Below are 143239 nucleotides of genomic sequence, written 5' to 3' on the forward strand. Positions count from 1 at the left end.
TGGTGTGTGTGCGTGGTGTGTGCTGTGTGTGGTGTGTGTGTGTGCTGTGTGGTGTGTTTGGTGTGTGTGTGTCTGTGTGTTTGTGTGTGGTGTGTGTGGTGTCTGTATGTGGTGTGTGTGGTGTGTGTGCGTGGTGTGTGCTGTGTGTGGTGTGTGTGCTGTGTGGTGTGTTTGGTGTGTGTGTGTCTGTGTGTTTGTGTGTGGTGTGTGCTTTGTCTGATATGTGTGTGTCTGTGTGTGGTGCCTGTTGTTTGTGCTGTGTGTGTGTGTGTGGTGTGTGTGTGTGTGGTGTGTGTGTTGTGTTTATGGTGTGTGTGTGTGGTGTGTGTGTCTGTGTCTGTGTGTGTGTGGTGTGTGTGTGAGGTGTGTGTGAGTGGTGTGCGTGGTGTGTGTGTGCTGTGTGCGGTGTGTGTGTGTGCTGTGTGTGGTGTGTGTGTCTTTGTGTGTGTGCGTGGTGTGTGTATGTGGTGTGTGTGGTGTGTGTGGTGTGTGTGTGGTGTGTGTGGTTTCTGTGTGAGGCGTGTGTGGTGTGTGTGTGGTGTGTGTGTCTGTGTGTGGTGTCTGTGTGGTGTGTGTGTGTCTGTGTGTGTGTGGTGTGTGTGTTTGGTTTGTGTAGTGTTTGTGTGGTGTGTGTGTAGTTTGTGTGTGGTGTGTGTGTGTCTGTGTGACTGTGTGTGGTGTGTGTGTGTGGTTTGTGGTGTGTTTGGTGTGTGTGTTTGTGTGTGATGTGTGCTTTGTGTGATAGGTGTGTGTGTCTGTGTGTGGTGTGTGTGTGTGGTGTGTTTGTGTGTCTGTGTGTGTGTGGTGTGTGTGTCTGTGTCTGTGTGTGTGTGGTGTGTGTGTGAGCTGTGTGTGTGGTGTGTCTGTTGTGTGCGTGGTGTGTTTGTGTGGTTTGTGTGGTGTGTGCGTGGTGTGTGTGGTGTGTGTGTGGTGTGTGTGTGTGTCTGTGGTGTGTGTGGGTCCGTGTGTTTTGTGTGCGTAATGTGTGTGTGGTGTGTGGTGTGTGTGTGGTGTGTTGTGTGTGGTGTGTGTGGTGTGTCTGTGTGTGTGTGGTGTGTTGTGTGTGGTGTGTGTGGTGTGTCTGTGTGTGTCTGTGTAGTTGTGTGTGTGTGGTGTGTGCTTGTGGTGGGTGTGTTGTGTGTGTGTGTGGTGTGTGTGTGTGGTGTGTGTGGTGTGTGTATGGTGTGTGTGGTGTGTGTGTGTGTGTGTGGTGTGTGGGGTGTGTGCCATGTGTATGTGGTGTGTGTGGTGTGTATGGGTCTGTGGGTGTGTGTGTTGTGTGTGGTGTGTGGTGTGTGTGGGTCTGTGTCTGTGTGTGTGGTGTGTGTGGTTGTGTGGTGTGTGTGGGTCTGTGTGGTGTGTGTGGTGTGGTGTGTGTGTTGTGGTGTGTGTGTGGTGTGTTTTGTGTGTGGGTCTGTGTGGTGTGTGGTGTGTGTGTGGTGTGTGTGTCTGTGTGTGGTGTCTGTGTGGTGTGTGTGTGTGTCTGTGTGTGTGTGGTGTGTGTGTGGTTTGTGTGCTGTTTGTGTGCCTGTGTGTGGTGTGTGTGTCGTTTGTGGTGTGTTTGGTGTGTGTGTTTGTGTGTGGTGTGTGCTTTGTGTGATATGTGTGTGTGTGTGTGTGGTGTGTGTGTGTGGTGTGTTTGTGTGTCTGTGTGTGTGTGTATGCGTGGTGTGTGTATGTGGTGTGTGTGGTGTGTGCGTGGTGTGTGTGGTGTGTGTGGTGTGTGTGTGTGTGTGTGTGGTGTGTGTGGGTCCGTGTGGTGTGTGTGTGTGGGTCTGTGTGATGTGTCTGTGTGTGTGTGTTGTGTGTTGTGTGTGGTGTGTGAGGTGTGTCTGTGTGTCTGTGTGTGTGTGGTTGTGGTGCGTGTGTGTGTGGTGTGTGTGTCTGTGTCTGTGTGTGTGTGTGGTGTGTGTGTGGTGTGTGTGGGTCTGTGTGTGTGTGTGGTGTGTGTGGGTCCGTGTGTGTGTGTGTGGTGTGTGTGGTGTGTGGTGTGTGTGGGTGTGTGTGTGTGGTGTGTGTGGTGTGTCTGGGTATGTGTGGTGTGTGTGGTGTGGTTTGTGTGTGTGTGTGTGGTGTGTGTGTGTGTGGTGTGTGTGGTGTCTGTGTGTGTGTGGTGTGTGTGTGTGTGGTGTGTGCGTCTGTGTGTTTGTAGTGTGTGTATGTCTGTGTGTGCGTGTGGTGTGTGCGTGTGGTGTATAGTGTGCGTGGTGTGTGTGGCTCTGTGTGGTGTGTATGTGTTTGTGTGTGTGTGGTGTTTGGTGTGTGTGGTGTGTGTGTCTCTATGTGTCTGTGTCTGTGGTGTGTTTCTGTGTGTGTGGTGTGTGTGGTGTGTGTGGTTTGTGTGTGGTGTGTGTGGTGTGTGTGTGGTGTGTGTGGTGTGTGTGTGGTGTGTGTCTGTGTGTGGTGTCTGTTTGGTCTCTGTGTATGTCTGTGTATGTGTGTGGTGTATGTGGTGTGTGTGAGGTGTGTGTGTGCGGTGTGTGTGTGTTGTGTGTGGTGAGTGTGTGTGGTGTCTGTGTGTGTTTGGTGTGTGTGTTTCTGTATCTGTGTGTGGGGTGTGTGTTGTGTGTGTGTGCTGTGTGTGGTGTGTCTGTGTGTGTGTGGTGTGTTGTGTGTGGTGTGTGTGGTGTGTCTGTGTGTGTCTGTGTAGTTGTGCGTGTGTGGTGTTTGCTTGTGGTGGGTGTGTTGTGTGTGTGTGTGGTGTGTGTGTGGTGTGTGTGGTGTGTGTGGTGTGTGTGGTGTTTGTGGTGTGTGTGTGTGGAGTGTGTGGTGTCTGTGTGTGGTGTTTGTGCAGAGTGTGTGGTGTGTGTGGTGTTTGTGTGTGGTGTCTGTGTGGTGTGGGTGGTGTGCGTGCTGTGTGGTGTGTGTGGGTCTGTGTGGTGTGTGTGCGGTGTGTTTGGTGTGTGAGGTGTGTGTGGTGTGGTTTGTGTGTGTGGTGTCTGTGGTGTGTTTGTGGAGTGTGGTGTGGTGTGGTGTGTGTGTTGTGTTTTTGTGGTCTGTGTGGTGTGTGTGTGTGTGGTGTGAGTGTGGTGTGTGTGTGGTTTGTGGTGTGTGTGTGGTCTGGGTGTGTTTTGTGTGTGTGTTGTGTGTGTGTCTGTGTGTGTGTGGTGTTTGTGTTTGTGGTGTGTGTGTGTCTGTGTGTGTGGTGTGTCTGTGGTGTGTGACTTGTGTGTGTGTTGTGTGTGTTGTGTGTGGCGTGTGTGTCGTGTGTGTGTGCTGTGTCTGTGTATGTGGTATGTGTGGTGTGTGTGTGGTGTGTGTGTAGTGTGCCTTGTGTGTGGTGTGTGTGTAGAGTGTTTGGTCTGTGTGTGGTGTGTGTGTGTGGTGTCTGTGTGGTGTGTGTGGTGTTTGAGGTGTGTGTGGTGTGTGTGGTGTCTGTATGTGGTGTGTGTGCGTGGTGTGTGCTGTGTGTGGTGTGTGTGTGTGCTGTGTGGTGTGTTTGGTGTGTGTGTGTCTGTGTGTTTGTGTGTGGTGTGTGTGGTGTCTGTATGTGGTGTGTGTGGTGTGTGTGCGTGGTGTGTGCTGTGTGTGGTGTGTGTGCTGTGTGGTGTGTTTGGTGTGTGTGTGTGTCTGTGTGTTTGTGTGTGGTGTGTGCTTTGTCTGATATGTGTGTGTCTGTGTGTGTGTGGTGCCTGTTGTTTGTCCTGTGTGTGTGTGTGTGGTGTGTGTGTGTGTGGTGTGTGTGTGGTGTTTATGGTGTGTGTGTGTGGTGTGTGTGTCTGTGTCTGTGTGTGTGTGGTGTGTGTGTGAGGTGTGTGTGAGTGGTGTGCGTGGTGTGTGTGTGCTGTGTGCGCTGTGTGTGTGTGCTGTGTGTGGTGTGTGTGTCTTTGTGTGTGTGCATGGTGTGTGTATGTGGTGTGTGTGGTGTGTGTGGTGTGTGTGTGGTGTGTGTGGTTTCTGTGTGTGGCGTGTGTGGTGTGTGTGTGGTGTGTGTGTCTGTGTGTGGTGTCTGTGTGGTGTGTGTGTGTCTGTGTGTGTGTGGTGTGTGTGTTTGGTTTGTGTAGTGTTTGTGTGGTGTGTGTGTAGTTTGTGTGTGGTGTGTGTGTGTCTGTGTGACTGTGTGTGGTGTGTGTGTGTGGTTTGTGGTGTGTTTGGTGTGTGTGTTTGTGTGTGATGTGTGCTTTGTGTGATAGGTGTGTGTGTCTGTGTGTGGTGTGTGTGTGTGGTGTGTTTGTGTGTCTGTGAGTGTGTGGTGTGTGTGTCTGTGTCTGTGTGTGTGTGGTGTGTGTGTGAGCTGTGTGTGTGGTGTGTGTGTTGTGTGCGTGGTGTGTGTGTGTGGTTTGTGTGGTGTGTGCGTGGTGTGTGGGGTGTGTGTGTGGTGTGTGTGTGTGTCTGTGGTGTGTGTGGGTCCGTGTGTTTTGTGTGCGTAATGTGTGTGTGGTGTGTGGTGTGTGTGTGGTGTGTTGTGTGTGGTGTGTGTGGTGTGTCTGTGTGTGTGTGGTGTGTTGTGTGTGGTGTGTGTGGTGTGTCTGTGTGTGTCTGTGTAGTTGTGTGTGTGTGGTGTGTGCTTGTGGTGGGTGTGTTGTGTGTGTGTGTGTGGTGTGTGTGTGTGGTGTGTGTGGTGTGTGTGTGGTGTGTGTGTGTGTGTGTGGTGTGTGGGGTGTGTGCCATGTGTATGTGGTGTGTGTGGTGTGTATGGGTCTGTGGGTGTGTGTGTGGTGTGTGTGGTGTGTGGTGTGTGTGGTGTGTGTGTTGTGTGTGTGTGTGTGTGGTGTCTGTGGTGTTTGTCTGTGTGTTGTGTGTGTGGGTCTGTGTGGTGTGTGTGTTGTGTGTCTGTGTGTGGTGTGTGTGGGTCTGTGTGGTGTGTGTGTCGTGTGTGTAGTGTGAGGTGTGTGTGTGGTGTGTGTGGTGTGTGTGGTGTGTGTGTGTTGTGGTGTGTGTGTTGTGGTGTGTGTGGTGTGTGTGGTGTGTGTGGCGTGGTGTGGTGTGTGTGTGGTGTGTGTGTGGGGGGGGGTGTGGGGTGTGTGTGGTGTGTGTGGGTCTGTGTGTGTGTTTTTGTGCGTGTGTGGTGTGTGTGTGTGGTGTGTGTCTGTGTATCTGTGTGTTTGTGGTGTGTGTGGGTCCGTGTGTTGTGTGTGCGTGGTGTGTGTGTGTGGTGTATGGTGTGTGTTTGGATTGTTCCGTGTGTTGTGTGTGTGTCTGTGTGTGTCTGTGCGTGGTGTGTGTGTGTGGTTTGTGGTGTGTTTGGTGTGTGTGTGTGGTGTCTGTGTGTGGTGTGTGTGGTGTGTGTGGGTCTTTGTGTTGTGTGTGGTGTGTTGTGTGTGCTGTGGTGTGGTGTGTGTGTGGTGTGTGTGTGTGTGTCTGTGTGTGTGTGTGTGGTGTGTGTGGTTTTGTGTGCGGTGTGTGTGGTGTTTGTGGGGTGTGTGTGGTGTGTGTGGTGTGTGTGTGTCTGTGTGGTGTGTCTGGTGTGTGTGTGTGATGTGTGTGTTTATGGTGTGTGTGGTGTGAGTGTGGTGTGTGTGTGGTGTGTGGGTGTGTCTGTGTGTGTGTGGTGTGTGTGTGTGGTGTGTGTGTCTGTGTCTGTGTGTGTGTGTGGTGTGTGTGTGAGCTGTGTGTGTGGTGTGTGTGGTGTGTGCGTGGTGTGTGTGTGTGTGATGTGTGTGGTTTGTGTGGTGTATGCGTGGTGTGTGTGGTGTGTGTGTGGTGTGTGTGTGTGTCTGTGGTGTGTGTGGGTCCGTGTGTTTTGTGTGGGTGATGTGTGTGTGGTGTGTGTGTGGTGTGTTGTATGTGGTGTGTGTGGTGTGTCTGTGTGTGTGTGGTGTGTTGTGTGTGGTGTGTGTGGTGTGTCTGTGTGTGTCTGTGTAGTTGTGTGTGTGTGGTGTGTGCTTGTGGTGGGTGTGTTGTGTGTGTGTGTGTGTGGTGTGTGTGTGTGGTGTCTGTGGTGTGTGTGTGGTGTGTGTGGTGTGTGTGTGTTTGTGGTGTGTGGGGTGTGTGCCATGTGTGTGTGGTGTGTGTGGTGTGTGTGGGTCTGTGGGTGTGTGTGTGGTGTGTGTGGTTGTGTGGTGTGTGTGGGTCTGTGTGGTGTGTGTGGTGTGGTGTGTGTGTTGTGGTGTGTGTGTGGTGTGTGTTTTGTGTGTGGGTCTGTGTGGTGTGGTGTGGTGTGTGTGTGGTGTGTGTGTCTGTGTGTGGTGTCTGTGTGGTGTGTGTGTGTGTCTGTGTGTGTGTGGTGTGTGTGGTTTGTGTCCTGTGTGTGTGCCTGTGTGTGTCTGTGTGTGGTGTGTGTGTCGTTTGTGTTGTGTTTCGTGTGTGTGTGTGTTTGTGTGTGGTGTGCTTTGTGTGATATGTGTGTGTGTCTGTGTGTGTGGTGTGTGTGTGTGTGGTGTGTTTGTGTGTCTGTGTGTGTGTGTGGTGTGTGTGTCTGTGTCTGTGTGTGTGCGTGGTGTGTGTGTTTGGTGTGTGTGTGGTGTGTGTGCTGTGAGTGTGTGTGTGGTGTGTGTGGTGTGTGGTGTGTGTGTGTTTGTGTGTGTGTGTGTGGTGTGTGGTGTGTGTGGGTCTGTGTGTGTGTGTGAGTTGTGTGGTGTGTGTGGTGTGCTGTGTGTGTTGTGGTGTGGTGTGTGTGTGGTGTGTGTGTGGGGTGTGTGTGTGTGTCTCTGTGTCTGTGTGTGTTTGTGGTGTGTGTTTCTGTGTGTGTGTGGTGTGTGTGCTGTGTGTGGTGTGTGTGTGGTGTGTGTGGAGGGTGTGTGTTTGTGTGTGGTGTGTGTGTGTGGTGTGTGTGGGTCTGTGTGTGTCTGTGTCTTTGTTGTGTGTGTGTCTGTGTGGTGTGTGTGGTGTGTGTGTGTCTCTGTGAGTCTGAGTATGAGTGATGTGTTCTTGGTGTGTGTGGTTTGTGTGTGTGGTATGTGTGGTGCGTGGTGTGTGTGGTTCTGTGTGTGGTGTGTGTGGTGTGTTGTCTGTGTGGGTCTGTGTGGTGTGTGTGGTGTGGTGTGTGTGTGTGTCTGTGTGTGTTTGTGGTGTGTGTGTGGTGTGTGTGTGGTGTGTGTGTTGTGTGTGGGTCTGTGTGGTGTGGTGTGGTGTGTGTGTGGTGTGTGTGTCTGTGTGTGGTGTCTGTGTGGTGTGTGTGTGGGTCTGTGTGTGTGTGGTGTGTGTGGTTTGTGTCCTGTGTGTGTGCCTGTGTGTGTCTGTGTGTGGTGTGTGTGTCATTTGTGGTGTGTTTGGTGTGTGTGTGTGTTTGTGTGTGGTGTGTGCTTTGTGTGATATATGTGTGTGTCTGTGTCTGTGTGTGTGCGTGGTGTGTGTATGTGGTGTGTGTGGTGTGTGCGGTGTGTGTGGTGTGTGTGTGTGTGTGTGGTGTGTGTGGGTCCGTGTGGTGTGTGTGTGTGGGTCTGTGTGATGTGTCTGTGTGTGTGTGTGGTGTGTTGTGTGTGGTGTGTGAGGTGTGTCTGTGTGTCTGTGTGTGTGTGGTGTTTGTGGTGCGTGTGTGTGTGGTGTGTGTGTCTGTGTCTGTGTGTGTGTGTGCTGTGTGTGTGAGGTGTGTCTGTGTGTGTGTTTGGTGTGTGTGTGCGTGGTGTGTGTGTGGTGTGTTTGTGTGTGGTGAGTGTGGTGTGTGTTGTGTGTGGGTCTGTGTGTGTGTGTGGTGTGTGTGGGTCCGTGTGTGTGTGTGTGGTGTGTGTGGTGTGTGGTGTGTGTGGGTCTGTGTGTGTGTGTGTGTGGTGTGTGTGGTGTGTGTGGGTATGTGTGGTGTGTGTGGTGTGGTTTGTTTGTGTTTGTGTGTGGTGTGTGTGTGTGGTGTGTGTGTGTGTGGTGTGTGTGTCTGTGTGTTTGTAGTGTGTGTGTGTCTGTGTGTGCGTGCGGTGTGTGCGTGTGGTGTATAGTGTGCGTGGTGTGTGTGGGTCTGTGTGGTGTGTATGTGTTTGTGTGTGTGTGGTGTTGGTGTGTGTGGTGTGTGTGTCTCTTTGTGTCTGTGTCTGTGGTGTGTTTCTGTGTGTGTGGTGTGTGTGGTGTGTGTGGTTTGTGTGTGGTGTGTGTGGTGTGTGTGTGGTGTGTGTGGTGTGTGTGTGGTGTGTGTCTGTGTGTGGTGTCTGTGTGGTCTCTGTGTATGTCTGTGTATGTGTGTGGTGTATGTGGTGTGTGTGAGGTGTGTGTGTGCGGTGTGTGTGTGTTGTGTGTGGTGAGTGTGTGTGGTGTCTGTGTGTGTTTGGTGTGTGTGTGTTTCTGTATCTGTGTGTGGGGTGTGTGTGTTGTGTGTGTGTGCTGTGTGTGGTGTGTCTGTGTGTGTGTGGTGTGTTGTGTGTGGTGTGTGTGGTGTGTCTGTGTGTGTCTGTGTAGTTGTGTGTGTGTGGTATGTGCTTTGGTGGGTGTGTTGTGTGTGTGTGTGGTGTGTGTGTGTGGTGTGTGTGGTGTGTGTGCTGTGTGTGGTGTTTGTGGTGTGTGTGTGTGGTGTGTGTGGTGTCTGTGTGTGGTGTATGTGCAGAGTGTGTGGTGTGTGTGGTGTGTGTGTGGGTCTGTGTGGTGTGTGTGCGGTGTGTTTGGTGTGTGCGGTGTGTGTGGTGTGGTTTGTGTGTGTGGTGTCTGTGGTGTGTTTGTGGAGTGTGGTTTGGTGTGGTGTGTGTGTTGTGTGTTTGTGGTCTGTGTGGTGTGTGTGTGTGTGGTGTGAGTGTGGTGTGTGTGTGGTTTGTGGTGTGTGTGTGGTCTGGGTGTGTTGTGTGTGTGTGTTGTGTGTGTGTCTGTGTGTGTGTGGTGTTTGTGTTTGTGGTGTGTGTGTGTCTGTGTGTGTGTGTGGTGTGTGTGTGGTGTGTGTGTTTGTGGTGTGTGTGGTGTGTGTGTGTGTGTGCTGTGTGTGTCGTGTGTGGGTGGTGTGTCTGTGTATATGTTGTTTGTGATGTGTGTGGTGTGTGTTTGGTGTGTGTGTGTGGTGTGAGCGCTGTGTGTGCTGTGTGTGTGTGGTGTGTGTGTACGTGTGGTGTGTGTGTGTCTGTGTGTGTTTGTAGTGAGTGTGTGTCTCTGTGTGCATGTGGTGTGTGTGTGTTGTGTGTGGTGTGTGTGGTGTGTGTGGGTCTGTGTGAATCTGTGTCTCTGTGGAGTGTGTGTCTGTGTGTGTGGTGTGTTTGTGTGTGTGTGGTGTGTGTGTCTGTGTGTGGTGTCTGTGTGGTGTGTGTGTGTGTCTGTGTGTGTGTGGTGTGTGTGTGTGGTTTGTGAGGCGTGTGTGTGTCTGTGTGTGTCTGTGTGTGTGGTTTGTGCTGTGTTTGGTGTGTGTGTGTGTGTGTTTTTGTGTGGTGTGTGCTCTGTGTGATATGTGTGTGTGTCTGTGTGTGTGGTGTGTTTGTGTGTCTGTGTTTGTGTGGTGTTGTGTCTGTGTCTGTGTGTGCGTGCTGTGTGTGTTTTTGCGGTCTGTGTGGTGTGTGTGGTGTGTGCCTGGTGTGTGTGGTGTGTGTGTGGTGTGTGTGTGTCTGTGGTGTGTGTGGGTCCGTGTGTTTTGTGTGCGTGATGTGTCTGTGGTGTGTGGTGTGTGTGTGGTGTGTTGTGTGTGGTGTGTGTGGTGTGCCTGTGTGTGTGTGGTGTGTTGTGTGTGGTGTGTGTGGTGTGCCTGTGTGTGTCTGTGTAGTTGTGTGTGTGTGGTGTGTGCTTGTGGTGGGTGTGTTGTGTGTGTGTGTGTGGTGTGTGTGTGTGGTGTCTGTGGTGTGTGTGTGGTGTGTGGTGTGTGTGTGTGTGTGTGTGTGTGGTGTGTGGGGTGTGTGCCATGTGTGTGTGGTGTGTGTGGTGTGTGTGGGTCTGTGGGTGTGTGTGTGGTGTGTGTGGTTGTGTGGTGTGTGTGGGCTTGTGTGGTGTGTGTGGTGTGGTGTGTGTGTTGTGGTGTGTGTGTGGTGTGTGTTTTGTGTGTGGGTCTGTGTGGTGTGGTGTGTGTGTGGTGTGTGTGTCTGTGTGTGGTGTCTGTGTGGTGTGTGTGTGTGTCTGTGTGTGTGTGGTGTGTGTGGTTTGTGTCCTGTGTGTGTGCCTGTGTGTGTCTGTGTGTGGTGTGTGTGTCGTTTGTGGTGTGTTTCCTGTGTGTGTGTGTTTGTGTGTGGTGTGTGCTTTGTGTGATATGTGTGTGTCTGTGTGTGTGGTGTGTGTGTGTGTGGTGTGTTTGTGTGTCTGTGTGTGTGTGTGGTGTGTGTGTCTGTGTCTGTGTGTGTGCGTGGTGTGTGTGTTTGGTGTGTGTGTGGTGTGTGTGCTGTGAGTGTGTGTGTGGTGTGTGTGGTGTGTGGTGTGTGTGTCTTTGTGTGTGTGTGTGGTGTGTGGTGTGTGTGGGTCTGTGTGTGTGTGTGGGTTGTGTGGTGTGTGTGGTGTGCTGTGTGTGTCTGTGTGTCTGTGTGTGTTTGTGGTGTGTGTTTCTGTGTGTGTGTGGTGTGTGTGCTGTGTGTGGTGTGTGTGTGGTGTGTGTGTGGTGTGTGGGGAGGGTGTGTGTGTGTGTGTGGTGTGTGTGTGTGGTGTGTGTGGGTCTGTGTGTGTCTGTGTCTTTGTTGTGTGTGTGTCTGTGTGTGTGGTGTGTGTGGTGTGTGTGTGTCTCTGTGTGTCTGTGTATGAGTGATGTGTTTTTGGTGTGTGTGGTTTGTGTGTGGTGTGTGTGGTTTGTGTGTGTGGTATGTGTGGTGCGTGGTGTGTGTGGGTCTGTGTGTGGTGTGTGTGATGTGTTGTCTGTGTGGGTCTGTGTGGTGTGTGTGGTGTGGTGTGTGTGTGTGTCTGTGTGTGTTTGTGGTGTGTGTGTGGTGTGTGTGTGGTGTGTGTGTTGTGTGTGGGTCTGTGTGGTGTGGTGTGGTGTGTGTGGTGTGTGTGGGTCTGTGTGTGTTTGTGTGTGTGTGGTGTGTGTGTGTTTGTGGTGTGTGTCTGTGTGTCTGTGTTTGTGTGTGTGGTGTGTGTGGTGTGTGTGGTGTGTGTGGGTCTGTGTGGTGTGTGTGGTGTGTGTGGTGTGTGTGTTTGTCTGTGTGTGTGTCTGTGTGTGTGGTGTGTGTGGTGTGTGTGTGTGTCTGTGTGTGTGTGTCTGTGTGTGTGTCTGTGTGTGTGGTGTGTATTTGTGTGGTGGATGTAGTGTGTGTGTGTGCGGTGTGTGTGTGTGGTGCGAGTGGTGTGTGTGTGGTGTCTGTGTGTGGTGTTTCTGTTTGGTGTGTGTGGTGTGTGTGGTGTCTGTGTGTGGTGTGTGTGTGTGTTTCCGTGTATGTGAGTGTGTGTGGTGTGTGTGTGTGGTGTGTGTGTGTGTGGTGTGTGTGGTGTGTGTGGGTAAGTGTCGTGTGTGTGGTGTGGTTTGTTTGTGTGTGTGTGTGTGTGGTGTGTGTATGTGGTGTGTGTGGTGTGTGCGTGGTGTGTGTGGTGTGTGTGGTGTGTGTGTGTGTGTGTGTGGTGTGTGTGGGTCCGTGTGGTGTGTGTGTGTGGGTCTGTGTGATGTGTCTGTGTGTGTGTTGTGTGTTGTGTGTGGTGTGTGAGGTGTGTCTGTGTGTCTGTGTGTGTGTGGTTGTGGTGCGTGTGTGTGTGGTGTGTGTGTCTGTGTCTGTGTGTGTGTGTGGTGTGTGTGTGAGGTGTGTGTGTGGTGTGTGTGGGTCTGTGTGTGTGTGGTGTGTGTGGGTCCGTGTGTGTGTGTGTGGTGTGTGTGGTGTGTGGTGTGTGTGGGTGTGTGTGTGTGGTGTGTGTGGTGTGTGTGGGTATGTGTGGTGTGTGTGGTGTGGTTTGTTTGTGTGTGTGTGTGTGGTGTGTGTATGTGGTGTGTGTGGTGTGTGCGTGGTGTGTGTGGTGTGTGTGGTGTGTGTGTGGTGTGTGTGGGTCCGTGTGGTGTGTGTGTGTGGGTCTGTGTGATGTGTCTGTGTGTGTGTTGTGTGTTGTGTGTGGTGTGTGAGGTGTGTCTGTGTGTCTGTGTGTGTGTGGTTGTGGTGCGTGTGTGTGTGGTGTGTGTGTCTGTGTCTGTGTGTGTGTGTGGTGTGTGTGTGAGGTGTGTGTGTGGTGTGTGTGGGTCTGTGTGTGTGTGGTGTGTGTGGGTCCGTGTGTGTGTGTGTGGTGTGTGTGGTGTGTGGTGTGTGTGGGTGTGTGTGTGTGGTGTGTGTGGTGTGTGTGGGTATGTGTGGTGTGTGTGGTGTGGTTTGTTTGTGTGTGTGTGTGTGGTGTGTGTGTGTGTGGTGTGTGTGGTGTCTGTGTGTGTGTGGTGTGTGTGTGTGTGGTGTGTGCGTCTGTGTGTTTGTAGTGTGTGTATGTCTGTGTGTGCGTGTGGTGTGTGCGTGTGGTGTATAGTGTGTGTGGTGTGTGTGGCTCTGTGTGGTGTGTATGTGTTTGTGTGTGTGTGGTGTTTGGTGTGTGTGGTGTGTGTCTCTATGTGTCTGTGTCTGTGGTGTGTTTCTGTGTGTGTGGTGTGTGTGGTGTGTGTGGTTTGTGTGTGGTGTGTGTGGTGTGTGTGTGGTGTGTGTGGTATGTGTGTGGTGTGTGTCTGTGTGTGGTGTCTGTGTGGTCTCTGTGTATGTCTGTGTATGTGTGTGGTGTATGTGGTGTGTGTGAGGTGTGTGTGTGCGGTGTGTGTGTGTTGTGTGTGGTGAGTGTGTGTGGTGTCTGTGTGTGTTTGGTGTGTGTGTGTTTCTGTATCTGTGTGTGGGGTGTGTGTGTTGTGTGTGTGGGTTGTGTGTGGTGTGTCTGTGTGTGTGTGGTGTGTTGTGTGTGGTGTGTGTGGTGTGTCTGTGTGTGTCTGTGTAGTTGTGTGTGTGTGGTATGTGCTTTGGTGGGTGTGTTGTGTGTGTGTGTGGTGTGTGTGTGGTGTGTGTGGTGTGTGTGCTGTGTGTGGTGTTTGTGGTGTGTGTGTGGTGTGTGTGGTGTCTGTGTGTGGTGTTTGTGCAGAGTGTGTGGTGTGTGTGGTGTGTGTGTGTGGGTCTGTGTGGTGTGTGTGCGGTGTGTTTGATGTGTGAGGTGTGTGTGGTGTGGTTTGTGTGTGTGGTGTCTGTGGTGTGTTTGTGGAGTGTGGTTTGGTGTGGTGTGTGTGTTGTGTGTTTGTGGTCTGTGTGGTGTGTGTGTGTGTGGTGTGAGTGTGGTGTGTGTGTGGTTTGTGGTGTGTGTGTGGTCTGGGTGTGTTGTGTGTGTGTGTTGTGTGTGTGTCTGTGTGTGTGTGTCTGTGTGTGTTTGTGGTGTGTGTGTGTCTGTGTGTGTGTGTGGTGTGTGTGTGGTGTGTGTGTTTGTGGTGTGTGTGGTGTGTGTGTGTGTGTGCTGTGTGTGTCGTGTGTGGGTGGTGTGTCTGTGTATGTGTTGTTTGTGATGTGTGTGGTGTGTGTTTGCTGTGTGTGTGTGGTGTGAGCGCTGTGTGTGCTGTGTGTGTGGTGTTTGTGGTGTGTGTGTGTGGTGTGTGTGTACGTGTGGTGTGTGTGTGTCTGTGTGTGTTTGTAGTGAGTGTGTGTCTCTGTGTGCATGTGGTGTGTGTGTGTTGTGTGTGGTGTGTGTGGTGTGTGTGGGTCTGTGTGAATCTGTGTCTCTGTGGAGTGTGTGTCTGTGTGTGTGGTGTGTGGTGTGTGTGTCTGTGTGTGTGTGGTGTGTTTGTGTGTGTGTGGTGTGTGTGTCTGTGTGTGGTGTCTGTGTGGTGTGTGTGTGTCTGTGTGTGTGTGGTGTGTGTGTGTGGTTTGTGTGGCGTGTGTGTGTCTGTGTGTGTCTGTGTGTGTGGTTTGCGCTCTGTTTGGTGTGTGTGTGTGTGTGTTTGTGTGTGGTGTGTGCTCTGTGTGATATGTGTGTGTGTCTGTGTGTGTGGTGTGTTTTTGTGTCTGTGTTTTTGTGGTGTTGTGTCTGTGTCTGTGTGTGCGTGCTGTGTGTGTTTTTGCGGTCTGTGTGGTGTGTGTGGTGTGTGCCTGGTGTGTGTGGTGTGTGTGTGGTGTGTGTGTGTCTGTGGTGTGTGTGGGTCCGTGTGTTTTGTGTGCGTGATGTGTCTGTGGTGTGTGGTGTGTGTGTGGTGTGTTGTGTGTGGTGTGTGTGGTGTGCCTGTGTGTGTGTGGTGTGTTGTGTGTGGTGTGTGTGGTGTGTCTGTGTGTGTCTGTGTAGTTGTGTGTGTGTGGTGTGTGCTTGTGGTGGGTGTGTTGTGTGTGTGTGTGTGGTGTGTGTATGTGGTGTCTGTGGTGTGTGTGTGGTGTGTGTGGTGTGTGTGTGTGTGTGGTGTGTGGGGTGTGTGCCATGTGTGTGTGCTGTGTGTGGTGTGGGTGGGTCTGTGGGTGTGTGTGTGGTGTGTGTGGTTGTGTGGTGTGTGTGGGTTTGTGTGGTGTGTGTGTTGTGGTGTGTGTGTGGTGTGTGTTTTGTGTGTGGGTCTGTGTGGTGTGGTGTGTGTGTGGTGTGTGTGTCTGTGTGTGGTGTCTGTGTGGTGTGTGTGTGTGTCTGTGTGTGTGTGGTGTGTGTTTGTGTCCTGTGTGTGTGCCTGTGTGTGTCTGTGTGTGGTGTGTGTGTCGTTTGTGGTGTGTTTCGTGTGTGTGTGTGTTTGTGTGTGGTGTGTGCTTTGTGTGATATGTGTGTGTGTCTGTGTGTGTGGTGTGTGTGTGTGTGGTGTGTTTGTGTGTCTGTGTGTGTGTGTGGTGTGTGTGTCTGTGTCTGTGTGTGTGCGTGGTGTGTGTGTTTGGTGTGTGTGTGGTGTGTGTGCTGTGAGTGTGTGTGTGGTGTGTGTGGTGTGTGGTGTGTGTGTCTTTGTGTGTGTGTGTGTGGTGTGTGGTGTGTGTGGGTCTGTGTGTGTGTGTGGGTTGTGTGGTGTGTGTGGTGTGCTGTGTGTGTTGTGGTGTGGTGTGTGTGTGGTGTGTGTGTGGGGTGTGTGTGTGTGTCTGTGTGTCTGTGTGTGTTTGTGGTGTGTGTTTCTGTGTGTGTGTGGTGTGTGTGCTGTGTGTGGTGTGTGTGTGGTGTGTGTGTGGTGTGTGTGGAGGGTGTGTGTGTGGTGTGTGTGTGTGGTGTGTGTGGGTCTGTGTGTGTCTGTGTCTTTGTTGTGTGTGTGTCTGTGTGTGTGGTGTGTGTGGTGTGTGTGTGTCTCTGTGTGTCTGTGTATGAGTGATGTGTTTTTGGTGTGTGTGGTTTGTGTGTGGTGTGTGTGGTTTGTGTGTGTGGTATGTGTGGTGCGTGGTGTGTGTGGGTCTGTGTGTGGTGTGTGTGATGTGTTGTCTGTGTCGGTCTGTGTGGTGTGTGTGGTGTGGTGTGTGTGTGTCTGTGTGTGTTTGTGGTGTGTGTGTGGTGTGTGTGTGGTGTGTGTGTTGTGTGTGGGTCTGTGTGGTGTGGTGTGGTGTGTGTGGTGTGTGTGGGTCTGTGTGTGTTTGTGTGTGTGTGGTGTGTGTGTGTTTGTGGTGTGTGTCTGTGTGTCTGTGTTTGTGTGTGTGGTGTGTGTGTGGTGTGTGTGGTGTGTGTGGGTCTGTGTGGTGTGTGTGGTGTGTGTGGTGTGTGTGTTTGTCTGTGTGTGTGTCTGTGTGTGTGGTGTGTGTGGTGTGTGTGTGTGTCTGTGTGTGTGTGTCTGTGTGTGTGTCTGTGTGTGTGGTGTGTGTGTGAGGTGTGTGTGTGGTGTTTGTGGTGTGTGTGGTGTGTGTGTCGTGTGTGTGTGCTGTGTGTGTCGTGTTTGTGGTGTGTGTGTGTGGCGTGTGTGCAGAGTGTGTTTTGTCTGTGTGGTGTGTGTGGTGTGTCAGGTGTGTGTGGTGTGTTGGTGTCTGTATGTTGTGTGTGTGTCTCTGTGTCTGTGTGGTGTGTGTGTGTGTTGTGTGTGTGGTGTGTGTCTGTGTGTCTCTGTGTGTGGTATGTGTTGTGTCTGTGTTGTGTGTGTGTTGTGTTTGTGGTGTGTGTCTGTGTGTCTGTGTGTGTGGTATGTGTTGTGTGTGTTGTGTGTGTGGGGGGTGTCTGTGGTGTGTGTCTGTGTGTCTGTGTGTGTGTGGTGTGTGTGTGCGGTGTGTGTGTGTCTGTGTGTGTTTGTGGTGTCTGTGTGTGTGTGGTGTGTGTGTGTGGTGTGTGTGTGGTGTGTGTGGTGTGTGTGTGTGGTGTGTGTTTCCATGTGTGTGGTGTGTGTGTTGTGTGTGGTGTGTGTGTGGTGTGTGTGTGGTGTGTGTGGTGTGTGTGTCTGTGAGTGTGTGGTGTGTGTTGTGTGTGGTGTGTGTGGGTTTGTGTGTGTGTGTGTGTGTGGTGTGTGATGTGTGTGGTGTGTGTGGTGTGTGTGGGTCTGTGTGTGTGTGTGGTGTGTGTGCTGTGTGTGGTGTGTGTGGGTTTGTGTGTGTGTGTGTGTGTGGTGTGTGATGTGTGTGGTGTGTGTGGTGTGTGTGGGTCTGTGTGTGTGTGTGGTGTGTGTGGTGTGTGTGGTGTGTCTGGTGTGTGTGTGGTGTGTGTGGTGTGTGTGGGTCTGTGTGGTGTGTGTGGTGTGGTGTGTGTGTTGTGGTGTGTGTGGTGTGTGTGTGTGGTGTGTGTTGTGTGTGGGTCTGTGTGGTGTGGTGTGGTGTGTGTGTGGGGGGGTGTGTGGTGTGTGTGGTGTGTGTGGGTTTGTGTTTGTGTGTGTGTGCGGTGTGTGATGTGTGTGGTGTGTGTGGTGTGTGTGGGTCTGTGTGTGTGTGTGGTGTGTGTGGTGTGTGTGGTATGTCTGGTGTGTGTGTGGTGTGTGTGGTGTGTGTGGGTCTGTGTGGTGTGTGTGGTGTGGTGTGTGTGTTGTGGTGTGTGTGGTGTGTGTGTGTGGTGTGTGTTGTGTGTGGGTCTGTGTGGTGTGGTGTGGTGTGTGTGTGGGGGGGGGTGTGTGGTGTGTGTGGTGTGTGTGTGTGGTGTGTGTTGTGTGTGGGTCTCTGTGGTGTGGTGTGGTGTGTGTGTGGGGGGGGGTGTGTGGTGTGTGTGGTGTGTGTGGGTCTGTGTGTGTGTTTTTGTGTGTGTGTGGTGTGTGTGTGTTTGGTGTGTGTGGGTCCGTGTGGTGTGTGTGCGTGGTGTGTGTGTGTGGTGTGTGGTGTGTGTTTGGTGTGTTGTGTGTGTTTTGTGTGTGTGTCTGTGTGTGTCTTTGGTGTGTGTGTGGGTTTGTGTGTGGTGTGTGCTTTGTGTGATATGTGTGTATGTCTGTGTGTGTGTGTGTGGTGTGTGTGTGGTGTGTGTAGTGTGTGTGGTGTGTGTGGGTCTGTGTGTGTGTGGTGTGTGTGGTGTGTGTGTGTGTGTGGTGTGTGTGGTGTGTGTCTGTGTGTGTGTGTGTGGTGTGTGTGTTTCTGTGTGTGTGTGTTGTGTGTGTGTGGTGTGTCAGTGGATCTGTGTCGTGTGTGTGTGTGTCTGTGTGTGTGTCTGTGTGTGTGTGGCGTGTGTGGTGTGTGTGGTGTGTGTGTGTGGTGTGTGTGGTGTGTGTGGTGTGTGTGTGTGGTGTGTGTGGTGTGTGGTGTCTGTGTGTGTGTGGTGTGTGGTGTGTGGTCTGTGTGTGTGTGTGTGTGGTGTGTGTGTGGTGTGTGTGTGTGTGTGTGGTGTCTGTGGTGTTTGTCTGTGTGTGGTGTGTGTGGGTCTGTGTGGTGTGTGTGTGGTGTGTGGTGTGTGTGTTGTGTGTCTGTGTGTGGTGTGTGTGGTGTGTGTAGTGTGAGGTGTGTGTGTGGTGTGTGTGGTGTGTGTGGTGTGTGTGTGTGTTGTGTGTGGTGTGTGTGTGTGTTGTGTGTGTGGGTCTGTGTGGTGTGTGTGTGTGGTGTGTGGTGTGTGTGGTGTGTGTGGTGTGTGTGGGTCTGTGTGGTGTGTGTGTGGTGTGTGTGGTGTGTGGTGTGTGTGTGTGGGTCTGTGTGGTGTGTGTGTGGTGTGTGTAGTGTGAGGTGTGTGTGTGGTGTGTGTGGTGTGTGTGGTGTGTGTGTGTGTTGTGTGTGGTGTGTGTGTGTGTTGTGTGTGTGGGTCTGTGTGGTGTGTGTGTGTGGTGTGTGGTGTGTGTGGTGTGTGTGGTGTGTGTGGGTCTGTGGTGTGTGTGTGTGGTGTGTGTGGTGTGTGGTGTGTGTGTGTGGGTCTGTGTGGTGTGTGTGGTGTGTGTGTGTTGTGTGTTTGTCTGTGTGGTGTGTGTGGTGTGTGTGGTGTGTGTGTGTCTGTGTGGTGTGTGTGGTGTGTGTGGGTCTCTGTGGTGTGTGTGGTGTTTGTGTGTGGTGTGTGTGGGTCTGTGTGGTGTGTGTGTGGTGTGTGTGGTGTGTGGTGTGTGTGTGTTGTGTGTCTGTGTGTGGTGTGTGTGGGTCTGTGTGGTGTGTGTGTGGTGTGTGTAGTGTGAGGTGTGTGTGTGGTGTGTGTGGTGTGTGTGGTGTGTGTGTGTGTTGTGTGTGGTGTGTGTGTGTGGTGTGTGTGTGTCTGTGTGGTGTGTGTGGTGTGTGTGGTGTGTGTGTGTCTGTGTGGTGTGTGTGGGTCTGTGTGGTGTGTGTGAGGTGTGTGTGTGGTGTGTGTGGTGTGTGTGGTGTGTGTGTGTGGTGTGTGTGGTGTGTGTGGTGTGTGTGTGTGGTGTGTGTGTGTCTGTGTGGTGTGTGTGCTGTGTGTGGTGTGTGTGTGTCTGTGTGGTGTGTGTGGTGTGTGTGGGTCTGTGTGGTGTGTGTGGTGTGTGGTGTGTGTGTGTGGGTCTGTGTGGTGTGTGTGTGGTGTGTGTAGTGTGAGGTGTGTGTGTGGTGTGTGTGGTGTGTGTGGTGTGTGTGTGTGTTGTGTGTGGTGTGTGTGTGTGTTGTGTGTGAGTCTGTGTGGTGTGTGTGTGTGGTGTGTGGTGTGTGTGGTGTGTGTGGTGTGTGTGGGTCTGTGTGGTGTGTGTGTGGTGTGTGTGGTGTGTGGTGTGTGTGTGTGGGTCTGTGTGGTGTGTGTGGTGTGTGTGTGGTGTGTGTGTGTCTGTGTGTCTGTGTGTGTTTGTGGTGTGTGTTTCTGTGTGTGTGTGGTGTGTGTGCTGTGTGTGGTGTGTGTGGAGGGTGTGTGTGTGTGTGGTGTGTGTGTGTGGTGTGTGTGGGTCTGTGTGTGTCTGTGTCTTTGTTGTGTGTGTGTCTGTGTGTGTGGTGTGTGTGGTGTGTGTGTGTCTCTGTGTGTCTGTGTATGAGTGATGTGTTTTTGGTGTGTGTGTTTTGTGTGTGGTGTGTGTGGTTTGTGTGTGTGGTATGTGTGGTGCGTGGTGTGTGTGGGTCTGTGTGTGGTGTGTGTGGTGTGTTGTCTGTGTGGGTCTGTGTGGTGTGTGTGGTGTGGTGTGTGTGTGTCTGTGTGTGTTTGTGGTGTGTGTGTGGTGTGTGTGTGGTGTGTGTGTTGTGTGTGGGTCTGTGTGGTGTGGTGTGGTGTGTGTGGTGTGTGTGGGTCTGTGTGTGTTTGTGTGTGTGTGGTGTGTGTGTGTTTGTGGTGTGTGTCTGTGTGTCTGTGTTTGTGTGTGTGTGGGTCTGTGTGGTGTGTGTGGTGTGTGTGGTGTGTGTGTTTGTCTGTGTGTGTGTCTGTGTGTGTGGTGTGTGTGGTGTGTGTGTGTGTCTGTGTGTGTGTGTCTGTGTGTGTGTCTGTGTGTGTGGTGTGTGTGTGAGGTGTGTGTGTGGTGTTTGTGGTGTGTGTGGTGTGTGTGTCGTGTGTGTGTGCTGTGTGTGTCGTGTTTGTGGTGTGTGTGTGTGGCGTGTGTGCAGAGTGTGTTTTGTCTGTGTGGTGTGTGTGGTGTGTCAGGTGTGTGTGGTGTGTTGGTGTCTGTATGTTGTGTGTGTGTCTCTGTGTCTGTGTGGTGTGTGTGTGTGTTGTGTGTGTGGTGTGTGTCTGTGTGTCTCTGTGTGTGGTATGTGTTGTGTCTGTGTTGTGTGTGTGTGTTGTGTTTGTGGTGTGTGTCTGTGTGTCTGTGTGTGTGGTATGTGTTGTGTGTGTTGTGTGTGTGTGGGGTGTCTGTGGTGTGTGTCTGTGTGTCTGTGTGTGTGTGGTGTGTGTGTGCGGTGTGTGTGTGTCTGTGTGTGTTTGTGGTGTCTGTGTGTGTGTGGTGTGTGTGTGTGGTGTGTGTGTGGTGTGTGTGGTGTGTGTGTGGTGTGTGTGTTTCCATGTGTGTGGTGTGTGTGTTGTGTGTGGTGTGTGTGTGGTGTGTGTGTGGTGTGTGTGGTGTGTGTGTCTGTGAGTGTGTGGTGTGTGTTGTGTGTGGTGTGTGTGGGTTTGTGTGTGTGTGTGGTGTGTGTGGTGTGTGTGGTGTGTCTGGTGTGTGTGTGGTGTGTGTGGTGTGTGTGGGTCTGTGTGTGTGTGTGGTGTGTGTGGTGTGTGTGGTGTGTCTGGTGTGTGTGTGGTGTGTGTGGTGTGTGTGGGTCTGTGTGGTGTGTGTGGTGTGGTGTGTGTGTTGTGGTGTGTGTGGTGTGTGTGTGTGGTGTGTGTTGTGTGTGGGTCTGTGTGGTGTGGTGTGGTGTGTGTGTGTGCGGGGGTGTGTGGTGTGTGTGGTGTGTGTGTGTTTGGTGTGTGTGGGTCCGTGTGGTGTGTGTGCGTGGTGTGTGTGTGTGGTGTGTGGTGTGTGTTTGGTGTGGTGTGTGTGTTTTGTGTGTGTGTCTGTGTGTGTCTTTGGTGTGTGTGTGGGTTTGTGTGTGGTGTGTGCTTTGTGTGATATGTGTGTATGTCTGTGTGTGTGTGGTGTGTGTGTGGTGTGTGTAGTGTGTGTGGTGTGTGTGGGTCTGTGTGTGTGTGGTGTGTGTGGTGTGTGTGTGTGTGTGGTGTGTGTGGTGTGTGTCTGTGTGTGTGTGTGTGTTGTGTGTGTGTGGTGTGTCAGTGGATCTGTGTCGTGTGTGTGTCTGTGTGTGTGGTGTGTGTGGTGTGTGTGGTGTGTGTGTGTGGTGTGTGTGTGTGTGGTGTGTGTGGTGTGTGGTGTCTGTGTGTGGTGTGTGGTGTGTGGTCTGTGTGTGTGTGTGTGTGGTGTGTGTGTGGTGTGTGTGTGTGTGTGTGTGGTGTCTGTGGTGTTTGTCTGTGTGTGGTGTGTGTGGGTCTGTGTGGTGTGTGTGTGGTGTGTGTGGTGTGTGTGGTGTGTGTGTGTGTTGTGTGTGGTGTGTGTGTGTGTTGTGTGTGTGGGTCTGTGTGGTGTGTGTGTGTGGTGTGTGGTGTGTGTGGTGTGTGTGGTGTGTGTGGGTCTGTGTGGTGTGTGTGTGGTGTGTGTGGTGTGTGGTGTGTGTGTGTGGGTCTGTGTGGTGTGTGTGTGGTGTGTGTAGTGTGAGGTGTGTGTGTGGTGTGTGTGGTGTGTGTGGTGTGTGTGTGTGTTGTGTGTGGTGTGTGTGTGTGTTGTGTGTGTGGGTCTGTGTGGTGTGTGTGTGTGGTGTGTGGTGTGTGTGGTGTGTGTGGTGTGTGTGGGTCTGTGTGGTGTGTGTGTGGTGTGTGTGGTGTGTGGTGTGTGTGTGTGGGTCTGTGTGGTGTGTGTGGTGTGTGTGTGTTGTGTGTTTGTCTGTGTGGTGTGTGTGGTGTGTGTGGTGTGTGTGTGTCTGTGTGGTGTGTGTGGTGTGTGTGGGTCTGTGTGGTGTGTGTGGTGTTTGTGTGTGGTGTGTGTGGGTCTGTGTGGTGTGTGTGTGGTGTGTGTGGTGTGTGGTGTGTGTGTGTTGTGTGTCTGTGTGTGGTGTGTGTGGGTCTGTGTGGTGTGTGTGTGGTGTGTGTAGTGTGAGGTGTGTGTGTGGTGTGTGTGGTGTGTGTGGTGTGTGTGTGTTGTGTGTGGTGTGTGTGTGTGGTGTGTGTGTGTCTGTGTGGTGTGTGTGGTGTGTGTGGTGTGTGTGTGTCTGTGTGGTGTGTGTGGGTCTGTGTGGTGTGTGTGAGGTGTGTGTGTGGTGTGTGTGGTGTGTGTGGTGTGTGTGCTGTGTGTGGTGTGTGTGTGTCTGTGTGGTGTGTGTGGTGTGTGTGTGTGGTGTGTGTTTCCATGTGTGTGGTGTGTGTGTTGTGTGTGGTGTGTGTGTGGTGTGTGTGTGGTGTGTGTGGTGTGTGTGTCTGTGAGTGTGTGGTGTGTGTTGTGTGTGGTGTGTGTGGGTTTGTGTGTGTGTGTGTGTGTGGTGTGTGATGTGTGTGGTGTGTGTGGTGTGTGTGGGTCTGTGTGTGTGTGTGGTGTGTGTGGTGTGTGTGGTGTGTGTGGGTTTGTGTGTGTGTGTGTGTGTGGTGTGTGATGTGTGTGGTGTGTGTGGTGTGTGTGGGTCTGTGTGTGTGTGTGGTGTGTGTGGTGTGTGTGGTGTGTCTGGTGTGTGTGTGGTGTGTGTGGTGTGTGTGGGTCTGTGTGGTGTGTGTGGTGTGGTGTGTGTGTTGTTGTGTGTGTGGTGTGTGTGTGTGGTGTGTGTTGTGTGTGGGTCTGTGTGGTGTGGTGTGGTGTGTGTGTGGGGGGGGTGTGTGGTGTGTGTGGTGTGTGTGGGTTTGTGTTTGTGTGTGTGTGCGGTGTGTGATGTGTGTGGTGTGTGTGGTGTGTGTGGGTCTGTGTGTGTGTGTGGTGTGTGTGGTGTGTGTGGTGTGTCTGGTGTGTGTGTGGTGTGTGTGGTGTGTGTGGGTCTGTGTGGTGTGTGTGGTGTGGTGTGTGTGTTGTGGTGTGTGTGGTGTGTGTGTGTGGTGTGTGTTGTGTGTGGGTCTGTGTGGTGTGGTGTGGTGTGTGTGTGTGTGGGGGTGTGTGGTGTGTGTGGTGTGTGTGGGTCTGTGTGTGTGTTTTTGTGTGTGTGTGGTGTGTGTGTGTTTGGTGTGTGTGGGTCCGTGTGGTGTGTGTGCGTGGTGTGTGTGTGTGGTGTGTGGTGTGTGTTTGGTGTGTTGTGTGTGTTTTGTGTGTGTGTCTGTGTGTGTCTTTGGTGTGTGTGTGGGTTTGTGTGTGGTGTGTGCTTTGTGTGATATGTGTGTATGTCTGTGTGTGTGTGTGTGGTGTGTGTGTGGTGTGTGTAGTGTGTGTGGTGTGTGTGGGTCTGTGTGTGTGTGGTGTGTGTGGTGTGTGTGTGTGTGTGGTGTGTGTGGTGTGTGTCTGTGTGTGTGTGTGTGGTGTGTGTGTTTCTGTGTGTGTGTGTTGTGTGTGTGTGGTGTGTCAGTGGATCTGTGTCGTGTGTGTGTGTGTCTGTGTGTGTGTCTGTGTGTGTGTGGTGTGTGTGGTGTGTGTGGTGTGTGTGTGTGGTGTGTGTGGTGTGTGTGGTGTGTGTGTGTGGTGTGTGTGGTGTGTGGTGTCTGTGTGTGTGTGGTGTGTGGTGTGTGGTCTGTGTGTGTGTGTGTGGTGTGTGTGTGGTGTGTGTGTGTGTGTGTGGTGTCTGTGGTGTTTGTCTGTGTGTGGTGTGTGTGGGTCTGTGTGGTGTGTGTGTGGTGTGTGGTGTGTGTGTTGTGTGTCTGTGTGTGGTGTGTGTGGTGTGTGTAGTGTGAGGTGTGTGTGTGGTGTGTGTGGTGTGTGTGGTGTGTGTGTGTGTTGTGTGTGGTGTGTGTGTGTTGTGTGTGTGGGTCTGTGTGGTGTGTGTGTGTGGTGTGTGGTGTGTGTGGTGTGTGTGGTGTGTGTGGGTCTGTGTGGTGTGTGTGTGGTGTGTGTGGTGTGTGGTGTGTGTGTGTGGGTCTGTGTGGTGTGTGTGTGGTGTGTGTAGTGTGAGGTGTGTGTGTGGTGTGTGTGGTGTGTGTGGGTCTGTGTGGTGTGTGTGTGTGGTGTGTGGTGTGTGTGGTGTGTGTGGTGTGTGTGGGTCTGTGTGGTGTGTGTGTGGTGTGTGTGGTGTGTGGTGTGTGTGTGTGGGTCTGTGTGGTGTGTGTGGTGTGTGTGTGTTGTGTGTTTGTCTGTGTGGTGTGTGTGGTGTGTGTGGTGTGTGTGTGTCTGTGTGGTGTGTGTGGTGTGTGTGGGTCTCTGTGGTGTGTGTGGTGTTTGTGTGTGGTGTGTGTGGGTCTGTGTGGTGTGTGTGTGGTGTGTGTGGTGTGTGGTGTGTGTGTGTTGTGTGTCTGTGTGTGGTGTGTGTGGGTCTGTGTGGTGTGTGTGTGGTGTGTGTAGTGTGAGGTGTGTGTGTGGTGTGTGTGGTGTGTGTGGTGTGTGTGTGTGTTGTGTGTGGTGTGTGTGTGTGGTGTGTGTGTGTCTGTGTGGTGTGTGTGGTGTGTGTGTGTCTGTGTGGTGTGTGTGGGTCTGTGTGGTGTGTGTGAGGTGTGTGTGTGGTGTGTGTGGTGTGTGTGGTGTGTGTGTGTGGTGTGTGTGGTGTGTGTGGTGTGTGTGTGTGGTGTGTGTGTGTCTGTGTGGTGTGTGTGCTGTGTGTGGTGTGTGTGTGTCTGTGTGGTGTGTGTGGTGTGTGTGGGTCTGTGTGGTGTGTGTGGTGTGTGGTGTGTGTGTGTGGGTCTGTGTGGTGTGTGTGTGGTGTGTGTAGTGTGAGGTGTGTGTGTGGTGTGTGTGGTGTGTGTGGTGTGTGTGTGTGTTGTGTGTGGTGTGTGTGTGTGTTGTGTGTGAGTCTGTGTGGTGTGTGTGTGTGGTGTGTGGTGTGTGTGGTGTGTGTGGTGTGTGTGGGTCTGTGTGGTGTGTGTGTGGTGTGTGTGGTGTGTGGTGTGTGTGTGTGGGTCTGTGTGGTGTGTGTGGTGTGTGTGTGGTGTGTGTGTGTCTGTGTGTCTGTGTGTGTTTGTGGTGTGTGTTTCTGTGTGTGTGTGGTGTGTGTGCTGTGTGTGGTGTGTGTGGAGGGTGTGTGTGTGTGTGGTGTGTGTGTGTGGTGTGTGTGGGTCTGTGTGTGTCTGTGTCTTTGTTGTGTGTGTGTCTGTGTGTGTGGTGTGTGTGGTGTGTGTGTGTCTCTGTGTGTCTGTGTATGAGTGATGTGTTTTTGGTGTGTGTGGTTTGTGTGTGGTGTGTGTGGTTTGTGTGTGTGGTATGTGTGGTGCGTGGTGTGTGTGGGTCTGTGTGTGGTGTGTGTGGTGTGTTGTCTGTGTGGGTCTGTGTGGTGTGTGTGGTGTGGTGTGTGTGTGTCTGTGTGTGTTTGTGGTGTGTGTGTGGTGTGTGTGTGGTGTGTGTGTTGTGTGTGGGTCTGTGTGGTGTGGTGTGGTGTGTGTGGTGTGTGTGGGTCTGTGTGTGTTTGTGTGTGTGTGGTGTGTGTGTGTTTGTGGTGTGTGTCTGTGTGTCTGTGTTTGTGTGTGTGTGGGTCTGTGTGGTGTGTGTGGTGTGTGTGGTGTGTGTGTTTGTCTGTGTGTGTGTCTGTGTGTGTGGTGTGTGTGGTGTGTGTGTGTGTCTGTGTGTGTGTGTCTGTGTGTGTGTCTGTGTGTGTGGTGTGTGTGTGAGGTGTGTGTGTGGTGTTTGTGGTGTGTGTGGTGTGTGTGTCGTGTGTGTGTGCTGTGTGTGTCGTGTTTGTGGTGTGTGTGTGTGGCGTGTGTGCAGAGTGTGTTTTGTCTGTGTGGTGTGTGTGGTGTGTCAGGTGTGTGTGGTGTGTTGGTGTCTGTATGTTGTGTGTGTGTCTCTGTGTCTGTGTGGTGTGTGTGTGTGTTGTGTGTGTGGTGTGTGTCTGTGTGTCTCTGTGTGTGGTATGTGTTGTGTCTGTGTTGTGTGTGTGTGTTGTGTTTGTGGTGTGTGTCTGTGTGTCTGTGTGTGTGGTATGTGTTGTGTGTGTTGTGTGTGTGTGGGGTGTCTGTGGTGTGTGTCTGTGTGTCTGTGTGTGTGTGGTGTGTGTGTGCGGTGTGTGTGTGTCTGTGTGTGTTTGTGGTGTCTGTGTGTGTGTGGTGTGTGTGTGTGGTGTGTGTGTGGTGTGTGTGGTGTGTGTGTGGTGTGTGTGTTTCCATGTGTGTGGTGTGTGTGTTGTGTGTGGTGTGTGTGTGGTGTGTGTGTGGTGTGTGTGGTGTGTGTGTCTGTGAGTGTGTGGTGTGTGTTGTGTGTGGTGTGTGTGGGTTTGTGTGTGTGTGTGTGTGTGGTGTGTGATGTGTGTGGTGTGTGTGGTGTGTGTGGGTCTGTGTGTGTGTGTGGTGTGTGTGGTGTGTGTGGTGTGTCTGGTGTGTGTGTGGTGTGTGTGGTGTGTGTGGGTCTGTGTGGTGTGTGTGGTGTGGTGTGTGTGTTGTGGTGTGTGTGGTGTGTGTGTGTGGTGTGTGTTGTGTGTGGGTCTGTGTGGTGTGGTGTGGTGTGTGTGTGTGCGGGGGTGTGTGGTGTGTGTGGTGTGTGTGGGTCTGTGTGTGTTTTTGTGTGTGTGTGGTGTGTGTGTGTTTGGTGTGTGTGGGTCCGTGTGGTGTGTGTGCGTGGTGTGTGTGTGTGGTGTGTGGTGTGTGTTTGGTGTGGTGTGTGTGTTTTGTGTGTGTGTCTGTGTGTGTCTTTGGTGTGTGTGTGGGTTTGTGTGTGGTGTGTGCTTTGTGTGATATGTGTGTATGTCTGTGTGTGTGTGTGTGGTGTGTGTGTGGTGTGTGTAGTGTGTGTGGTGTGTGTGGGTCTGTGTGTGTGTGGTGTGTGTGGTGTGTGTGTGTGTGTGGTGTGTGTGGTGTGTGTCTGTGTGTGTGTGTGTTGTGTGTGTGTGGTGTGTCAGTGGATCTGTGTCGTGTGTGTGTCTGTGTGTGTGGTGTGTGTGGTGTGTGTGGTGTGTGTGTGTGGTGTGTGTGTGTGTGGTGTGTGTGGTGTGTGGTGTCTGTGTGTGGTGTGTGGTGTGTGGTCTGTGTGTGTGTGTGTGTGGTGTGTGTGTGGTGTGTGTGGTGTGTGTGGGTCTGTGTGGTGTGTGTGGTGTGTGTGTGGTGTGTGTGGGTCTGTGTGGTGTGTGTGGTGTGTGTGTGGTGTGTGTGTGTCTGTGTGGTGTGTGTGGTGTGTGTGGGTCTGTGTGGTGTGTGTGTGGTGTGTGTGTTGTGTGTGTGGGTCTGTGTGGTGTGTGTGTGTGGTGTGTGGTGTGTGTGGTGTGTGTGGTGTGTGTGGGTCTGTGTGGTGTGTGTGTGGTGTGTGTGGTGTGTGGTGTGTGTGTGTGGGTCTGTGTGGTGTGTGTGGTGTGTGTGTGGTGTGTGTGTCTGTGTGGTGTGTGTGGTCCACTGTGGCAGAACCAGCTGTATGTTTCTGACGGTTTGGGAACCCGCATTGGGAGCGTTAATGGGGTTCCGGGAACGACCCGGCCCGAGGACCATCCCCGTCCCTCGGGGGGAAATGGGCAGACGACGGCGCGACCTCCCGACATCACTAAAACCGCGTCTGTGGCGACAAGTGTCGCTCGGGCGCTCGCTCCCGCCTGGAGGTCTGCGGTCAGCGGGGGGACGCGGGGACGGCCTAGGTGGGGCCGCGGAAAACTCGGCAGGGGTCACGTTACCGAACCCGACTAGTTTCCGGTGATTGGAGCGTGCGGTTATTGGCCGCCGGCGCCCGCGTGCGTCTCCCGCGGGCTCCGAGCCCCGAGTGCGGCCGTCTGGGGGAGGCTCCGCCGTGGCCCGGCGGTCGCCCCGCGTCTGGGGGGCGACGGGCGGAACTGCCCGCCGGGCGTCAGTCCTGGGAGGCGAGGCCCGAAACCCGGAGCGGACGCGGGCGGGACGCGCGCCGCCCTGCTCCGGGCTCCGCGCCGGGCGCTCCGGGCCGCGAGTCAGGCCAATCAGCGCGGCGGCGGCGGCGGCGGAGGCCGCTCCGGGCCGAGCCCGAGCCGGGCCGAGGAGGGGCCGAGCCGCGGGGGATCCTGGACTCGCAGGGAGGGGGACTCGGGGAGGAAACGCGCGTCCCCGGCCCCGCCGGCGGCTCCCTCCGCCCCGCACCCGCCTACGATGCGCCGCCGCGGCCGGGAACATGCTGGGCATGTACGTGACGGACAGGTTCTCCCTCCGGTCCTCCCGCGTGCAGGACGGGATGGGGCTCTACACGGCCCACGGCGTGAGAAAGGTGGGTGACCCGCGGGGCCGCCCTCGCCCGCCGTCCCTCCGGGGGCCGCACCACATAGGTGTCGCCGGCGCGGGCGGACGGGCCTCGTTGCGAGCGCAGGAAGTGCGCGCCGGGGAGCCCCCCTTTTCCGCGGGGACGGCTGCGAGACGCCGGGAGGCGCCGTGGCGGGGCCCTCGCGCTGCCGTGTCCCGTGGGCCGAGTGGGCGCGGCGACAGCCCCGGCTCTCCATGCGGGGGGGAGGGCAGCCCGGGGGCGGCTCAATGCGGGCTTGGAATTCGCCCGGACGCCCGCTCAGCTCCCTTCTAGAACGCGTGTGCCTTCTGGGAGGTGCCAGCTGGATCGTCTTTGCATCCCTGCATCTTCTTTCTCTGCTTTTTTGGATTTTTTCTGGCATCGGATTGCTCTCTCCTCCCAGAAAGTTAGTTCAAGGCACGTTATCAGAGGGAGCACGTTGCTGCTTCCATCCAGGAATGGCCTGGATACGTTGCCTGTGGAGAGCAAAGGCCTAGAATATTCTAAAGCTTTGGAGTCGGAGCCAATGACCTCATAACTTGTGGTTGTTTCACGGGACAGGGGAACTCCGGAGCCGCGAAGGCAGCGGAGAAGCCGTTAAATGAGCAGATACTTTGTGCCAGGGCCCATCTTGGAAGTTTCCCTCTCTTGGTAGCTTCTCTGGCACAAGCCTCCCCTGACATCAGTTTTAATCCTCATTTAGGGATGAAAAAGCAGAAATTCTGTAAAGTTGTGTTTTCTGCTGAGTTAGACTCCAAACCTAAGTCTCACTAAAGTTCTAAGTCACATTCTTTGCAGAACATTTGTTGACTCTTAAGGAACAATGGGCCTTATAAACCTCCAGCCCTGCCGTTTTCCTAGTCTGTCCACCCCCCCCCCTTTGTTAGCAGGTATTTTGCAAAATGGAGGTTGGGCAAGAGCAGGCTTGTCCAGGTAAGAGACGCTAACAGGTTCAGAGGATGCATGGGGAGACGCCAGGTGCCCTTCATCTGAGCATGACTCTTCCCGCTGCCTCTCACCTTCACAGCAGGTGAACGGGGTGCACGGTGCTCCCAAATCTCCATAAACAGCTCCACTGACACCACGGTCCACAACATACTTCAGGGCAAAACTGGAAAAAATACATCGCGTATTTACTTTTTCAGATGGAGTTTGGGAGAACGCTCAAATGTGAAAAAAAGGAATTAGAGGTGTATTGAATAGAGGTTGCCAAATGGCCACATGGTAAATTCCACATTCTTCCAAAGCCAAATATAGCTGTCATCAGATGACTTCTGTACAGAGTTGAAATTCTTCTTTTAATTCATTCTCACAAAGATGCGAAAAATTCCCAAATGGACTTTTCTTGAAGGTCTTTGGCTTCAATGTAATTAAAAAATTAAACACAGTTGTTAAAAATAATTTTGTTTAATGAATAGTAATATACCAAACAATCCTAACAAAGATTAGAATTATTACACAATCCTTTTTTTTTTTAACCTTATATTAGTATTTAGGTTTTTATAAACAACTAGCCAATGTACTTTCTTTGGATTCTTTTTTTTATTAATTTCAATTTTTTTACGTATTTGATTATTTGGAAGTATTTTATTTTGCTTCATGGACTAAATGGCTTCTAGAATCATCATATGTTATTGCATCATTGTACTATTACAATGATAAGTAGATACTTAATCTTGTGCTGGCCAGTGTAACTTACTGATAAACTAGTGTAATTGGCCAGGAAAACGTATATAAAACACAGATTTTCATCCAGATCACATCTAGAATTCTTGCCTATATCTCAAAGTGAATATGCAGATGTTTGCAATAAATCTAAACTGTTATTGATATTTAATTATCCCAAGGTATTTAATCACAAGGTCATAGGTTCACTGATGCCAGAAATGACCTTAAAGCAAACTTCAGCTCCTTTGCCTTCCAGAGGCTGAGCGCAAAGCTGAACCTGAATAGTAGATTTTAGCCGAGTTATAAGGCTGCAGGGGAACAATAATGCACCCCTTACCTGTCTGTGTAGAGTCAATCTCTTAATTCTCAAGTATTTTCCAAGTCACCCTGTACTAGGCCTAACTCTGGCCATCAATTATGGGATCTGAGAAGAGAGGGTTAGCAGCAGCTATATTAAAGACCTTCCTTAAAAGTTTTCATGTTCTTTATTCTCAACAAATTTTGGAATATACCACTTTAGAGACGTGTTGGAAATTACAGATGTTTTGTCACATTTTTATAACACATATGCTTGTATAGTACTCCTGTTTTAAAAAACTGTTACAATTCAAAACATCTGTCAATTTCAAACTCACGAGACTCTAAGCCAGACCCAGTTTGGGGAATCTTGCTAGCAACTCCACCCCTATTACCTTCCCCACATTGAGTTGGGGTGTCCTTGGCAACAGGACCCCCCTAATCCCTCTCTAGACTCACCCCTTTTTGTGCACAGTTTCCTAGAGTGGGGTGTCTGCAGCAGGATCACTTAATTCCCCAGCTCAACCTTAGTCCTGCTAGATTTCTCTTGCAGGCCTAGTGCTTCTAATGTTTTTATTTTTCATTATAAAATGTACACAGTGACAACATTAAGAAAAGTCAAAAGGAGTCTTGTGGAAAGCCCTTGAGTAGAAAAAGGAGGCCTGAGCTCATTCACACTTTTACACATTGTGATTTGCTAATAATAAGAAAAAATAACAAAATTGTCACGTTTTGCATGCCGTTTGCCAGACTCTGTTGTAAGTGCTTGTTGTGTCATCTCATGAGCAGTTTTGTGCTTCACTAAAGACGTGGAATTTTAGGTTGCAAAAAGTACTCTGCAGATTAAAACTAGTAATAGTTACTCAAAGCTAATACATTAAGTATACATACAATAATAAGTTAAAGTTAAGCCAACACCTCACTACGTTGCATTTTTTTGTATCACAATCATTTTTTTCCCTAGTTTATGTGAATAACCAGTGGGTGGTGGTTTCAACGTTAGGTTTGAACCTGCTAAGTGGAAAAGTAAAGCTTAAGGTTGCTTCAGACTCTCAGATTCTGTGATTTTGAGGAAGAGATTAAGATTAAGATTAATAGACCACCACCTGCCTCCATTCCCTTCCCATTTATTTTCAGCTGTAGGCTTTCCTTCCCTGACTTGTAATCATTTAGTCATCCGTATGTGGCAGGCACGATATTAGGCCCCGAGGATCTGCAGATGAGCAAAACAGGCAAGTCTGTCCGTGAGGAGCTTGTTTTCTTGTGTGGGGAGATGGCCAGTAAACAAGCAGAAAAAGAAAGATTACCGAGATAGTTGAAGCCTGTGTTAGATTAAATGAAGGCAATAAAGAGGTTGAAACGTCAGAGAGTAAATGAGGGGTGGGGTCTATTTGAGGCGTGCCCATGGGGAAGACTTCTCAGAGATGACACCGGACGGGAGACTGAAGGAGCTGAGCCAGCCGGGAGAGATCGGGAAGAGGGGTTCAGGGGGCTTGGACGGAGGTGGTCTGTGTGAGGTCTAAGGCCGGAGTCCACGGGAGGGGGGGGCGCAGCTGAAAGTCAAAGCACCCTCCCGGGTTTCGGCCCCAAATGTAAGGTTTCTTGGATTGGCCGGCGCCAGAGAAAGAAAGACAAGGGGTAAGCAACGAGGCTTTATTGGGGTGCTCCCAGGCGAGGTTCACGGGCCTCAAGAGAGAGACCCAGGAAGTCACATCGCCCAGAAGTTTTGAGTGGGCTTATATATGTAGGGCTGGGGGTAGGGGCTTCTTTGGCATGACGATTTATGGGGGGGAGAGCAAGGAATTTCCCATTGCAGTTTTCGGGCGGGTATTGAGAAACAGGAGGGGCTGGTGGTATGTGTGACTCCAGGAACCGAGACCCTTATCGGGGTGACCATCCAGGTGTGGCTATTCTTATAAACCGTATAGTACCTTTTTACTATTTTTTGTTTAGACCATCTTTTAGGGCAATTAAAACTGAGACAAATTGTTACTTACTTTGGTTTTTACCATATCAGGAGCTCTTCATTTCTTTGTTTTGAACTAAGTTTTTATCTATCGAAGACCTTCAGTTCACATGTCTCCTGTCACAGGTGTGCTGGCCGCGGATTTCCTGGGCTTGTTTGTCCTTTCACGGTGCCGCAGATGTGTGCGTGCTGTGTTGGTGCTTGGTAGGCTGATGGGGAGGGACGCGGGGAGGGGTGGGCGGGAGGCTGGGGTCGGAGGGTTCTCGGCTGTGTTCCGGCCTCATTCTTACACAGGCTTCATCTGCCTGGGCCTGGGCGTTGGGCCTTCTTAGTGTTCCTTCTTCCCTTCCCCATGGGAGCCAGATTTTGCCCCCGTCAGCGGGTGGTCTTCTGTGGGAGCTTCCCCAGGGGTAGGTAGGAGCCCTTTGGTGGCTGCGGTCTGAATTCCTGGGCCTGTGCGGTTGGCTGCCCTCCTCCCGGCAGGGTGTTCGCTGGGTCCTGGGCATGACATGGTTTGCTCTTTCTTGCAGTGGTGAAAGGCTTTCTCCTGATGTGAGAAAAAGGCCAGGATAAAAGGCCTTTAGCAAGTTGTTAAAATGTTAGATTTTCCACCTGCTTGTGTGGTGGCTGGAAGCTCTTCCTTCTGTGACCTGGCACAGGTCAGCCAGCGCTCCTCTCCAGAAAAGTCACGATTTTGTAGTTTATTGGCCTTTCTCGTGGTTAGGATGGGGGCGATACTCTTTCCAGCTTCTTGGTGGAAACTGAACTTTTAGATATAAAGTCTTAAAATTAAATGGGTATTTACTTCATATTCTTATTTTTTTATTTAACAAATTTCATGATTTAACACCAGTTTTGAAAGAAGTGTTTTAAAATCTCCCACTGTAGTTCTTGAATTTCTGATATTGTGCTGCAGGTTTCTCAGGGCTATATCCTCTTCATAAATAGTTATTATCGTCACATAATGCTCTTTATCCTGTTTAGTGCCTTTGGCCATTAATTTAACCTTATCTGTTATTGATACTCTTGCCCTTTGTTTTTATTTGTTGTCCAGCCATTTTAGTTCATTTGTAATCATTTTGTTTTATCCTTTCACAATCGTGTGTAGCTAGATTATGTTTTATAACGTATTATTGTCTTTCTCATTTAGTGGGAGAATTTTACTCCTTCATATTTAATGACTGATATAATTGATTTTATTCCTGCTGTCATTTTTAATGCTCATTATTTTATATTTTTGCAACTTTTTCTTATTTTTGCTGTCTGTTCAAGTTACTGTTTGTAACTTTCTCCCCTCGTACTGCTTTCTTAGCTGTACTCTTTTTTCACTCTTTCATTATCAGCTGCACATGATTTTATCATTTGATAGCTAGAATTCAGGTGTTTCTCCCACAAAACACACTTTTTTACCCCACAAGTTCTTCCATTTTCCTGTTACTTCCCTCTTCTCCTTTCTTCCTGCCTTCTCCCCTTGACAAAACTTTTAGAATGCTTTTATCTTACTGCCTGCCTTCCCCAACAATTTCTCTCGGTTTTCATGAATGCTGTGTTATTTAATAGAATTTCTTTTAAAAGTATATCCTTGTTTCAAGAGTTGCTATTTAGCTTACATGTTTCACATATCATATCCATGTTATTGTTACATATTAGCCGTGTGTGTGTATATACACCAGTTAGACATCTTTATTGTACCCCAGTGGTTTGAGTTTATGCTAAAGAGTGACCATTCACTATTAATGGTGAAGGTTTAAAGTCAGCATTTTGATTCTTAGTTTGTGTTTTCAAAGCTTGAAGTCCTTTCATAATATTACTAGGCCTGCATCCAAGCAGGCTTCTTCCCTGACCCCACTGCATTTATTTGGGTTTGCATTCCTTTCTCTTGAGTCCTTCGAATATTGCTGAATTGATTGATTCAGTTTTTCTTTCCTCCAGATTTTTACTTCAGAGAGTAACTGGCTTGGGTAGATCAGTTACATTGGAAAGTGTGTGCTCAGATTATTGTCACCTTCTGCAGTAGTTGATCAAGGCCACAACAGTGTAGACTGAAAGTTGAACCATTTCCATTAATAGCAACTCCTCCAATTTATGACAAAAAAAAACCACACCTTACATTTTTGGTCTGTTTTCTAGATTAGTTTTCACATCAGTTCACTGAGTTTCTTCCATTCAACAGTCAGTGTGCTGAGGGTGTGCACTGAGCAAGGCACAGCCCGGGGAATCGCTAAATCGTGGTCAGTGGGAAGGTGGCACGAGGCTGCGGACACTGAGCCATCGGTGCCAGCGTTAGGACTCGGAGTGGTGGCTTGGTACAATGGTGAGTGCCTGGGCCTCCACTTGGAGTAGATCCTGTCTTTGATCATCTGGGTGACCGACCTCAAGCAAGTCATTGAGACTCTCTGAGCTTTGGTTTTCTCAGGTGTTCAGTGGGGAGTGTGGCACATAGTGGTTAAGTAAATATTAATCCCCCTCCCACATTCTTTCATTTCTTATGCAGCTTTTCTTAACTACCATCAAAGACTGGTTAGGCCCCCTCTCAAGGAGAGGAATGATTACTTTGCAAAGAAACCGTCTTTGGGGTGTCGTGCTGTCTGAGACGTGTCGCTGAGAGCCCACGTTAGCAGAGAGGATTGCCACGCAGAGCCGGCTCCCAGCTTCTCCTGAGTTTGCTCTCTCTATTAATACCCCTAATGTTATTATGAATACTCAGCAATCCCCCTGCTTCTCTGCTATGCCTGTGTTTAAGTTACTTGCAATTATAGTCTGAATCTGAGGGATCCCTGCAGGTCTTTCCTGCCCTGAAGTTAAAGAAACGGTCTTCCCGGCCCTGCCAGCATTGATGACGTCTCAGGACCTCTTTTCTCCATCTCTAAAATGGAGGGCCTGGCTTAGCTGGTTATAATTTCTTTCAGCTTTAAAATTTTATTATTCCCGGGAGTTGGGTTTTCTGTTGTTCATTAAGTAATTTATATTCCTTGAAACATTGCATTGGTGGTTCTTTTTCCCCTAACAATGTTCATCAGAAGTTCCCCTGGAGATTTTGTTGGTTTTTTTTTTTTTTTTCCCTACTGCCTCTGTGTGAAGGGGCGGATTCTACGGAAAAATAGTCCTAGGCAGGTGTGAAGGCACGAGTGGGTCTGTGTCCTCTCCACACACGTGACTGCAGAGTGCCTGGTTGGACACACAGGCCCCCCCCCCCCCCCCCCGGTCTCTGCAGTCCCTGCTTTGGTGGCTGCAGAGAGAAAGCGTGTTCCTGCCCTCGTGCATGTCCTCGTGAGTCTCCCCAGCCACTCGTAGCTCACACTCGCAGGGGCTGTGCCAGTGGCTCCCCACGCCCTGCTCCCAGAGTCTGACTTTTACAAAGCCTGGGGCTCCGTGTTTGGAAGCAGCAGGTGGGCTACAGAGCACCCACTTGGTGAAACCCGGGTTTAACGTGTGCCCACTTGGCTGATGGAAAGATTGACGGGTGAATTTAAAGTTTATTTATGAACAGTCTCCCTCTGAGAATGGCAAGCCTGCTTCCCTCACATTCACAATAGGCACGAATTTACAAATTTTATGGAAACCAGGTGATTTTCTGCCTGGTGGGCTTGTCTCTCAAGTCAAGCAAAACTCGGTGCTTTTTCAAGACCACTTGACAGGCTGTGAGGAAGATTGAAACCTGAAGCTCACAGTGCAGTTCCTTGCCAGGATTTGAAGGTTAAGCGATTTAACCCTTTTGTGTTGGCTCCTATGTTGTTAGATGCAGGGTCTGAGATTCAAGACAGATTAAGTTGGATTTTAAATATGTAAATGTTTTGTTATGCAAATTGGTTAATATTGGGCATAAAGGTTTAGAGGAAAAACAAAAATCCAGAAGAAAACAATGGTTTATTTTAGCAACCTGATTGTTGTACTAATCCTCTTTCAATATAATTCTTGCTACGCAGGGTGAAAAGTTTGGACCCTTTGCTGGAGAGAAGAGAATGCCTGAAGATCTGGATGAAAATATGGATTACAGGCTGATGTGGGAGGTGAGCGTGACTTACTTTTAATGTTAAAAATGTTCCTTTATATTATTTAATGCATTTATAAGGCTACATGAATCCATATTGATTCCAGTTAAGTATTTAAGTATTAAAATGTTTTAATTTTAAACAACATGAGTAACTTGAAAGTTTAGCATTTTTTTTAGAAAAAATAGACTGTTGAAATGTCTTACTAGACAATTCTTTTCAAAGTGAAGTTTATAGTTCATCACTGAAAAATAAGTTTTTCATGCCTAAGAGTATTTGGATTTCAAAATAGGCATGCATTCGATTTCTATAAATGAAAGTATACTTTTCCTTTAATTTTTATTTCCCTATTTCCTTCTAATTGTATAGAAGTAATTCTGAGTTTCATGTTGGCACAAAAATCCCACCTTAAAACGTATCTTACCTTTAAAAACATAATTAAAGAACTGCGACACTGTAGACAGTCCTTTGCAATCTAAGGTTTCCCTTATGCATGCGGAAATCTGTGTATGCCAGCGTGTGTCTGTGTATTCTGAGAGTTTTCATCTTTGTCATGCCCGTTACATTTGTTGCTGTTCTTTTCTAGCTATTAGAAGAAGGGTCTGAGGGACAAATAGGAAAGCAGAGGTGTAGAAACTATTAAAACAAAAATTTGGAAAACTCGGCCCCAAGAATTATACAGTCATGTATTGCTTAACGAAAAGGATATGTTCTGAGAAATGCATTGTTAGGCAATTTGTCATTGTGTGAACATGATAGTGTATTCACACACACCTGGATGGTCTAGCCTACTGCACATCTGGGCAGTTGGTGTGGCCTAGTGCTCCTAGGTGTCCCTGTACTGAACACTGTGGGCATTTATAACACAATGGTGCATGTCTGGGTATCGAAATATATCTAAATATAGACCAGGTACAGTAAAAATGTGGTATTATAATCTCATGGGGCCACTGTTGTGCGTGTGGTCTGCTGTTGACTGTGTCACTGCCATGTGGGACAAGACTGTTGGGAGGTTTCTGTGAGGGGGCGAAGGCCTGAGATACCTGTGGGTGGGGCGGAGAGGGGTAGGACTCAGGAAATCGGGAAAAGTTGGAAAACTGGAGGAGAGAACTACACACAGAGTCTCTGCCTGTGTGTGTATCAGTCAGGGTCTTTAGAGGAATAGAACCAAAAATATTTTATATGTATCTTTGTCACACATGTGTGTATATATGTGTGTGTGTATACATACTTAAATAGACCTATTTCAAGGTGGTATTTCACACTTTCGTGGAGGAGACAAGTATGAAATCTTCAGGGCAGGCCCACAGGCTGGAATCTCTGCAGTTGTGAGGCAGGATTTCTTCTCCAGAATGCCTCAGTTCTTCCTTTTAATTAGGGCTAGGGACAATTAGACGAGGGCCACACAACTATGGAGGAGGATCTCGTTTACCTAAAGTCAGCTGATTGTAGATGAGGATTATCTTGAACTCTCTCATACATGACTTCTGGGTTTTTAAATTGGTCCAATCCTTTTGAAAACCATCTAGCATTATTAGTTTGAGCTGAATATAATAAGCCCATGATAGGACTCAGCAATTCCATGAGGCAAATAGTGAATAGAAGTGTGTATGTTACTAAAAGACTTGCACAAGAATTTTTATAGCAGCACTATCACAAGTTATCCCAAGCTAAAAATAACTCAAATTTCTGTCTACTAGTAAATAGACAAATGTATTTGGGAATATTCATATTGTATAACTGTTATGATAATGAATATATCACTACTATGCTTAGCGGTATGAATGAATCTCAGCAACAACCTTGAGGGAAAGAAGCTGGGGACAAAGGAATACAATTATGTGATTCTGTTTACCTAAAGTTCAAATGCAGGGTAAAGTTAATCTATAGAATGGTAAATCAGGACTGTAGTTACCTCATCGGGAGGGTAGTGATTAGGAGTGGGGACCTGGGAAGGTTGTGGGGTGCTGTTTCTTGATCTGTGTGTATGGGTGCGTTTACTTTGTGAGAGATCGTTGAGCTGTGTGCTTGAAGATTCTGCACTTCTCAGTGATGGTGTTACACTTCAATGAAAATTTACTTGAAATAATCGAACACCGGGATGAAAACCCCAGGCCATGGGGTCTGGGAGGGATTTGGTGGCCCTGGAGTTGGGCTTTCACGATGGAGTTGTGCAAAGTGGTCGGCTCGCCTTGTGTGTTGGAAGTGACACGCACCCGTGGAGCTTGCGGTTGGAGTGTGTGTTGAAAGAGAAGAGTCGGGAATGACTTTAAGCAATTGGCTTGAGCCACATGGGTGGAGTGGGAGGTGCGGCACATCCCAGGCAGGGCGGTTAGAGGGTACGAGTGGGAGGGTTGGCAGTGTGGGGTGGACTCTGTTGTAAACTTCTGAAGAAAGGGCATAGTCTTATTACTGCTTTAGTATTATCTTTATTCCCCAGGTCTTGGCTCACTGTCTAGAACATAACTGTAATTGAATAAAAGTTCATTTTCCATCCAACATTCAATAAATCATTCATATTCAATAAATATATTGAATAATCGTAAATTATTTTTACCATTGGCATTCTTAGAAAATATGTAACTTGAAAATTAAGAAACCAGAAACAACTTGTTGACTCCTTTAGTGTTTTACTTAGGTTTTGCCTACTTTGTAGACATTTTTCTTTTGTTTTTCATGAAGATGGTGATTTCACTGAAATACAGTTTTTAAAGGAGCCGATTGGTCAGATATGAGACTAGACATTTTGTTTATATGTTTTTCTCTTTGTCATTATTTTGTGATTACAGCTGTTATGTTGCTGAGAACTTGATTCAGTACCAGGTTTCCAATGTGTTTCAGTTTTTGGAAAAAATGTTTTCAATTGTTTAAAAGCTTTTATTTTTCTTTATTGTTTATGGGAGACCTTTTAGGTGTTTGGAACAAAGAAATCTCTCCACCAAATGTTTTTCTTTTGCAGATGATAACATTTTGTTTCAGGTTCCAAATGGAATCAATTAGCGTAGACATTGGTGGAAAAATACCACCTATGAAGCCTTATGGATGCTGGGCCTCCTAAAACAAAAGCCACAGTACATTTCCGCTGACACTAGCCCTCTAGTTGGGGTAAATGCAAAGCGACTGGATGTTTCATGTTTTCTGAAAGTTCTGTGTTGGTTTTGTGGCTCCTACCTAAGTCAGTCGGCCAACTTGTGGCTGTTGAGCCAAACTGGAGGTCTGATTAGAAGAATGCTAGGAGTTTGTGGCTAAGTAGTGTTATTAAGAAGAAAGAAAAAAAACAACTTCCGTATTGTTAGAGTACTTGCACCATCTTTGTGGTTCTGATCACTATTTATAGCACCACAGGAATTTTATGAAACAGATGCATTTGGTTGCAAATAACAGCAACTCCAACTTGCTTAAATAATGAGGACGGACGTTACGTCAAGTGAGAGAAGTCCAGTAGTCAAGCAGGCTTCACCCAAGTTCTTCCCACTGCTCTACATTTCGACCTTGGCCGTGGCTGAGTCCTCAAGCTGTTGGCAAGTGTCAGGCAGGTTTCAGACAAGATAGTGTCTGGAAGGAAAAAGGATATCTTTTCAAAAATCCTTCTCCCCTAGTAGATCTCCCGTAAAATGTCAGAGGTGGGTAACACGTCCATTCTTGTACTGGCAAAGGGAATAGGATTGCTCTTACTCAGTCAGGGATGACCTGGGGCTGGGGTAGGTCGTCATTTTCTCAGAGCGCACAGAAGGGTGGACATAGGAACAGATCTAGTGTCCTTTGAGGAAGGAGGATGGTCAGGGAGGATCTCGGAAGCACTGTCCCTGGAGTGACCACATTTGTTACTTGTTCATTTAACAAGTGTGTCATGAATGCTTGCTCGGTGTCAGATAGGAGGTGTTAGGTGCTGGGTTTGTTTGCTTAGATCAAAAGATACCTGGCAGAGAAGGTAAAACATAATGGCTGATAAGGAGTCTAATATTTATATCTTTCGTTATTTCCATGATGTGCAAATGTTTTGATTGGGAACATAGTACACTTGATGAAAGTGTTTTTGGTTACAAGAGCTGTTCAAAGAACAGTGCTTTTATGTAATTTTAGAGGTCGGAGGAAGTATTTCAAGTAGATAGAGTGTAAATAAGGGTAGGAAAAGTGTAAATTAAGGGGGATGCTCATATCAACCAGGTTATGATGTTTTCAAAACATTTATTTTTCATCACATGTCACCCATGATGTAAAAAATTAGAGCAATGCATATGAAGATAAAGTCCCACTTTATGTTTTTTCTGTGTATCCACTCTTGCTGATATTTTTATGTATATTTCTAAGCATATATAGGACCAACAATTGTGAGTTTCTTAAAGTAAATCTTATTTCAGCATATGCAGTAGTAACATTGCTTATCTGATACGTGGTCACTGAGAGCCTTGTTTTCTTCGCTAATAGTTTAGGCATGAATTCAGCAGGCATTTGTGAATTATTTTTAATAGAAGCTTTATTGAGACACAATTTACATGCCATAAAGTTTACCCTTTTAAATGTATAATTCGGTAGTTTTCAGTATATTCATAGAGTGTGCAACCATCACCAATCTAATTTTAGAATATTTTCATCTTCCCAGAAAGAAACCCTGTACCGTTTAGCAGTTATTTTTGACTATTTTATGTACCCATTAATATTTTGTGCAAAATTTCATTTGAAGAGTCATGTTTCTCTAAGAAATCTTCTAAACACATTAAATGCTTATATTAAAAATTCAGCTAACTTCTTAGGATCAGTTTCAGAGAATGTATTTCAGATCCTTGGAAAGAATTCCAGGAGATGGATGTGTGCATTTTTGGAAGTAAAACTGTTAGCAATGCAGGAAATGTTAATGGGTACTGGTATCAGTTTTAGTATTTATTGAATAAATAGAGTGTCATTAAATTAGTGGTAATCAGGATTCCTATGTTTTTAGATTTCTAATTGTGTGCTAGAAAAAGAAGACATTTGGCAAAAGAAAAGAAAACCAGCTTTAAGAAAGTACAGTGCAGCTGTGATTAGATTGATTTTTGTTACACTTTCGAACTCTGTCATACTTCATGGTTTTACTTTCTTTACATTGAGAGCTACAAAGTGAGGGGCAAAGGAGGAAATTTAAGGTATTTGCAGTCAAACCTTTTTTTCTAGAATAACACTTTACAAAACCTCATTTAACCTTAAGTGTACCAATGGCCACTGCCCAAGATGGCGGCCACTGGCTCCAAATGGGCGTTGAGCACTTGAAATCCGGCCAGTGCAACTATGGACCGAATTTTCGATTTTATTTTAGTTTTAATTAGTTTAAAAAACTGAGGCAGTATACAATATCTTTTCAATTAACAGCTTTATTCTTGGGTGGGGCTACATTTTACTTTTCTGTCACATTTTGTGAAATACTATCTTGTAGGGTGCCAGGCATGTGCATTGTTTTTAATATTACACAGAAACATATCACTGACTTAATGGACGTCAGTGGAATAATTCCAGTAATTTTTGAAAATCAATAAAATCATTTTCCTTACATGTTGATGTAACATATTTAAGATGTGTATTTAAATATTTTATGCAGACAGCATGATTTACAATAATACTTTTGTAGATTCTAATTCGCAATTATATAGAACTCTTGTTATCCGTGTATTTATATATATGTACTGTGTTTTGTGTGTATGTATTAGAAAAGGGATATTTTAATTACTGTATCATTACATAGCTTTATAGTATAAAAACTTTATGGGAAAAATTATATAAAGAAAGTGATTAAGTGGAGAATTAAATGGAAATATAGAAGCTAGTACCAGAACAATAAAGGACAAAGTGAATATAGAAGGTTTGCCACAAATTGCACAATAATGCCGTTTGTATTTTCTATGGTAAAGTAAAAGAAAAAGATTTTTTTGGATGAAATATAAATAAATAAAGGTAACAGTGTGAAAGATATTTTCAGCTATTTGCTGAAGTCAATTTGATAACAAGTTTCCTCTCAATATTCAAAAGAGAATCTATGAAATAGGTCTCCTGAAATCAGAATTAAATTCAATACGATAAAATTTTTTCAGTTATTTGTAATAGTATTTTTAAAAAAGGAAATGTTTTACAGAAGATATAGTGCATGAACTCACATTATACTGACAAACATTTAGCTCTATTAAGTGTAAATTTTAAGATGTCAGCCAGAAAAAGATGACTTTGCTTTTACTGAGCACTTACTTGTTAGAGCAGTGCATAATGTTCTTTCAAATAAAGGATCTTTTATAATTTCTTTTAAGCCCCTGCCACATGTTCTTGCAAAGCAATGAATTACACTTTTTTATAGTCGCTAGAGCAAAGAAACTGGTAAAAATACAGCATCTTCAGAGTTAAGAGTAGGAGGGAAGACTGGCTGAGTTTTCACTGTGCACCCTTTTATACTGTTAGAATTTTTCATCATGTGCTATATTACTTTTTCAAAAAATGTAACAAATTGTTGGGACAGTAAGGCAAAAAATAATTCCAGTTTAAGATCGATACCAAATTTCTGAACTGGATGCAATGCTGACTCTGCAACTTTAACGACAGTTCTGAGAGTTAGTCCATCACAGGAACCTGAACATAAACACATGTAGATTCGTCACAAAGGACAAATGTGCTGGTCACAATTATGGAGGATAAAAAAATAAGCTGCAGTATCTGCTTTCTAAGTAAGCTCGCAATATCTGTACCAAAAGTTTTTGTAAAATTGAAACAAGTTCACTAACAATATGATTGAAAAGAATGCTTCTGCACTACAAACAGAAGAAATGGGGTTCAAGGACAGCCCATCTGGGGACTTTATTCAGCCACCGGCAGAGGCCCATGAACATGAATCTCCATGCAGCATGGGGTGCTGGTGACATGCTGCCAGAGACATTCTGCTCCCGGGTTTGTGACAAGATGCAAACAGTGCAGTTTGCTGAGCTCACACATTGCCTCAAACCTGTGGTTGACAGACTGAGCCAGAAGCTGAGCAAATACCTGATTTTGTTAATTTTGAGACCATCCCTCCTGAGGATCTTACGGCCAGGGGCAGGATGCCAGCGCTGATGACTGTTGCATCTCCCGCTCTGTGAAAATGCGCTACTGTTGCCGAGGAATCTGCGTGCACCTCCCTTTATGCAGATAATGCCGTCAGCAGGTGAAGAGAGAAACCGAAGTGTTAATAATTCCTCCACCTCCACCCCCACGACTGAGAAACAAGCAGTACCAGCCTCTTCTATGGAGAAAAGGAGAAGGTTGCAATTATGATTTATCTTCCGAACCATTGCGATTGCAACACGTATATTAAAACATACGTACGGAGAGAAACCATTCAGGCTGGAGAGCAGCTGTGTTTCTGAGAGTGGGTTGCAATCGTGAGTCATCTGCATATTTGCCAGATGAAATGCGAGGCCCTATTTGTACGCATGTTTGAAGGCAGCGTGCATGCCAGTCCGGCATGGAACACCTGCCCATAGAAAAGGTATCCGCGTATGAAAACATACCACGTCCTACCGTTGATGTGTTCAGCACGGCCTATCCTGCCTTCAGGGGTGAACGCAGGGGCCTTGTGTGTTGCAGGTGCGCGGGAGCAAGGGGGAGGTGCTGTACGTCCTGGACGCCACTGACCCGCGCCACTCCAACTGGCTCCGGCTCCTGCACGAGGCGCCCTCCCAGGAGCAGAAGAACTTGGCCGCCATTCAGGTGAGCTCGCCTGCTGCTCTGTGCACTGTTGGGGGGATGAACGAACATATGACTCCGCTCCCTGGTTTAGACTTATTTCCCCGTGACCTGCTGCAAATAACAGTAACTGCCTGGTAGGAGCAGTGGACGCCCCCCCTAGTCAGCGAGGGCAGGGGAGGGCGGGCCGGGTCACTGCGAGCCTCCGGGAATACTGAGGGAATGAATGAATCACGTCGTCTGACGTCGACCTTGGCAGATACTGTTTTCAAGCACTTTTATTTCATTCTGGGAATGTTTGTTGATACTACTTTTGGTTTGAAAGTTTATTTGGTTCTTAGTGCTATTCTCTGTGTTATGGTGTTAGGGGTTTTTGGAGAAATAGAACCAATAGGGGAGATACATATATGCATATGTGTATATGTGTGTGTATGTAACATATATGTAATAAGAGTATATATATATATATATAATATTTACGCAATAAGTATATAAAATCGGCTCCCATGATTATGGAGGCCAGCAAGGCCCGAATCGACTGGGCTGATGCACCAGTTGAAGTCCGGAGCCCTGAAGGGCAGGAAGAGCCAGGGTTCCAGGTCTAAGGCTGCCAGGCAGGGAGCCTCTCTGCCACTTGAAGGTGGGTTGGCCCTTTGTCCTATTCTGGCCTTTAATATACTGGGTGACACCCACCCACGTGACGGAGGGGGATGTAGTTTATTCCGTTCCCCAGACTTAGATGTTAATTTCATCCAAAAACACTGTCACAGAAATACCTGGAGTAACGTTAGACCCACTGTCTGGCACCCTGTGGCCCGGGCGGGGTGACCGGTGGGAGCCATGTTTTACCGAGTCCTGTTTGCCTGTGTCCTGGTGTCCTGCCGCACAGAACACCAGGCTCTGATACAGACCGTGGTTGAGCTGAGGTCCTTCAGTGGAACTTAAGAAGAGAAAAAGATCCAGTTTTCAGAGTGACCCATTAATTAAAATGCATTGATCAGATGACTAAGAGCATAAGGGAATGCTGAGTTCTGGCAAAGAGTTTACTGATCAAATGAGAAAGCTCAGCCTCTTGAATCCTAAATGGCAGAACAGGGAGTCAAGCTATGGTTGGCAGAAGCAAGAAGGGAAGTGAAAAGAGTGAGGAACTAACAGTGCTGGATTATCTACCATGGGTCCTGTTCTAGAAGCTTCATATGCATCTGGTCGTTTATTTGTAGAAATTCTTAGTTTTGATACTTTGTTGAGAATTATACTGATTTCATTCAATTCTGAGTATAAAATCAACAGTGGCACAAGGAACAATGCACAGAATTAAGTTTTAAAGTATTCAGAAAACACAATCATCTAGAATATTCCACTTCCTAATGTTGTCATCTAACCGATGTGTTTTCAGTACAGATAAGTATTAAATGATCAGTGGTTACTGTCTGTTTTTGTACCAATACAGGAGTGATGGCTTCTCTCAAACAGCTGGGGGGAGGGGGGGTGGAATAGAACCTTTGCAGCTATTCAAGCTATTTTTCAGATTTTTCATTATTATTTATCCAACCACATATCTAAGATATTTTTTTTTTATATGTAGGCATTATTTCCAAATATTTTTGTATTTTTTCATGGCTTTCTGAGGCAAACTCGTCTCATGGGTTCTTTGGTTTATGTCATGATTTTAATTTACAGACTCTGTTTAATTGTCAGTATATTACTGTTACCAAAATTGCCTGTAGAACCATGAATTTATTTTAAGCAAACCCATTGTTTTGGTAGGTTTTCCATCATCATTTGCAAAGAGTGTTATTTAAAGGAGATTTCTTTTGTTTATGTTTAAATGATGATTTTAAGCTTTCCTCAAATTCCTCTAGTTTGAGAAACTTCTTCCTATTGCCTATTACTTGTGTAGAATCGGTATCTCTCTTCTTCTGCCTAAACTTTCAAGGTATTATGTGCTTAGCTTTGAGTTTTGCCTCAGACTCCGTCAGAGAATCTGTTTACGAGTCGCCTTCACTGTACATCTTGCTCATGACATGTTTAGTGAAGGAAAAGCTGTCGGTACAGTGACAAGTATTCATCTTGGTCTTCTGTCTGCATTTGCTGCTCCACTGTGCCCTGTATTCTACCACGTTGGAGGCACTTACACTTCTCTCATTTTTAGTGCTCACATTTCCTAAGGGCTTACAGAATTTTCATGTTCATTTGGTGCATCCAGTACAGTACTTTTCTTCTTTATTCCAACTGTTTTTTTTTTTTTCTTTGAAAGAGAATAGAAATCTACAGAAGATGTAAGTTGCAACTTTGGTGCTCTGAGACCTTCTCGATGGCTTAACAAGGAGGGAACAGTAGGGATGGAATTGGTAGGGATGGAATCAGAATAGGACTTACGTGACAAGCAGCTCTGTGAAATTCCACGCTTGAATTTAATTAGGATCTCAGTTTGTTCAGAGGCCCCTAGGAGAGGCTTTCGGTGCAGAAGCAATGACAGTGGCTTTAATTTCTTTTCTTTTTTACACTTTCTTAACGGTGGGGGTGGGAGGTTGAGCACGCTGTTAGTGGTAGGGATCTGTGCTGGCTCCCTGGAGGTGACACCTCTGGTATTTGAACAGTAGCTAGAGTTGCAGACTGCTGAGGGTTCACAGCCACATCTGAGCAAGGGCAGACAGCATAACAGTTGGGTCACATGGCTGAAAGAAATGTCAGCCTTCTAATCGGGTGGAGTGGTCTCCTGAGGACTGCATTCCAGAAACACTGAGTCAGTAAGAGAAAATCGCAGTGTTTCCTGCATAACGTTAGGAATCTCTGGCATTCCAAACTGCATCTGAAATTTGGGGTATTCAGGAAATTTTTTATTTGAGCCATACGCCCCAGGAGTGGAATAAATGAGAAACATTTGTGGCCATGTGGCTCGCTTGGTGGAAAACATCGATACTTGGTCCAACTTTTCTGAACAAGGGATTACAAAGTTGAGCTCTGCTTTGGCAGAGTGTCGAAACTCCATGAAGACTTGATTACATTTCTAGTTTTGCAATTTTATTTGATTTTGTAAAATTTGCTTTGGAAATGATTTAAGTATCTGAACTGTTGAAGAAGGATCTAGTAAGCAAACAGTTTTTCCCACGTGCACACTTTTCAGAATAATCATTTGAACGGTACGTTCAGACTTCTGAAAAGTTTCCAGCTATGGCTGGAAAATTCTGAATGTGAAAGATATAGCTTAAAATGAACCCAAACATTCTTAAGCTCCAGAAGAAATGAGTGATTCTTATTAAATGTTAATTTTGTCACACTAAAAGAAAAAAAGTATATATAATATTTGAAAAAATATTTGAACTAATTAGTGTTTTGCAGGCTTTTAAAAATTTCTGATCTTTTGGGAGACAACTATTTGTTAAAATCAGTATTATGCTATTTAGAGTTGAAATTATGAATGACTTGAAAATTTCAGAGGTAAGAGTGTTACATCTCATGTTCTTAAGAACATTTTTCCAGACATGTCTTCCCTGGGACTGTTTGCCATATATTATCAACATAAGTGAAAAGGTGGTTTGATATTCTAAAAAAAAAAGAAGCCTCTGGGAAAATGTGTGGGCCCTGGTCAACATCATGAAGGATGAAGGGTGTGGGGACGTGGGGATGGTCCAAACGAGCAGGGAAGGGCTGGGCACTGAGGTGGTGAGCACAGCTCCGCTCCCGTTCTGCTGTCACTTTGATTCTCCGTTTCCAGCAGAGGTTTCATCACAGACAACTGGGTCTCCCATCTCCACCTCGCTTGGTGATGACGGTTGAAGTTGGTTTATTCTGGGGTCTTCTCTGGCAACACATGAAATTCCAGTATGAAAGAGCTAGAAGGTCTGACGTGGATCTCTAAAGAGAGAAGCAACTTTGACGTTTTTAAAGTACACATAGGATGTTTACATTGCACAGGCTTATCAGAGTGTTGATGCAGAGTTCTAATGGCAGCAGAACCAAGTAAGCAACCAAACCACCAACAAAAAGAAATATCAAAAAGATTTTATCACTTATACACAAAATTATAGTCTCTTCTAGTTCTCTATTTCTGTTTCTTCTTATCAGACTTATATAAATGGTATTTCCACAATATTTCCTAGAATCTACTGGTGCTTTCGTGAATTGCTGGTGGGAGCCGGCTGATTCCACAGAGCCAGCGACGCCTCGTTAGGCTGTTTATCTACTTTCTCTTTATCTACTCCTGCTAGTAGGGGGTGTAGCCACATCTGGCTGACTGAATGGACCCTCTCTGGCCAAGGGAATATCCTTAAACTAAACTGCCTGCCAGGAGGAGGGGGCTCAGACAGGCCTCATCATGCCCACTCCCTTCTTGGGGACATCTTTGTAACCCACTAACAGGCCTAAGGGGATGCAAGACAGACCTGCAGCTCCTCAGTTTATGCAACAAACGTATGTCCTGTGGCTTGTCTCTGACTGACAGCTCCTTATGTTAAAACATTCCAAGCCTTCAGACAAAGCTTCATGTCTTTAGCCAATTACAAGTCAAAGAATCTTTAAACTCACCCATAACCTGTAAGTGCCCCGCCACCTCCCCTCATTCGAGATGTCCCACCTTTTCGGGCCAAACCAATGTAGCCTCCCACATACTGATTTATGACTTTACCTGTAACCCCGTCTCCCTGCAATGTGTAAAACCAAACTGTGACCCAGCCACAGCGAGTCCACTTGCTCAAGGCCTCTTGGGTGTGGCTCTGGGTCATGGTCCTCAAGTTTGGCTCAGAATAAACCTCTTTAAATTGTTATACACAGTTTGGCTTTTTTTCCCATTAGCATGAGAGAGTATGAACATTCTCTCCCCCTTGCCAGCTTATGCTTCTTTTTCTTTATTTTAGTTGAATTATTTGAGAGGAAGGTAAGGATGGGCTTATAGTGTGTGCTGGTTTTCAAGTGTGCATTATGCTGTTTGGAATATCAGATTCCGGGTGATGGGAATTACTTCTGTATTCTGTGTTTTCTTCATTTTAGCATTTATTTGTTTCTATGTTACCCTCAGGGCTAGTTGTTATTATGTCCATTATTTTGATTTAAAAATAAGTCTCCTACTTATCTATTACTGACCTACTTTCTGCTTTAGTTATCAAAATACCAGTTTTCGTTATCTTTATAAAAAAAATCAGAAACCGAAACAAATTTTTTTAAATGTATGAACCAAGTACTTACTTTGGTGCTGTTTTGATTTTAGAATTTTTAGTGTCTTGTTTAGAAAAGCAAAGAGACTAAACAAAAACTCAGCAAAAGGAGCAAAGGAGCCACCCAAGTGTCTAACAATGGAAAGTTTAGTTTAAATAAATTATGGCACTTTAAGTGTTCAAAAAAAAACCAAAAACCCAAAACATTTGACTTGAAAAGATGATAAATGAGAAAAAAAGAGCAACATGTAAAATTGCATATTAAGATGGCACTTTAAGTGTTAAAAAAAAAAAACAACCCAAAACATTTGACTTGAAAAGATGATGAGAAAAAAAGAGCAACATATAAAATTGCATAGTAAGTATGATCATAAATGTACCTGTTCCTAGACTGCATAAGATGTATATGCCCTGAAGATAAGTCAGGCTTGGAAATATATTATCGCACTTGTCTCTTCAAGATGGGATTAGTGGTGTTTTTAATTTTCTTAACATTTTCTGTATTTTCTAATTGTAATTTTATTTGATAATTAGAAAAAAATATGTGTAATTTACGCAGCATTCTGAGAAATTCAGGCAGGATTGCATCAGTCCACATGGGACGGTAGATTCTCACTCACTATACCTGTTGTGTAACCGATGTTGTTTTTATAATCCTGATTTTTTTTTTCACTTATACGTGGGTTTTTCCTTGATAATTCAACGCAGTATGGCTTGGTTGGATTTTTCTCCCTGTGAAGGGTAAGGTGAGCTACAAATGACCCACGGCAGGGAAAACTGTTTTTGTAATTTAACATTTGTGATAACTGGGAAGTTAACATCATAGAATAGGTTAAATATTGAATTTGATTTTGTATTCATTTGGTGAAACCACATATAACAATATTTAAACAATAATGTATTTCTAGTAACACTTCCCGTTTTCTGGACAGTACTATTAATATTCACCGAGATAGTAAGAATTTGCATATATGGTGCCATGAAGCACGTTAGTTTGGTTTTTAAAATGGGAGTGAAACTGAGCGGTTCCTGGCTGTGACCAGACGCCGTTCCCCACGACCTGCAGGTCGCGCTGGCCGGGGAGAGGACTGCGCCTGCCTGCACTGCGAGTCGAGCTTCGCCAGCGAGGACATCCTGGCCGAGCACCTGCAGACGCTGCACCAGAAGCCCACGGAGGAGAAGGAATTCAAGTGCAAAAACTGTGGGAAGAAATTCCCCGTTAAGCAGGCTTTGCAGAGACAGTGCGTATATTAAAGAACGTCTGTGAAGTTATAAGGTAACACTTTATTAAACTGCTTCATTTGGCTTGACTTAGAGTTTCAAACCCATCCATGTGTGTGCGCACGTGTGTGTGTGTGCACATGTGTTTGTGTGTTTGAGTGACAGAAATTAAGCCTTTTCCATTGTCATTGTCATTAACTCATGTATGTTGATATTGGAAATATTCTGGTCATCAGTTCTAACAAGTCCATATTGTTTATGCTAATTCATCTTTGTCCATTTAATAGCTTGCCATCCAATATCAAGCTTATTGGTTTAATCTGAAATTCAGATATACTTAATTCAGCTAATCCTTTTGGGGTGACAGATCAAGTTTTAGTTGTCTGTGTTTTCTATTCCCTCTGGAATCGGTTAAAGAAAAGTTTAAGAAATGGAGAGAGTTCAGAGTATAAAGCATTTGTGGACATTTTGGGAGGCACTGTGGTTGACAGCCGCTTTGGAGGAATAATTAAAGATGAGTAGGTACAGGATGTGACAACCCGTTGAGTTAATGATCCCAGGCATTGCTCTGTGCCTTTATTTTAACAATTTATAATTTATGACATAAAATTTATCCTTTTATTTAAATATTTTATAGGATCATGAATTATTAAATGTGAGAAAGTGGGTATATGTGTTTGTAAAAATGTTAATTTTATTTTACTAACTACAGGTTTTTTATTTTAATTAGATAATTGAATTTAAGTAACTTAAAATCATGTTTGCCTATTTAATGCCACTGTAGGCTATCATTTTTTTTGAAACCAATTACTTCCAATATGAAAGTCGTATAAATGACATGATCCCACACCATCAATATACATCTTTCTCTCCTCTCATGCATTCCCTTCCCTTCATTTACTTTCTTTCTCCAAACTTAACTTCTATCTTTAGAATGTCACTTTACATATGAGCAAGAAATCTTTAACATAGTTTTAATGTTACATTTTTTGTTTCATTAAAGTAAAATTTGAAATATGCTATATTTCATATTAAGATTATTTCCATATATTATATGCATCAGCTTTTACTTATAAAATTTGGGATGAAAAATTTCTGCTCAAAACTTCAGCTTAATGTTTAAAACATCAAAACTTTTTATAATAGCAAGAGATTACATATTTAGAGATTCTTTTACAGGTTCTTAAAAAAACAAGGGCTATATACATTTAGAGTCTTTAAATTCTAGTCAACTTTTGTTGTAGTTAGTATTATATATTTATACGAAAGTTACCCTTGCCAGGCTAGGACTTATAGTTAAATTAAGGTACTACTAAAACTTTTAAAAGGCAAAAAAGACAGAATGAAAAGGGGGATTATGAATGTGACTTTATTCAGAGTTGGCATATTCTTATACATTTTTGTCTCATATTTCCAGTTTTTGTTTCTCTTTTTTTCCTATTTCCCCTTAGTGTTCTTCAGTGCACAGCGAAAAGCAGTCTGAAGAATTCCTCGCGAGGTTTTCAGTGCTCTGTTTGCAATTCCTCCTTCAGCTCAGCATTGAGGTTTTGTGTCTGAGTTCTCAGATGACTGTCGTATGGCTGTGGGTCACTTTTTGCATGCGGCCTCCATGCTCGTTAGCAATTCAGTGTCCCATGGCTTCAGAACGTAAATGCTTTTCCTCTTACCCGCAGAGGTAATGCATGGAATGGTCCCGAGACTCCACAGGGAGCATGTGTTACCAAAGCTTGCTGTGACGTGTGACTTTCATTGGTACGTCTTCACCATTGCCTCTCCCTGTCCCCTTGCTGGTTGTCTTGTAGCTTTGAGCAGCATCAGGGAACGTGCCGGGGTGATGCCAGGTTCGTGTGCAAGGCCGGCAGCTGTGGGAAGAGGCTGAAGAGCAAGGATGCCCTGAAAAGGCACCAGGAAAATGTCCACACTGGTGAGGAGTCACTGGGGTGTCATTATTCAAGGGGCTTCCTTTTCCCGGGTCATAGTGACCTGTTTTTGATTCTCACTCCTGAGGAGAGAGCTGGCTTTTCCATTGTGCTTCACGCAGATGTGCGGCTCCTGCCGTGGGTTTTTTCTTTCGCTGAAAACTTTCTTTCTTAGGTTGATTTCAGCAGCATTTGTCATTTTCCCCATCTCTGAACCTAGTCATAACTATAGACCTTCACTCGAGTCTAGTGCTTGGTGTAGCTAGATAAGATACTCTGTGTCAGGTGCATTAAGAATTAACATTTTTTTGAACAACAATTTTAATGTTTTAGCATATGAAATTTATTTTATAAATTGTTAACATTAATGATTGTAGATATATTTTGAAACTATTAAGTGACACCCTTCTGCCTTAATATTTTTACACTAAAATCTGAGTTTTTAATGCTTAAAGTACTCCTATATTAAAGAAAATTCCTAATTACATTTTGACACAGAAATTGAATACATTTGGGTTAATAAAACAAACACTATATATGAATTCCTAAACGGTAAAACAAATATAAAATTTGACTGTCACTTGGATGTTACGTGCTCAGCACAGGGTAGACGGGCAGCGAATGTACCTGGGTTTACTGTCCACTGCCTCAGGCCTCCCGCAAGGAGGTTCACGGGACTCTGCATGTTCTTCTGTGCACATCCTTTTCTCATGTGTTCACTTTTGCACTTGGTTCTGGGAAGTGGATGACCTTCCCTATGATTGCAAAAGGCAAGCACAACGTTTTGATAGATTTGCCGTCATTTTTTTTTTTTTTTAAATGCCGTTCTGGTTAAAATGCTATTCTTAATTTTCTTCATCTATGTCTGTAATATATTGTAACAGAACTTTCATGTCAGTTTTAAAGTTAACTTTGCTGCACTAAATAAAAAGCCAGCTGTATTCTGAAACTCTGGAAACTTCTGCATTCTTGCTACAGGGCATATGGTGTTCAGGCTGTGCTGTAAGAAAATTTCTTTGAGGCTTCTTGTAATTGGCCTTGGATATTATACTGTTACTCATTCTGGAAACTCAGAAATAATTGTAGGAAATAATTCATGAAAGGAAATTTCATTTTCTTATTTTTCATATGTTGTGGATCATCAAATGTGAAATCTTGCCGTATTTTGGCTAAAGGTCACTATGCCATATCTCTTGCTGGAACTGGGACATGGTTTCATTGTCTCATTCATAGTCCCCTTTCTTCCGTGAGGTACACAGATGTTTTGGGAAAGAATATTCCCTGTTAGGAATAGCAAGCAAAGCAGTACTCATATATGTGGTTGTAGAATGTTTTGTTTTGGAAAAAGGCAAAGATATTCAAGGAAAGAGAAGGTCTTGCAGCTTCCACTTGCGATGGCCAATGATTCTTGTTAGGTGACATGAACTGAAGATGCTGAGAGGAGAGAAGCTGATTTTTTTAAATGTGGACCACATTTTTCCATAGAAACCGTAATATGTGGTAGGTAGGTCCTCAGACCCGCTCCTAAAACCATACTTAACTCGCAGTGTGTTGAAACTCGAGTACTTAAATGAATATGTATTCGGCACAGTTGTGTTGGTTTCTTCCACCACCCTCTACTGCTGTAAGTCACGTCTTCCCGGGTCATTTGTAAGTTGAATCTGAGCTGGCTACAGTGGCTTTGTGAATGCTGTTGTCCTTGAACCTGTGGCAGCTGGGAGGGCCATGAGAATCCTCGCTTACCCAGCAGAGACAGGTAGAAGGGGGCTCAGCTCCTCAGCCTACTTCCCATCGTTCTGTTTTGCTCAGATTCTGTGGGTGCCAACAGAGAGACTTTGGACTTAGGGGAGATAATATCTACCTGCATCTTCAGGTGAATAAGCATAAGCTTTTCCTGTATTTCTTCTCAGGGGAACTGGGATTTGAGTTCTAGGATGAAGAAGAGAAGGTGTGAGGAGAAGAAAGGTGTTGAAGAGTGGGGGTGGGGGTTGGATGTGTTACCTTTGACCCTGCAGGACGAGGGGTGCTGGGGCACGGGGTTAAGCCAGAGGGCTGGCTGGTGGAGAAATCTGTTCCTTCCTCTACTCCCCTCCTATGACCCGCCCGGTGGCAGGACAGGGCCTAGTCTCAAGGAGCAGCTGCCCTGAGGGTTGGGGTGGGTGACAAGGCGTTGCTGGTGGAAGGTGGACAGTCCCAACCTGTGGGAGCTTGGAAGGAGGGAATGTTCTTTCTCAGTGGCCCTTGTGTGTGAAAGACACATATGGGGAATCGATTGCCAAATACACGCTACCAGGTCCTCATTTTGCTTGAGAGAATTTTCCCCTTTGTAGCCCTTTGGTTGTCAATGGCTAAGAAAGTTTCTCTTGGCTGTAATATTTTAGCATACTGAAAACATTGAAATAGGTAGCTCAAATAATAGCACAAAAATTCATATTTTCTATTTTCTACAAATGTGTTTCTCTTTCATAAACATAGTCCTATAATAAAGTCAAATCACTTTGTAATATTGGTTGTACTTGTCTGGGATTTGCTTTAGGATAATGGGGGTGGGGTAGTGCGTGAGTTCAGGTTGGGCCCGTCGAGGCCGTGGATTTGTCATTGTGGGCCAGTGACATGGACCTGGTGGTTCATTGTACTGTGTGCTTTTTCCTTTTTGTATACTTGAAATCAGCCAATTAAAAGTTGGTAAACCAATCTGAGGTTATTTACTGTGGTACAGGTGATACTGTTTTTACATCACTTTAAAAAGTTTTATTGACTCTTCATTTCTATAACCACTGTGAAATTTGAAATGTGAAATGAGCTACTATAAGCGTAATCGTTATGTGAGCAGATGAAATTGGGCTGTTTTGATTTGTGTATTAATATGAATTGTCAATATAATGTTTTACTGTCCTTGATTTTATTTCTTAACGTTAATTTGATGAAGCATCTGCTCATAGATTTTACAAGAGTCTGGTGCTGAAAAGCATAATCTATGAATTCCATCTTTAAAAACCTGATAAAATGCTACGGACATGTAAAAGAAGTTAGGAAAATCAATTTATGAACTGATAAATACAATTTTTTCTTTCATAAACACATTTGGTTAATTTTGATTTGAATTCTTTGTGGATATGTGCCTTTCTCTTTTAATACTAGACAGTAATTAGTACATGGAAAAGTGAAAGGCCTGTTTGTAAGTGTAGTCTATGAAATGGAAGATTTCTCAGATTTACAAAGAAAGGGTTTAAAATACAACTTTTTGAGTTTAATGGATGTGTCTACAACGCTGAATAGTTCAGAATTCTATGTTGTGAAGATTAAATTACATATCACCTAGAAAAACTGTATCTGTTGCTCCTCTTAATAGTCTCGTTCAAATCATGATGGTATTTTGTTTCTGTTTTAGGAGATCCTAAGAAAAAGCTCGTATGTTCTGTGTGCAGTAAAAGGTGTTCGTCAGCATCAAGCCTACAGGAACACAGAAAGGTCAGTAAGACAAATATTGACAGTCATCCCAGTGTAAGATCTTCTGGTCATTTATAGTGTTGGCCATGCAAATTTTTAGTTGATTGTTTTGTGTTGTCAAGACAGAGCTATGTCATTAACTTAAGCACAATAATATTCTAGAATGCACGGTCAACGTGCAGAAAAGTAAACTGCATAAGGATATTTTAAATTGTTTATTGTTCAGCGTTAGTGGAAATATTTCTTCACTGTGCAGTGTCTCAGCTAGATGAGTTCCTCATTTATAACACCCCACCTTGGTTTCCAGCTTTATCAGTTGCTACTTGCTCAGGAAATATAAATCTATGAGGAAACTATACATTTTTATGCATTTATAATGTGCAGGGCATGGCATTTGGCTACTAAAATGAATGCATATTCTAGTTTCATCTGCAGCAACAAAGCTGCAATAGTTTGACAAGCTAAAAATAAAAGTAAGATAATAATATGTTATAATAATGTAATGAGTTGCCAACATAATGTTTAGTGAACTTGATTTTACTTTCTGCCATTTTTTCCATTAAGGTGATTAAGCATGAACTCATAGATTTGTATGCCCAAGTGTTCACAGAAACAAATGGTTATATTAGGAGGAAATAAAATTAACATTTTTAATAAGTATACGTTACTGTTATTATTTTGATATGAAAAGTTAATCTGAAAAATGACAGTTATTAACTCTAACAACATTAGCAACTAGTTAGAATTTTCAATAAAATAGAATTGTAATAGAATTTAGATTTTTTGTTTGCATCATGACTGGGTCCAAATATTCATATTGTATTTTATTATTATAACAAAGATATAAAGGATTGTTTTCTAATGTCACATATTTTTTGGAATATCTAGGAGTCTGAAATGTTTTATTTTAGTGATTTTTATACCAAAGGAGAAGGGAGATGGTTCTAGTGAAAACAAAATTTTCCTTTTATGATTTGTAATATGAATTTTATCTCTTTGCTTATGTATAGCTGCGTTCCAAAGTGATTTGACAAGACTTAAAATTCATATGATTTTTTAATCCAGTTGCTACGATCATGTGCTGTGTATTTAACTTCTAACATGTATGGCAGTTAAACTATTGCATTATATCCTGTCTGTTGAGTGATTTTGATCCTTAGGGAGAAATAGTGGGACGAGTACTGGACTGGGAGTCAGGGCAGTGGGTCTCTTCTTTTTCTGTCACCAGCCCTCGATGTCACATTGGGCCTTTGTTTTCTCACTTATGACATGGGACGTTGAACTGATTGGTGTTATTTTGTTTGTTTTCCCTCTGAGTGCCATGGAACTACCTTTCTTTTTTTTCTTTTTTTTTTTCAGTTTCCAAGTGGTGATTTTATTAAATTGTATCAGATTTTAGCCAAAAGGCTGGGAAGTGATCAGCTTGTTTAAAAATATGAAATGCTTCATGAACTTGTGTGCCATCCTTGTACAGGGTGAATGCTAATCTTCTCTGTATTATTTTGATTTTAGTATATGTGTTGCCCAAGTGAGCAGCACCAAGATTGCTTTTAAAGAAGTTTTGCACAGAATGCCGGTCTGTTAGGGCTCTTTCTCCTGCCCCTCCTCCCTGTGGCTTCTGAAGCAGAGCCCTAGTCTGAGGCAGGGATTCAGTCTGCTGGAAAAAGGATATCACATCCTCTTTTATGATTCTATGATTTGTTTCTCTGATCTGTTTACATTTTAGAGGTTGATAATTTAAGATATTTTACCAATTGGAGTGCTCATCAAAGTTGGCTGTGGAGCATATTCTGAATGATGTTCCCCTTTTCATTTATTTTCTTCATGATAATAAGAACTTTTTTCCCCTGAAAGGAACATCTTGGCAGCAGGAAATCCCACTGGTGGTTGTGGAATTATAGGAGCTAGAGCTCGAGTTGTCCTTGCAGAATGTTATTCATAATATTAATGACTTACTAGGACGATGCAGTCCTTCCTCCATTATACCCTAGTCCGTCACTGCTCAGCCTTTCTGAATCCGTAGGCAGTTTTATTGGCTCCAGTTTTGGCTGTTCTTATAGTTGGGTATATCTAATGTCTAATAGAGTTTAGCTGTGCTGTTTCCCCTTGCCCAGTAGATAGTGCTTTATGACAATGCCAAATTATAGCATAGTATAGTATCTTAAATTACTATATATTATCCTATATTACAATAAGGTATATTCTGATTCTTCTTGAAAATTACTTAATTTGGGACTTCAAATTCAAAAATATTACTCTATAAATCAATTTGGTAAACTAGAAATTTTATAAGATTTTTAAAAAATGTGGTTAACCAAGCATTAGGCATAAATAGTATTTACCTATCATTTTTGCTTTAAATCTGATTGTGTTATTAAGACTTTTAAGGAGTTTTGAAAATATCTTTGGGCTGAATTTTCCACTAGAAGTAAGATAATCAATGCAAAAATGCTTTTATGTATAGTAAATGTTCTTTCTTATGATGTTGGGAATATCAACTCAATTCAACCTTGAAAAATTTTTCATGTTTCAGAAACCATGAGAATTAAGAAGTGAATAAATATTGAGTATTTTGCAGTTACCATTTAATATGTGGATTAATAATTTTTAAAACTTTAGATACCAATAAAAATGAAAATAAACTAAATAAAAGTTTTCATTTATGTATTGCTCAGAATACATACCATTTTTAGCATGTGTTTGTCATTAGCAAATTACATATTATATATTATAGAAAGTAGTTTGAGAATGTAAGTCTGCTCTTACTGTCTTTAAATAAACATCACACATCATATCATTGCTCCTCAAACCTAGGTGAGCAGCTGAGGCCACTGGGAAGGTCTTTGACGATTGAAGAGGCTGCCTTTAACATGCCTCGGGCTGGAAGTTTCTCCTCTGTACTCTGTGGCACTAGCATTGCGAGCACCTGTGCGGGCAGGTGTGCAGACCCCCTGCCGCTTCCTAAAGGCACCCTGGTGCTCTTTGGACTCCGGATACCCCTTGGCCAAGATTAGATGCCACTGCGTCTAAGCAAGGGGGCATACGTCAGGCTCCAGTAGAATGACATCTTTTGGTTTCTGCCTTGTGTCTCTACTTTTCCTTTCCCTGCGACTCTCACTGAGCTTATGGACTCGGCAAGAGTCAGACCTGACAGACAGAGGCAGGTTGGCAGCCTTGGACCTGCCGTGTGCTTGGGCACAGAGCCCAGGTGGAAGCTGCAGACCCGGGACCTGCCAGCCTTGCCCCAGCCTCTGTGTCCTGGCCTTTCCCTGCCGCGTGGGCCAGGAGAACCGTCTGTCAGGAGCCAGCTAGTCCTCCGCTCACTGCCCCGGTGCTGTGCCAGCTCAGGGTCTTCTGCCTCAGCCTTTGTCCTGCTCCTGGTTACTCCGTGGGGTCACTGCCGTCTCGCCTTCTCGCAGGAAGAAGGGCCTTTGCTCCTCTGGGGTTTAGTGTTGTGAGCTGGACCTTTAATGAGGTAGAAGCGAAAACAGGACTTCACCAAAACCGTTTTTGAATATTCAGCAAAAGAATGTGACGGTCTTGTTCATTGAGATGCTCAACATTTCTAATACAAGGCATCACGGAATACATTCCTTTTACAGTTGAGTACGTCATTTCTGATAGTAAACTGGCTTCTACATTTCTTACTGCCTGTTCAGTCTCTCTGCTTTAGAATCTGGGAGGGAAAGAACTGATTTAATACCCAGTTGTAATATTTACGTTAGCTAATTATTTGCTAAAGTTATGTCTTCCCTTATTATGTTTCTAAAATAAATGGAATTGTGTATATTTAAGGTATGCAACATGATGTTATGAGATACGTATGTAGTAAAATGGTTATTATAGTGAAATATTAACATGTAGTTACCAATTATTTCCCTCCCTCCCCCCATGGCAAGAGTCGCTATAATCTACTCATTTAGCAAAAAACCTGGATACAATACACTGTTATTAACTATAATCCTCATGTTGTACATTAGATCTAAGCATTTATTCATTCTACATAACTGCTACTTTGTATCCTTTGACCTATATTTTCCCATTTTTTTTTAATCAAGGTTCTATCATGTAAGTCTTTATTGTAAACTAGATGCTTTTCAGAGTCATGTATTTTCTGGTCTCTTGCTGTAATGTTTTGCTTTATACTATATACATTTAAGTTTAAAATACTATTGCCTACTGTGAAGAATTCTATTACCTGCAGGTGACATATTTATTTCCAAGTCTAAATTGGTGCATAACAATAGATTCAGAATTACTAGGTATAAATTTTTACAGAGTATAAATTTAATATGTATTATTTAGGTCAGCTATATTACATAACTAAGGACTGTGAATCTTGTGTTCTCTTTTAGTGATAAGTTCTTACTGGGCAACTTATGTTCATGGCATTATCAATTTATATAGGCTAGTATGAGTAAGTTAGGGCTGTGTTGTAATGTATAGTTTGGATATTACAGTAGCAACTGTCCACATGCTTAGATATTTGCTTGCACTATATGTAATTTATTAGGATTTGACAGTTGATTTAACTGTCAGTTTAACCTTTTGCAGATTCACGAGATATTTGATTGTCAAGAATGTATGAAGAAGTTTATTTCAGGCAATCAGCTGAAACGTCATATGATCACGCACTCAGGTAAACTACATGCTTTTGTCTATACTGAAATCACTAAAAATGAATTGCTTTGTCATTTTCAGGCATTCTTAGTGGTAATCAGGAGCCCTGGCTATAAGTTCTAGTTTGGACATTAACTAGTCATGTGCTTTTGAACAAGTGACTTAATTCTCTAGACCTAAGTTTATTTATAAAGCAGAGGTAGTTAGACTAAATGACATTGAAGATCTTCACAGTCACCATATGATGTGTCACCTAGTCCTCTTTGAGCCTCAGTTTCTTTATTCTTCCTGTGAAATGGGCACCTGTCTCTCAAAATAGCCACACAGGTTAGACAAGGTCATTGTGTGCAGTCACAGCGCAGCGTCTGACGTTCGGTGGAGATTCAACAACTGCAGTTCCTGCATTTCTAGACACTTGTACATTCCACATAAGATGCTAATAAAGTTTTTAGTGAGAAATTTATAAATAGGTTTTGAGAGTGCAAGTTTTTTAAGCCATAATTTCATTTTAAGCAAGTTTGAGTAATAGGTCTGTGTTACTTATACAAATTTAAGAAAAAATCAGCTCTGAAAATAATTTTTGCTGGGTGGATTCCCTTTCTGAAGTGCCGTATATGATCCATAATTTGAGGCCATTGAAGTTATAATCTTTTTGAATGTCCACTTTGTTTGGAGATAGTTGTAGGTATTTTAGTAAATTAAAATCAGAGATCAAAAGAATCATTGGCTTTCAAGTATGCTTTATTTGATACACATTTTTATTTAGTCATCAACATTGTAAGAATATTACATAGATAGGGATTTTACATGCCTGAGTGTCTAGTTCCTGCGGCGCATTGGAAGCTCTGTCTCCGCGGGGCCCGGCCTCCCCATGGGACGCAGCTCCGGCCTCTCCCCCGTCACAGTCGGGCCACTCGGCAGTCGGGGCTGAGACCCTGATGTACTGGCACAGATCAGCCCATTTCATCTGGAAATAGGACTTCTTTCTCACATGTAAACTTCTTTATCTCTAAGCTACTTTGTACATTCAGTTTATAAACCGGCTGTGTAAGAGAACAAGCTCAGGCTTCATCTGGGAGTAGAGATGGACTTTCCCAACACAGGGGCACGGGGGGTGGGTCCCGCTTGGGTGCTGGGCCGTGCCTCAGTTGTTCAGCCGTGGGAAGCAGTCCAAGGTGAGCACGCTTCCTGTCTCGGCCTTCACCTTTGTTAGATATCAGACTGTCTCCACTCACTTTTCACAGAAAAACGGCCCTACCATTGCGAGATTTGTGACAAGTCTTTCAAGCGGCTGGACCAGGTGGGTGCCCACAAGGTGATACACAGCGAAGACAAACCTTACAAGTGCAAGCTCTGTGGAAAGGGCTTTGCCCACAGAAATGTTTACAAGAATCACAAGAAGGTAAACGCTCATTAATATTTTATTATTTTGTACTAATGTGCTGATCTCATTTCCAATTGTCTGTCTTTAAAGAAGTTTTTGTGTAGCTGGGGTGCACTGCACATCCTGGGACCACTGGGACCCTCTCGGCCGGGACCCCCGGCCTCCGTGCGTCTTCTGTGCTCTCTGGAAACGTCCCGACTCTCGGCCCGTCCGTCGCTGTGCAGTGTAGGCCATGGAGTTGTACTCATTGCGAAATATGTATTCTCTTCCTTCATTCCATAAAGTTTGACACTCTTGTTTGTGGGACCTTTCTGAAATCCTCTTCATCTTTGTGTGTTTGTAGTATAATCTGGTAGGTCTTCTACTCATGTCTCTGAACACTTCTGTGATTTCCCGTCCTCCCCAGGGGTCATCCTGGGTGCTTTGGCTGTGGCCTCTTCTGAGTTCTCTCTCCCTGAGAAATGTCAGCTCCATCCGTGACTTCTGCTACCAGCGCCATGCTGACGGATTCCAAATGATTGATCCTCTTTGGTTCCCAGCGTTAGACTCCCGTTTACAACTGCTCCCTCGATGCACAGCTGGGCGTCTTTTTGACAGGATGAACTCGGTAGCTCCAGGATGACTTTCTCATTCGCTTTGCCCCAGATAACTTCCCTTTTGGGGTTTCCCCTTTCTGTTAATGACAAAACTATATAATCATCCCAGTTTCTTTCTTCAGTCTTGGCCACCTTATGAAATTAGAAACCAAATCATAAAGACTCCATCCTCTACGTTATTTCTTCACCTTCACAGTTGTCCCGTCCTTGACCTTGACCATTCCATATCCTGATTATTCTCTTCTGGGTGGCGTCAGTCCTCTTCTGAAGGGGCTTTCTTGGGCCTTGTCACTTCTCATTGCAATCCATACTGCCAGGTAAATTGTCACAAAACATAACTCCGGTGTATCGCTCCCGACTCTAATGTTAGGATAGATTTGTGATGTGTACATGATAGTGTGTGCACATTCTGCCATCCACAGTTCTCTGCAGCGACCTCAGCCTGCTTGTCCAGCGGTAAGTTTTCTGTTCTCTGCACTAGAACATCTTGATAGTTGCCTTCTGTCTTCATGACCTAACTTCTCCTTTCTCTTCAGCTTAGAGTCTCTCAGTTTCTTCTGTTGATTTTTGTCTTCGTTTCTTACGCTTTACCATTGCTGAACTTCTTGCTTCAGAATGTATTAGTTTTATCTACTTTGTGTAAGTAAATAATGTTGGAATTGAATTTAGGAGGTTTGTCCAAAGATCTTCAACATCTTAGAAATGCATGTAAAAACATAATTGTGATGTGACAAATATTTGCTTGTTGATTTTGGTTGATATATTTTAGCATGCTATTAAATAACACGTATGTAATCTTTTAAAAAATAACTTGTTACTTTTTCACTTGTAATCCATGGAGATTATAGTCACTTCAATATTTATGGGGCACTTTCCAATGAAATCATTTTATCTCTCTTAAAATTATTAAAAAATTATTATATCCATTTCAGCTTTTGTCCAAGAAGAAAAAAGGCAAATTTATGAAAGAATAGAGTTGATTGATAGTGTCTCAAATCTTCTCTGCCTAATTTCTTTCTTTACCATCTTTATATTTACCTCAGTGATACGATCAGGGGCAGAACTGTGTTCATTGCTGCTACTTTAGAATTACATGACTGTAAAAAATTATCTGGCTAGTTTCCTCCTCAGTCTCTGGAACCCTCTAGCTCTTGTCTTTGATGAAACTGCCCACATTTATGAGCTTTTTACAGTTTGCCTTATGTTACAGTTTGCCAGATGGGAACTTGGCTCAGAATCTTTGCTCTGTGTCTCAGTTTCAGCCGTAAATCCTATAGAAGTAATGATGATGTCTCAGGGAGGACAGAAACAACAATGCCTATAATTTGCAAAATAGAAAGCATGTTCAACCGTTCTGCTCGAGACAAACATGTTTCACCCTGTTACGGTACTTGCATATGTTTGGTATGGTTATGTGAAAATATCTGAAATATTCTCCAAGAATCATGTAAAAACAGCAGATCAGCCCTTCTATCATTATTCTTTAATGGCTAGTTAGGAAACTGAAAATAAGGATATACGCTGGAAGTCAGAATGAGTCAGCATGGTCTTCATCATGTAGCATGTCCAAGCGTTGGTATTTACATAAATTAATTCTACGTTTTTTTTTTTTTGAGTATGTAACCTGTGCATTTTTATTATATTTATTTGAGTTATTTTGTCTTTTAACATTTAAATTTGCTTAAAAAAATAAATGTCATTTTTTGTTGTGATTATGATGATATAGAGTGAAATTCTGAAGGGGTGATTTCTTTTTTTAGAACCTCGTCATCTCGCCAGTTATTATGGTTCAAAGGTTAGTTTATCTTCTCCCCGCTCTTATGTGGTAATCATTTGATATAATTTATAATTGTATTTTAGGATCTAGCTAAAATAGAGATTATTTATCTGGATCCAACTTTGCCTTGATTCTTTAAATCCCAATTGGACAGACATTTCAGAAACAAGAAGACAGAAACTGGTCAGTTAGTCTTTGCTGTCCATTTTGCTCCCTTGCAGCCAGTGCAAAGTGCAGTTCGGGGGGGGGGGGGGGCGGTGCACAGTGCTGCTCCCCTCCTGCTGCGGGGGGATGTCTGCATGGGCCAGACCACCCGGGTCCCGGGGCTGGTGGTACTTGCTTGGTGATGGAAGTGAGCCCTGCAGGGTTTCCCTGGTGCAGCCGTAAACCAGCTCCTTGGGGACAGGTGTGTGTCTGCTCCAATACAGGACCTTCTTTCCTGGCCCCTCACGCAGCCTGCCAGGGATAGAACTTCAGAAGCTTATGAGGAAATCTCGTCTCAGCTTCTCCTGTAAGAATCCCACTGGGCCTTGCATAGTGATGACTCTCAGCTGGGCATTTTCAGACTTCAGGCCATGACCACTTTGTGAGCTCTGAAATCAAGTTACTGGGTCATGAGTAGCCACTAAAAATAGGTCATTTTATGAAATAATACGTGTGTGTATGTGCACATGTATTAGATTTTTAAATAAAAAGTATTTCTTTAGTCACGGTCCTTCAGCTTTGGACCCGGTTCCTCTTCCTCAGTCCTGCCGTGGGTGAAGCAGTGCTCATTTGTGTAAGGTGTGGGATTGTACCAAGTCACCTGTCTTTGTGTGCTAGACGCACATTCACAGGGGGAAATGCCCGGATCGCGAGGGGCACGCGGAGTTTGAACCCGATGGGGGGTACCAGATGCGGGTCACTATCTGAAGCTTCTTTAGCTCATGGTCAATTGCTTACCCTACTTTAATTGTTGTTTTTTCAAGCATATGGCAAGATAGTAGTGTATAATTTATTTTAAAAATTATGTATATATTTCTTAAGGCACGATTGACAATATATTTATGGTATACAACGTGGTATTTTAATATATGCAGACATGGTGGAATGGACGCCACCTCATTAACACGCATCAGCTCACGTGGTTGTCTCTTTTGTCTGTGTGTGGTGAAAACATTCAAAGTCTACTCTCTCATCTTTTTCTGTGGTGAGAACACTTTAAGATGTGAGATAATGGGCATTTTCATTAGCTTGATTTAACCATTCCACAAGGTATACATGTATCAAAGCAAGCATGATGTTGTAGACCATATGTATATGATTTTTGACAGTTGAAATGAATCAGAAAGATTAAAAAAGATCTATTCTCTTAGCAGCTTTCAAGTATATGTTACTATTGACTGTAGTCTCCATGCTGTGCTGTTACATTTCCAGAACGTATCCGTCCTGTCTGACCCAAACCTTGTATCCCCCAACCAACAGCTCTCCCCACCCCAGTCCCCAGCAACCACCATGCACTCTGTTTCTACATGTTCTACCTCTTTAGGTTTCACATGTAAGTAACATGATGCTGTATTTGTCTCATGCTGGTTTGATTTCACTTTGCTTCATGTCCTTAAGGTTGTGGACAATGACAGATTTTCTTTCTTTTTGAAGACAGAACCGTATTCCATCGTGTATATCCACCATGTTTTCTTTATCCATCCACCCACCTGTCGATGGGCTCTTGGGTTGATTCCATTTCTTGGTCGTTGTGAGCAGTGCTGCAGTGAACAGGGGCATGCGGGTGTCACTCTGACATACTGATTGCATTTCCCTTGCACACATTCCCAGGAGGAGGACTGCTGGATCATAGGGTAGTCCTGTTTTTAACTTTTTTGTAGGACTAGCCATACTATTTTCCATAATGCATATGCTAATTTGTCTTCCCACCAACAGTGTACATAAGGGTTCTGATTTCCAACACACGCACTTAGCCTATAAGCTTTGAGGAGAGATGCTGCACTTTAATTCATAGCACTTGCTGACCACAGTGTGCTCTGAATGTGGCAGGTATTTTCTGAGTAAGTAAAATTCATGAAAAATTATTTCAAATAAATAAGATTTAATGTTCCCTGTTACATAGCAGTTTTTATCATACCAGAACATGCCATAAACCTGAACCAGTGCAAACTAGAAATGCACAAATGGGAACTGTGTGTTGCACATGCCAGAGGGCAGTGTTTTTGGTATGAAACAGGCTTTGACCCTGATGCCTCATCTCAGATGTTCTATATTTAAAGTTAGAAGCTGACTGAAGTCTGATCTTCTGACATTAGTTGACACACCTGTATGATCTTGGACAAGCAGATCAGCTTGTTATATATGGTTTCCTTTAGAATATGTCCTCTAGCACTGGTGACACTTAGACAGTTGTGTGGTGACTTAAACACATATACACACGAGCACGTTTTAATATTTGACTTTATCTAACTGTCTTGCCTCATCCAATATTCACCAAACATTTGGAATCTTATCTTAGTAACAATTCTAGGTATTTATGTTATATAAAAAACTATTTCCTATTCAAGGACCGGCATTAATATTTAGAGAGTGTAATTTTTTGGTAGGACTAGATTGCCCTATTGTGGTTTGTACTTTAAGAATCTGCACTTGTTTGTTTATGGATGGTACATAAATCTCAATGAAAAGTTACACATTTAGCCATCCTGCCTAGGAAATAAGGTATCCACTAGAGCAGCTAGTGATGTTACTATGAATTGTTACATGTGAGTTATTACAATTAGGATACCTATTTTTATGCAGAAAGTTCTGCTCTACAATTACTGTGATTAGTGTGAAAACTGTCGCTTCCTGAGTGAAGCTACAGGTGTCTGTTACCTGGGGATAGTTCTGGGATGTGACGTGGTTGGTGTGTCCACATGTTTAAGGAGCTACATTGCAGAAGAATAAACGTGTTTTGTGTGGCTCCAAGTTATCTGTAATAAACGGGCAAGTGCGAAGAGGCCGAACTTTTCAGTTGCTGGTCAGATCAGCCAGCCTGGGAAGTCGTGTGTGCGTCCAAAGCAGCGCTTGTTAGAAGCTTTCTTGATGAGAGCTATGAGATTCGGTTTCTTCGCATTGTTGTACAGGGGAAGAATTCCTTAGTGAGAATCTCAGTTGCTGCTTTCTAAGGCTTCTCCTGAAAGTCCGTTTGTTTATTCTCTCAGCATGTTCCCTTTGCCCTGATCCGGGCATCCCTACGGATGTGAGGACCTTGTAGTTAGCTCCACGGGGTTCCGGCCTGGTACTCGCAGTGCTGTGACTCTCAAGCTTTGGAAAGGTTGCGTTTGGCTGTGCAAGGCAATAGTTCTGTAGGAAAATCACCTGAATTTTATGCTCTAAACTTCTCTGTGTGGAATGAACTAGCCATTTCTGTACTGAGCTTAAAGAGACTGAATTCTTCAGTATATTTCCAGTTTCAGTTTATTTTTGTGAGGAGGAGGCCTTTTAAAGAAGCCGGTTATAAACTTGACAGCAAAAATTTAATCCGCAGACCGTATAAACAGCCAGATGACGTGCGTTTTATGTAGGTTTAGGTTTATTATGTGGCCCAGTGGGACAGTAATATTCTTATGATATGCAGACTTGAGTCTTCAGTAACCAAACTCTTTTCTTTAAGTAATGGTTCTAACAAATATCCATGCGGGATATTTTCTCCAAATTCATTTTATCATTAGTTATTTCTTCTAATTTTTTGATAGTTTTCTTGCTTTGCACATAACCCAAATAAGAAATACCATTAGAAATACTATTATTTAATACTATGGAGCAATGTATGTTACTGAGAACCAAGTTTATAATTTTTAATTGTAAATGGCCCTAAGGAAAGTTTTACCCTGCTTTCTCTGCTTTCATGAAATTAATATTTGATATATGTGAATAGACATGTACTAATTTGAGAATTGATGTATACTATGCCAAAAACCTTCTGCAACATTTCTTTAAAATTTTAAAATATTAAGGGGGTACAAGTTTTTTTGTCACATGGGTAGCTTTTATAACGCTGAAGTCAGGGCTAGGAGTGTGCCCATCCCCCAAATAAAGTTCACGGTACCTATTATGTAAGTTTTTACCCCTCTTCTCCTCCCTCCTTCCCCCTTCTTGATTTCCAATTATTTTTCCTTCTTTCTGTGCCCATAAATTAGTTCCAAATTATTAGAGAGCATGTGTGGTGTTTGTTTTTCCATTCTTGAGAGATTACTTCACTCAGGATAATGGTCTCCAATTCCATCCAAATTGTTGCAGAAGGCCTTAATTCATCCTTCTCCATGGCTGAGTTGTACTCCATGGTTTACATATGCCACATTCTGTTAATCCACTCATGGATTGATGGGCACTTAGTTGTGCTACAATAAACATTCAAGTTCAGATGTCTTTTTGATAAAATGACTACTTTTCCTCTGGGTAGACGCCCAGTAGTGGCATTGCTGGATCAAATGGTAGGTCTACTTTTAGTTCTTTGAGAAATCTCCATACTGTTTTCCATAAAGGTTATACTAATGTGCAGTCCCAACCAACAGTGTATAAGTGTTCCTTTCTCTCTGCATTCATGCCAGCATCTATTGTTTTTGGACTTTATTAATAATAGCCATTCTGGCAGGAGTAAGGTGATATCCCACTGTGGCTTTAATTTACATTTCCTTGATGATTAGTGAGCATTTTCTCATGTTTCTTGGCCATTTGTCTATCTTTTTTTGAAAAACTTCTGTTCATGTCTTTTGCCCACTTTTTAATGGAGTTTGTTTTTTTTTCTTGCTGATTTGCTTGAGTTCTTTATAGATTCTGAATATTAGAGTTTTATCAGATATATAGTTTACAAATATTTTCTCCCATCCTGCAGGTTGTCTATTTGCTCTGTTATTTCCTTTGCTGTGCAGAAATTTTAATGAAGTCCCATTTATTTATTTTTGTTGTTGTTATAATTGCCTTTGGGGTCTTCATAGATTCATTGCCTAGGCTGGTATCTAGAGGAGTTTTTCCTACATTTTCTTCTAGAATTTTTATGATTTTATGCCTTACATTTAAGTACTTTATCCATCTTGAATTAATTTTTGTGAGTGGTGAGAGGAGGTAGATCCTGTTTCATTCTTCTGCACGTGGCTGCCCAGTTTTCCCAGCACCATTTATTGAATAGGGCTTCTTTTCCCCAGTGTATGTTGTTGAATACTTTGTCGAAGATTGGTTGGTTGTAGGTAGATAGTTCTATAACTGAATTCTCTGTTCTGTTCTATTGGTCTGTGCCTCTATTTTTGTACCAAATACCATGCTGTTTTGGTTACTATAACCTTCTATCACAGTTTGAAGTCTGGTAATGAGATGTGTCCAGATTTATTCTTTTGGCTTAAGATTGTTTTGGCTATTTGGGCTCTTTTTTGGTTCTACATGAAGCACAGAGGTATTTTTTTCTAGATCTGTGAAAATATGACACTGGTATTTCGATGGAAATTTCATTGAATCTGTAAATCACTTTGGGCAGCATGGACATTTTAACAATGTAGATTCTACCAATCCATGAGCATGATAAGTTTTTCCATTTGTTTGTGTCTTCTGTGATTTCTTTCATCAGTGTTTCATAGTTCTCCTTGTGTAGATATTTCACTGCCTTGATTAGGTATATTCCTAAGTATTTTATTTTTTGCAGCTATTGTGAATGGTATTGAGTTTTCGATTTGATTCTTGCTGGTATAGAAGGGCTACTGATTTGTGTACGTTGATTTTATAACCTGAGATTCTGCTGAATTTATTAACCAATTCCAGGAGTCTCTTGGCGGCATCTTTGGGATTTTTCTAGAACAAGATCATATTATCAGTGAAAAGCGATAGCTTGACCTCTGTTTTAGTAAGTGTTATAAATAGTGCAACAGATTTTCTTAATGTATTCTCTCCATCTGCAACAGTAATCAGACTTACTACATAAAAAAAATTGGTATATAAAAAGATATCATCCATAGTATTTGTTAACCGACTAGTTCGTTAGTTGCATTGGCAGTTGTTGGTATCATCTGCAGTGACTTGGCATTTAAACAAGTTATGCTCTGTAGAACATTATAGGTCTGTCAAGGATCATTCAATTAATAAATCAGTGAAAAGTTTGGCATTCTTTAGAGATGAACAATTGGATCATGACACCTTTAAAAAGCTTAATTTCATCTGGTACTTGTAAAATAAATTGTACCTTGGCAACAGAGGTTCTCTCTACACCATGCAAGCGTTTTACTACGCCCTACTTAAATGAGATGGTCCAGGGCTTCCTACAGATTGAATGTACACGTTATCTGCCATCTCAGCCCAGATGGTGGTGTTGGAATATTTTCAACATAAGTGTTTATTCACCTGGGTATACACTAACAGCTTACTACTTAAAATTTGCTTTTGACATTAGGCCAATATCTAGATGTTGTGGCTTTGGCTGAACACAGTTGAAATGCATTATGCCATCCCAGCTTCTTTCCTAATCAAGCCACTAAGTCATTTCCACAAGTTGTTTTGTCCTAGATTGGGAAAATGGAAAAGAATGAGTTAGCTTGGAATATAATATTTTTGGAAGGCCGAAGCAGTTTTTTGTTCTAATCTGGATGCTCTAAGAACAAAATAGATTCTTTCTTTTTATAATAATGCTGTCTACTCATTGTAGAAAATTCAAACAGCAAAGAAAGGTATAAAGAAGAAAGCAAACATTCTGTCAAATACCCCTTTCTACTGTCCTGTGAAAACCCCGCTCAATGGCTTATACAGCATCGTCCTAGATTCCATTCTGTGTGAGTTTATATGTATATGTGGCTTAAATGATATTCTGCACATGACACTGTGCATTCTGCTTTTGCTGCTCAAAATGTTATGGATGGTTTTGCATATCTAAGAAAATAAATATGTAATTATAATATCCACTATAATTTAGTCAACCAGGTTTGTATCTTGTCATGGGCATTTGAGAGTTTTCCTTCTTTTAAACACATTTGTACAAAAACTTGCTAGGTGTGTTTCTGTGAAGGGAATTCGCCAGTCTGGGGTGTGCACATTTGTCATGTTGGTGTGTAGAGCCACACTGCGCAGACAGTTTACATTCCTGAGCACAGTATGTGAGATTGCCTGTTCTCAGCCTTCAGTCAGCACTTGGTGATACCCATCTTCTTAATCCTTGGCAATCTGATGAATCAGATAGTATGTTTGTTTTTAATATTTCATTGTTTTATTCATGATATTAAACATTGACACCATATGTAGTTTGACATCTCCAAGTTTTATATTCCATAATCTAGACTTGAGATACCTAACTGCTTACTAGATATCCTTTCTTTCTTTCTTTCTTTTTTTTTTTTTTTTTTGTTGAGACAGCCTCGCTTTGTTGCCCGGGCTAGAGTGCCGTGGCATCAGCCTCGCTCACAGCAACCTCAGACTCCTGGGCTCAAGCAATCCTCCTGCCTCAGCCTCCCGAGTAGCTGGGACTACAGGCATGCGCCACCATGCCCGGCTAATTTTTTCTATACGTTTTTAGTTGTTCAGCTAACTTCTTTCTATTTTTAGTAGAGACAGGGTCTGGCTCTTGCTCTGGCTGGTCTTGAACTTCTGAGCTCAAACAATCCACCCGCTTCAGCCTCCCAGAGTGCTAGGATGACAGGCGTGAGCCACTACGCCCGGCCTAGATATCTTTTAATAGTTATCTGAACTTGTTCAAAATTGAACCCCTCCTCTTTTACCCAAACTGTTTCTTGGCACTGTTTCATATATCTGTTGATGGTTAATCCATCCTTGCACTGGTCACAAATCGTGGAGTTACTCACGCTTCTTCCTTTCTGTGGCTCACGCTTTATATCCAAGTCCCTTTGCAAAACCTGTTCACTTTGGTAAGATGTACAGAATCCCACTACTTCGCCTCTGTGGCCACCACCCTGGGAGTGTTAGGGACAATAAGCCTTAATTATCTATTGCTTGGCGTATTGGTCTGTCTTCTCTGCTTTCCTTGTCACCTGCATCCTGTTGTCCTCATAGCTGATACAGCATCCTGTTAAATGTCAGGCAGATCATGACACTCGTCCCTTCAAAACGCCTTGGGGGATTCACGTCTCTTTCCAAGTAAAAGACAAAGTGCCTGCAATGGCCAACCAGGCCCTGCATGATTTGCTTCTCCCCCATCCTCTTCCATTCCTCCGCCCTTATCTCCCCACTTCTCCGCCTCCCATGTGGCCCCAGCCATGTGGGTCTCCTGGGTCACACAGCACCTGCCCCTGCTCCCTCGTGTCCACCAGGGCTTCTCTCCGGTGTCACCTCAGCTAGAACTTCCTTGGCGCCTATTTAAAATTGCTACCCCATCCTCTGAAACCTTTGCTGTCCTCTTTCTTGCTATATTTTTCTCCATAGCATGTATCCCTTTCTAATACAGTACATATTTTACTATTTTATTGTCTTTCTCTCTGCTAATGTAAAAGCTTCATGATAGCAGGGACTTTCTTTTTTGTTCACTGTTACATCCACAGCATCTAACATAAGACTTGTATATAAGAGGGTGAAGTGCATAGTCTAGATCAGGCACGAAATAAAATAATGAATGAAATTTGGGGAGTGCTGCTTGGGAGGGAGTCCTTTGCCCATTTTCTTTTGGAGTTTTTATCTTATTAATGTGCCATAACTCTTTATGTTACCAATATGAAACTTCATTTTATGTTGCACATGTTTTCTTTGTCACAGAAGTTTTTGCTTTGCAGTTTTAAATGTATTTCTCTCATCTAAATATCTGGTTTTCTGCCATGCAAGAAAGCCTTTTCCCACTAAAAGGTTATTTTAAAATTCACTCATATTTTCTTCTAGTACATTTAGGGTTTTATTCTTCACTTTTGAAATATACCTGAATTGATGTGAAATTTATTTTATTATAAGAGGTGAGTAATAGACCCAACTTTATTTTTTCCAAACAGTTGCTGCAAAAGCATTAACTAAATATTTTACTCTTCTCTCACCAATTTGAAAAGCCATATTTTTCTATACTAAATGTTCATATATTTTGCATAATGAAAGAAACCTTCTCTTTTTTCTGTTTTACTTATGTGTGTGTTTCCATGCAGTCATTTTAATTTCTGTGGCTAAATAGCACATTTGAATATGTATAATTTATGCTGGCTCTTAAATATCTGTTCCCTTCATCCTTTCTCTGTATTTCTCACAACTGAATACAAACATGGTAATCTCTTCCTCATCCACATTGTGTTAATGAGTAATACTTATATTTTGAATATTACTATGTCTATTAAGCTAAGAAAATATGTAAATCAATGTTCTGTGATAAGTGAATTCCTTTAAATTATTCCGTTTATTTTTATGTCACATGTATCATAAAAATCCAACTGTTATGTGATTTGTTTCATTGTATAATATTAAGAGAGCATAGTTCAATTTTTGATATTTTTTATGAGCCTTTTTATTTTGCCATCCATGGTAGAATAAGAAGTTATTTACTAATTTGTGCCAAATTGGTTTATACTGATGCAAAATGGATAACAAGAGGAGTGAACACACTTTTGCTGTTTTGGTTGCTTTATATTTTGTTTTTTGTTTTGAATTTTAGATTTAGCTGGTGACTTTTTGTTTCTTGTTTATCAGTTTATTTTTGTTTGTCATGTACTGCAGTGCTTAAGAGTGTTGATTGCATCTGTGCTTGTTGTGCCTTTTACAAGTTACCAGAACTCTCTGAGCCTTAGTTTCCTCATTTGTAAACTGGGGACAGTAATAGTGTTTTATTCATCAAGTTATTGTTGGAATCAAATGAAAAAAAAAAAAAGTAAAGTGTTTACCATGGTATTTCCCACAAATGAAATATTTAACAAATGTTACTTAGGGTTAATTCTACCATGAAGAAATGCTCTCATGGAATTTAGGGGGAAAGCAAGGCCTACGACTAAAAATTATTTGCAGTTATTCAGTGAAGTTGAAGGACAAGGGCGAAAAGAGTTTCCTTTGTCTATGTTGCAAATGTTGTACCAGCATAAAGCCCGGTCACTAGTAGAGAGAGAGGGGGTTAGGTTGTAGAGAAATCGCACACCAATTCACTCTGCAGAGCAGGTCCTGAGAAATCTGTGTGTATTCAGAAATTAGCAGTTTAAAATAATAGGAATGATTTCCTTTACTGTGTATCAAATTATTAATGTGAGAGATTGAAAATACAGTTATTTTTCCCTTGTAAACACAGCATATTTGTGTTTCCCATTTTATGGTGGAAGAATGTCCCCAGAAGAACCAGGGAACTTCTTTGCTCTTTCACAGCGTGAATCCCAGCTCTAATTACCGTAGTGGTGCATTGATTCTAGATCCTCCTGACTCGGTCTTCTCTCTGCAGACCCACTCTGAGGACAGACCATTCCAGTGCGAGGAGTGCAAGGCTTTGTTCCGGACCCCGTTTTCTTTGCAGGGACACCTACTGATACATAACAGTAAGTCTCAATGCAGGTAGTCGAGGACAGAAGGAATTATCTTGTGCTTTGTTCTTACAACCTTTCCCAGATGACATACTTGTGAGTAAGTATATAATCTGCTTTTTTTTTTTTTTTTTTTTTTAAACACAGTCTCACTCTTTTGCTGGGCTAGAGTGCTGTGGCATCAGCCTAGCTCACAGCAACCTCAAACTCTTGGGCTCAAGTGATCCTCCTGCCTCAGCCTCCCGAGTAGCTGGGACTACAGACATGCGCCACCATGCCAGGCTAATTTTTTCTATATATATTTTTAGTTGTCCGGTTAATTTCTTTCTATTTTTTAGTAGAGACGGGGTCTCGCTCTTGCTCAGGCTGGTCTCGAACTCCTGAGCTCAAACAATCCTCCTGCCTCAGCCTCCCAGAGTGCTAGGATTACAGGCATCAGCCACTGCACCCGGCCTGTAATCTGCTTTTAAATATAAAAAGGAATGAAAATTCTGCATCCAGTTTACAGCTTCCAGAACTTACTAGCAAAACTTTCCATCTTCCTTAATAAATCACTACTTGTATGTTTAAGAAATAAAATTTGTTGTGCAATAGCAGGAATTTCCATCTTATTTCACTACCATTTTGATTTAAGAAAAATAACTGTTGTGAAATAAATGGATTTTAAAATAGGGATTCAGGTATGTGAACTTCAAGCTACTAAGAGTTATATGGCTAAGTTTGGCCTGATGCTCAGGAAATTTTTCTTTTGAAGTGTGAAATCTTATTTCTAATAACAGCAAGGAGTTTTTAACAGAAGGAATCTAATACTTTTGATTACAGCTTATTGGTTCTCATCAACTTGAGAAACAGGATTGAAGTGACTACTGCGTGTAGACTGAGCTGTGTGTTGTGTGTTTAACGTGCTGGTGCTCAGCACAGTAATCTCAGGCTTTATGAACCTGCGTCATGACATTGGCCAGGAAAGCCAGTTTGACAATTGAGTGAGTAAGCGCGTTACTGAAGGTAAAGTTAGACCATCAGTAAGTAAAAAGGAGGGGAAGACTAGAAATGGTTGAAATAGAGAGGACAAAATACTAGGTCTTGTCTGACATAATATGAAAATCAAAACCCATTTAACTTCAAAATACGAAGGCTGTTGTTAGAAACTTACATCAGCACTCTGGCTCAAAATATAAAGAATGCCTTGTCATAATTATTTTTGAAATTATTGCTATTTCCTAATATACTGCAAACCAAAGGGCAGGTTGCTGGCCAGCTTCTGGGTATTAAGACAGGGAAAATTATGGTGAATGTAAGAAAAGGAAATCTGAAAAAATCAGATGAAATCTCGTATTGGAATTTAATAATTCTGATAAATATAAGACAAAATTTGGACTTAAAATATGAAAAAAAAAAAAAGCTGTTGTATATTCTTGGTATAGCCTGATGAGGTTTTTGCCCAGGGACCAACATTTTGATTCACTTGATAATTTAAGGAAAATTCTCTGATAGAAGCAATCTTCGAAGTTTTTTTTCAGAGAAAATCGCTTTCAGTGCCGAAATAGATTTCATATTGTTAACAGTAACTTTTATAATCCTATATCAGTTGATGTTTCCTTATACTCTCACTGGTTATACGTTTTATACAAATAAAATGTTTAAATAAATCCAAAACATATGTAAAGACAAAGGAGTTTGCAAGGACAGTACCTGCAATAACAATGCACAGAGGCAACAAACGGCTCTCAGAATCCACGCAGTGTGCACAGGGTTTGGATGTGACTTTGTTTTAAACATCAAATATTAACAGGACTCTAAGAAACTTGAAATTGGAGAGCTGTAATTCTATTTGAAAAGACAAAGGAAAAGTAATTTTTCTTTTCTTTTTCTTTTTGTTCCTCCCTGGCTCCTCCCTTTCTTCCATTTGGTATGAAAAATAATAGGATCTTCACATTTCTAAATTTAATGCTAGTTATAATGGAAGGAAGTTAGAAGAACTTGGCTGAACTTGAGGTCATCTCTTATTTAGGTACAGAAATTTAGTTATTTCTATATTTTGCCTCAAATTGATATGATACGGCAATCTATGCTAATATAATTGTTTTCTAAAAAAGGAAAATATATTCAAATACTAGTCTGTCTTATTCATATAAATCATGTGCTATATACATCTTATACCATCCTGGTATAAAGCACTGTCTTCTCATTGTGCACACGTGTTGCTAAAATGGTGTTACAATAGACTGCTAAACATTTTGCTGAGGTGTTAAGAAAAGCTACAAAGATAGCATTTTATGAGTTTACCTAAACCCTAGTTTCTGGAGTGGCTTTTCCCTTATGCCGAGGCCAAAGGAGAAGGTGAAAACTCTCAGGTCCCACCTGAGGGCTGCAGGGTGGGAACAGCAGCTGCCAGTCTTCGTGCCCATCCCAGTCTCTCTCTGGGTGGCCTCCCTGCCTGTCTCTGGCCTGGGAGGCTGGTTTGCAGCAGCCGAGGAGGCAGGGAGCCCCCAGTCTAGGTTCTTGGGATAGTGCCGAGGAAGTGGGGGGCTTGGGGCCCTCTCTGCTCTGGGGACGAGGGGGGGCTGCTCCGAGGCAAGTCCGCCTGCCCTCGGGGGCTTCCCTCCCCTCTCGGGGGCTTCCCTCCCTGGCTCTCCACCCACCGTGGGCTTCTGCCCAGGCCCTGCTCACTGGAGGACGTGGTGCAGCGGTGGGGTTTGAGGGGAGCTTAGGGGGGCACCAGAGGCAGCTCACCTTGCCTGAGACAGGCCTGTGTCACCTCAGGAGTCCATGCACCTCGAAACACATACTTCTCAAAAATCTTCATGGTACCTTTAGGAAATTAGATCATTCAATCTCTGAATTTTCCAGTTGAAGAGCCTGAAAAATTTAAGATTAAAGGACTGTCCCCTGGGCACACAGTGAATTAGCAAATATGGAACTGGAATTTGTTATAAAAATTATGTTAAATTCTCAAAGCTTTTTTTAAAAAAGTTTTTTATTTCAGCATGTTATGGGGGTACAAATGTTTAGGTTGTATATATTGCCTTTGCCCCACCCGAGTCAGAGCTTCAAGCATGTCCATCCCCCAGACGGTGCACACCACACCCATTAGGTGTGAATATACCAATCCCCTCCTCCCCCTCCCACCTGCCCGACACCTGATGAATGTTATTGCTATATGTGCACTTCAGTGTTATCAGTTAATACCAATTTGATGGTGAGTACATGTGGTGCTTGTTTTTCCATTCTTGGGATACTTCACTTAGTAGAATGGGCTCCAGCTCCATCCAGGATAATACAAGAGGTGCTAGATCACCATTGTTTGTTGTGGCTGAGTAGAACTCCATGGTGTACACAGACCACATTTTATTAATCCACTCATGTATTGATGGGCACTTGGGTTGTTTCCACATCTTTGCAGTTGTGAATTGTGCTGCTTACAACATTCAAGTGCAGATGAACTATTGGGAGAAAGCAGCACTAAGTCTGGCACACGTTAGGAGGAGCTAATAGGACCCTCCCATTGCATCTGATGTTTCTCTTATTTGACTTTTTTGTTTCTCAGGTGAGAGGACTTTCAAGTGTCATCACTGCGATGCTACCTTTAAAAGGAAGGATACGTTAAATGTTCACGTCCAAGTGGTCCACGAAAGACACAAGAAGTACAGGTGTGAGCTCTGTAATAAGGCGTTTGTCACACCGTCAGTGCTTAGAAGTCATAAGAAAGTAAGTGGACGCTTTCTGTTAATTTGAATGGATTATATATTTATGCAATATGGGCGTATATATTATCATGTAACAATTTTATATTAATTTAACAACTCAAAATGACAAATGCATTATTTACATCAGCACTTCAGAAAATGTTCACCTCCTTCCTTTTTCAGCACAGACCTTTTTCCATGAAAGAGAACCTCAGGATTAGATGCAGATTCTCCATAACTCTTAGCTATGCTACTAGGCGATTGGTACAAAGTACTCGGTGAGCGGCAGCTTATCAATTTTTATACATATTTGGATTAACATAGGCTTTTTCTTTTGAAGAAATATGGGTAGTGCCTTAATAATTTTGTTTTTGAAAGCTAATTCCTATGTTTATTGGCAAGTTATTAGCCTGAGCCCTTCTAGGACTGGAATAGTCCTTCATGGTGCATCTCTAGGGCGCAGGGAATTTCCCGGTGCAGAACAGGGACTTGGTAAGTGGTTGTTTAACTCAAATAAAATGATGTTCTCACTTACAGTGATTTGGGGATTCTATTTTTTTACATTATGCTAATTGGATAATTACCTGAAGCAGATCAACTGTTTGCTTTTTATTTGCGGAATAAATGTATCTGAAGTGTGTTTTTTTTTTTTTTTTTCACAGCAGTAGTTCATTATTTTTGTTGTTGTGTAGGGCATCATTGGAAAGAATGTACAATGAATTCATTAATACAGTTTTTGAAAGAGGTAATATTCATATGTAGATTTCAGTTATAGAGTTCTCAGAACTATAAAATAATTTGCTATAATATGTTTGCATGGGTTGGAGTATTATTGAAAATAAAGTAAAAAAAATGTAAAGGCACTATTAATGATGGTGAGCTAGTAACCTCTAAAAATATTTTTAAAATAACTTCTGTGTCCACATTAAGTGTATTTTTGAGGTAGCAAAATTTCTATGAAATGCAGTTAAAGGTGCTAATGTTAACTTTAGAAGTAACTGAAGTGTGGCCGTTTCCTGGCAGTCAGTGTGGTGCTAACTGAGTGTGGAGAGGTGACGTCACTTCAGTGTGACTTCTGCCGGAGTGCCTGTGCTGGATGCAGCTGTTTCGAAAGGACTGAATTTAGTAAATTTCCTTTCCTCTGTCTTTAATGCTCAGTAATGATGTTGTCTTCCTTTTTAAAATCTCTGAATATAATCGTCCTTCAACTTTCTTTGCTTGAATTACTTTTTTGCATAAATTTAACACTCTTTGGTTGTTTTTCAATAAATGAGGGAAAGTATAATGAGTTTTCAAGAGAGATTTTGTAATTTGTCTGCAATAATAATTGTCTCAGAGTATATTTTGTAGTGTTTTGTTTTCGTATCGTATATTTATCCAGCATTGTTCTTTTTAAGAAACAATTTTTTTTAATTTCACAATATTCAGGGGGTACAAATGTTGTACGTTACATGGATCACTTTTGTGAGGCTTGAGTCACAGCTGTGTGTGTGTCTGTCACTCAAATGGTGCTCACTGTACCCGTCAGGTGGGGTTTTGCCCCCCCCCCTGTGATTTCCACTGAGTTTTTCACACCCCCCCCACCCATCCTTGTTCTTGCAGTGAGCTGACTCCCTGCTTTCTTACCGTGCTTAAGGTAGTTTCACATCATACCATTAATGTCTTAAAACCAGCTAACCGAATCCTGTACCTATCTTTCAGAAAGGAATATTTCAGTTTTTTTCATTGATATACCATTAACATCCTTTAGTTTAAAACTTCTACCACTGACAAGTGCCTTAGGTCATAGAAGTAAACAGTGTCACATTTAAGTAGCAGCAGAAGAAATCCTGTGATTGTTAGAAAGATATTACAAATAAATTGGTTGTTACCTGTTTGGAGTAATCCAGTAATAATAATATATATGTACATATAATTTCTACGAAAACCTTATACTGATCAAGAAAGATTTGCCATATTTCCTTCCCCCTTGTGTCAGGGAATGAGAAGATAGGTCTGTTATAAGTCAAAACGTTACACCTTTTCCTTTAAACTGAACCGTAACATGGACCGGGGGAGTAAAGGTTCTTACTGTGTGTAAAGATGTGTAAATCTTTTGTGTAGGAGCTTGTAGTGAAAATGGAAAGTTAGGTGCCTGCCAAATGCAGACTCCAGGAGATGCGTGTTGTGCAGTGTTGCTGGCTAGCGCGGCAGTTGATTAGACCACGTTTCTCAAACTTGAGTGTAACATGAATCCTTTCAAGGGGGAAAAAACTCTAAAAGACACAGATGTTGACTAAGGTATTAGTTTCTCATGCTTTTAAAAATCATAAATTCAGTGATACACATCCAAATGCAGATTACATAATTGCAAATTAAATACCAAGAAGGCTGTGAAACCAATGGCATTAAAATTAGCAATGAATCTAATACGGAGGATGATGATGTTTTGCTGTACTGGCTGTTCTTTGAAGCTGTCAGGTGATGAGGTCCCTGCCTCACCCCTTTTTCTCTGTCCCGGCCAGTTTGCCTTTCTGAGAACATGTCCTTTTTAAAAACCCTTTCCTGCCTTTTTTTTTCATTTGTCCATGGCAGTTCAAATAATAATACTTGCCAGTAATTTGCATAAGAGCAGATGCGGACACAGGCCCTGGGAGCTGTTTTGTGATTGCAATCCAGATGATGCACCATATGCTTTTATAAAATTTCAGATGATCATTGAAAAACATTCTGAAAGTCTCCTGGCGGCTGTTCAGATACCTGCAGGAATTGCCTCTTGCTCCCCGTTTTTCTCCTCCTCCTAAGTTTGAGAAGCGCAAGAGCTTTGAGAATTTGCTCAGCCTCTCATGTGTTGGAACGTTCTGTTTTGACGGAGGAAAACTCTCTTGATGAGATCGTGAGGCCAGTTTAAAATGCTCCATCTGCCGCCTCCTTTGGGGAAGGGCCACTCCTTTTTCCTTGAACTCTCCAACTTTTATTGAAACTTGCTTTTGATGGTACTCACTCACCTTTCCTCCCCTGTGATTGTTTTACGCCTAGATTAGAAGTGTGTTGAGGGCAGAAATGCTCTTTCACGTCCACTGCTCGGTTAACACCTGCCGATTTTAAAGGTCAAGTCAGATTTATATTCCCTTCTACTTTGCAGTAAAACCAGTCTAGTCAGACAGTACAATGAAAGTACCAGATGACTTTATTAAGATTAATTCTGTCCTCAAGAGTTAAATGCACACAAAGAATGTGAAAAATGCTTCAAAGGAAGTGTTTCTTGGCAGCCCTAGCCCCATTTTGAGCATGTGGTTTTGCCGGCATGTTCTGGGTTTTTGCATCACTTAATCGTTCTTAGATGGCCCTCCACACAGGCTTCAAAAGTCAACTACAGAATTATTTTCAAGTTAACACTAATGTCTGATTCTAAGGGTCTTTTTTTTTTTTTTTTTGAGTCAGTGGGAATATCCATCATAAATTGTGCAAAATCTCATTGTGATATTAAATCATTTTAATGAAACCTAATCCTGGAAAATAAGGATTTGCTATTGTCAGAGGCACTTAATCATCTCTACCTAATTCTTCACATTCCTTTTTGTTCCTTTCCGTTCAGACTCGTACGGGAGAAAAGGAGAAAGTCTGCCCAGAAGTTCGCCAGCAGTGGGACCCTGAGGGTCCATATCCGCAGCCACACAGGTAGGACGACGCCACCTGGTGAGAAAAACAAACGCAGAAACGTCAGGTGCTGCTGAGACAGGAAACATTGCAACAGCACAAAATACCTCCCGGATTAACAGTGAATCCTGCCTGTTTTCTCTCCCTCAAAGTATCATAAAACCCGGTTTCTTACTCTGGAGGAACTTTGAATAAGTGCACTAAGTCGTTAAATATGAAATGTCTGATTCCAAATCAAAAGTGTAGTTTATTATGTTGATATCTCAAACAAGAAGCAGTGCAGTTAACCAAAGTCTGTGCCTAAACTATCCACACAGTTTTGCCATCTTAATGGCAGCTTATTCATGTCAGCAGCAAAGAAGCCTGGAGAGGGAGTGGTGGTGAAATCGCAAAAGGCGTTTTCCACAGCTTGTTGAGAATGGAATATTTTTCCTTGCAAGGAGTGGTCCAAAGCCCGGAAGAAGTGGGAGTCAGTTGGTGCAAGGTCTGGTGAATACGGTGGATGGCAGAGAGTTTCCAAGTCCAGCTTCTGTGGTTTGAGCAGCGTTGTTTGTGTGACATGTGGTCGAGTGTTGTCTTGCAAGAGGATTAGCCTGTCTCCGTTGACCAGTCTCAGCTGCTTAATCACAAGCATCCTCATCATTTCATCCAATTGGTTGCAGTAGATATCGCTGTAATCAATTGACCAGGTTTCAAGAAGCTGTAGCAGATAATACCAGCGCTGGACCACCAAACAGACACCATCAGCTTTTTTTACTTGGTGAATATTCAGTTTTGGACTGTGTTTTATCGCTTCATCTTTATCCAGCCATTGTGCTGAATGCTTGCGATTGTCAAAATCCATCTTTCATCACATGTCACAATACACTGTGAAAACGGTTCACCTTTATGTCGTGAGAGCAAAGAAAGGCAAACGTCCAGGCGATTTCCCTTTTGACGCTCGTTTAATTCGTGTGGAACCCATCTATCCAGCTTCTTTACCTTGCCTATTTGCTTCAAATGGTCCAATATTATTTAAATAGTAATATCAAACCTTGCTGCTAATTCACGCGTAGGTTGAGATGGACTTGCTTCCACTACAGCTTTCAGCTCATCGTTGTCCACCTTGGTCTCAGGTCGCCCACATGGCTCATTGTCAAGATTAAAATCACCAGAACGGACCTTCTCAAACCATCTATGTACTGTGTGTTCTTAGCCATGTCCTTCCCAAATGCTCCGTTGATATTTCGAGCTGTCTGCACTGCAGTTGGTTCCACGACGGAACTCATGTTCAAACTTCTATCTATAGTTTCACAAAAATGGCTCTAAAAAATTTGAAAGATAATTACAAGCCAAAATGTGCATTTGAAAGACTGAGGATGTACCTTCACAATAAAAATAAAACAAGAAGTGTCAAAATGAAATGTCAGAGATATCAACTGTCAAACTTAGTACTTAAGGAAATCAGACATTTCATGCTTAATAGCCAGATACCTTTCCCCCCCAAATTAAGTGAAACATCTAAAGTGAACAGTAGGTTTTTAATGTTTGATTGTGATGTAACTGTGATTTATGTTATCTGTGATTTTAATGGATGGAATAGGGAGTAACAGTTTTGCTTTTTATGGAAGGTTAAGAGCTTCCTCTTACAGTCCCTCCTGTAGGTCCTGTCAGACGTGACCTTTTAAATCGAAAAAGTCCTTGCAATGTTGCTTGCAAGCTATAGGATTTTACCGGATACAAGGTTGGTGTGACTGTGATATCTTTTATGCCATGGATTTCTCCCTAACGGGGGTCCCCTATTTTCTTACCAGTTTCTGTGCAGTTTTTTCAGTGAAAAAGGGCCATGCCCTAGTCAGGGGCAAATGAACAACTAAACATTCTTGAAAGAACCTTTTCTGGATTTTATCTATCATGTAGATAAGTATTTAAAAAAGACTTGAAAGAATACTATTAATTTTGATAACCAGAGGATTTTACATTAGTCTGAAAACTGTTTTAGTAGCTGGACTCCAGTTATACGGTGAACTGTGTAATTGGATTGTGTAGCTGAAGCTTCCTGTTCGAGAGCCATGGTGTTAGGCTTGCTCTGTGTCACCGTGTCCCTGGCCCCGGGCACAGTGTCTAGCACAGCAGCTGTGTTGTGCATGAAGAAATGGTTTAAGCAGACCACGGAAACAATGCTGTGAATATTAGACGTAGGTGGAGGAAGGACAGCAGTGGAACATAGATTCTTATTTTGGAAATTTTCTGGCTGAAGCTAAAAGACAGTCAACTTGGTACTTGTTGTCTTAGAGTAGCCACTTAAATAGCTTCACATGAAACACATAACCCAGAGCAGCTGGCTGTGGAATAGTGGGTGCTCTAAAGAAGGAAAGGAAGGTCTGCTGAATCAGATGTCATCTAGAGGAAGCGAGGCTTTCGGGACAAAGTGTGGCAGAAGCGGAGAGTAGCAAAGAGAGAAGTAGAGAGAAGCACAAAGGCCTGAGCAGCAGAGCCGCGCCGAGGGAAGGTGTGCCGGGAGGGGTGCCGGGCAGGGGTGCCCGGAGGAGTGCTGAGGGCAGGGGTGCCTGGAGGAGGGCCGGGCAGGGGTGTCCTGGAGTGTGCTGGGCAGGTGTGCCTGGAGGAGTGCTGAGGGCAGAGGTGCCTGGAGGGGTGCCGGGCAGGTGTGCCCGGAGTGCCGATGGCTGCTGGCTCCGTTGCTGAGGGTGCAGAGGCAGCAAGTAATCGGTGAAGCAGGAACAGAGAGTTGCAAAGTTTGGAGCCAGCCCCTGCAATCTGGTGGTCTGCTCTGTGTCACGCGGCCGCCCTCTCCTAGGTGCACTTGGGGCTGAGGGGGGTTGGGGTGAGGTGAGGGCAAGAGTGGAGTCGACAGCTTTCCACTCGGCGTCAGTGATTCTTGGAAGATGTCTCTGTGCCATACTTGCAGATTTCATGTCTGCCTATGCGTGCTAGTGCGTGTGATTGTGGAGGGTGGAGGGCAGTTAGGGAAAAGGGCACGTGTGTTATATCCGCACATCAGATAATAAGTCTACGATAATGCCCCGAGACATGATGTAATTGTATTATGTTTGGTACAGGGTGTTTTTATAGCCAGGGACTTACATTGTTCAGGATGCTTGAAACACAGGTTCCAGCACAGAACAGACGAAACCAATTGAGTCAAGCACTTGATTAGTCCACATAATTCCATCCCTGAGAATTCTGTGTGCCTACATTTCATTGTACTCGTAAGGATGGGCAGTGAGGAAGAATAAAGCACTTAAACTAGTAATTGCTCCTAAAATTTTAATTATTGTCCGGGCTGGTGCTGGCATCTGGGTTTCCATGATGGTCCTGGCACAGATTTCTTCTCCTGCGTGAACAAACGGTGCTTGTGCTTCTCTTTTATTTGCTTTGTCCTGTCCCCCAAAGGCTGCCCGTACGCTCACCCTCCCAGGCTGCAGCCTGGCTCCATGACCACTCGGACATACGTGGTTATTTTGCTACTGTGACAGCAGCACTCATGACATTGAGTTCTGCAAATCCATTTGTCTCTCTCCTTGTGTTATTTTTCCTTATGGAGTCATGCGGTTTTATTAGTCCCCTTCCCAATGCTAGGCCCAGCGAGCTGATGGTTGTGTTATAGTGTGACACGGATCAGGGTCACGCCCTGTTCTGCCGGCAGTAGTTAGTTGTGTATTATTTAGGGAGGACACGATGAAGAGGTGGGGACAGCCAGGAGAGGACAGCTGATGCAGCCCCAGGATCAGTGGGCTCAGTCGTGGCCTCGTCACTCCACACCACTCGTAAGAACAACTGACGACTCCGGAAAGCTTTTGTTTGCATGGGTTATACTATAGCTGTTTACCATATTAGAGAATTTTAAAATATTTGCTAGTTTGTTAAAAATACCAATATCAATCCCACTACATGTTAACATAACATACTTTGATAACAAATAACTGCACTTTCCAAACCAGAAAGGATTTAGTGAGGAGGAAGACGTTATTTTACATTTCTGAAAACCACTGTGGTTTGAGAGGAGACGGCTGGATTCTCGTGTCTGTTTCTTCGTCCTGCTGCAGTAGGTTCTTTGATTGCAGAATGTGGAGACAGTCCGGCCCCGCACAGATACGCAGTTAGAAGGGAAGAGTATTTTAATAGTCTTTGTCAAAGCATTTTGGATATTATTAGTTATTACACTGAAACTCAAAGTGGTAGCTTTTTTTAAAGACTTGTTGCATGACCTGAAATTATCTCAGCGAAGTTTTTCTGTTACACTAAAATCGATTGTTCTGTGTTGCACTTTGGATGATTTATTTTTTTAAATGCGACGTGTATGTGTGTTTGCTTGCCGTAAAAAATCTTGGCTGTTCTCTGAATTATAACATCTAAGGGGGAGAGGTGCCAGTTGTATCAGAAAGTACGGACCAGTTGTTATCTAGTGTTCTAACCACCAAAGGTTCTGTTTAACACACATGAATTTTACGAAATTAGTCTGAAACTCATAATCCTGAGACAGATTCATTTATATGAAACTTAAAATATCAATGGACCAGGTAAATAAAGACCCCTGTAACAAGCAGTCTAGTGACAGAATAAATTGATTACTATAAAATATTTTTAACAGATTCTTTTTTTTTTTTTTTTTGAGACAGAGTCTCGCTCTGTTGCCCAGGCTAGAGTGAGTGCCATGGCGTTAGCCTCGCTCACAGCAGCCTCAGACTCCTGGGCTCAAGCGATCCTCCTGCCTCAGCCTCCCGAGTAGCTGGGACTACAGGCATGCACCACCACGCCCAGCTAATTTTTTCTATATATATATTTTAGTTGGCCAGATAATTTCTTTCTATTTTTAGTAGAGACGAGGTGTCCCTCTTGCTCAGGCTGGTCTTAAACTCCTGAGCTCAAGCGATCCACCCGCCTCGGCCTCCCAGAGTGCTAGGATTATAGGCGTGAGCCACCGCGCCCGGCCGCAGATTCTTAAAATTTAGGAGACTTACTTTGGGCTCGAGTGTTAAGAGGAATGTGCAGCGAGTCTCCCACGGGGGAGCATGGTTTGCGCCCGAGCCCTGGACGTGCCGTGGGCCGGGTGTCCTCCCTGGGGGGACGCGGGTTTCGGGACATGGCTGTCCCGCCCAGCCCGCGGATGTGTCTGTCCGGCAGTGCCTGAGCCTCTTGCTGAAGCAGCCGGGGCCGTGCAGGGGCCGGGACCTGAGCGTGTGGCTGGTGGCCCGTGCTGACTCTGTGACTCTGTTTCCCTTCATTGTAGGCGAGTGTCCCTACCAGTGCCCCTACTGTTAAAAAGGATTCAGTAAGAACGACGGGCTGAAGATGCACATCCGCACCCACACCAGGGTAAGGCTCTCGTTCATGCCGATCAGGTAAACCACACTTATCTCAAAAGAAATGTGTATTGAGCTTTCCATGAGACAATAAAGGTGATCTATCTGAAATTCTATGTTTATATTCATGGTGGACATTGGAGGATCTTTCTAAAGGCAAAACAATGGAAAAGAAACAGAAATTCAAATCCCAAGGGGTTCCCCATTCTTTGAATTGTGAATCAATTTTCAGGAATTATAAAGGACCAACTGCCCCCCATACCCATTTGGTTGTTTCTCATAACTTCTTTTCCTTTCCTGAAATTTTTAAGGTTTTCATTTGTTTCCAGACAATTCCTAATTGCTTATTGGCATGACCTCACTCAGTCTCATTGTAGCTGGGGCAGCGTAGAGGTTCAGTTGCCTGCTGGGCCCTGCTGACAACAGAAGTATGGGAAATGGAAGTGCAGATTAGCCTGGACTCTACTATCTTGTCAGTGTGTTGATTCTGGGTTGCAGTGGTGGCTCAGCTTCCTACTTGTCTCCAGTGACTCCGGGGTAGGGAAGGTGACACTCACCTTGCCTCTCAGTGTGTGGGACTCTTTCTTATTGAGTTGAGGTGGAGGCTCAGCTTCCTGCTGAACTCCAGTGCCATCAGGGCTGCACAGATGACACTAGCTCTGCCTCACACTGTCTTGGTAAATCTTTTGCATGCTGGGTGGGTGTGGGGGCTCAGGTTCCCTCTGGACCCCATTGATACTACATTGCCAAGGGAACTGTAAAATTATTTCCTTTTGTCAGGCAGGGGATGGAGAACAGCTTCCTACTTTGTCTGTTGCTACCACTCCAAAGTGAAAATCATAATGCCTACTTTTGCCAGATGGGAAATAGAAGATGAGCTCCTTCGTTGGTGCCAGTAATACCAGCAGGCAAGAACATCAGAGCACGGCTGCTTCTGTTCAGTGGATATGAAGTAGATAATCTGCTCCCCAATGGACTCCACTGAAACCATCCTGGTATTTCATTGCAGTTGGGTGGGTATTGCCAGCAAGGTTTTCTGCTGTTAGGCCATTCTTTTCCAATCCTTTGGTTGGGAGAGCAGGCTTCTTGTTTTGTTTTGTCTGTGCCACTTAGTGGTCCTGATTGGAGGCTTCCGCAGCACTCTCTCCAGAGCATATGCGAAGAAATTGAAGACCCAAGGAACTCATCATTGTGTTATTCCCCAGTAAGTGCACCTTCTTTTCACCTTTCAGATTCTTCCTATGCTTGCTTGTTGTTTTATATCCAGGGTCCAGGGTTTTAGTTGGAACAGGGCGGACATGGTAATGCTGAGGCTTCTCCAACTTGGCTAGAACCAGATTTTAATTGTCTTAAAGTTAGAATTTGTGTGTGTATGTGTGTGTGTGTGTGTGTGTGTGTGTGTGTGTGTGTGTGTATTAGATTGCTTTTTAAATTCTTGAATCTTCTGGTGATTAGGTTGGAGAGAATTAAGATGCCACCTGGGGAAAAAAAACCTGTCATTTCCACAAGAAAAACAATAGTCCTCCCATGTGACAACTTCATTTGATTATCCTAACAAGTAATGAACTGGAGGCACAGATATAATGAGTGTTAATAGGGTCTCATTTGTGATTATCAACATAGTAAAACTGTTTCACAGCCTATTAAAGTCCTACTATTCTTCTATAAGTAAATGGGAGTCTGTGGATAGAATTATGCTATATAATATAATGGCTTTAAAACTGAATCATGGTCAAAGGTTAACCCAACAAGTTTGGGGGAAAGATCTCAGGAACTAACTCCATCACTGTGGAGATGAGCACAATTTTCCAAATACGTTGATGCCTTTGAGAGAACCTGATGTCCCATGGCCCCAGTTCACTGAGTTCCCTGAGTGCCACCGACCAGACACGAATGGCCTAGTTCTAAAGCTCATGAGGCCCTGCACTAGAGATGTATGAAGACCAGTGTACTAGTTTTCTGTTGTTGCATAACAAACTACCACAAATTTAGGGGCTTAAAACAACACTCATTTATTAACAAAGAGCTCCCAGTTTGGGTGGATTCTCTGCTCAGGGTATCAGAAGACTGAAATCAAAGTGTTATCCAGGTGGGTTTTTTGTCTGCAGGCTCTATGGAGAAGTCTGCATCCAAGCTCATTCAGGTTGCTAGAATTCAGTTCCTCACAGTTTTAGGGATGGGGTCTATTTCTTTGCTGGGTGTTAGCCAAGGTCCAATCATGGCATCTTATAACTATCTGCACTCCATCTCATGGGTTTTCTTCTGTCTTCAAGCAAGCAGTGATGTGTCAGGTCTTCTTGTGCTTCAAATCTTTTTGACTTTCTCTTCTGTACCAGCCAGAGCAAGGTTTGTGTTTAGAATTCCTCCTCCCACAGCAAATCTTCATGAATCTTTTATCGGCAGAGTCTACATTCAGGTCCTTCTGGGAACTCTCAGAGGGACCTTCGTGGTGAGACGTTCTAGTCAGTCACCACATGGTGTTCACATCTTGATCCTTTTCCTCTTCTTGGGTCCAGCAGTGTCCTCCTGCTTGTGCACACTCACAGGTCCCATAATCCTCCTCAGGTCACCACCACTTTCACCTGGTAAGGCTGAAAATTCCACCAGTGCCAAAGCAGGAGATTCTTTGAGGTGCTCCATGACGAGGGATGGGATGGGGAGAGACGGTCATCTTCTCATCTTTTGTTTACGTGCTTTAAAGTAGTGTTAGCATTTCAAAGCTTTTAGTGGTGCAGTGTTTTCTTTTGCTTTTTTACATATGATTCTTTGTCCCTTCCTCCATGGGTCTCAGGCCTCAACCAACAGCCCTGGGCTAGGTGATGAATCTAATGATCAACCACCAGCATCTCATCCAGACAAGATTTCTGCTAGGGTATCTAAGCTTTGGTGTCACTTTGACACATGACCAGTAACGTCATGAAGGCATTCAGTGTTGCCCCCAAATTCTAACATGTTCTCTAGTCTGGTGATGCTCCCATGGTATATTTTTTTAAATATTTCACAGCTTTTCTTCCTGCAAACCTCCAAAACCTCCAGTGCTCTCTCTTTGGTCAAGGTCCTTTTTCCTGTTGAGACTGAGAAAACAGAAACAATCAGAAGGGATCTTCCATATTTCCTCCACACCTGTCCACCTGCATGCTGTGTGTGTCTATGCCCTGGCCTTCTCTCCTGATGCCATAGGCATGCTCACCGCCCATGCCCCTTTCACACCAAACCCTCCCCCTTGCACTAGAATCTCTCTACCATCTTCTCCACATGAATATACCTCTAGACATTGACCAATGCCCCCTCACGCACTGAGAATTTCTCCTCACTATTATTTTGTAATTTTTGCTTATTGAATATAAATATATAATACCTCTTTTTTTTTACCATATATTCTCCTCAAGCCACTCTATTTCTCTTTTCCAATTTATATCAATATTTACAGTTTTCAATTCTTCTCCTCCAATTCTATATAGAACTCATACAAGCCATCTTCCCCTTCTACCAACTTTCAAATGGTCAGTCATCATTGGCCTCTTCCTAGATCCAAAGTTTAATTCTTAGCCTTCATCTTAATTTAATATTGGAGTAATCATTGGCCTTGTTCATCCCCACTCTTGTCTAGTTCTAAAGCTGTCTTCATTTGGCTTTTAGAACACCACATTCTCTCATTTACCCTCCTACCTCAGGAACCATTCCTTTGCAGACTCCTTTGATAGTTTGTTTTCATTCTACTTTGTTTTTCTTTTCTAAACTTATTTCAGAGGGAAGTTATATAGTCTGATGACTTTAAATAACATCACTGTGCTGATGGCTCATGAGTTTATATATCCAGCCTGGACCCACACTCCTGATCTACAGTCTGGCATGTCCAGTTGCCTGTGGGGTCACTTAGCCTTTGTACCTGGGAGTCATTTGGAATCACTATTCTCCCATTCTTCTGCTTTGCAATCTTCTTCCTCTCCAATCTTTCTGTTTTTCAGTTAATGGCAACCACATCATACCAGTAGCTTAGGAAAGTGTTCTTGCTGTCATCCCTGCTGTCTCTCTTTCACTTAAACCCATATGTCATATATCCACCAGTGCTGGGGCCCTAAATTATACTTTTATCTGGTATCTGTGAGGCCTCACTGCCTCTCCACCACTGCTCTCACCCCAATAGCATCATCTTTTGCTGTAGTTTTTATTGTCCTTTTCTATCTCAGATGGCCTCTGCTGCCTTAGTCCTTGCCCATCCACATTTTATTCTCAGAAACCAGAAGAGGGTCTTGCCTTCAAGACAGTGCAAGCCACCCCACAGTTCAAACACCTAAGATGGTTTCAGGTGACACAGCAAAGCCCAGATTCTTCCCCAGGGCTAAGAGATCCCTCCTGCCACTCCCAGTGCTCCTCTCTGACCTCATCCCTGTCTTCTTTGCCTTGTTGGTTTTGCTGTTATGCTTTTCCCTGAACATGCCAGCGTCTTGCCTCAATTCCCCTCTATCTGCTGTTCACTCTGTCATCAGGGTTTTGTAGACATGGCCCAGGCTTGGCTTCCTCTTTGCTGGAGATACAATATGACAATGGTGTCAGAACTTCTCTGACCTCCCTATGAAAACAAAAACCCTACTGCTCTCCTCCATACTTTGCCGAGTTTATTCTCCTCCATGCTTTATTTAAAAATATATTTTGAAATAATTTTAGATTTAAGGAAGAATTCCAGAGACTGCACAGAATTTCCACATGTCCCTTTCTTAACTTCCCCTAAGGTTTACATATTATTTAACTATAATACATTTAACAAAACTAAAAAAAAAATAAATAACATTGCTATGATACTATTAACTATATTGTATAATTCATTAGAATTTTACCATTTTTCCATTCCTATTTTTGTCTGTTCCAGGATCCAGTACTAGATACTGTGTTGTATTTAGTCATTATGATTCTGTAGTCTTCCCAAATCTTGACAGTTTCTCACTTTTTCCTCGTTTTTCATGACCTTGACACTTTTTATGAATACAGATTATATATTTATAGAATTCCCCTAGTTTATGCTTCTCTGTATAGTTTGGGGGTATGGATTTGTGGAGAGACTAACACAAAGGTGAAGCAACCTTTTCCTCACATCATACGGGGGCAAGATATCACTGCTGACATTAACCATGATCACCTGGTTAAGGTGGAGTCTGCCAGGTTTCTCCAATGTGAACTTACTATCTTTCCCTTTCCACACTGTGTACGTTATAATTGCATCAGACTAACCACAGCAGGTAGTAAATATGTGGTTAAATATATATTGAGGTTTTACAAATCTCTTGTTTTCAGGTTTCACCCAATAATATCGATCCGACTTTGGATCTTGCCTGCAGTGACTACTGCTGTGGTGTTCTAATAGTGATTTTCTATTTCCCCATGTTTTCTACATAAATTATTGGACACTCTTCCATAGGAAAGATGATTCCTCTCTCCCATTTATTTATCCATCATATTATTTTTATTAGTATGCCTCATGTATATTTATATTTCACTCTGAATTATAACCCCCCAATATAACACTATTTCTTGTTGTTGCTCAGATAGTGCTAGCTTTGGCAATTGGTAGCTTGCTCAGGTAAGCTCCATGCCTCTTTGACGTGCCCTCTCGTTTTGTTCTTGGACACATTTTAAAATTTGTTTTTGGCACCACAGGATGCTCCAGGATCATCTGATATTTTCATTGGCCTGGTCCTAGAATCAATCATTTCTCCAAAGACCTGATCCTTATAGTTGAAAATGTTATTTAGAATCCAAGAAATAAAAACAACTAATAAAATGAAAGATAAAAAAATAGAAACGAAGATTTATTTTCATTGCTTCTTGGCAGTCAGAACTAGAAAATCTGTGTGTGTATGAACCCATGGTTATATATCTATATAATCTGTATATTCATCTCTTTATATACTGATATCTCCAACCTTCATCCAGCACCACAGGATTTTTGCGCTTTCAATGTGATGAAGTTGAACACTATAAGTGAGAGATTGAAGAAAGCACAAGAAAGGTATTGTAGAAAAATTCAAACAAGTCAATCTATTTTTACAGGTTAGTTAAGTGTGAAATGCACTTACTTTATTTCACTGCACATTATATTTTTGATGTGTACATTGTGTGTGTTTCCTCTGTTTCCATTACAGCAATTGGATTTGTAGATTTCTAGAAGGAAGGTTGCCTCTGTTGCTCCCTTTAGCTTTTTTAGTTTCTGTCATCATTGTAACTAAATGGATCTTTGAGAAGGCTGATACTCCTTAGAGAATCATTTGATTATTTGGGCCAGTTAGCATAAAAGAAGACTATTAGGAAAAGAAAAAAATTGTGATTTAGAAATTGTACCATATTCTTGAATTGTATTTCTGTTAAATTGTTCAAATTTTAAAATTTTAAATTACACCTATTTTTCTTTGGACTATCAGATCACATAAGTAGTAATTGAGGAATGATTCAATTCTTTATAAGCCAGATGAAATTATCAATTTAGTTGACAATTGATGTTAAATGTTTTAAACCTCAGCTTCTTTTGTCACATATTTAAAATTGCTCTCTGAGGTTGGGTGTAGTGGCTCATGCCTCCCAGGGTGGTTGAGGTGGGAGGATCACTTGAGGCCAGGAGTTTGATACCAGCCTGGGCATCATAATGAGACCCGATCTCTACAAAAAGTAATAAAATGTGCCAGGCATGGTGGTGCACACCTGCAGTCCCAGCTACTCAGGAGGTAGAGGCAGGAGGATAGGTTGAGCTCAGGAATTTGAGGCTGCAGTGAACTATGATTGGGCCACTGCACTCCAATCTGGGTGACAGGAGACATTGTCTCGAAAATTTAAGATAAAATAAAATAAAATAAAATAAAATGGCTGTCTGATTTAAAAGTGAAGGAAACAAATATGCAAGAATTGTTCAGGTTGTCACTGCTAAAAATGTATCCTTTTAATTTGATTCAGGCACAAGCAGCATCTGAAGAATACAGAGAACTTCACTTAGAAGTCAGATGGAACTCAGAATGAAAGATCTTGAATCTGAAGTCTCCAACAGGAAAACTTCTTGAGAAGTCTTTCATTATATTGAATTGGGAAAATACAAGCACCTCTATCAATTAGAATTGGAAGCTAGAAAATACTTGTCAAACAAAATTAAAAAGTAAGTCAAAGTATGGAATAGAAAATAAATTTAGTTCATTAATTTGCCTTGAAAACATGCTTTGTAGTGAGACAGGTTTATGACATTAGTGGGACATGAAAGCTAAGTACATACTATAATTTTAATGGTAGTCCAGAACAGTTTATATCTCTCCATCTTTTTTGTTTTATTATGACTTTCTTTCCCCTTAATATTCTCATGTCATTAACCTGACCTAATAGGCTTTCAGCTAAGTATTTTTGAAGTCTTATAATTTAGACAATGATGCTGTTATAAAATTGCTTGTTACCAGTCCCTAAATAGAAATATTAATGAGTTTATCTACTTTTTGAAAGATTACAAAGTAAACCAAAAGAGTCAATTACTGCAGCTACTCTTGGTGGTTTCTGGCACTCAGTATATTAACTTCTTTATACTGCCTTACTAAATACAATAATTTCTACCTTTTCTTAGTGATAAGCATTTTACTGTATGTATCTAAGGAGTACAATGTTGTGTTTTGATCTACTTACACATAGTGAATGGCCATTATATTCAAGCTAATAACATATTTCCAATAGGTTAGTAATGTTTCACTTACTAACCCTTTAAATACAAGTATTTCTAATGACACCCTCAAGAATGTTATAAATAGATCCATTCCAGAAGGCAGCAAGTGTTACCTGTTAAGCCTCACATTATTGTCAGAGATTTCTCTCTACTCCTTACTTCATCTGAATTACTATTTTCAGACATTCCCCTAGGAATGCTTATACTTCTTTAGAACAATTGCAAAACTATAACTGCACAGAGTCGGCGTGCTGTGACACATTTTCCGAGTTAAAACACTATTTAGTGGGAAATTCCATTTACTCTCAAGGTCACTTTTTAAAAATATAATCACTGAGGAATCATTTAGGAAAAAAATGAACTACTAAACTTTGTCTTTTGCAGTCTTCACAGAACTACTGAGAGACTAGCAGCATTCAGTAGCAATCTTTTTGTGGAGACAGGAGACCAGAACTTTCTTTACCACTCATGGACAGTCCTATAGTCACGTCCTGGTGGCAATCTTAATAATGGTTTAGGTCTTCACAGAGAATTTACTTCAAAAGAATACTCAACGTTCTCTCTTTCCTGCCCATGGACTTCACATACCAGCATGAAGAACAACTTGAGTGAGGTTAGTTATATTATCTTCTTTCCTTTGGGTTTCCGAATTCTGATATAATACTTGTTTTTATTTGGTGAAATACTGAGTTTTTTAAAGGACCTATGCATGCTAAGCAAAGGTTATAATTTTCTGTGTTAATAAAGAGAGGAAAGAGAAATTTTTCCATTTTCTTAAAGTCCCTGCAGCTCTCATTTTTAAGAGATACCCATGTAGTAATATTAATGCTATTCAATATATGTAATGAAAATGACGCTTTTTAAATTTCTTTAAAAGCTGCATATAAGTTAAATTTTAGAGATTGAATCTTATTGGCTAATAACAGAAAGTATATTGAGAGGTGCTTTGGCTTCCTTCTAATTGATTTTTGTTTGACTGTGGTTGTGATTCATAACACTTTTAAGGTTTTCCTCTACCATATCAAATTTTCCACCCTTAATCATAAGGGAATGATTGGCATGCAAACACTTAACCACATCTGGATGTTTATTATTTATAACAAGCCAAGATAAATAAGCTTTATGAATTAAATAAACCTGTAGAACTACAAAGATTAACTTCTCTTTTTAAATTAAAAGATTTGTCTTTTTCTTACACATAAGTAGTAATACATCTTTAATTCCCATGGTAATTATAGCATTTTTATCTCAATTCTGTAAAATGTGCCTGTTGATGGGCAATTGCACAGCACTTTTTAAATAGTTAAATCAAGCAAACATTTGAATTTTTAAAATGGCATTCACTTTTGTCTCTCTGTGTTGGTATGATTTGAATGATTGTGACTATGATTGCAAAGACCATCAAGAGTCTTTAAACAGCAATGATGACCAAACAGAATCAATTATATTCTTCCTACCCAGAACTCCATGGAATGCCAAACATGGTGCCCATGTCCCCTGAAGATGTAAGAAGAGCATCCCAATCCAAAATTTGATTTCACCAAAGAATCTATTTCTGGAAAATCTCAAAATGTATTCAACAATGAAAAGCTATGGTAATTGTAGAGCTGTTTAGGAAAAAAAAAAATAGTTCAAGTATACTTGACCCAGTTTAAGATATTTGTCCAATGTTTCACCATTTTTGACTAGGGGGAGAATTTTAAAGGCTTGGCATGGTAGTGCATACGGCAGTGCACACGGCAGTGCCAGCTACTTGGGAGGCTTAGGCAGGAGGATAGAGGGACAATATCTTTTATATAAAAGATTTAAATAAGAAACTTCTAGATGAGAACATTTACAATATAGTTTGAAATGTTTTCACACATTTCATAAACAAGTAGATAATTGCATCTATAAGTAGTCAGATGTTTCAGAAACTTGGTACTAATTTCTGAAAATAAATCAAAGTAACAATTAAAGAACCATATATTTTTTGCCTTATTCTAATTCTAGAAGATCATGAATCTAAGAAACTAGGTTTGAAAACTGGCTGTAATGCATATTTTTCCTTTTTTCAAGCAAATTTTATGAACTCTTTGTGTTCATATGAAAAAACGTTAGTCATAATACAGACAGCAAAATATTTTTATTTAATCTCTGCCACAATATTCACATGACATTATGATAGTGCCACTTTCCTCATGTGTATATTTAAGATTTTGAGCTAAAAAGTTAGCAGCATAAAGCATATTTTAAAATTTTAATTTTCTAGAAGTGGACTATAGCAACTTAATTTTAAGGAAAAATCCATCAAAGTGAGAAGAACTCATCATACTTTTATATAAAAGGCAGGATTTTTCTAAGAATTACAAAGTAACACATTCATGCGAAAATCTTACTTGAATTCTGCACCCTTTGTACTAATAAGAGAAAATGCTACCCTTTTGAAATGATGTATATTCAATAGACCAATATTAATTGTGCTTTTTATTAGATGAATATAAGTAGCATCACACATATATATTCTCTATTGTCTGCATGTAAATAAATAGGAATTTTATTTTATTTCTGTGATTATTTTTCTATTTAAGCACTTCTCAAGTGAAGTTTAGTCTTTGCAATCGTCTCATGAAAATATATCTGATTTACCTAAATATTATAAATAGTATTTGACTTATTTGAGATGCGGCAGGAATATTATGAAGAAATAACTATAGAACTGGAAGAAGGTATCCTGTCAAATTTTATGAATGAAATTGAGATTAACAAAATGATTTCTGAGATCAACTGTAAAAAACAAGTGGCTTTCCTCTCTATTGTTTGGTTAATAGATACTGCATTAAATATTTCCTCATCCACACATGTAATTAAAGATGTGAATACACTAGCATTCATACTGAAGAGTATACTTGTGCCTCGTGATTGCATCATCACGTTTCATAGCTTTTTACAAATCTCATGAAGTGTATGTAACTTTTTTTTTCTGGCTCTACACTTTATTTACTCCTGCCATCCTCATGAATCTGTCAGTGTGTCAGCCAGCACACTGGAACTATTCTCAGAAAACCAAGGCATCATCAACTTTCTACCTTTAGGTTAGCAACTTCAGGCCAAAAGACCCCAGATTCACTAGCAACATTTAGCCAAGCACTTGCAGTTCATATGCAGTCACCTGACGGGTGACATTGTAAATGAGTCATTCACTATATCATTGGTGTACTTTTGCCCTCAGAAAAAGTTCCATATTTCTTAGCATGGGAGAAAGCACCCATATTAATGTGGTTCTTGTTAGTTTATTCAGCCTTATCTCTTACCACGTACCTACTCTGCCCCTTTGCCGTAGCATCTCACTAAACTCCACTACTTAGAATTCTACAGCATTCCTCCTCACGTCCAGCACTTTGCATTTGCTGCTGCCCTCTATCTGGCACACATTTTCCTCGTCTCTCAGCTATCAACTTCCATATCACTGCATCACAAAGTTTATAGTGTTGGAGAGAAGACTTAGTCATATGGCCCTTCTGTGTGTTCCAATTGTGCCTTATTTTAAACTTGTTACAGTCTCTATGACTCTGCATGGAAATTGCCTATTTGTCTGTTTTGTTTTTCATAGTATACTATATGATTATCGAGGTCAATGATGTAGCTCTATCATCCTTACCTTGTATACCAGTGCTTGTCATAGTACCTTAGCACATGGTTGTTGAGTAAGTGAATGAAGACTCAGAAAAGCAGAAGCTCTGATACCTAACCACAATGACAATTAATTCAATGTGCAACTACAGGCAAATTATATTTAATAATAATTTTATATTACATTTGTGCATACATATTTTTTTGCTATTAACATGCTGATAAACTTCTTGACTGTTTTTTACTCACCTTCACTTAGTTCCAATGAAATCTGTTAGGTAAAGAATACTCTGTCTTTCCTTTCCAGGTGCTGCTGGATACTCTCCTGTGGAAGAGCTTCCTCTCTAGATTCACTGATGAGTCAAATCTAAATGAAGACATTCTTTAGAAAGCATCATGGAAATATATGCCAATTTTTAAAAAAAATGTATACAATGTGAAAGACTTTTAAGTAGATCTTGCAAATGAAAGCCAGTTTTACATCCTTGGACTGCCAAAATGTCAGCTGTTTATAATTTTAATTTTAAGCACTGATTTATATGACTCTTTCTTCTTGGGGAAATAAAATTTGCCTAAGGCTTTTCACTTTTTCTGATCATTCATTCCTTCATTTGTTTATTTCTGATTAACTTTTGGAAACAGTCTTAAAGTTAGAGAGAAATTTCAAGTTCCAAATGCATACACAGAACATATCCAGGCTCAATCAGAAAGAAATAGGATTCCTGACCAGACCAATATCAAGCACAGAAATTGAAGCAGCAATTAAAAGTCTTCCACCAACAACAAAACAAAATGTCCCAGACCAGATGGATTCACATCTGAATTTTACCAAACTTACAAAGAAGAACTCATGCCTATACTGCAGAAATTATTCAACAACATTGAGAAGGATGATATCCTCCCCACCTCATTCTGTGAAGCCAATATCACCTTGATGCCAAAGCCAGGAAAAGATGTAGCAAAAAAAAAGAAAACTACAGATGAAAATCTCTTGTGAATATAGATGCAAAAATCCTCCACAAAATTTTAGCAAGCCAAATCGAAGAGCATTTAAAAAGTAATTCACCACGACCAGAGGGTGGGGTCCCTTTATCCCAGGGATGCAGGGATGGTTCAACATATGCAAATCTATAAATGTAATTTACCACAGAAATAAAGCAAGAATAAAGACCATCTGATTCTCTCAATAGATGCAGAAAAAACATTTGATAAAATACAGTGCACTTTTATGATAAAAACCCTTAACAAAATAGGCATAGATGGAACATTCTTTAAAATTATTAAGGCCATATATGATAAACCCACAGCCAATATCATACTGAATGGAGAAAAATTGAAAGCATTCCCACTTAGCACTGGAACCAGACAAGTTTGCCCACTGTCTCCACTTCTATTCAACATAGTGCTGGAAGTGCTTGCCATAGCAATCAGACAAGAGAAGGCAATTAAGCATGTCTGAATAGGGGCAGAAGAAGTCGAACTCTCACTCTTTGCTGATGATATGCTATTATACCTAGAAAATCTCAAAGATTCAAACAAGAGACCCCTGGAATTGATATATAAATTCAGTGAAGTCTCAGGATACAAACTAAATGCCTACAAATCAATGGTGTTCATATATGCCAATAGCAGTCAAGCCAAAAATCAAATAAAAAATGTAACACCTTTCACAATAGCATCAAAGAAAATTAAATATTTAGCAATATATATAACAAGGGAGGTGAGAGATATGTATAGGGTGAACCTATGAACACTGAGAAAGTGTAGAGGATGTGCACAGATGGAAATCCCTGCCGTGTTCATGGATTGGTGGAATCAATATTGTTAAAATGTCCATTCTACCTAAAGTGATCTATAGAATTAATGTAATCCATATCAAAATTCCACCATCATTCTTTACAGATTTAGGAAAAATAATTCTACACTGCTTCTGGAACCAGAGAAGACCTTGTAGAGCCAAAGCAATCTTAAGCAAAAAGAACAAATTGGGAGGCATCAGTCTGCCAGACTTCAATCTTTACTACAAGGCTATAGTAGCCAAAACAGTATAGTACTGGCACAAGAACAGAGATACAGACTTTTGGAATAGGACGGAGATCCCAGTTATAATACCATCCTCATATTGTCATCTAATCTTCGACAAAGCATACAAAAGCATACATTACGGAAAATAATCTCTATTCAATAAGTGGTGCTGGGAAAACTGGATATCCACACATAGAAGATTAAAATTAGATCCCCACTCCTCACAAAAACCAACTCACGTTGGATAAAAGACTTAAACCTAAGGTATAAAATCTTAAGAATTCTGGAAGAAGTGTTGGGAAGTCTCTTAGACATTGACCTAGGTAAAGGATTTATGAAGAAGACCCCCAAAGCAATCACAGCAGCAATCAAAATAAACACATTGGATCTGATCAAATAAAAAAGCTTTTGCACAGCCAAGGAAACTGTCATTAGAGTGAATAGACAGCCTACAAAATGGGAGAAAATATTTGCTTTCTATACATGCAATAAAGGGCTGATAACAAGAATCTATATAGAACTTAAGAAAATCAACAAGGGAAAATCAAACAGCCGCATCAATAAATGTGCAAAGGACATGAACAGAAACTTTTCAAAAGAAGACAGAATAATGACCAGCAAACATATAAAAAAGTGCTCAACATCTCTAATCATCAGGGAAATGCAAATCAAAACCACAATGAGATATCACTTAACTCCAGGGAGAATGGCGTTTATCAAAAAGTCCCAAAACAATAAATGTTGGTGTGGATGCAGATAGGAACACTCATACACTGCTGGTGGGACTGCAAATTAGTGCAATCTCTGTGGAATGCAATATGGAGATATCTCAAAGAGATCGAAATACAACTACCATTTGATCCAGCAATCCCATTACTGGGCATCTACCCAAAAGAACAAAAGACATTCTATAAAAAAAGACATCTACACTCGAATGTTTATAGCAGCACAATTCACAATTGCAAAGAGGTGGTAACAACCCAAGTGCACGTCAATACATGAGTGGGTTAATAAAATGTGGTATATGTATACCATGGAGTAGTACTCAGGTATAAGAAACAATGATGATAATAGCACCTCTTGTATTTTCCTGGATAGAGCTGGAACCCATTCTACTAAGTGAAGTATCCCAAGAATGGAAAAATAGGCACCACATGTACTCACCATCAAATTGATTTCACTGATCATCACCTAAGAGCAAGAGCACATTTGGGAATAACATTAATCGTGTGTCGGCCAGATGTGTGAGGGGAGGGTATGGGTGTATACATACATAATGAGTGCGATCCACACTGTCTAGGGGATGGACACGGTTGAAGTTGGACTCTGGGGGGGGGGGCGGGGCGGCGGGCAAGGGCAATATACCTAACCTAAAGTTTTGTACCTCCATAATATGCTGAGATAAAAAAAGGGGAAAAAATAAAGGTAGTATTTAAGAAGCAACATAAATCTCTTTAAATAGTCCAAGGTGTTTAATAATCAACTGTGGGTGCAACATGAAAAAACATGCTTCATTTGGAATAAGAAGGGGACCCTGAAAATTCCTTTCTCTAGGTGCACTTGAAACTAGAAAAAGTTTTGTGTTTGATTTAATGGTTGTTTCTGATAGCATTAGGTAAAGTATCATGTCCTGGGTCTAAGACAGAGTGAAAGAGAGAGACCAACTTATTCAGCATCTGCTGTGTGTCAATCAAGCTGATCATTGTGCTATGTATTTTACATACCTCAGTTATTTTGTCTCTCACCACCCAGCAAAGTGATCATCATCATACTTACAGATGAAAAAATTGACGCGCAAGTTCAGAAACTTATTCATGGTATCATGCTGGATCAGTAGTTCTTGTCTTAGCTGTGCAATTCACATAGTATCTCCGTGTCTCATTTTTCTCCTTTTTAAAATGAGTAAGTTGGACTAAGGCTTTTGTGTGTTCTGGAAGGAAAGTTCTGGATTCTAATATTCAAGCATTTTCTGTAGTTTGTGACATCTTTTCCAAGACGGATAAATTAGACCAGCTGAAGTGGTCCACAGAGCCTGCAAACCCACCTGGCAGAGCAGGTTCCGATGGTCCCCAGCATCCTGGAAAACCAATAGCGTTATCCGGAAGTTCTGTTAAAAACTGGGGGAATAGTGGCAAAGACTTGTCCTGCTCTGGTTGGAGAATCTGAGGGCTCAGATTACCATTGTTTCAAAAGTATTGAGTTAAGGAATTGCAAGTTACTTTGTGCAGAAAACATAAAAATGTGAGATTTGTGGTCAGCAACGGAAGTAACTTCTCTGTCACCTCTCTGATGCACCCACCTCCCTTTCCTACTTGCACAGAGTACCGCATCCTACTTTATTCAAGACTTTTTAAAAATAGCTTAACCTCACCTCTGCCTTTTCTTATTTCTTTCTAGCCTTCTCCCTAAAAATTCCTCTTACCTCTGGACTCACTTATTTTGCATAAGCCTCTTCTATAAATCCCAAGATTACTTTTCCCCGTCTCTTAAGACTGTAAACTGAGTAATATGCTCTGAATGAAAGGCCATGGTGGGTTACTCTGTGTGAGACATAAAAGCAACATCATCTGGCATAACCCACTCCTGGAACTCCAGATCCTTGGGTTGTGAGTGAACATTGCAATTTGAAGCCCTGGAGTAAATTATTTTAAAGTACATTTTCTGCAAACACTATGGCTTTTATTTCTGGCATGCTCCTCTTACGATCTTCAGTTCAGAAGAAATACTGAACTCAGCTTTGAGCTTTTCTCTTACCCGATCCCTAATATGTTATCAAATAGCCCTGTCGCTTGTGTAGTTAATCCTTTTTATTTTTCTTTAGCTCATGTGAGGATTTTCTCTTAAATTGGAAAAGTAATATATTTATAGATTAAGTCATTTGTGATTTTACTAATTTCTGGGTCAGGTTCTTCTATCTTTTATAATACACTGGTGATGCTAAGAACTTTCCAGCAATGTTTCAAAGGAAAAAAACCTATGATCTCAATTGCAAAGTACACATTGAAGACTTCTAAGCTAGATGCTGTGTTGGGTGCCACACACAACGCAGACAAGCGTTGTTTATCCCCTCAAGGAATTTATATTCTTGTAGGCAAATCCGCAAATTGCTGCTGTGAAAGGCATACTGATGTCGTGTTGCTGGAGTTCAGAGTTAAGGGGACTGCAGGTGTTGGGGTCCTGCGGAGGTGAGATCATTAGCTGCTTCCTCTCTCAGAGAGCTGCTGCCTGCAGGGACATTATGCTCTGTGGAGACTTGGGAATCTCTAAGTGTATCCATATTTTTCTTGCTCTTGCTATCGTAGAGGAAGAGTTCACGCTCTTATCAAAGTCTCCTGCCTTCAAAAGTTCAGCATCCAATCTCTTTATGCATTGAGTAGGAATAAATGAATTAGCAGCTTTATGGAGGTAAAATCGACTTTATGTTCACCTGTTATTTGGTTTCTCTGTAACACTGATGTGGTTAGCATTCTCTGCTCCTGGGTGAGTCTCCGGTCATCTTGCCTGCATGCATTAATCCTCGTGTGTGCCCCTTCCCCTTGGGCTGCCTTTCCTCTGTCCGCATTGAAGTTTCCTTTTCTTTCACCCAACCCTAATTTGGGGATTTCTAAAGACCAGGAACTCGGCCGGCCTCTTTTCTCTCCCATTTTTTTCCTTTCCCTAGGTAATTTAATCAATTTTAATAATTTTACATGCCACCTCATAATGATAGCTCCCAAACTTATCTCTCTAAGCTAGATCTTTCCTTTGGGCTTTCATCTTACTTATCCAATTGCCTGGTTACTATTTCCGTTTGTATATCTCACAGACACCTGAGACATAATCATCCAAAATGGAATGTTTGTTTTCCACCTCCCCCACCCCACTGTTGCTGATCTCAGTATTGGCTCTAACAACCAACCGCCCAGTTGCTCAAGTCAGAGGTTGAGGTCTTAACTGTGAGTCGTCCCCTTCCCACATATGATCATCAGTGATCCTGGTGGATCTGCCCAGTGAATGTCTTCAACCGGACCATTTCTCACCGTCTCTACTTACCATGCCCTTGGCTGTGGCGCCATCATGATCATCATCTAGATCAATGCAACTGCCCTCCCTTCTCATACCTCAATCCACGCTCCACAGAGCAGCAGTGATCCTAGCAGGTGAATCTCACAGTTCCATTTCACCCTACAAAAATCCTTTCCATGCCATTCTTTCTCCTGTATCCACCCCTCTGTATTAGCAAAAAAGAAAAACAAACTCTGTTTTTTGTCCCCTTTTTTCCCCATGTGCAGACACTTAACCATTCCTCTTTCTTGTTTGGGATTCTGCTGTTTCGATTTTCTTCCTATCTCATGAAGTTACTAAGGGGTTTTCCAAAACAAAGACAACTTTCTCTTTGAGGGAGATTTTGAATATTTTTTGAAAAATAAAGTGTTCATCTCATCAAAAATGGGAAGGAATTGTAAAGGTCCTTTAAAAGGTGGTGAGATTTTTGGCAGACAGAGATGCTCAGGAATCCTGTCACATGGAGAGAGATTAACCAGGACTGACATTTGCAAGTGTAATGTTGGTTTGAGGAAGAATGAGAGGCTTTGCTTAGCTGGGAGAATAGCGTGCCTGTGGGGTACATGGAAGATCCCTGGAAGGGTAAATTGTGCCTTACTGTGGCATCCTCCCTGACTGAGAAATTTGAATCAGGTACAACACGAAAAGTTGGAAGCCGCTAAAGAGATTTTGACCTTAGATATGATACAGTGAATGTTGCACTTTAGAAATGCCAGGCTGGCATTATTGGCAGGGATGCATTGGGACAGATTGGGATGGGGAAGTCAGATGGTAGGGAATTCAATAAAGAGACTAGTCCACCTATGCAGGTGAGAAATACTGAAAGCCTAAGCTAGAATGGCAGCCGGAGTCACTTTATTTGCTTTAAATATTATTATGCTGAGCTAAGTATCTGTTTTCATTGATCCGCTTCTTCCGTCTGGTTTAATACTGATGTTACCAGCCCTTCAGATACTTGCTTTAGATTAAAAATTCCCAGATACTACAGCCTTTCTTCACATGCCCTCCCGTTTCCATCTGTCCCTCTGGAGGCCACCTGTTTGTCAATGTCCTGCCTAAATTGTAGGGCTCAGAATTAAGCCAATTCTTTACATGTGGTCTGCCTAGAATAGGCTCTCACAATTACTCTCTCCACATAAATCGTATTATGTCTCTGATCACCTCATCTGCTATGTGATATGGATATGTCTATATGGAAGCGATATTCTTGATAGACAACAGCTGCCCAGCAAGGGGGTAAGAATTATCTGCTTCTCAATCATTTGTCATGACAACTTAGCTAGTGTTTTCTCTGACTTTGCTTGTCTTTTCTACTTGCTGCAAACCATCCTGTCTTCTGTCTCTATTTTACACGTTTCAGTTTGGGGAGCATTAGCAGTGTTTGCCTTATGCAAAATCTAGTGTTTATAATAAATTCATTCAACAAGTTGTTATCAATTGCCTACCACATCCAGGTACTGTTCTTGCGGCCTGAGATACATCAAGAAACGTAATATTAAATGTTCCTGCCTTCCATTCACCACTGTTTCATGGGTCACTCCCTGGTTAACAAGTACCATCAGAGGAGCATTTATTCACTACAGTAATGATGTCAAAGCTACTGGTTCCAATGGAAGGTGTTTCAAGGGCAGCAGATTCTGTAATATGAGTGAAAACTTTTTGCCTTTGGTTCAATTCTCCCTAATATTGTCCCTTTCCTTCACTTAAATTTCACCATTCTTGGGGTGGGGAGGAAGAAGAGGTGTTAGCCTGGCTCTCATATGGAAATTAATTGATGTTCTTCCTCACAGTGGGCTAGATAATTTAAAAATTAATATACTGTGCAGAGAGCAGTACCTAAAGGTTGCAGAGGCTGACTGGTGAGCTGCAGGCATTTGAGTCTGCCAAGCAGAATGAGAAATAGATAAAGCTAATTAGAGACCTAGTAAAAATGAATTAGTGGTGTTGCAAAAGCAAATTAAGATGCAGACAATCAATCTAATTTCAGGGTCTCTGGTGAGTGGTAAAGCTTAATCCTTCTTGTGTTTGATGAAGGCATGTATTAAAATATTTATATAGGCCAGGTGAGGTGGCTTATACCTGTAATCGTAGCACTCTGGAAGGCCGAGGCGGGCATATCATTTGAGCTCAGGAGTTCGCAACCCACCTGAGCAACAGCGAGACCCCATCTCTACTAAACATAGAAAGAAATTATATGGACAGCTCAAAATATATATAGAAAAATTAGCCGGGCATGGTGGCACATGCCAGCAGTCCTGGCTACTTGGGAGGCTGAGGCAGGAGGATTGCCTGAGCCCAGGAGTCTGAGGTTGCTGTGAGCAAGGCTGACACCACAGCACTCTAGCCCAGGCAACAGAGTGAGACTCGGTCTCAAAAAAGAAAAAAAAAAAATTATATAAAAACAAGTCCGTATGAGGTCTTTATGACCAGAGGAACCAACTTCAATTGGTTTGACTCTCAGAAGATGGCCATGATTTTGCGGTGAAAGGTGAGACCTGCCTTCACACAGCTAAATTAGAGCCTATTTTCCTAAAATATATTTTGCCAGCGAGACAATGTTTGCTTCCCTTCCTTTCAGTTTTGTTTTCCTTTATTTTCTCTTCTGGCTTCCTGTGACCAATTCTAAACTATCCATCCTGCTTTCTTTCATTCCATGGTCCTTGGTGCAGAGGTGGTAGCTAAGCACCAAAGCAGAGAACAGAGCTGGGTTTTGGAAAGAAAAGAAGCCAAATGAGCAGAGAGGTCACGAGCTAGGAGAGGGGAAGAGGCACTTACAGTAGGAGGCAGAGACACCTAGTAAAAGCACAAAGAGGGAATAACGCAAGGATTTGGAGTCCTGTGAGTGTCAGCCACTGTGAAACTTCTAGGTCAATGAAAGAATGGGTTATCGTATAATAATTGACTATCTGTTAGCATTGTGCTTCTTTCTACCCAATATATTGGGTAAGAGGATTACTACACAGTAGGTTTCCCCTTTTCATGTCTCTCTCTCTTCCCCAACTCTGACAGGGGCTCAGAGAATAACTCACCAGGGAGGCCACACGGAGCTGCATCCTGTCCACTGGCCCTTCTGGAGTTAAAGAAAGTCAAATAGTTTTGCAGCACTGGAATAAATGGAGCGCAAGAGGCCAGTCCTGCTGCTGTATCTCACTGCCCTACTTTACAGCAGAAATGGGATTGAGTCAGAGGCTGGAATCAAAGCAAATCTTCCTGGCCGGCTGCAAGTCTCGCTTGAGTCTAGCTGCTGCTAATATTATAATGGTGGCAGGAAGAATGGTTGATGGCAACATGTAGAGTTTTATTCTGTCAAACTCATTTTTTTAATTGAAAATGTTATACAACACACAGGAAAAAGTAAAAAAAGAACTTAAAAAAAAGTAGACATATAATGAAAAGCCAGTCTTCCCTTATTCTCTCAATGCAGGTTTCATTTCCACAGATGGAAGATGGTTCACAGAGGAGACAGAAGGGGAAATAAATAAGAAAAGTGACATGTAGCCCTGGGAAAACACTGAGCATCTGCGGTTCAGGGTGATCAGTGTGATAGGATGCAATCAAAGTGGAGGAGGCTTTCATATTCTCCTGGGAACAAAGGGCTGTCATTAGAGCAGGACAGAGTCCTGGCCTGGGTGGACCCTGATCTTATGGCAGAGGCCTGGCACGTTTCTGGTCACCACCTGTGGCAATGCTGTTAGGGAAAGGCCACCATTCGTGTCTGTCAGTTGTCTCTGTCTCTGTAGAAGTGTTGGACATACTTTACCAGGTCGCCTCCTCCTTGTTCTGTGCCCCAGGATTACAGGCAATGGAGGTTTCCTACTCTGTGAATTTGACACCTGAGCATTTTCAGTTTAGCACTTTATTTTATACTTAGTTTATGTAACAACAACTATGAACAAGCCAGCAATTATTTATTGAAAGCCTGTTGTTCCAAGCTTATGTATATGTGTGTTCTGGCCTATTTTATGTTTATACACACACACACACACACACACACATATGTATATATATTCCTCCAAGGCAGAGTTAGGGGTCCCTGTATCATGTCCCAGAGAACTCTGTACTTCCCCTCTTGGCATTTATTATGCTGCATTTTAATTCTCTCTCTCTCCATGTATACGTGTGTGTGTGTGTGTGTGTGTGTGTGTGTGTGTGTGTGTGTATACAGTCTACATATAATACAAGTGTATGTTAACACACAGTATAAATTAGCAGTCCCCAGCCTTTTTGGCACCAGGGACTGGTTTCAAGGAAGACAAGTTTTCCATGGACAGGGGGTAGGGGGGATGGTTGCAGGATGGTTCAAGCACATTACGTTTATTCTGTACTTTATTTCTATACTTACTACATTATAATATATAATGAAATAATCATACAAACGTCTCTGCTAATGATAATCTGTATTTGCAGCCGCTCCCACCGTTAGCATCACAGCCTGGGCTCCACCGCAGATCATAAGACATTAGATTCTCATAAGTGGCAGCAACCTAGATCCTTCACATGTACACTTTGCAGTAGGGTTCGAGCTCCTGTGAGAATCTAATGATGCTGCTGATCTGACAGGAGGTGGAGCTGAGGCGGTGATGTGAGCAGTGGGGAGAAGCTGTAAATACCTGCCACTCACCTCCTGCTGTGTGGCCCGGTTCCTAAGAAGCCACAGACAGGTACTGGTCTGCAGCCCGGAGGTTGGGGACCATAGATATATATCATACATACACACACACAAACACACACACACACACACAGACACACACACAGACACACATACGTGTGTGTGTGTGTGTGTATATATATATATATATATATATATATATAATTAGCACCTCAAGTGCTTTTCATTTGTCCTCATGGGTCTGGGCGGATTATTTTCTTTGTCTCTCACAGCACTTAATTTACCTGGGAGAAAGGCTTATTCCCTGTGCAGGTCACAGCCCTTGTGTAGAGTCTGAAGATCTCAGGCTGCTTTGCCCACTTTGTGTCTGGAAGCTCCCTCTGAGACGGGAGCCAGTGCAGATGGACAGTGTGGGTAGAATAACCCTACAGATGAGCCACACTGCTGATGGACCACAGCACTATTTTTATATTTGTGTTACTTTTATGCCTCTTTATGTATGCATGTATGTAAATAATGCTACTGCTCTGGGTCAACTCTGAGATGTAAAGGTATCCGCCGGGAGATTGGCAGATGACTCAAGAACCTAAAACTTTTTTTATTTTGCAATTTCCCTGGGGCCTTCTACAGCTTTAGAGCAGAAGAGAAATACGGTTAATATCAATGCACAGGAAACATCCATCCTGAATTGCTATTTAAAATTTAGAGATGGCTGCAGCCTGTTTTCAGCATTGCCAAGTGTCTTGCAGTTTGCATTACTGCTGGAGGGGGGTTTATGTTCCCCAGCATTCTGCCCTTACATCCTGCTCTTTGCCGCTGTGATGACCTCATATATTTCTGTAGCTCTGCTGCTCGGGCCACCACGCCCCCTTCAGTCAGCTAAGTCTGATGATTCCGACAGAGAATTAACCAGCCTGAGGCAGCCAGTGAGTTTCCTTTGTTCCTCCAGATCCATTATTTCCCCTGCCTTTACCCTAGGAAGCTGACCTTGACAGATTACACAACCTCTGGATGCTGTTGCTCATTGGTTTCCTGTTGGGGCCACTAGAGATGTGAGATCTTTGGGTGGGAAGAGAGAGGCTGGGGTCACCACAGCCACAACAGGGCGGCCTCTCTCCTATGGTTCTCCCTAGCACCTGACAATGTTCCCTCTTGCCCCAGCCTCTCCAGTGGCTTCCCACTGCTGCTAAGCCTGGGGTGCTCCATTGACCCTGACTGGCTTCCTTCAACCAGGCCCCACGTCTGTGAATAGTCCTTTGATTAAACATCCTTTGTTGCTACAGCGAGTATCCATCTGTGTCCTGTCAAGGCCCTGAGTGATAATTACTCCTTAGGAAATTGACTATGTTGTGGCTTCCACGCAGCAGCCAACTCCAGACCAGAATGAATAAAATCCATAAAACAGTAGGAGGTCTTGTCCTCTGAAAAGTCCTGAACTAGGACCTCTGATGCCCTCCCATCTGGATTTATGATTGAGATTGTACACACACACACACACACACACACACACACACACACACACAGAGTTTTCTAAGTACAGTCAGTTCTGATTGACCTCTTCCTCTGCTCATTCTCTCTTGCATGTAATTATGTTTCCTTCTTGTAAGGCAAGCTCGGAAGCCCTGATATCATTTTGCTGTAAGATAATATCCAGGGGCTAGAGGGGTGGGGGAAAGGGAAGTTATTTTTTAATGGGTACAGAGTTTCAATTGGGGCAGATGGAAAAGTTACTGTGATGAATCATTTCACAACAATGTGAGGGTACTTAATGCTACTGCATTGGATATTTAAAAATAATTCCATGATTTAAAAATGATAAAATAACAAACGGCATTCAAAACCCAACTCACATTATAACCTGTGATACAGAGAGGGCTACTAACCCATCAAGAATTCCAGTAAAACCGCGGATTTGGTTTCTCATTGTGACTGCATTATCTTTATCAAGTGACTTTGCGGGAGCCATTTACCCTCTTTATGCCTCAGTTTTTCCACCTACAAAGTGAGACAAATCATTTTGGTGGACTGATTTTTCCTGGAGTGGTAGGAAAGTCATGCTGTGGCTTGGCTTTGTTACTGAGGCATGTGCTGTTATGCAGATGGCCACTGCAGGGTCCCAGTCCTCACCCACCATGGCTGGTTTACTCATTGACTCTTATTCCTCAATGCACCGATCATCAGAGGTCTGTTTCGTCCTATGACCATCAAATGGCACTGTAGGGACATGCTGTATTGGAGAATGTCAATCATTTGCAGTCTGTTGAGTCTTCCCAAGCTCACCCACCTGGTTTTCCTGCAGCAAGACTTCTTTAACATCAGGCACACAGAAAAGAAACCCATTTATTGGAGCAATAGACAAAAACAAACAAACAAAAGCAAAAAGGCAGAAATGATCTCTATTTCCAGAGCCTCATTTCCTGGTTCCCAGCTCCCTTGGGCAGGGTTTGGTTCACTCCAGAATGATGTGGCTTTCAGAGGAGGACAAGATAATGCTTCTCATAACCATGATTTGCATACATTGAGGGTCTCCATATTTTCCATCCCAGGGAGTGCTGGAGGAATAAGACAAGGTCCTTGGGCTAAGTGAAGAGATGGAGTTAATACCAAGTGCACCCAGCCGAATCTGTGTCTCGAGCTCAAAATTTTTACCACATTTCTTTTAACTGTTGTCAGTTGTCATCAAAGCAGATCTATTTAATAGCTTTTCACTGGTCTTTCTCTTTCATGGCTATTACATTGGCAGTTGGGACGTAAACCTGTGTATGTGTATTTCCTTCTAAGACTTACAGAGTGGAGAGTGGAAGAGGCAGGAGAGAGCACTGATGACTATTGGCCCGAATGCCTCATGTTGCTTAGAAAGACAAGTTGAAGACACCATGTTATTTTGATTAAGCCCTATTGCCCCATACAAAGCTGTTTTGGGATTAAGGATTTTGAGAGAAAACTAAGTAAATTCTGAACATTAGATATTTCCTCTATTTCTCCTTTTCTTTTCTTCTTCTTTCTTCCATTTCCTCTTTTCACATTTTTCTTTTCCTCTTTCCTCTCACCCGTACTCCTTCGCCTCTTTTTCTTCTTGTGTATTTTCTTTTTAAAAGGGACCAAAAGCCGTGTGTAGTCAAAACATCTCAAAACACAGTTGAACTCTGCTTCACTTCTTTTTATCCCTAATCCCAATCGCCGAGGGTAGATAATCACAGGTAGACTTTCAGGAAATATCTGCTGCATGTTCTCACTCTTGAAGCTTTTCTGCTTTATTTGCCATATTGAGATATGTGCATTGCTGTCGTGTGCTCAAAATCATCCTAATGCACCAACCATTCAGCACAGGCACTGCTGGTGTTCATAGGCAGCAGTGGCTCATTGCTTCACATCATCTCCAGTAGAAATAAGTGTGGAGTTCAGTTTGAGTGAGTCCTAGCTTTAGCTTTAAGGACTGGATCAGTACTAAAACACAGACTAAGTATTGAGCAAGATTTGGTGTCTCTGAATAACTAAATACATTTCAGGTTAACTGGTAAACTCAACAAATGTTTGAATAACTATTACTATGTGTTAATTTAGTTTCTAAGGCTTTGGCTATAGCAATGAAGAAAATATAGTCTCCACCCACATAGAACTAAGAGCAGAACCTGTGTATCTTCTACTCAAGATATCTCATTATCGAAGATAAAAATACATCTGTCTGTTAATACATTAAAGGAAAAGATAAAATTAGTTAGCAATGGCCCTGTGGTGTTCTCTGAAGTGGTGTTTTTGCCCAGATGCCAGGTCTAATTCTCAGCTCCTCTTTTGATAGAGCAAACACAAAGGAGGTAGCAGGGTAGGAGTCAGCAAGACAGGGATGTTGAGATGCTTGATGTTTTCTGAAAAAGCCATTGGAACACTTGGGGATAGAGAGTTGGCAGGAAAGGGAAGATATAACCAAAACAAATGATCAAAATTGTATAGTGTATAGAAATTCATTCTCAGTGTCCCAATTTTTGCCTATCCAACAGAGGGTGATGCCAAGGTCAAAACTAAAGTTACAACAGGTTAAGTGACTTTTCCAAAGCCACAAGAATAATATGTGGCAGAAGTAGGTCAAGAACTCAAGAATCTCTGGGTCTAGCATGAGTCCCCTTTCCCTAACACCATAATACCTCTCCTTCAGCTGTTGACTTGAGAACCATCAAGAAAAGAAATAATAGGAACTGTTAAGCTTTGTGAGATTTCATTGAATTGACCAAGTAATCAATACAAATATTTTATATTGCCTTCCTGATCTATTAAGATTATGCAATCTATTAAATAGGTACAAAAAACTCATGACATCTCAATATGTACTGACAGGTCTACATGGACGTACTTAAATTTCTTAAAGAATTCAGTCTGGAAAAATTCTCCTAGTAGCAACAATTCAGCTCCAAAAATTTTTCTCATCAATAGGTTATAAACACAATTATACAAGAAGACTAGCTACATGTGACCAAATATTAAATCTCAATTGACCAAGAAGTCCTTGAAATTGTCTGAGAAAACCCAGAAAATGACCATGTCAATTGTCTGATATCATGTGGAAATTATCACTCTTAATCAAGGGCAAGTTAATTTTAGTTTTCATACCTTTGGGTTTTGTGCACTATTGTGATTGGAAAAGTCATGTATAGTACATATTTGACATCACATGCCTTTACCCTGAAATAGATCATACGCACGTAGCAGACTAAGTACATCCATACCCTCTTGGCTTAGCTGGGAGGTCCCCGAGTTCCCTGATGTGTTAGCTGCTTTCTGTATCTCTCTATGCTTTAGCAGGTTCTCTGAGCATGAGTTGTCCTCTGTGCAGTGTGAGACAGATACGCTGGGGAGTTTACATCCCTGAGAGCATCCCTCAACAGAATCTATAGAATAAACACCACCCATGTCTTTTCTATTTATGGTACAATTCTGAGGTCTAATCTCTCAAGAGTTCCCAATGGAATTGTGGCTCTGTTGCCCTCAGCAGAAACTCTCTTATGAAAAAAAAGCATTATTAGCTTTTCCTCTTTCTCATTGAACTTATCCACTCTTCCTAAAAACACTTCACAGTAAACTACTTGCACCCAAATCCTTGTCTTAGAGTCTGTTTGCAGGACCCTAAACTAGGACAACCAAGTCCCAGTTAGTCCATCAGACTGTTAATCAGAGGTCCGATTGGGTCTTTTGAATGATCAGTATTAGACTGCTCTGAAGATTAAGAGGTACATCACATAGAAAAACTCAACACATTCATTGAGTAAAGCCTCAATAAATTCCAGAGAGAGACAGGAAATATGTACTCTTGTGTCTTCCATAGGAAAGATTTGTGGGATATATATATATAAGAAGAGGGTGTCTACAATCATAGTTGGAGAAGGAAAGTCACTAATTTTAGTTATAATGTCACAAAAGCACCACATATTTTGAATGACGAACAGGCTCTCAAAAGCCTTTTAGCATGTGCTTTATCTGTAGAAAAAATAAAACTGACTTATGATTTTCCTTAATGCTTTGATAGAATCTTTTTTGTGTTTCTAGCTAGCAAGCGATGATCAATGAAAATCAAATGGTCAGCACTTTTATTCATATCCTATTGCTACTATAACAAATTATCACAAATTTACTTGCTAAAACAACACAAATTTATCATCATAGATTCTGTAGTTCAAGAGTCTGACATGGGTCTCCTTAGGCTAAAATCAAGGTGTCAGCAGGGCTGTGTTCTTTTCTGAAGTCTCTAGGGAAGAATCTTTCCTCAACTTTTCCGGCTTCTAGAGGCTACCCAGATTCCTTAGGTAGTGACCTCTTCCTCCATCTTCAAAGCTAACAATGCTATGTCTCTGTGATATTTCCTTAGTCATACATCTCTGGCTCACTACATCCAGGAAATGTTCTCTGTTTTTATGAAATTATATGATAGATTACAACCATCTGGATAATCCAGAATAATCTCAAAATAACCTCAATTACCGTGTAAAGTCTCTTTAAATTTTTAACTAATTAATCAATTTAAATTGCAAATAAAATTTGTATATATTTATGGTGCACAATATGATGGGTTTTGATATATGTCCACATGGTGTAATGTCCAAATCAAGCTAATTAACATATGCATCACCTCACCATAGTTTTGTTTTCTTTTTTTTTCCTTTTGGTGTTGAGAAAACTTAAAATCTTCTCTTTTGGTAATTTCCAATTATATGATACATTGTTGTTAATTATAGTCACCATGTTGTACTTTAGATTTCTTGAACTTATTCCTCTTAACTGAAATTTTGTATCATTTGACCCATATCTTGCGAAGTCCCTTTTGCCATGTAAGGTAACATTCTCAGGGTCCAGGGATTTGGAAGATCATTATTCTGCCTACCACAGTACCTATTACTAGTAATTTAAAATTTGTAAAGAGTCGCAGAGGATCTCTTTAGTTTGTTGATTGCTCTTATTGTTTTCTTTTAAGGAATGTAGAAAATCTGTATGTTTATTTTTATTTTATTTTATTTTTGAGACAAGGTCTCACTCTGTGCCAAGCTAGAGTGCAGTGGCATCACCATAGTTCACTGTAACTCCGGGGTTTAAGCAATCCTCCTACATCAGCCTCCCAAGTAGCTGGGACTACAGGCACACATCACCATCCTGGCTCATTTTTCGGGTTTTTTTTTTTTTTTTTTTTTTTTATAGAGATGCGGGTCTTACTGTATTGCTCAGGCTGGTCTTGAACTTCTGGCCTCAAGTGACCCTCTTGCCTCAGCCTTCCAAAGTGCTGAGATTATAGGTATGAGCCATGTCACCCAGCTGAAATTGTGTGTGCTTTTTTAAAAAGGCTTTAATAGGTTCATTCTCAAGTTGAGCATCCCAACCCTTTTTTAAGCATTTTTTTATTGTACTCTAATTTACACTAAGTATACAGCTCAATGAATTTCCAAAAGGTGAACACAACTGGAAACTGCCACCCAGATGAAGAAATAGGACACGTCTAGCATCTTGAAGCCCTCCTCATTCCCTCCCCCACTCATGAGTCCCTAATCCCCCAAAGAAACCACTATCTTAATTTCTATCAGCATAGGTTACTTCTGCCTCATGATTTGATACAAACAGAATAGTTCAGTATGTATTCTTTAGTGTCTGACTTCTTTCACTCAATTGTTATGTTTGAGAGAGTTTTCCATTTTATAGTGGACAGCAGTAACTTGTTCATTCTCATTGTTATATAGTATTTCATTTTATGAACATGCCATAATTTATTCATCCATTCTATTGTGGACATTTGTGTTGTTTCCAGTTTTTAGCCATTAAAGCTGTTGCTATTGTGAATTTTCTAATATATCTTTTGACATCTATATGTGTAGGTTTCTGTTGGGTACGGACCTAGAGGTGAAATCACTGGGACATAAGGTGTGCCTTGGTCCAACTTTGAAAAACACTGCTGAACAGTTTTCCAAGTGTTTGCACCAGTTTATACACCATACACCAATCATTAATGGGCATCCCAGTTCCACAGCGTCACTAACACTTGGCATGGTCAGTCTTTTAAAAAAGTTTTAACCAGTCTGGTGACTGCGTACTGCTATATCTCTCTGAGATTTGTTTGTTTGTTGCCGTTGTTAAGGTAGAATTTATATGCAGTGAAATGCACAAATCCTAAGGTACAATTCAATAATTTTTTTCAAACCTAAACTTGTTTGAGTTTTAAGGTTTTGAGTTGTTTGTGAATTTTTCTATCAAGAGGGTTTGGGGGAATTAAATCCCTTGTGGCTGAAGAGGGAAAACTGTATTTAGTTTGTGCTCCCAGCCCCTTCCTTCTGGTGACAGGAGTGACACACAGGCACTGGCAGGTTATGCAATCAGGGTCTCTGGACTGCCGATTGCCCCAGTTAGTATGTGTTACCTGCCTCAGAGGACACTTCCCTACTCACCTGAGGGGCAGTGATCCAGAAAGAGGAACGGCAGACCACTAGCTTTGAGTCTCAGAAACATTACATAGTAGCGCAGCCTCAGAGAGTCTGCCTGTTCTGCCCTGAGCTCTTGCTGCTGGTGCCACACAGCAAACATGTGACAAGAATGAACCCAAGAGTAGTCAGACTTCAGAGTAGCCTCTTTCCTGCTTCTCATTGCTCTTGTCACATTTCTGTATGAGTCATGCACAGTTAGGTGTTTATGCCATGGTTAAAACACATTCTCCTCCGTCCCCAGGCACACACAATTCCTGATGCTTTATACTTAGTTTCACCACAGGAAATGTACCAACCACTTGTAATTTATCTGCAAATAAAGAAGATGGGGGAAAAAGCCAGTTGGCTTGTACAAAGATAGTGGCTTAGATGTTCTTTGTCTAATGAAACATCCTCAACATTCGTTTCAGTAATATATGTCAGTCACTCACGGGGGCTAGGTGGTGTGGATAATTGGCTCTGCTAGGATTAGCCAAATTAACGTGAATCTTGTTTATCTCCACCTATAAAAGACAAAGCATATGGTGCAAAATTTTAGCAAGTCTGTTTCTTCTTCATCCAGGAATATTCTTACTAATGATGAAATGACATTCATGGAGCTACGAGGAAAGATTCAATGATCACAAGCTACAAGTCTGACTGATGTAAGGTCTCCCATTTAGAAGGCTCAAAGGACTGTGCCTCCCAATAACCCTGATACTTTCAGTATTTCTACCCAAGAAGACAGAAAGTGGCCTGGGCATTGGCAGGGACCACGCTACTCAATTAAAGTTCGATGTCCACACTGATGTGACCCAAGTGCTGCCATTCTCAGATCATAACTCCCAAGACCACTGTGGTCATCACCTTCTCCTTGGCCAAAGGAGAGAGAGCCTATGGAATGGTTATGGGACAAGTCAGGAAGTGGAACATTTTGCTTCATCCCAATCCCATTGGCTGGAACTCAGTCATGTGGCCACACTTACCATAAGGGATGCTGGGAAATGTAGTCTAGCCCTGTGTCTGGGAAAGAGGAGAATATGGATTTTGATGACCCTTGTCAGTCTCATATATAGATGGCGCGTAGCTTGCCTCAGGGTAACCTTTTTCATGTTCATGGGATTTATAGTAGAAGCCATAGTAAGGCAGCAATGTAGGTAAAAATTAGAGGCTCTAAAAGAATGTTCATCAAGTGCTTTTAGTCCTGTTGCTTAAAATCAGTTTCTAGACATCTTGAATGCATAGACCCTGTGGTAGGCATTTATTCAGTCTCTTTCTCAATTTACTTGGCAATCTATCTGGACTCCTAAATGTGACTGGATCTTTTTACATTCCTGTTGGTCATGACCTGGTTTCAAAAGTCCAAGTGGTCCCCAAACACTTGAAGGGTGAACCCATCCTAGGGTGGCCTGACCCCAGAGTTAAATCTTGAGGTGGTTCTAGGGTCCTGGGAAGAATACATTTTCTAAGATTCCAAGGGCTTGTGGCTAAGCCCTTCTGATATTGACAATAACAGAGGTTCAGCAGTGTGGCCCATAAGAGGTGACAAGCATTGGGTCTGCTGGGGGACTGAATCTCTCTAGCCACAGCAATCTTAAATGTAACACACATAAATCAGCCCACAATTCATATGCAAAAAATGATTTTGTCTTCAAATTTAATTTTAATTTTGAAGACACGCCCCCGACATTGCCCCAGGTGCTTGAGATAATGTCAGTTCATTGGTCTAGTTACCAGGAGTCGTCATGAAATCAGGCTGCTCTGGGAACAGCAGGCTTCAAGAATGACAATGTCTGTGGTTATTGAGATTTGCTCCTAAGCATCTTCTCATTGTTCTCTCTTTCCCCTTTCAGCTGTAGGAGTTTTCTCTCTGCTTTTCCTGTGCCACATGGGAAGGCAAGGGATCATTCTGCCCTCTCCTTCTCAGGCTAGGAATAAGAGATCCCTATATGTCTGGCTACAGCCCATCCATCTAAACTCCCTCTGCAGCTGTTTCCCCTTGCCAGGGGGCCTCCCTCCTCTTAGTGGCACTGCCTGGGAAGCAGAGCAAGACCCTCCGCTGTGGCCCACCTGTGCCTCTGCTCATGACTTCTCTTCCAATTGCCCTCCTCGCCACCTGGAAGCTTTTCTTCTAGTTCCCCAGGAACATCCCTTTCTCCTAAAGCCTGCTGCTGTCACTCATGGGTGCCTCCATGTTCCTTCAAAGGCTTCACTTTTGGAAGACAAAGGTCCAAAGAGGTTAGTACTATTTTTTTTATTTCTCCGTATTCTACTCTGTAACTTCAAAATAAATATTTTTTCTTAAATTTCCAAACCCAGTAAGTGTGTTCAATGAGTAGAGCTAAGGGCAGGACTCACTTTGTAATTTGCAGACACAGTACAAATGAAAATGTGGACACTATGTTCCAACAAGAAACAGAACGTCATTAGCACCCCAGAACTTCCAGCCTGTCTCCTGCATTCCCAGCTTTCCGAAGGAGAGCTACTGTCCTGACTTCCAACAGCAGAGGTTAGCCTGGCCTCTTTTCAACTTTATATTAATGGAATCTTGCAGGATGTCTGGCTTCTTTTGTTCAATATGATTGTGAGACATTTCCATATTGTGTGTAATTTTAATTTGTTTATTCTTATTGTTAAATGTCATTCATTTTCTAAAATCTTAAAATTATTATTACTACTAGTATCATAGTAAGTTTCCTTTTTCTCAAATCACTCACAGACTCACACACACACACACACACACACACACACACACACACACACACACATTGTGATGAATTGAGTCCACTCTGAATACAGATGGGAAAGATAGGGTTGTATATTAACTGGGTTTTGACCTTTAACTAGGGTGTCAGTTGTCCAGTAACTGTGATGAGTTAAATTTCCAGAAGATATTGCTGACACACTTAATCATATCATATTCTTTTCCAAATGAATATTTTTTTTCTTTCAATGAGTGAAATAATGTACATAACTTTGGTTGGTGACATATCAAATCTGTATTCAACCTGTTTTTCCAGTTCTGGGAACCTGGCAACTTTCTCTAATTCCATTTCCAAGTGGTTGGTTTATAGTTCTTGTCATGTTAGTCTGCTGATGATAATCAAGATATCACACATACATAACATATGACAAAACTCACAGAAATAAACCACATGCAAGATGTGCATTAATTATACCTTAGCTTGTTTTGAGTGCAAAGATGTGTTATCAAACATTTGCTTGTAATGTTTTTGAGGTTTCTAAGACTATATTTTATTCTTTTTATTTTTTTTATAAAAGTGCATTATTGACACATAATTAATTCCCATTCCATACAATGCACTCAAAGTATATAACGCAATAGTATTTCGTGTATTCACAGAATTGTTCAACCATGACCCCTACCAATTTTGCAACATTTTTTTCACCCCAAAAGGAAATCCCATACCCTGTAGCAGCCACTCCCCATGTTTCTCAATCTCTCTTCCCCCCTACCACCCACTGCCCTCTCCTAGGCAACCACTAATCTACTTGATTTTCTATAGCTTTGTCTATTCGGGACATTTCATGTAAATAGAATCATACAATATGTGGATTTTTGTAAATGGCTTCTTTCACTTAACCTAATGTTTTTGAGGTTTTCCCACTTTGTAGTATGTGCTAGTACTTAATTCCTTTGTATGGCTGAGTAATACTCCATTGTACAGATATACCACTTGTTGTTACCATTTGTCAATTGATGGATGTGTGGATTGTTTCCCCATTTTGGTTAATATGAATAATGACAAAGTTTTATGTGAAAATAAGTTTTTATTGTCTTGGGTATATACCTAGGAATAGAAGGAACTCTATGCTTAACATTTTTAGGAACTTCCAGTTCCTAACATTTAGAAACAATTGTCCAAAGTGGCCACATTATTTTATGTTCCCACTTGGCAATGCATGAGAATTCCAATTTCTCCCCAACTTCAATCACACTTGTTATTACCTGACTTTTTTATTAAAGCCATCCTTGTGGGTATGAGGCAGTATCTCAGTATGATTTTGGTTTGCATTCCTTGGTTGGCTAATAATGTTCACCATCTTTTCATCTGCTTATTAGCCATTGGTACATCTTCTTTGGGGAAATGTTCATGCAGATCTTTTGGCCAGTTCTTAATTGGGTTATTTATTTTTATATTATTACATTGTAGAAGTTCTTTACATATTGTAGGTATTAGAATACATTGAAAATTCTACATGCCTGTCCCTTACGAGATATATAATTTGCAATTTTTTCCTCATTTTGTAGGTTGTACTTTCACTTTCTCAGTGGTATCCTTTGAAGCATAAAAGTCTTTAATTATGATGAAGTCCAATATATCTGTTTTTCTTATTTGTGCTTTTGGTGTCATTGAACTTTATTCTTAAATAACATAGCAAACATTTTTGAATTGTTAATGCTTAAAAAATTGTTGTATTTTTTTTCCTGGAACTTGTGTTTACTATCATCTTAGAAAAGGATTTTTGGTGGCAAACCAGTAGATTATTTTTTATACATTTTTGGAGGTTGGAATTCATACTTGTTGCCTAGGGCTGGTTTGAATAGAAACCCTTTTTAAAAGTAATTTTTTTTCCAAGAAGGGAATCAAGGGTACCCAGGAGATGAATGACCTTGGAATAAACCACAGGATAAGAATGTTTGGTGGCTGATTGACATCTGGTTATCTTGGCAGCCAAACCAAGACGATGCTGAGGCAATCAGTCTAATAATGTGTATTTACTAATTCTGGGTCGAAGGCTGGACTAAGCACTATGAGAGGCTGACAAGCAATACAGGACAAACTCTGTTTTGTTTCAGATCTTACAAGCTAGATAGAAGCAAAAGCACCCACCAGAAGCAATTCATGGAAGCACAGGATATTTCTAACCCCCAGAGCATCCAGTTTAATGCTCTTCAGTAAGTCCTCAATAGGTAACAGAAAGTTGGGTATTAAATTACGCAGCATAGACCGTAAGTAAGGTGTGACCTTAGGCTAGTCACTTCACCTTTTTGTAAATGGGAACAGTAAAAATCCTTAGCTCAAGGAGTTGTAAGGGAGGGAAAATGTGAGAGGCACTGCCGACAAGTGTGCATGTGACTGTCAAGGTTCACACCTGCAATGGATACAAGAACAGAGGCAGGGCAAGGAGGAGTGGTTCAGAACATGGGTTTAGAAATTCAACTGAACTGGATGAAATTTAGTAGCTCTGTGCTCTTGAACAAGTCCTCATCTGTAAAACTGACTTTGCAGGACTGTGTATTATTTTAAGTGTGTGTATTATTTTTAATGAGTTAATACATGCAAAGACTTAACATGGGAGGATCATTTAGGTGAAAGAGGCAACAGGTGCAAAGCATAAAAGTATGCAGTTCTCCCAGGATGAGAGTGTGTCAGGAAGTAATAAAAACATAGGGCTGGGAACACGTTGGGGAAGAGAATGAAAAACAGAATCAGAGAACTTAAACTAGGCCTGATAGGAAATCACTGAAAGACTTTAATCAATATCTATTTTTTGGACACTTATTTAAGACCAGGGACAAGGCAATCTGCCATGTTGCAAAAAGCCTGGTGATGGTAACCCCTGGCCCTGGGTTTAGTTCTAGCTTGTCACCATTTGGCAGTGTGTCTTAGAGCAGTCATTTGATCTCCCCTGGGCCTTGTCACCAGATAAGTTTATTCTGAGAAATAGTAAACTCCAGATTGATAGATCTCGCTTTCCTAATGGTGCCATTACTGCTAAAGTTTAGAAAACAAAGAACGTTGTTCACCTTGGACTTGAGTTAATTTTCTAATATCCACAGACTTGGTGCTTTGGAACACCTGTGATGACTTACATGAAAAAAATATGTGAGCATAAGTAGACATCTAATTCCAACCAAGTGATGCTTGGCAAAATGTTCCAGGTTGTTCGTGTGTCTTCCTGCAGGGAGACTGATGTTCCTGTGAAATTCCTACAATGCATTTCTTGAACATTTGTTGACATATAACATACATAGAGAGAGTGCTCCAGTCTTCAGTGTCCTGCTCTTTTGGCTTCACAAACTAAACACACCCAGCAATCGGTTCCTAAGAAGCCAAAAATGACCAGGGTCCTAGAACTCTCTTGCTTCCTCTTCTCATTACTACCACCCACAAGGACAACCACTGGTTTCTAGTAGCGTGGAATAGTTTTAAAATATTGAAACACTCATTAAAAATAATGATTTCTGGGTCTTTATTTAAAGATCTTTAAATGACATTCAGAAGTCTAATTCTTTGCTTGTGCCTGGATAAGTAGGTACAAACACATTTGGAAAATAATTTGGTGATATGTCTCAACATCTGTTAACACACTTAATGCTATTCTGTTCTTGGAAATTGATCCAAAGAAAAATCAGCTCAACAACGAATCATTTTGCATTCATGAATATTTTCACTTCACAGTTATCTCTAATTACTAAACCAGAAAATAACCTATTCAACAGCAGGTGAATTAGTAAGTAGTGTATAGATACAAACCATAGAACATTAAGCAGCCATTTAGAGGGAAAGTACCCATAATGTTTTGTAAAAATTAAAAGTACAAAATTGCAATGTGCCAAAACCACATCTGTAAAACACAAATGCATAGGAGCAAAATCTGGAAAGTATTTATGAAGGGATGTTGGTTGCTTTCTATATCTGTTCTGTTATGAAAGTGTTAATGTAATAAAAATATGATGGGGAAAATAAGGATATGCAAACATTTATACTTAAAACAAAGAATCTTTAACAATAATCTATTGTGCATTTCAAAATGGCCAGAAGAGAATAATGTGAATGTTGCTAGCATAAAGAAAATGTAAATATTTAAGGTGATGGATATCCCAATTACTCTGATTTGATCTTTACACATTATACAAATATATCAAAATATCACAGGTACCCTGGAAATATGTACATCTATTATGTATCTGTAAAAATAAAAATAATAATATAAAGAATATTCTACAATACTATAGTTGGGACTTTCAGATTACAAAGCAATGAGGATTGCATAGCCTTTTTTTCAAATCTATAAGTCAACCAACTATTAGAATGACAAAAATGTTAAGTACAGCAACATCCAATATTGGTAACGACTCAAGGAAAAATGTACTTTTCTTCACTGATGGTGAGTGTATAAATTACTATAGCATTTAGAAAACAAACAAACGATAACTGGTAAAATAAAAATGCACGTGCCCTTTGACCCAACAAGCTTGCTTTGGGGAATCTATCCCATGTTAGTAACAGCACCAAGACTCAAAGGTATTTGTATTAACTTCACCAAGTTGTCATAGCATTGTTTGTAGTACAAAATGTAAACAGCCACGAAAAAGCAAACAAACAAACAAGGAGTACTACTCAGCTATAAGAAATAACGGCGATATAGAATCTCTTTTGTTCTCCTGGATAGAGTTGGAACCCATCTACTAAGTGAAGTATCCCAAGAATGGAAAAATAAGCACCACATGTACTCACCATCAAATTGGTTTCACTGATCATCACCTAAGACCACATTTAGGAATAACATTGATCGGGTGTCAGGCAGATGTGGGTGGGGGAGGGGATGCACGCATACATAAATAAAGAGTGCCATGTGCACTGTCTAGGGGATGGACACGCTTGAAGCTCTGACTCGGGGTGGGGGGGTGTGGGGAGGCAAGGGCAATATACGTAACCTAAACTTTTGTACCGCCACAGTATGCTGAAATAAGATGAAAAAGTATGCTGAAATAAAAAAAAAAATGATAAAAAATAAATAAATAAATAAAAATAAAAGTTTTTGCTTTTACCTTGATAAAAAAAAATTACCTGGACACAGCCTGAATGTCTATCAGCTGTGCAGCGATTAGACAAACTGTGGTACAACCAGAGAATGAAATATTTTGCAGGTATGACAAATGACTTCAGAGCTCCAAGACTTGGAGGAATATTCATGAATGATTGCTAAGTGAGAAGAAAAGGTTAAAGGGTAATGTGAATAATACAAATTCATTCTGTAAAAATATTACAAAACGTCACAGGTATTTGTAGAGTTGTGGAGAAATATGTGAAATGAATCTCTGGTTACCTAGGAAACAAGGGGAATAAATATTAACTTTTTCTTAATGTATCTTTGCATCAGTGAGTTTGAGTAGGTGTTGTGTAATTTCTGAAAAGAAATTTAATGAAAAAGTTATAACTTCTAAAAAGTCAAAGATTTTCCCAAAGCAATTATACTTGAATACTGAACAAAAATTCTCTGACATAAATTGCTAAGTATAGAATTAGTCCTAATGAGGCTATTTAATCTAATACCGAACGGCATCCATGTAAGAGTCTACAAATGATTCCACTTTTGCAGTTTTATGAAGAATCTAAACACTTCTGAAATAAATGTAAACCAGTTAAGAATATTTATTTTTACAGAATGCTCATTTTTTGGCACACATGAAAACTATTTTTGTTTGATTTTTTTTTTTTTTTAGACTGAGTCTCGCTCTGTTGCCCGGGCTAGAGTGAGTGCCGTGGCGTCAGCTTAGCTCACAGCAACCTCAAACTCCTGGGCTTAAGCGATCCTACTGCCTCAGTCTCCCGAGTAGCTGGGACTACAGGTATGCACCACCATGCCCGGCTAATTTTTTTTCTATATATATTTTTAGTTGACCAGATAATTTCTTTCTATTTTTAGTAGAGACGAGGTCTCGCTCTTGCTCAGGCTGGTCTCGAACTCCTGACCTCGAGCGATCCACCTGCCTTGGCCTCCCCGAGTGCTAGGATTACAGGAGTGAGCCACCGCGCCCGACCATTGTTTGATAATTTTTTTTAAAAAAAAGTAGAATTGTATAGCATCGTTATTTTTTTTTTCCCTAAATGTAATATTTTCCTAAATGTAAGAACCTTCTCTTGATTTCAGACACTTACAAATGCCTGAGCCTCACTTTCAGGCAGTGAAATGCTGCCACCCCTTCCTCTGTTTACTACCCATGGGGCGGGACAGAAACTTGAACCAGCACCCAGAAGTGGCTGCTGGCATTCCCTAATTGTTAACCCTGTTCACAGTGGCCCAACTTGCTCCATGGAAGGGGCTGAGCTCCCGTCAGTCTCCTCCTTAGCAACACCTGTATCACAATGACAGATGAAATAAGAGTTCTTGGTTCTCCAGGAAGAACAGCATTGGAGCCATAAAGAGAACAGAGGAAATACTTCTTAGATACATGGAAATCAGAGGTCTGACTCTTGAGGTCTGTCACAGGTAAAGGTGCTAAGAGTCATATGTTCCTCTTGCCAAAAGATCACCTAAGAACCTCTTGCAGTCAGCCAAGGGGGTTGATGGAGCATCTTTGATGCACTGAAGAAATCAGCACCTATGGACACAAGCTAATTTATTATTATTTTTTTTTTATTGTGGCAAAAACCCTAAAACATGAAATTCGCCCTCTTAACAAAGTTTTTTTTTTTACTTTTTTTTTTACTTTTTTTAAAATTTCAGCTTATTATGGGGGTACAAATTCAGGTTATATATATTGCCCATGCCCCCCCATCCCCCCGAGTCTGAGCTTCAAGCATGTCCATTGCCCAGTGAGCCTGGCACTCATCACGTAGGTATGCACCCATCCCCTCCCCCCACCCACATCCCCCAGTCAGAACTTCAAGCGTGTCCATTCCCCAGACAGTGTGCATCGCACTCATCAATTAGGTATACACCCATCGCCTCCCCCCAGCCCCCACCTCTGTCCGATACCCAATTGGTGTTATTCCCAAATGTGCACTTAGGTGATGATCAAGGAAACCAGTTTGCTGGTGAGTACATGTGGTGCTTATTTTTCCATTCTTGGGGTACTTCACTTAATAGAATGGGTTCCAACTCTCTCCAGGAGAATCAAAGAGATGCCATAAAGTTTTAAGTGTATGAGTTGGTTAACCTTTTTTTAATTTTCCACCTATATTTCTTTTTCAGTGTTTACTACTCAGGTGAGAAAGCTCTGGCATGATTTTCACCTCTCTGTCCTCCAAACCACAGAGCAAGGATGTATGGTGTGTGTTACACTGAATCATGATGGGCCTGGGTTACAGAAAAACAGGAGCTGCTGCCTTGAGTCTCAGGGTGCGTAGGACCTACAGCCCTTCCTCCCAACCATGCAAAACATCCTGTGCAGACTACCGTTAGCTATTAGAAGGCTTTGTTCCCAAAGATCGTTTATAAACTACTTTGCAGAGGGAGTCATTTTAAAGAAGCCCATTGAATGTTTAACTGATATTTTTTAAAAAAAGAAAAACAAGGGTAATTGTAATAAAAGAAATATTTTTGCATTGTAATATTATAATGACCTCTTATAATAATCCTACGAGGGACAAAAGGGCAGATATTTTTGTTCTTATTTTAGAATCTGAACATTGAGCCCAGAGAGGTTAAGCTACTTGCCCGGAATCCCACCCCATAGATAAAGGGGCACACGCAGTTTTATCTAGGAGTGGAAGCTTCAGTCTCCCCTAATTCGGCAGGGATGATACTTTTGAACACTAATTAGAGGCCTGGAGACTCCCTAGTATGGTAACTTCGCCCATGTCCTGAATTGAAGCCAGACGGTGTGGCATTCCACACCTAAACTCCCCTGTTTTTTCTTTGCGTGTACTGCCTGTTTGTAGTTTGTGTTGGAAACTGCCTGAGTAAATACATTCACTGTGGAACAAAATAAATAGGTATACAAATGTGGCACACAGTGCCCCAAACACGTACACATTTATTATAGCCACATAAAGGCAAACGCTCATCAGGGATGTAGTAAATGCATATTTATAATGTATATTCATAGAGGTGAGTCTTTAAAGTAAAATGTTTAAAGGGCAGCAGATATATTTTGACAGTGACAGGCAGAATACATTACATGTCTTCTAGAACCTCTTTGGTGATGATTCAGTGAAGCAGAAATCACTGTACAATATGTTCATAATCCACTGACATTGCTCCACTCAAAGAAATTATTGTTCTCATCTTGACTAGTGCTTCCTGTGCTATCCACATATATTCCATAACATCATGTTGTAAATGTCAAAATGCACAAAATTATTTTTAAAAAGACATTTAGACCACTTCATCCAATGACCTTCATGGTGCGTTGGTTAGTGTTTTGGGCTGTTACTTATAATCTCCCAATGAGAAAAATTATATAATTGCATTAGGGAGCCAGTTCTGATTTGAGATGCTTATATTAATACTTACTGTGGGACAAGCTACATAGCTTTGGTGGCAGACCAACGTGGGATTAAATGTGAGATCTGACCTAGTATTTACAAACTCTGAGCCCTTACCCATTCTGAGACTCAATTTCCCCATCTATACAATATACAATACATATGATTCACGTATACAATACACATAGTTCATTCTATGATTTTCAGCTCTTCAGATACTCTGTAGATGGAAGACGTTTCCATTTATGGAAGTGATATTGATGTTGATGGGAAATAAAATATTGTCTTTAAAGAGAGGATACAAACCCCACAAAATGACTCAGTAACACTCTCGGAAACCAAGTGTGTTTAATCTTCCATAAACTACCAAGCAGGTCACGGAGGATAGACTGCAGAGGACCAAAGAGAAGCAGGAGTATTAATGATTAGTATGGAAGGAAAATGCCTGTGGTGATGCTGAGGGCTTAAAATTTCTGTCCACCACAGCCAGGTTGAAAAGTTCCAGATGGAGCAAAAAGAGGAGGAGCTCTTGACCTGTTGAATCCCCATCAGGCCTGCCAGGTTAGTGCTGCGTTTTGCTCCATGTGAATGAGGAAACTCTCGTCATGTGACAAATTATGTAATCTGGATGCAATACTGTGTCCTCAAAGTCTCTGTTTAGTGCCACTTTCATCATCAAGTTCACAGTTACTATTGTGTGGTCAGTTTTCCTTCTACTGGGATTGACCAATTACGAAGGCCCATCAGTATAGAAACAGAAACCTTAATCTGTCCCATCTCCTACCTGTTTATATGTGCCAGTTCTGGGAAAACTCAATCTTTTCATTTAGACTGCAGGAAGCAATCTCAATTTTGATGGTGTTGAACACTCCTTTTGCAGTTTGGGAAACTGACACCCAACAGTTGTGTGACTTGCACAAGCAACTGGCTAATGGTAGAGCTGGGGTAAGAACCCATTTCTCCTGACCCTAAGCCAATGCTATTTTCACAGAACCATCCCTGTTGTCCACAAAATGGAACTCTGATGTAAACACTCATCTATATTCCTAGAGGAAATATACATGTTGTGTATTCAGTAGCAACAGCTTTGGGAGAGGACCCGCTGTGGATGAACCTGTCAGGTTTCAGTCTGAAAATGTCAGTTCTTAGGGTGTTCATGGCTGAAGAATGGCCAGACATGCCAAAGTAAGGCAAGCACGGAAATGAGGTTTATTGGGGAAAGATAGGATTATAGAAGAAGAGCAAGATATAGGATTACAGAGTGTGATACACAGCCACAGGTGACAACCAGACCCATTGTCGCAGCAAAGGGAGAGCAAAAGGAAGGGCACAAAAAATGGACTTGGTTATGGTCTGAGTCTTGTTTTAGAGTGCCCAGATGGGGACCTCCCTAGTGGCCCAGATGTCACCATGGAACCACTTTGATTGAACAGTTGGAAGTTGCAGTATTGTGCATGTGGGTTGTTCTAGGTCAAGTTCTGGACTGTATAGTACCTATGCTGCTTGGGCCATGGGCTAGAGAGTCCTCTGCATTCCCTTACAGCTGGCATGCTAAGTTATGATTGGCAGATTTGTAGGGTATTCCCTCCTCCCTAAGCATGGCAGTTGCTTGGGAGATTAGGGTGGGGCAGGATCAAGATAGGGACCTTCTTCCCAGGTGGAACAATTGCACCAAAGCAACACCACCCACTTTTGTCCTTAGGAGGCCTGGAATCCTTCGCTATCTACCTAATAGGCCTAGGGCCAAATGGCTCATTCCCTAAAGTTCTGAGGAAAGATTCAATGCCACAAATAATAAGAGGCTACATGGTGAGAGGCCGGTGGTGAGTCTGAATGGGCTTTGGCATGAATTCAAGAATTCAGTCTGAGTCATAGCTGTCTCAGTGCTGGGAGGCAAGGCCTCTGCAGCCGAGATAAGATTTATCCTAATGAAGCCTTTTGGGGAACACCTCCTGCCATTTCCTGTGCTCTGTTTCTGTTTCTGGCTCATGGAATCACACAACCTAAGCTAATTTCTTTGTTATGATGTGTCCAGGTAGATGCTACATGTCCAGAAATTGTTTTACAGAAAAGAAAAAGAACATGAGGCCGGAGGCTTAGCATATTCAGGAGGAAGGCTGGCTCTCTTTTAGACTTCCTTTTATTCTATTTTTTTCTTTGGCTATGACATTCCGAATCACGTAGCCAGAATCTCTTCTCCTCATTTATAGGGAATTCTAATAGTTATGCCTCATCAGAGCACTTATGCATCAGTACCATCTGGGGTAAATGAAGGACTATTTCTGAACTGTCCTATACAGTAGCCACCAGACACAAGTAGCTATGTAAATTTTAATTAAATTGGTTAAATTCATTAACCAATTAAGTGAAAATAAAAATGCACTTTTAAAAATCACGAATCACATTTCAAGTGCTCAATGGCCACATGTGGCTGGGGTGATTTCCATATTGGTCAGTGCAGATGGGGAATATTTTATGATCACAGAAAGTTCTCTTTGGCAGCACAGATCTATTTGATACAGATTAAAGAAGTGGGTTGGGCAATTTGCTGGATTAGAATAGAACAATGAAAGGTTGGATGGAATATTTTTTTTAATTAAAGATGCCATTTTATTAAAGAGGTCGGCTGGTATGACAGACCCATGCCTTAAAGTTCTTGATGAAATGGACATAGTACTTAACATCCCTCAAGTTCTGCTTGATTTCAGCCTGTGTTTTCTTTAGAAGTAGGAGAGATCTAATCCATGTTCATTCTCTGAGTCCACTTTTCAGGATTTTCAAGTCCCGTATATTCACTGTTGCCTTAGGATTTACAAGTGCCTGGCTTCTTCCTCTTAATTTTACTCCAGGAAACTGTCTATATCTGTGCTGTCCTAGATGGCAGCCACTAGCCACATGTGGATATTTAAGTTTAAATTGATTAAAATTAAGTGGCTCAGTCCCACAAATCTCATTTATTTATTTATTGGATGGAATATTTTAAAAAATCATTTAAGTGCCCCATTGAGCTGGTATTTTTTTTTTTTTTAATCTGTGGCCTCCAAACTGAGGTGAAAGCAGGATCCCTGTAATTCAGGTAAATGTGGCTGCTGGAGCTCTCCTAAGGGGTTCTAAGAAGCTTGGGGAACTTCAGCTTCTGACTGGCTTTGTGGGTCATGGGGCATGGGAGGTAAGACTTAGGCCCACCCCAAGTGGACCTCTGCTATGAGATTGCACAATGCTCAGATCCTTAAGGAAGGTCTATGCCCCAGCGGGTAAAGTGAACTAGAGAAACTTCTCTGTGCAGAAGGGAACATCAATAAAACTTGTGTTTTTTTTTTTACCTTAGTGTTGAATGGTGGGGAAAGAAATCTCTTCTAAAAATGTGTAATCATAAACCAGCTCTCATGTGGGTTTTAATACCTTTTTACATGGCCTTTGCAGTCTAGAAAATTTCAATCAGATCATTTAGTTTAAGTGGTAGCAATTTGGTAATGTCCTTAGGCACCTGGCAGACGAAAATGTATATCCTTTTGTAAAATCTCAAATTCAAACTCACATTGAAAAATTCCCACAGGTAAAATTTCAAATAAAAATGAGTGGCTCACAGTTAAAAATTCACAATTCACAAGGAAAGGAGATACCACTAAATGAAAACCAGCAGAGAGCAGAAAAATGGTCAGGCATGGAATATAAAATAATATATGGCAATTAATTTGAAAACTTAGCTGAAATTGATAATTGCCAAGAAAGTGCAAGTAATCCAAACTGACCCACAATCAAGGGAAAATCTGAATATAACTAGAAACTTCAAAAGATTTGCATTTGGAATTAAAAAACTTCTCACACAAAAAGCACCAGCCCAGATTTTCAATGAGTTCTACTAGACTTTCCTAGGATAAACAGTTCCAGTATATACAATCTAGTCCAGACAATAGACAAAGAAGAAATGCTATCTTACCCATCAAGGAAACTGTAGTAACCTTCATAATACTGAATCCTGACAAAAACATAAGAAAAGAACATTACAGGGCCATCTTACTTACTAGCATAGATACAAAACCCTTCAACTAAATATTGGCAAATCCAATCCAGCAAAATATTAACATAAAAATTATAACATTTATCATTGTCAGATTTGTCTATCTTAGTTTGATATTAGAGAACTCATCAATTTAATTCATTCCATTAGCATATTAAAGGAAAAAAACCTAATCATCTCAATATATGCAGAAAAATTTTCTGACAAAATTTAACATCTAAATAATGAAAACACAGCACAAAACAAACACAACCTCTCAGCAAACTAGCAATGGAAGGAAACTTTCTTAATCTGATAAAGGGCCTCTACAAAACCATACAGCATACATAATATTTAATGATGATAGATTAAAAGCATTTTCTGTAAGGTTTTAGAACAAGAAAAGATGACTGCTATTATAATTTCTTTTCAAAACTGTACTAACTATCCTGGCAGGATCTCTAAAGTAAGATAAATATTTGAAAGGATAAAAAATATTGTCATTATTCACAGATGCTATGACTATCTATGTGAAATATCTAAAAGAAATTTTAGTTAAATATTAGAAGTAATAATAAAATTAATCAGGTGGCTGGATACATACCAAAATGTAAAATTAATTGAACATTCATAACCAGTAGTGATCAATTGTATGAAATAATTTTTAACAGGTACTATTTAGAAAATAATACTTCATGAAAATATGAAGTATTTAGGCATTAATATAACAAAGGATGTATAAATCCTTTATGAAAAAATTATAAGATATATTGAAAAACATTTTAAAAACAAATGTAATGCAGAGATATACAACATTTTAAATGAAAGATTCAGTAGAGCAAAGATATAAATTCTTACCAAAGTGATCATATGTTTAATGTAATTACAGCAAAATCTCAATGGGGTTTTTCAGGCACAGAACCTGAGAAGATGATCCTAAAAATATATAAAAGAATAAAAATAGACAAAACCCTCCTTAAGATAGATGAAGGTACAGGGATTTTTCCCTACTGATGGTAAAATCTTGTTATGACTTTATACTCGTTGAGATAACATACTGTTCATGCCAGGATAGACGAATCGTCCTGTGGAACATAACACAGAGCTCAAAACCAACTTTTGCCTGCATGGAAATTTGATTCATAAAAGAGTAGTTAAGTCAAGGTCAGACTAGAATATGCAGTAGTAACAGATTCTCCTTCACATTTGTCACTTACAACACAAATCCAGTGTGAGTTGGCTGGGGTGGGTGGGGGTGGGGTGCGTAATCTGCTCCCCAGAATCACTCAGGGATCCAGGCAAAAAGAAGCTTCATGATCTTGTAGTTGTACCTTTGAGAGAGCCTTGTGGCCGTTTTGGTCATTATGGCCTGAGTAGCAAGAGTGAGAGGGTCATGTGCCAGCTCGTAAGTCCTTTGACTTAAATGTGACCCCTCATAAACCTTTTCCCATACATTAAAAGGATGGCTCCATCTATCTAAAAAGTAACCAGGAAATGTGGAGGACTGTATGGAGATTCCATGAGTAATAAATATTACTGTTAGTGAGGATTGAAGAACATGGGCCAATTGATAGACTCTTTAATAGATTTAAAAAACAACAACAATGACAACAACAATCTTATGCAGAATGATCAGGTGGCATAAGCAAAGCTTTTCACAGAAGAGAAAATATACTGTCTTAAAATATATGACATGATGCTAAAATTCATTTGTAGTAATAGAAATTAAAATTGAAACCAAAATAAGGCACCCTGGTACACCATCTTTTTGATAAGGTTTAAAATGCATGAAAATGATCAGAATGTGGAGGAACTAGAACTTTCATCTACTGTTGGTTGGGCTGTAATAGTACAGTAACTTTGGAAATCAGGTTAGCATCAAGTAAGCTATGGAACCTATGCATTTCTGTAACCCTAGAAGTTGTTTCAACAATTATGTACAGTACTCATTCAACAGAATATGTTTATAAGAATATTCATAGCAACATGACTCACAATAGCCCCAAACTGAAAACCACCTAATTTTGATAAAAGTAGACTGAAGCAATAAATGGTAATATAGTTATGCAATAAAATAAAGTTCAGCAGTGAAAATGAATAAATGACAGCTAAATGTCTCAACATGGATGAAGCTCAAGAACATAATGTTGAATGAAGAAGCAAGTCTTAGAACACTTACAGCATAATTCTATTTATATGAGTTCAACACCAAAAAACCTGTTATATGCATATAATTAACATTATATTTAATTCAATAAAAATATATATATTTTATAGATACAAACATAAATGGCAAAACTTAAAAAACTGATAGAAAAAATGACTTACACACAAATCAAGATCAGAGATGAGAGAGGGCTGTGATCCGAAAGAAGCACATAGGGAAACTTCTAAATATTGGTAATTTTAAATGACTTAAGTGGGGTGATGGAGATACACCAAATTCTTTAAAGTATAGATATTACATACCCTTGTATATTTGATCTATGAAACAATAGTGAAAGTTCTGAATTAAGTAAAATGTCTAGAATCATCTGGGTAATGGAACTGCAATCCTTTTTCCATATCCATTTCTCAGCATGCATTCTAAGAAGCAGCTTTGCTTCCTCATCTGTTTCTCACTCATCAATACCTTTTAATATGTTGTCTATCTTCCAGAAATCTATGAGCATCTCTTGTCCTCTAATTGCAATTACAGTTCCTAGTTTCTTAATTATTTTAGGATAACACTCTCTCTCTGTCTCTCTCTCTCTCTCTCTGTCACTCTCATAAACACACAGATACAGAGATAATTCAGGGCACAGAAAAGAACCTAAAAGTCAATTTATACATAAAGCAAGAACAGGATGCCATGAAATGGAACAAATGTATGAAAGATCCTTTTAATTAAAAAAGATAAAAAGTGAAGAAATTCCCAGACTGTACAGCAAGAAGAAAAGAAGACAGAAAAGTTGTAGAGAAATAATGGGGCAGAGAGAGGATCTATCCAGGAGGTACAACAGCCAGTAAGTCCTAGTGCCAGAACACAGAACAGGGGAAATTGAGGGGTCTAAATTATCTAAGAAACAATATGAAAATATTTTTCAGAGCTGAAAGGGAATGTATTTTTTTTTAGATAGATAAGACTCACATCTAAATCCTGATTATGAAATATGAGAACACTAAGAATGAAAAGAAGAAAAGACATTTTGGCAGTAAAATTATCATTAGGAACATAAGATGCTAAAAAAATAAATGGGTTCCTTTAGGTTGATGAAGAAAAGTAATTTCCTTCATCCCCTTCTTTTCCCTTTTCTTCTTTTTTCCATCCATCCATCCATCCATCCATCCTTAAGGCATCTTTCCTGGTTTTTCTTTTAGAGTCTGTGCATTTCCTGAGCTGTTTCCTTACAGCAGTTGCTATTGGAATTGTAAATAGATCTGCCAAGTTTTCCCTCTTAAATCTGACCATTATTAAGTCTTCTAGTATGACATTTGCTAGACTGTTTTTATACCTTATATTGGAATTTTTGCTCTTGTGATTTGTTGTGATCAAATAAATTCTTACAATAACACATTATTCTGAAACTTTGTTTTTTCACTTACTATATCACAAACAGCGCACCACGTCAATATGGATCTGATTAACTCTACTTATCAGCTACCTAATAGTCCCTTGTAGGGATTTACCACAATTTATTCAGCCACTTGGTTGTTAAAAGTTATTCCATTTATTTCCAGTTACCAAGTTCCAGTCTTTTCAAGTAGTAGACAGATAATTAACAAGTGTCCAGAGGGAGGGCATAGGGAGATCCAAATTATCACAGTGTATTTCAGGAGTTTGCACTCTGCATGACACTCTGCACTGAATCAACTTTTTACACATCTAATTTCTACACAGAGCTATCATCTGCTTATCACTGGAAAACACACCTCCGGGTAACAGCTTAGCTTTCCCCCTAGAGAGAAGTTCATGAGTTGTACACACTGCAAGCCTGTATTTTCCTTCTTGAACAGACTTCCAGCTACTCTTTCTTAACTCAGTTTTACTCCCTAAGCAGGTCACTGGAATGAGAGTCCACAGATCTCTATCTTGTTGTTTGAACGTGAAATAAAATTTCACATTTCCAAACAGGTAAACTTAAGTATACGGTTAGAGCTTATCAGGGTGACAGATGATGAATAATTTATTTTGCTTCCTAAGCTAATTGCATAAAACTATATGCTGCTTTTCTTAAAAAAAGCTGAGCACTATCTACCTAATAGACAGAAGGACACACTTCGGTAAGTACATTACTTTTCCGTGTGAGAAATAAATGCAACCAAATCAGTTTTATTTCCAAATCCAATTGTATGAACCATGAACTTAATTGAAAAAAATACTCCTTAGAGTCTACAATTATTAATAATACTTTAAATGCAAAAATATGTTATTTGAGAAAAATATTGGCTTTTTCTGCAGCAAGATTAAAATAATGTCCTTTTTATTATAGTTTTCTTTAAAGACATCTCTGAGTGATTTTTTCCCACTGACTTTCTAAATTTTTGGCTACAATTTAGGTATTAATTTTATTATATTCATCATCTCTTACAAAAATCAGTAAATTAAGTTTTAAAAAATCTAAGCATATTATTTTATTTTTACTATTTATATTTATATTTATAGTTACTATATTATTTTTACTATTTTATGTTTTATTTTTATTATACACCATAGGCTTTTCTTCAACCACTATTTCTGCCATTTTATTAATTTTTTAACATAAAAAAATAAATTTGCTTTGAGTCTGAAATACTGAATAAGCACAGTACAAAGCAAAAATCAGAACATGAATAGTGACTTATGACACAGGCATTCTTCTAGCTATTGATACAAACATATTTTTACATACAAACATATTTTTAAAGACATTTCTCAAACATTCTCAAAAGGCAAAAGCTATACTTGTGGCATTTATAAATGCAACAGGTTTTAAAACATCCAGGTTCTTTCCTAAAATTATTTGAGTAAAATTTACACAGTGATGATTACCTACTCCATTTTCCAAAAACATACAGTCATGTGCCACATAACGATGTTTCGATCAATGATGGACCATGTATACAGTAATGGTCTCATAAGATTCTAATGGAGCTGAAAAATTCCTATTGCCTAGTGACGTCATAGCTGTTGTTACAACATAGCACAACATTATCTTTTCTATGTTTAAATATATTTAGATACACAAATACTATTGTATTACTATTGCCTACAATAGTCAGTACAGTAACATGCTGTCCAGGTTTGCAGCCTAGGAGCAAAAGGTGATACCACATAGCCTGGGCGTGGAGTAGGCTACCCCACCGAGGTCTGTATAAGAACACTCTATGATGTTCACTCAGTGATGAAATCACCTAGCGATACATTTCTCAGAATGCATCTCCATTGTTAAATGACACACGACTGTCTTGTATAGCATATTATAGACAACTTTGACTCAAAAGAACAGAAAAATTCATTTTGCATTTTATCACATAATACTTCACCCTTTTTCTAATCAACAAGGAAATATGCATATGACACATATGCATATGCTTTCCCATAATAAAGTATTCCAACTTTTATCTGTAATTTGTTCAACACCTCAGGAAGTCAACAAATACATGATTATTTTAAAAAACATTAACAGTTTAAAAATAAAAACAATTATTTAGGACAGACTTTAAAATATATTTTTAGCCATTTTTTACCTGTAATGTAAATATTAAAAGAAGCTAATGATTGGACATGTTTTGCCTGAGCTACTTTCAACTGCCTAATAAAGCTAAAAAGAGAATTAAAAGTCCTTTGTATTCACAAAGTAACAATCATAGCTTTTTATTCAATTATCCAGGGAATTTTCCTCTAGCTAGATTTAAATTCCTGTGAAACAATGATTTGGTCTAGTCCATGATGAATGACATTTAATATTTTAAAAAGATCTTTGAGATCAAACTAAACACATTCATTTTATGGATGAGGAAAATCGCTGCCCAAAGAGGTTAAACAACTTGTCCAGAGCTATAGAGACAGGTAGAAACACATCAAGGGCATGGAGACAGAATTTGTCATTCTTAGCCATTCTTTTGTTAACACATTCTCTGGGGTCAGATTCTTCATAATTTGTAGTTATTTGATTATAGAGACTGCCACAATTTCAATATAAATTAATGCATATGTGCTGCTTAAATCAAAATTGCTATTCACTTCAAGGGTATTCACTATATCTGGCGTTTTTGGTGTATGTGGACAAAATGTACATTTTATGGCTGATCAAATGTCATTTCTGTAAAGATTTTCCCTATGAGCTTAGAGAATCAGGACATCAACAACACTTAAATTCTCACTGTAAACAGAGCACAGCGGTAGGCACTGTGGGAATATATTGGGTCCTATTCTCCTTACCCTGAGCATGTGAAAGAGCAGACTGTCCCAGCAGTGTGGTGACAGCGTACACTGTGGTGAAGAAGAGAATCTACTTCCCAGGACGCTGATGGGGTGTGCACTTCGGCATAGTATCCTCCGAGGAGAATGGTCCTAACAATGACACTGGAGAATTAAAACGGTTAGCACTCAAGAGGTCTCCACTGAGTGGGGAGACTCAGGCTATCTGAAGTTACTGTAGATTTTGTTATCTTAGGAATCTTCAAGGAGATATACACAGTGTGACAGGAGGAATCATGAAACAGCCAGTAACAAGTATGATAAAATTTTCTTATTTTAAAGTTATATATTTAAACAAAGAAGAGAGTAAATAAAGGCAATTAGTAAATAAACTACTCTATTTCAAGTTGGAGTAAAAAAATACAGTGTTAGCATTTCTCCATCATATTAGAAAGGCAGCACAGAAAAGAACTCAAGATGATAAGCCTGTATCTAGGCTCTACAACTTCATTAGAGCATAATGCTAAAACCAAAGTCATGTGTAGAATCTGTATATACAATAGTTTTTGTGACCATTGACAGGACGTGTTACAAAGCACTTTGTAACAAGAGTGTAAGAAATGGGAAAAAATCTTACAGGTCATATGGAAGTCTGATCCCAGTTCTATCCTTTGGTGGGTTAGTTGTGTCATGTTGGTACATGTACTGATACTGAAGGGGCTTGCAGAGTTCATCAGCACAATGGGAAAGTAGCGAATTGGGAATAATATATTGTACATTTAGTTTCATTGGATATTTTTATGTATAAGCTTCACATTCTCTTATATGTCTTACGGAAATCGACCCCCACATTATCATCTTACAAAGTCTTCTAAGCTTCTATTTTCTATAAAAAAAAAAAAGGAAAACACCTACTTTTGAAAAGTAAATGTCAAGAAGCTTACTTTCACACAATATAAGACCACAAATGGGACGCTTATTTGATAAATGGTAGTGTTAACAGTATGCATGTAAAAGTATTTTAAGCAAAGTATTGCTTAAATTAAGCAAAATAATATCTGTGCATTTGGAGTTCATATAGTAATTTTCAAGTAAGTATCCATTCCCTACCACCTATAAACCCAACCGTGGTGCTCATATATCTCTCCAAGGATGATCACACTTTATCCCAATTACTGCAGAATAGTAACTTTTCCTTTCACCTCAAATTGCTGATTCCGACTGCTTGGACAACATAACATCTTTTGATTCTTGATCTGTGGGACTGTCAACTGGCACAGCTTTAATATCGACATTAGTAATTCCTATATTTATGTTATGTCTTCTCGGATCAGGCTTGATTAATGCTGTTAAAATGATGTCTCTAAACATCCAGGCACAGAGGAAAATGTCCCCCGCTCTGGGACCGTAGTCTGACGTGGGCTTTCCTTGAGCCAGTGTGAACAGGATTCCAGACATCTGCGCAGCAGCACTGAGAAGAGCAGACGGAGCGCCTTCCGATCCAGGGCAAGTGAGCTCAACGGCAGATTCAAAACCCAAAGGGAGGTGACCGGTCATGAAAACCCAAGGACCCCTCCAGTCACAAACACGGTGATGATGTATGCGAGGTCCAATGTTAAAGTAAACATAACCCTTCCCATAAATGACAAAATGGAAACTATCAGAGTAGTCTGTTGGTATGTTTTGGTACGATCTAGCCACAAGCCACAAAGAATAGAGCCACTACCAGGGGTAGCCCAACCCTTCCCGCGTTCACTTCTTCCCCCCAGAATATGTCAATATTATTTGGCTTAATAATGTTGAGAATGAAAAAAATGATCCAGTCTTAATACCATAACTAGTCAACAGAAGGACAAAAGGAGTGTTTTTAAACAGGTTTCTGATTGATTTCTTACAGGAGTACTCTTCAGGGGAACTGTCTCGAAGAACTGCTTGAACCTGACTTGGTGGATCCTGAGGTTTTTCTTTGAAAGCAATTACTGTCAAAATAAATAAAAGTGTGGCAACTGCTGATGTTCCGTAACACACGGTGCTGACATTACAAGCCAGGATGCTTGTGTCATTGTGTGTGTTGGGCACTAAAACGGGTGTTAGCAAAAAGCCAACTGCAGTGCCAAGCTGATTGCCCAGCAGGGCGGCGGCACAAGCTGCGGACGCTTCTTTGGGCCCAAACCCCACTGAGGCGATGCGGGAGGCCAGGCCCAGGACGAACACCTGGGCCCCGGGGCAGAGGCACTGGCCTCGCGTGATGACCCAGATCAGACGCTGCCACACGCTGCCGCACTTGACCCGGCCGCCCCGGCAGTCGGGGCCGGAGCCCAGCGAGGCGGTGAGCCGCAGGCCCCCGGCGCCCAGCAGCCAGGTGGCCGCGAGGCTGAGGGGCTCGCAGGCCGGCGTGTGCACCGTGGGCGGCCAGTCGGTGCGCAGCAGGGAGACGCGGGGAAGCCCTGGCAGACGCCGCTGACGCCGCCGTCCCGGCTCCCCGAGCGGCCTCACCGGCGCGCACAGGCCGAAGGGCAGCAGCGGCGACAGGCGCCCGTGGAGCGCGGTCGGGGCAGCAGAGCGCCCTCGGCCCGGGGTCGCCTCTCTTGGGGCCCCGGGCGGCAGCCAGGCCCGGGTGTCCTCTTCTGGGGCCAGGGGAGTCTGCGGCCGCCCGGGGCTCCTGCCGGCCGCGGGGCTGTCCTGGGGGGGCCATTCAGGGGCGGGCAGCCGGCTTTGGGGCCTTCCTGGGGCTCCCCGCTCTCCTTCCCTGGGGCGCCCCCCGGCACGAGGAGGTCCCCCTTCCCGAGGGGCTGCCCGGGCGCCACTGCCGCGCCCTCCTCATCCTCTGGCCGGGCCAGGCCCAGGGCTCCCCCCCTCGTGCCGCCTCGCGCCCGCCCCTGCACCCCCTGCCGAGACCCCCAGGGCCCAGGGCTCCCCGCCTCGTGCCGCCTCACGCCCGCCCCTGCACCCCCTGCCGAGACCCCCAGGGCCCAGGGCTCCCCCCCTCCTGCCGCCTCGCCCCCGCCCCTGCACCCCCTGCCGAGACCCCCAGGGCCCAGGGCTCCCCCCCTTCTGCCGCCTCGCGCCCGCCCCTGCACCCCCTGCCGGGACCCCCAGGGCCCAGGGCTCCCCCCCTCGTGCCGCCTCACGCCCGCCCCTGCACCCCCTGCCGAGACCCCCAGGGCCCAGGGCTCCCCCCCTCCTGCCGCCTCGCCCCCGCCCCTGCACCCCCTGCCGAGACCCCCAGGGCCCAGGGCTCCCCCCCTTCTGCCGCCTCGCGCCCGCCCCTGCACCCCCTGCCGGGACCCCCAGGGCCCAGGGCTCCCCCCCTCGTGCCGCCTCACGCCCGCCCCTGCACCCCCTGCCGGGACCCCCAAGGCCCAGGGCTCCCCGCCTCCTGCCGCCTCGCGCCCGCCCCTGCACCCCCTGCCGGGACCCCCAAGGCCCAGGGCTCCCCCCCTCGTGCCGCCTCACGCCCGCCCCTGCACCCCCTGCCGAGACCCCCAGGGCCCAGGGCTCCCCCCCTCCTGCCGCCTCGCCCCCGCCCCTGCACCCCCTGCCGAGACCCCCAGGGCCCAGGGCTCCCCGCCTCCTGCCGCCTCGCGCCCGCCCCTGCACCCCCTGCCGGGACCCCCAAGGCCCAGGGCTCCCCCCCTCGTGCCGCCTCGCCCCCGCCCCTGCACCCCCTGCCGAGACCCCCAAGGCCCTCCCCCCGGGGCCGCTGCCCCTTACCCTGGGTGCCCGCGCTGCCTGGGTGCGCAGGTGGAGGAGCTCCATTTGATTAATTTTCATAGATTCCGTAGGTAATCAGGAATTGAGTGATAAGCTAATAAGGAATTTTGATTTGTTACATTTTGTTTTCAGGAGGGGCAAGTGAATGCTACATTTTCAGTAGTCTAGATTTTTTTTTTGTCAAGATGTAATTATCATAAAATAAAATGCTCAGACATCATATGTTCAGTTTGATGAGTTTTTGAGACTTGTATAATGTGTAACTGTCACCCAAAATAATAAGCAGAAAATTTACGTCCCTCCAGGAAGTTCCCTCATACTCCTTGGAGGCCATTCTCCACACTCCCGCAACCCTTCCCCGGCATCTACTATTTGGTATCTGTTGCCACAGATCAACTTTCTCTGAATTTGGATTTCAAATACAGCAAATAGAATTACACAGCACATACTCTTTTCTAACTGGCTTCATTTACTTAACATTTTTTTTATATTCAACCATGCCATCACATGTATCGTTAGTTTGTTCCTTTCATTAAGTAGTATTTCATTATATGAATATTCTAAAATTTGTTTATTTAACTTTTTGTTGATGGACATTTGGTTATTTTCAGATTTTGTATGAAGCCATAGGTGGGGGCAGGTAGGGATGTGGAGAGAGCACAGATAATGGCTGCAATAGGCACAGCCTTGGTTTACTAATGTTTGTCTTTAAAAAAATTACATGACATCCATCACACAAGCTTGGATGGTAGTGATGATCATTTATTTTATATAATTATAAGTTATCACTTGTTCTATCCAAACCTAGAAATGCAGCTCAATTCTGTCCTGCACACTCACTGTCTTTGTCACCACTAATGGTTGCCTCTATTTCCAATGCTGACTATGCAGTTCTAGCCAGAGGGCCAGAAGCACATGGCAGCTCCAAACGATGAAGATGGGTGATTTCAGAGTCTGTTGTAGCCCCCTGGAAGAGGGGGTTTATACTCTTCCAAGGAGCCTTTTGTTCATATAGATTTTCACCCAGCTTCTTAAAACTGCTTATTCAGAAAGGTTTTCAGGCCCACTTACCAAATAACATTTTGTATGGAAAACAAAGGGATTTAAAAAAAGAAAAAATGTAGAGGGCTCTAGAATCAGACAGACCTGTGTTTCCATCTACTCACTAGCTATAAGACCATGAACAAGTTATTGAATCATTTCCGAGCTCACACTTTCCCCATTTATCAAACGAGGGTGATAATTACTTTATTGTCTTGTGATATTTAGGTGAAATAAAGTAAGTACTCAAAACATATACTGTTTTCCTTGTTTGTTTACTACCACACACTGATCCACAAATCATACTTTAAGTTCTCTTTAGTAATTGTTATCAATGTAATATTTAAAAAATACTGAGGACGTTCACCATGGCAACAATGAACCAAACCTGGGGACAAAGTGAGTAAAGTGCCCACCTTCTAAGAAGAGCTGCAAACTGCTGGGTCCAGGAACTGCCCTGGGCTGACCAAGAGGAGACACACTGAAGGTCACTTCGGTCCTCCTTCCTGGCCTGTAAAAGCAGCAGTGAGGGAAGTAGGGGATTCACAGGAGGTGGGGGCATCAGCCTGGTGAAGCAAGTGTTCCTAACAAAGACGTTTGCTCGTCTCTGAAGCCAAGTGATGGGGTCTCTAAGAGAATCGCTGGTAAAGACTGGGGGTGCC

General features: G+C 42.4%; 2 protein-coding genes, 1 long non-coding RNA gene and 1 other non-coding gene across 7 annotated transcripts; 2 read left to right on the plus strand and 2 right to left on the minus strand.

The window, feature by feature from the left end:
- Positions 1–27329: 27329 nt before the first annotated feature.
- On the plus strand, positions 27330–86392 carry LOC123626711 (PR domain zinc finger protein 5-like). Its single transcript, XM_045535947.1, is given in 16 exon segments — positions 27330–27559; positions 35429–35512; positions 43073–43195; positions 46893–47021; positions 48028–48047; positions 49338–49565; positions 50997–51089; positions 51348–51469; positions 54856–54935; positions 59469–59553; positions 60779–60936; positions 73643–73736; positions 77269–77429; positions 80985–81016; positions 81018–81067; positions 86277–86392. Coding segments are annotated over 16 exon segments (1668 nt in total). The 5' UTR covers positions 27330–27466.
- On the minus strand, positions 56344–56453 carry LOC123626742. The gene has a single exon (XR_006730983.1). It is a non-coding gene; the product is annotated as a U6 spliceosomal RNA (small nuclear RNA).
- Positions 86393–86870: 478 nt separating the features above from the next.
- On the plus strand, positions 86871–98034 carry LOC123626369. 4 transcript variants are annotated; one of them, XR_006730833.1, is made up of 7 exons: positions 86871–87026; positions 87130–87362; positions 87463–87553; positions 92281–92356; positions 93292–93487; positions 94421–94649; positions 97956–98034. It is a non-coding gene; the product is annotated as an uncharacterized LOC123626369 (long non-coding RNA). The 4 variants fall into 4 exon arrangements; XR_006730834.1 differs by lacking the exon at positions 86871–87026 and adding an exon at positions 95498–95631 and having other exon boundaries at positions 87033–87362; XR_006730831.1 differs by lacking the exon at positions 86871–87026 and having other exon boundaries at positions 87033–87362.
- Positions 98035–139025: 40991 nt separating this feature from the next.
- Positions 139026–141581, minus strand: LOC123626712 (feline leukemia virus subgroup C receptor-related protein 1-like). The gene is given in 5 exon segments (XM_045535948.1): positions 139026–139384; positions 139387–139545; positions 139548–139589; positions 139592–140504; positions 141537–141581. Coding segments are annotated over 5 exon segments (1518 nt in total).
- Positions 141582–143239: the final 1658 nt, after the last annotated feature.

Source organism: Lemur catta, chromosome 22 (assembly GCF_020740605.2).
Source record: "Lemur catta isolate mLemCat1 chromosome 22, mLemCat1.pri, whole genome shotgun sequence".
Taxonomy (NCBI): Eukaryota; Metazoa; Chordata; class Mammalia; order Primates; family Lemuridae; genus Lemur; species Lemur catta.